We start from the raw sequence: 144,179 nt of genomic DNA on the forward strand, positions 1-144,179 counted from the left end.
GATCGCGTTGTAAACTCCTAACCTGACTTTTCATCTATCGGCAAAAGTGCTTTTATGTACGTAACCCGAAAAAGTGAAATTAACTGTGTAAAGCGCTCGACTTCTGCCAAGCGAAATCGTGCTAGGAAAATAGAGAAAAAGTAGTCCACGATCCGACAGAAAACAGCGAGCCTTGCGTTTTTTCTGTACTTGGTCGCTGCACTCGAGGAGGGCTACCCACCGGAAAAGGCATGACGTGGGCATTGTAGGAGGCTGGCCTGGCTTGTAGTGGGTACCAAGGGGTACTTACACTCTGTACCAGGTCCAGTTATCCCTTATTAGTGTAGAAGAGGTGTTTCTAGTAGCTTAGGCTGATAGAAGGTAGCTATAGCAGAGCAGCTTAGGCTGAACTAGGAGACATGCAAAGCTCCTACTTACCACTGGTGTCATATGCACAATATCATAAGAAAACACAATACACAGATATACAAAAAATAATGGTACTTTATTTTTATGACAATATGCCAAAAGTATCTCAGTGAGTACCCTCAGTATGAGGATGCCAAATATACACAAGATATATGTACACAATACCAAAAATATGCAGTAATAGCAAAAGGAAGTAATGCAAGCAATGTAAAGTTACAGTAGATTGCAATAGGAGCACATAGGTATAGGGGCAACACAAACCATATACCCCAAAAGTGGAATGCGAACCACGAATGGACCCCAAACCTATGTGAGTTTGTAGAGGGTCGCTGGGACTGTAAGAAAACAGTGAGGGTTAGAAAAATAGCCCACCCCAAGACCCTGAAAAGTAGGTGGAAAGTGCACCTATAACCCCCAGAGAGTACAGAAGTCGTGATAGGGGGATTCTGCAAGGAAGACCAACACCAGCAATACAACAACAGTGGATTTCTGGACCTGAGTACCTGTGAAACAAGGGGACCAAGTCCAAGAGTCGCGACAATGTCGAAAGAGGGCAGATGCCCAGGAAATGTCAGCTGAGGGTGCAAAGAAGCTGCCACCGGATGGTAGAAGCTCTGGATTCTGCAAGAACGAAGAGGACTAGGAACTTCCCCTATCGAGGATGGATGTCCCACATTGTGAAGAAGCTTGCAGAGGTGTTCCCACGCAGAAAGACCGCAAACAAGCCTTGCTAGCTGCAAGGGTTGCGGTTAGGGTTTTTGGATGCTGCTGTGGCCCAGGAGGGACCAGGAGGGACCAGGATGTCGCCACTTGGATGAGGAGACAGAGGGGGCGCCCAGCAAGTCAGGGAGCCCTCACAGAAGCAGGCAGCACCCGCAGAAGTACCGGAACAGGCACTTGGAAGAGGAGTGAACCGGAGTCCACCCGAAGTCAGAAAAGGGAGTCCCACGACGCCGGAGGACAACTCAGCAGGTTGTGCACTGCAGGTTAGAATGTCGGGGACCCAGGCTTGGCTGTGCACAAAGGAAATCCTGGAAGAGTGCACAGGAGCCGGAGCAGCTGCAAATCACGCAGTACCCAGCAATGCAGTCTAGTGTGGGGAGGCAAGGACTTACCTCCACCAAACTTGGACTGAAGAGTCACTGGACTGTGGGAGTCACTTGGACAGAGTTGCTGAGTTCCAGGGACCACGCTCGTCGTGCTGAGAGGGGACCCAGAGGACCGGTGATGCAGTCTTTTGTTGCCTGCGGTTGCAGGGGGAAGATCCCATCAACCCACGGGAGATTTCTTCAGAGCTCCTGGTGCAAGAAGGAGGCAGGCTACCCCCAGAGCATGCACCACCAGGAAACAGGCGAGAAAGCCGGCAGGATGAAGCGATACAAGGTTGCAGTAGTCGTCTTTGCTACTTTGTTGCGGTTTTGCAGGCGTCCTGAGCAGTCAGCGGTCGATCCTTTGGCAGAAGGTGAAGAGAGAAGTGCAGAGGAACTCTGGTGAGCTCTTGCATTCGGTATCTGAAGAATTCCCCAAAGCAGAGACCCTAAATAGCCAGAAAAGGAGGTTTGGCTACCTGGGAAGGAGGATAGGCTAGTAACACAGGTAAGAGCCTATCAGAAGGAGTCTCTGATGTCACCTGCTGGCCCTGGCCACTCAGAGCAGTCCAGTGTGCCAGCACACCTCTGAATCCAAGATGGCAGAGGTCTGGGGCACACTGGAGGAGCTCTGGGCACCTCCCCTGGGAGGTGCAGGTCAGGGGAGTGGTCACTCCCCTTTCCTTTGTCCAGTTTTGCGCCAGAGCAGGGCTGGGGGATCCCTGAACCGGTGTAGACTGGCTTATGCAGAGATGGGCACCATCTGTGCCCATCAAAGCATTTCCAGAGGCTGGGGGAGGCTACTCCTCCCCAGCCCTGACACCTTTTTCCAAAGGGAGAGGGTGTAACACCCTCTCTCTGAGGAAGTCCTTTGTTCTGCCTTCCTGGACCAGGCCTGGCTGGACCCCAGGAGGGCAGAAACCTGTCTGAGGGGTTGGCAGCAGCAGCAGCTGCAGTGAAACCCCGGGAAAGGTAGTTTGGCAGTACCAGGGTCTGTGCTAGAGACTCGGGGATCATGGAATTGTCTCCCCAATGCCAGAATGGCATTGGGGTGACAATTCCATGATCTTAGACATGTTACATGGCCATGTTCGGAGTTACCATTGTGACGCTATACATAGGTAGTGACCTATGTATAGTGCACGCATGAAATGGTGTCCCCGCACTCACAAAGTCCGGGGAATTTGCCCTGAACGATGTGGGGGCACCTTGGCTAGTGCCAGGGTGCCCACACACTAAGTAACTTAGCACCCAACCTTCACCAGGTGAAGGTTAGACATATAGGTGACTTATAAGTTACTTAAGTGCAGTGGTAAATGGCTGTGAAATAACGTGGACGTTATTTCACTCAGGCCGCAGTGGCAGGCCTGTGTAAGAATTGTCAGAGCTCCCTATGGGTGGCAAAAGAAATGCTGCAGCCCATAGGGATCTCCTGGAACCCCAATACCCTGGGTACCTCAGTACCATATACTAGGGAATTATAAGGGTGTTCCAGTATGCCAATGTGAATTGGTGAAATTGGTCACTAGCCTGTTAGTGACAATTTGGAAAGAAGAGAGAGCATAACCACTGAGGTTCTGGTTAGCAGAGCCTCAGTGAGACAGTTAGTCATCACACAGGGAACACATACAGGCCACACTTATGAGCACTGGGGCCCTGGCTGGCAGGGTCCCAGTGACACATACACTAAAACAACATATATACAGTGAAATATGGGGGTAACATGCCAGGCAAGATGGTACTTTCCTACAGGCATGCCTTCGACTAATGAAAGCAAGCAGATTTTACTAGGCAAGCCCACGAACCAATCAAACACACTGATGTGACGTCAACAGGGCTCCGAGCCCTTTTCTATTAACTAAAGCGTCTCGCTGCGATACACATGCGCGAGCGCATGAAACGCAGACTCGCCCCAAAAAAGGGCCAGTTTTCAGTGGAAAAATGTGCTCTGTCCATATTGTGTTTTGGGTCATTTCCTGTTGTGGACACTAGGTCCACCCACATAAGGGAGGTAACATTGTTATTGTGAGATTTGTGGGAGCATAGAATAGTAGAACCTTTGTTGTTAGATATTGGACTTCACTACATGTGTGCCTCTCAAATGTGTAAGAAAGATGACATTTTGAAAAATATCCTCCAAATCATACTATAATACAAGTACCCACAAATTCAGAGACAATGAAATAACCACTGCTACTAAATTCTATATCTTGTGCCCATTTCAGAACTACATAAGTTTCCTTGATACCCATTTTTCATTCTGCCGATTTCACTGTAAGAATAGGTCTATACTCAGTACTCAATGAAAAATTTTTTAAGGTGCAGCTCAGCTGTTGGCTGTTGATACCTTGGGTTCCTGGAGAACCCACAAACCCTATATATCCCGCAATCAGAAGGGTCTAGCAGACGTAATGGTATATTGCTTCTGTAAGTCAGCCATAGTGACAAAAAGTTACAGATGAAAATGATGTCACAAAATGCCAATTTTTTCTTACGCATTTTCAATATTTCTTTATTTCAAAAGTTATTTTCCTTAGAAAAACCTTGTCAAATCTATACATATGACCCCTTGCTGATTTTGGAATTGTGTCTACTTATCAGAAATGTATAGCTTTTCTGGATCACCCAAGGATTTTACGTTGGTGTCCATCACAAACTGTAAGTAGGTTGAGAACACAAAAAATAGGGGAAGTAGGCTTCATCCGAGAAAAATGCCAAAACTGTGGTACAAAATGAGGTTTTTGATTCCTCTCTGCATGTTCCTGAAAGCTGGGAAGATGGTGACTTTAGTACAGCAAACTGTTTGTGGCTGCAATTCATAGGGGAAAAACAGACACTTCTGCCTGGAGTACTTTTTCCCTATTTTCTCTAAAAACTCAAAATGTTACTATATTTGGCCTATTTTCTCAGCCCACTCCAGGGGAATCTACAAACCCTCTGTACCTTTACAATCCCCAGGATGTTAAAAAAGAAGGATACAAACTTGGAGTGGATACCCTATGTGGAAAGAAAGTTATGGAGCCCTAAGCTCGAACTACCCCAAATAGACAAAAAAAAGGTTAAGCAGGGGTTGGGGGAGGCCCAGTAGCTAAGGGGTTAAACAAAGCTGTATGCATGGATCCACTGTTGACTATCATAGACAGTCACAAAGAGGAGCATGAGTATCAGCAGAGAGTTGTGATAAGAGAGTGTGTGGCAGCCTTGTCGGACACTATCGCTTAAATGTGTATTCAAGAAGTTTAGAGTAGTTTATTTTGTAATACTTATATTGCTGTATTGCCTTTTTCTACTAGAAAATGCAATAAAAATTAAAAAAAACATTAAAAATAACTGAATGAATATGGAGCTCTGATAATGTTCAAAACCATGAGAATGACAGGTTTGATGACACCTCCAAGGAGCTTTTCAATTTAACGACTAGGCAACATCCCGGAAAGTGATGTTTTGTGGATATACCAATATCATACACCTTTCATAATGTACGGCAGAAATTGTGGTTGTCACTACAACAGGTGCTGTGCTACATCTCAAGAACCTGCAGCTGTTTCCTGGTGCCTTAGTTAGAAGTGCATGGCTGAGTCTAGGCTAAAGCTGCCCAGGAGGTGACAAAATTTTGGGACGGATAAAATCTTATTAGGCTTAATGGGTCTGAAGGCTCTGCAGATCTTTTCCTGCTGAGCAAACTCAAAATTTGATATTGTATCTAATGCAATGCAGATCACAAAATGTAAATATGACTAGCTAGTACTACTATCTCAAAAAATGTCAACAAACAGCAAAGGCATCACTTTCCTGGGGGAAAAGCTTAAATAAATTCGAATTTGCCCCCTCAAACAAGGCTATTGGGTTGGTAGGAGCCTGAGATGAATCTTGCTTGAGGTGCACAGGCCTGTTTACCTCTATAACAAGTGGTTTGGAGACATAAGGACCCTCCCTGGTGTAATCCCTTCTGTGATCCACAGCGGGAGCCCTTACCTCCTCAAATGTGCATGTATTGTAAGTTGTGTAAGTGTGGCCTGTTTCACATCTGTTGCGTGGTCGAAAGGTTTTAAGACCATGTGCAGGGTAAATATTGTTCTACAAAGAACGCAGTGGAAGCTGCGCAAATGATGGTTCCCATATAGGTTATCCTTGACCCCCGGCATGCTGTTGACCTTGCATCGTTGGCTCAGAAACCTCACAGATGGCTTCATGAATATGAGTCACATACCTAGCAGGGCAATACCTCTGCTCAGCTGCAATGGCTGTGCTACAGTTTTCCCTGGGTCGTGTTGTGGGATACAGAATTTTTGGAGCAGGGGTGTAGCTCCGGGGGAGGGGGTGTTTGAGCTGGACACCCTCCAAATAAATGACTTTTTGGCTTATTTGTTGAGTCTGCTGGTCCAGAGTTGGGTCTGCTACGTCTGGGTCAGTTTTTCTGCCAAGAATAAAAGACAAAGATTGTATTACTGAATTTCGACATGAAGAATATCGACATACAAGAATATTGAGGGACAAAATATTGAAGGTAAGTGCATTCAGTGAAGAACATATTCACTATCTTCTAACTGTATATCTATGTACCTTGTAGATATATGTATCATGTAGGTACATGTTAGAAATTGGGTCTTTGGTTGATAGTCAGGTTACCCCCTGTTCAAGCAAGGACCCTCACTCTAGTCAGGGTAAAAGAGAATCACCCTCAGCTAACCCCTGCTTACCCCCTTGGTAGCTTGGTAGAGCAGTAGGCTTAACTTCAGAGTGCTAGGTGTAAAGTATGTGTACCAACACATACATTAACTTAATGAAAACACTACAAAATGACACAACACAGGTTTAGAAAAATAGGAAATATTTATCTAAACAAAACAAGACCCAAAACGAAAAAAATCCAACATACACAAGTAAGTTATGAATTTTTAAAGATTAAACTCAAAAATAGCGCTTAGAAACACAAAATGCTTCGATGAGGTGTTAACACGAGTCGTTCCCAACAATCCGACAACAACAGCGCCGGACAATGAGCCGCGTAGATCTCCAGGTACAGTATCTTGGTGAAGAAATGAAAACGAGCCGATGCGCGAAGTCCGGGATCGCGGCGACTGTGCAAAACATTGAATCCGCGCACTTCGAGCGGCATCGGTCACGACGTGGTGTGGCGACTTCCACAGAGTTGTGGACTTCAGTGGGGCTGCAGCGATGCCAGGCCTGCGAAGGTCGTCGCGTTACAGCAAAGATCACGGAGTCGGGTGCAGGCAGCGTCACCGGATTCAGCAGCGGCGTTGGTCCGAAGTCGTTCGAAGTTGATTTCCTTGAATTTTCACCAGCGTTCCTTTCAGGGGCCCAGAGACTAGATAGGGCACCACTTGTCAGAGCAGGAGTCTCTCCAGAGACTCCAGGTGCTGGCAGAGATAAGTCTTTGCTGTCCCTGAGACTTCAAAAAACAGGAGGCAAGCTCTAAATCAAGCCCTTGGAGATTTCTTCTCAAGATGGAAGGCATATAAAGTACAGTCTTTGCCCTCTTACTCTGGCAGAAGCAGCAACTGCAGGATAGCTCCACAAAGCACAGTCACAGGCAGGGCAGCTCTTCTTCCTCAGCTCTTCAGCTCTTCTCCAGGCAGAGGTTCCTTTTGTTTCCAGAAGTATTCTAAAGTCTGTGGTTTTGGGTGCCCTTCTTATAACCAATTTCTCCTTTGAAGTAGGCCTACTTCAAAGCAAAGTCTCTTGTGAATGTTAAATCCTGCCTTGCCCAGGCCAGACCCCAGACACTCACCAAGGGGTTGGAGACTGCATTGTGTGAGGACAGGCACAGCCCTTTCAGGTGTGAGTGACCACTCCTTCCCTCCCCCCTAGCACAGATGGCTCATCAGGATATGCAGGCTACACCCCAGCTCCCTTTGTGTCACTGTCTAGTGTGAGGTGCAACCAGCCCAACTGTCAAACTGACCCAGACAGGGAATCCACATCAGGCAGAGTCACAGAAATGGTATAAGCAAGAAAATGGCCACTTCCTAAAAGTGGCATTTTCAAACATACAATCTTAAAATCAACTTTACTAAAAGATGTATTTTTAAATTGTGAGCTCAGAGACCCCAAACTCCACATGTTCATCCGCTCCCAAAGGGAATCTACACTTTAATCAGATTTAAAGGTAGCCCCCGTGTTAACCTATGAGAGGGACAGGCCTTGCAACAGTGAAAAACGAATTTAGCCATATTTTACTGTCAGGACATATAAAACACATTACTATATATCCTACCTTAACCATACACTGCACATTGCCCTTGGGGCTACCTAGGACCTACCTTAGGGGTGTCTGCCATGTAAGAAAAGGGAAGGTTTAGGTCTGGCAAGTGGGTACACTTGCTAAGTCGAATTTACAGTTAAAACTGCACACACAGACACTGCAATGGCAGGTCTGAGACATGATTACAGAGCTACTTATGTGGGTGGCACAAACAGTGCTGCAGGCCCACTAGTAGCATTTGATTTACAGGCCCTGGGCACCTCTAGTGCACTGTACTAGGGACTTACTAGTAAATCAAATATGCCAATCATGGATAAGCCAATTACATACACATTTTGTAAAGGAGCACTTGCACTTTAGCACTGGTTAGCAGTGGTAAAGTGCCCAGAGTAACAAAAACAGTAAAATCAGAGTCCAGCACACATCAGCAACCTGGAGAACAGAGGCAAAAAGTTAAGGGAGACCACGCCAAGGATTAAAAGTCTAACAGTACATATATGTGGAGTTAGTTATAGAAAATTGATACTGACTTATTTTTCAATATTTTGTCGCCGATATTTGGTACTGTTGATATTTTCACTTTAATATCTAGTATGCACACCAAGAACAAAGTGTGACCTTTGATGTAAAAACAGGAGAGAGACAGAGAGCCTCATTCTGATGGCTGAATTGCAATATATGAAACCGGATAACCCAGAATTGATTCTAGCTTTTGCGATTGTCTAAATTGTGTGATCCGAGGCAAACATTTTATTTCAAATAGCCTTCTTTTTTCTTTATTATCACATATGAGAGCACTTTGAAATACTTGAGTTCAAGATGTTCGTTGTACAAGCACCTGTTATGTCTCATTTAATACACTATAATGTTGCTCCATCTATAAAAAGAACCTACCCAACGTTTAGGGCTTACATGACTACTGACTTGCCTTGTAGTTCACCAATGGCATTTTCGTTGGGGGTGGTGAGCCATTAATATTTTTAAGTTCATGTTTAAAAACGATCACTTCTAAACTATCACTTCTAATAAATGTATGTCAATGAAGAGATATAATCTGATGTACTAAAGTGAAACGCTTCTGCAGATTAAACAAATATATATTTTTTAATTTTGACTAAACTGTATCAAAGTTTTACATTATTTTTGTGGCAAATGTTTTTTTGTGGCTTGGCCTGTGCATGACCCTTAGAGCCTAGCCAACCTCTTGGCTTGGCTCTTTTTGCTGAAAGGCCTTTTTGGGTCTTGGCCTTGTTTATGCAAGATGCAGATAGAATCTTAAAAACAATCAGAACTTGTGAATAAACACAGCTATTTTTACCGATCTATTTCTGGTGAGTCGAAAAGAATCTGGAACCACCTTCTCTCAGCTTTAAGAAGATCAACTGCCTTCAAGAAAGTGATAGGAGAACTCTTCTTAAATAGGGGTGTGTGAAAATTTCCATGGACTTTGCAGAGTTTTGCCCACTCCACATTCGATTTGGATCGTGGAATTCCAGCAAAACTCCACCAATCGCCAGATGGCGGAGCTTTTTTTTATGCGTGGCTCATCAATGTTAAGTTGGTGAGCAAGAATTTGCACCCCCTAGTGCAATTTTCAGGCGCTAGAACGCCTCCAGGAGAGATTTCTCAATGTGAGCAGTTGCATCAGGTCTCGATTGTTTGTGTTGAGGAAACTGCCGCTCGCGTAGAAAACCTACTTGAGTGACAGAAAGAAGCAGCGCCCTCTGGCACGCTGTGTGGTGCCCTTCCTGCTGATTTTGAAGCGTGGGACAAGGTCAAGGTGCTAAAAATCAGTGCAGACAGCGCAACCTGTCCAAATTCCTTCTGCTCTCAGAACTATGCAGAATCTCGTGGAGTTTTCATGTAACTGCTGAGTTCTGTGGAGTGAACACCCGCTAGTTCTACCTAGCCCTTTGGATCAAAAGACAGACTGCCTATCTTTCTACCAGAAAAACAGCTTAAGAGGTTCTCAAAACAATTTCTTTATATATTAAAAATGAGTTGTGGCTTAATGGCCAAAGCTGCCGAGTTTGGAAGCGGAAAACGAATCTCGGCGTCCATTCAACGTCCTGTGATTCTGGGCAAATCACTTAAGGTCCACATGCCATAAACAATGTAAACATCTGACCTGGTGTAATCCAATGTAATGCTCACGTAAGTCCCCCCAATGCCTTTGGAGAAGTTCGCTCTACCCAAAACAAAAAGCCTGATTTTGTGACGTCTATAGTATTATATTATCTTTTCTGCTACTTCTAATGTTTTTTTTTTTTTAACAACTTCGTAAAGCGCTCTGGAGTGAAGATGGCGTGGTTTGCGCTGTATAAACAAATAAATAATCCAACATACACAAGTCAAGTTATGAATTTTTAAAGATTAAACTCAAAAATAGCGCTTAGAAACACAAAATGCTTCGATGAGGTGTTAACACGAGTCGTAAGAAAGTCGAAAGCCGAGGATCATGTCACTCAAAACCTGTTAATGTTCCGTTTAAAGAGCTCCCCTCATTCTTGTAACCGACTTCTGGCGCTATCTTTTGTTAGCTAAACGTTGCGGTTGTTATTCTGGGATCCGCGTCTGGTTGTATGTTGTCACAGTTTCTCTGCCTCCTGCAGAGCTGAGAAGCATCCGTGCTGTGATCTGCTTCCACGACGCCCCTCCTCCTCTCACCCCCCAAGAGCACACCCCGTCAAGCCCCTCACAGCTCCACCAGTACTTCTGCTGCAGTTTGACCCCCGGACAGATGTGAGATTTGACATAAAATATAGCTATTCTGAAGAGGAGTGTGTGCTGCGCTGTACGAGGCTGTACCAGCCCTGCCAGCCCCCCTTCTCCCTGCAGCACAGTGTTTACAGAGCCCAGCCCTGCTTTGGAAGTTGGTAAAGCTCCCTGAAGAGGAAACACCGCCCCCTGGCGGCCCGGGCGCCCCGGTGTCCACCCTGCGGGTAGAGGGTAGCGCCCACTCTTCACTACACCAGCCAGCACGGTGGGTGCTGCGTCCCGACGGCAAGCGGTCGCCAAAGGTAAGTGCCAAGAAACAAGCCATAACATAACGAATGAATGTCTGTGTCCGTGAGTGCGCGTTGAGAAAGCGGCATCTGGGCGCTAGAGCTGGGGGTGCTACAGAAAAGTCCCGCCAGCTGCCTGTGGCTGTCTCATCCGGAGAGTGCGCGCTCCATTGTTCCAGTGAAAACATCTGTTTATATGCGGGGTGGGTGACTGGTCCATGTGTATTGGGGGCAGTGAACTAACTGCACATCCTAAACTCGAAGCATCTCGTGAGTGTTGTTCCACTGATGCGTTTCTCAGACCTCACGGGGGCTGCGTTTTTCAGCACCAACGGAATGGGGCGAACAGATATGTTTGTGCAGTTAGGCAGTAGATGACAAGATTGTCACGTGATTAGACACATCGCGTTCCAGTCCCGAGCATCCCTTTAAACCCCTGTTGAATTGTGGGAGTTGTAGTTTTTTCCACTGGTGCAGTTTAACGAAATATCTGCAGTGGCTCAGAAAAGGAAAACCCGGACTGGAATCTCCTATTCCGCGAAGTCACCAAGTAAACTTGCCAAGGGAGCTATTTGTGCGATTGTACGAAACACCTTCGAAAAGCTGTATTTTATGCACTATGACTCCAGGGAATAGGGGTGCTGAGTATGACCTTCCACAGCTTCGACATAAAGGTAGCAAACACTCTACTTCAGTGGTTCCCAACCTTTTGATTTCTGTGGACCTCCACTTTAACATTAATGGAACCCAGGGACCCCCAATGAATCATCATTGGAATCCAGGGACCCCCGTCTGAGTCATTACTGGAAGCTGGAGACCTAATTTGTCAATATTTGTTAATATTTTTTAATTTTCTAAGCTCTCGCGGACCCCTTGAGATGACTTCGCGGACCCCCAGGGGTCCCCGGTCCACAGGTTGGGAACCACTGCTCTACTTCATCAGACTGCACATTTGTTTTCCTGCATCCTCTGACTGGGAGGCTAAACAATTAACCCAGTGGTGGTGCAAGTTACCCAGGTCCGTGCGTGATGAGTTGCTCCAGTCTGTTTTTGTCCTTTTAATTCTGGGATTCATAGTCATGGCTCTATTGTGGAAAAAAACAAGACTACAAGCCCCAGATTTCAAAGAAAAAAACCTCGACTGGACCAGCCACTCTCGGATGGCCCTGGGAAATGTAGCACAGCTGATAAATATTATGCCGCCAGCGTTTAATAGGTGCCACCTCGCCCCATGTCCTTAGAGCACCATTTCTAGTGCTAGTCTTTCATCTCACTACTTGTGTCTTCTGGGAGTTGTAGTCCTGTGTTACTTCCACTGAGTCAACTGGTCTGACACACCTCGAATCAGTTATGGTAACAGAAGAGCCCAGGACTTGAAACATGGTGTTCTCAAGACAAGGCGCTAGGAGGCACCCCAATAACAGGGAGTGCAATATCCCAAGGTACCCCATGCAGGTGTGTCAGGAAGCGACATAACTCTGTGTTCGTTGAGGTTTACAGGTGGTCGAGCAGGAAGCTTTTCAGAAATGTCTGTTATTATGGATTTTGTTGTGTAGCTAGCGCTCATGCAGCATCTCATATGCTTCACAGCACATTTGGCGGTGGGAATCTAGATGCTAGTCTTATGTCTGGAGGGCGGTGGACATGTCCAGGTGAGCGGAGCAGGGTTCTTGAATCGAGTCCTTCAGTCAATCTATCAGGAATTTGTAAAGTGCACTACTCACCCATGAGGGTCTCAAGGCGCTGAGAAGGGCGGGGGTGAGGGGTTGCTGCTCGAACAGCCAGATCTTGAGAAGTTTCCTGAAGGTAAGGAGGTCTTTGGTCTGGCGCAGGTGGGTGGGAAGAGTGTTCCACGTTTTGGCGTCCTTGATCATGTCACATTATTTCTGTATGCCCCTGTGATCTGTAGAGTGCAACAGCGAGCACACGGCCTACTCCTATGCTGACTGGGCATCCTTAAGTGGATTCTGAGATGCATAAGTCTCTAAAGCAGTCATGAACATATCATCTGCCCTTGCCCTTCTTCCTGGGGTGTCACAGGGTCTGGTGGAAGCTAGGTGTGTCCCTTTTCAGCAGCCCCCCGCAAGTGATGAAACAGAGTCACCATAGAGTACATAGTAGAAAGCTGCTAGGTCTCTCCAGACCACCTCAACACAATTTGTCTGAATAGACTAAGTCTGGATAGCAGACTTTTGCCATCGTTCCATTTTCAAAGTAAGTGGCATTAATGCGCCTCGCGCAATGTCAGCATTCTGTTAGTATCAGGCGTCAAGAGTAGGGGTGGCGGCGGGAGCTCTGCCCCGCCGGCGGGCTAACAGAGTTTTTGGCAGTCCGTGCTCCGCTTGGAGCGTGGAGTTCGACCAAAAACTCCGCTAGCATCACCAGTGGAGCAGAGCTCTCCAAATGCGCACTGCAGCCCAGTTATGGGCTACACAGCGAGCCAGGGCTGTAGACAGTGAAAGCTGCAGTTTCAGGCCTCTTGTGCACCGGCCTGCCCCAGGTGCACTGCACACGAGACAGGCCGGTGCACAAGAGGCCAGAAATGGCAGGTTTCACTGTCTATGTTTCTCTCCTGAATGTGCTTGATCTCGGAAGCGCTAAGCAGGGTCGAGCCTGGATTACCAGGCCCGACCCTGCTTAGCGCTTCTGAGATCGAGCACATTAAGAACTCTGCCTCCACGGAATTTCACAGAGTGTTTAATCAACTCCATGGAGTTACGTAGAGTGGAACTCCAGGCCTAATCAAGAGTGGGACCCTGCTGGTGTCATCACAAGAGGGGAAGCCCTGTAATGAGTTCCTTTATAAACCACCATCTTTACTGCGTCAAGCTAGAACTCGGCTTGTTTCCTAACAACAGAAGGAAGTAATAACAATACTGTACAAGGGGCCATCAATGATGAGCAGTAATGTACCAACTATTAACCAGGCCTAGGCAGAACTCACACAGTTTCACTCAATGAAATTCTGCGGAGTTATAGAAAAACTGTGCCATTCCGCAGAGCTCCGTGAGCGGGCGGACTCTGGTATGTCCCACTGCTCGTACTGATTTTTAGCACTGGGACCATCTTCTCTGCTGCAAAATCAGCACGAATGGCACCAAGCGGCACACCAGAGGGTGCTGCTTCTTTCTGTCACTCGAGAAGATGTTCTACTCGAGCAGCAGCTTTCTCAACGCAAAAGGTCGCGACCTGCCGCAACCGCCCACATTGAGAAATTGCGCTAGGGGAAGCACATTCTCGCTTGGATGTCAACATGACAGGGCTGCACTGCATTTTCTTTTTTTTCTTTTCAAAAACAAAATCCAAAAGCAGGATTTTGTTTCTGAAAAAAAAAAAAAAAAGCAGTGAAACCCCCCTCGCCATGGGGGTTTTCTCCAATGGCATGGGTGTCATAGAAAAGTTTTTACTTTTACTTCCCTCCATGTTTTGGGCGGTGGTTTGTAAAAGTAAAAAATGTCCATGTGTCGCCGCTCTAAATCAGGCGGGCGTACACAAGGCCAAACCTCAGACGGCCCTTACTTTATCAGGCCGTCGGAGGGATTTGTGGGCGGGGGACAGAGTAGTTGGTGCCGTCTACGTACTGAAGGTTCGCTTGTCTGTAAATCAGGAGGACAGACGTTCAGTTTGGTGGAGGGAGTACTACTCCTTCGCCTTTGCAACAGAGTATCCTCTGCACCAAACTCTAAATCTGCCTCTGTATGTTAACTTGTGCTGCAAAAGTAAAGGAATGATGTAACTTTATGTTTGCACAATGCACATTTAAAAAAATGACAAACTCCCAAACACATTGTGTGCCAGGCCTTGTCCACAGAGACAGTCTCCCAACCCTCAGGGGGTTTTTGAAAATTTAAACGCACCCCATTTATAGCCGCTCAGATACATTCACTGGCCTCGCAAACTTGCCCTAGAGCCTGTTCAGCCCAAAGAACAAACACTGATTTGACTGAGAACATAGTGTCTGATTAATTGAACTTTCTGCAGCTTGAAGTGTGTTTGCACCTTCTTACCAGGGCCACTGCCTTGATAAGGGCCTGAGGGTGAAAGATGCGCGTCTCTGTGAGCTCTGCAAGGATTGCACGGGAGCTGCCAAGGTTGGTACTTTTTCAAGGAGAAAGAACGAGGCTGGTGAAGTCGGGCAGATACACAGTTTCACAATGTAAACAGCTTGGATGTCCTCACCCTCTCTGTTGCCTTTGTTTGGTCTTGGCTCCCAGCCCCAACCCATAAAAGTCAGCAGTGAACAGGGCTCGCTCGCTTTTCTTACTGCTCAGTTTGAAAATGGCGTCATCCTTTTTTTGGATAACCTTTTCCCTTTCCCCAGCAGGCTGGAGGAGGGGCTGAGTTGCCTGTTTCCAGAAGATGATTCGCCATCATAATACAGGGACTGTGATGAGGCGGCGAGAAAAAGTGATATCCTAGCCCTGTGGCAAAACTGCTCATCTTCCACCCTCGAGACTTGGGTTCTAATCCCAGCTTCTGGGATTCACCTAAAGTCGTGTGATTGTCGGCAAATCGATTCTCTTTCTCGGTTTTAAATTGCAAATATGTGTAGTAGTCCAATATGTGTGTGTGTATATATATATCTTTTATATATACACATGTATAATGTGTGGGAATTACGTTTAACTACTATATTCCTTATCACATTTTTATTTCTGTAATCATGTTATTATGTTGTTCCACACTCCAGTACCTCATCTTTGGGACACAAGCCCTCATTACAAGTTAAAGGATAAATTCTGGTTCCTGTGCATTATCAATCAATCAGTCAGTTTTTGTAAAGCGCGGTTACTCACCTGTGAGGGTCTCAAGGCTCTGGGGGGGGGGGAGGGGAGGAGAGGGGCCTCATGTGAAGAGCCACATCTTGAGATTCTTTCTGAAGATGGTGAGTGATGGGCTTTGTCTGAGGTGCAGGGCGAGGTTGTTCCAGCTCTTAGCTGCGATGTAGGTGAAGGAGCGTGGTTTTACGAATGCGAGGGATGGTGGCCAGGGCCATCCGGGCAGAGCGGAGGGATCTGGTGGGGGTGTGGAAGGAGACGGAGTGGTTCAGGTAGGCTGGTCCTACGTTGTGTATGGCCTTGTATGTGTGGGTGAGTAGCTTGAAGGTGATTCTTTTCTCAAGCAGGATCCAGTGGAGGGTCCTCAGGTGTTGGAAGACGTGTTCTCATTGTGGGAGGTCCATGATGAGTCTGTCGATGGTGGCAGCTTTATGGATGAGTTGTAGTTTTTTTATGTTTCTAGTTGAGATGCCAGTGTAGTGGGCGTTGCCGTAGTTGAACTTGCTTGTGACTAAGGCATGGGTGACTGTATTGCATCAGTCTGCTGAGATCCATCTGAAGATCTTCCGAAGTTTGCAGAGAGTGTGGCAGCAGGAGGAGGCGACTGAGTTCACCTGGCGGGTCATGGATAGGGTGGAGTCGAGGAAGATGCCTAGGTTGCGGGCGTGCTTAGTCGGTGCATGGGGGGGGGGGGCTGAGGGATGTGGGCCACCAGGAGTTGTCCCCAGCTGAGGTGGTGTTTCTGAAGATGATGAGCTCAGTCTCGTCGGAGTTGAGCTTGAGGCAGCTTTCTCTCATCCAGGTGGCGACGGCTTCCATTCCTGAGTGGAAGTTCCTTTTGGCCATGTCAGAGTCTTCGGTGAGGGAAATGAGTTGTATGTCATCGGCATATGACACGATGTTCATACAGTGGCTTCTGACAATGGCTGCGAGAGGGGCCATCTATACATTGAACAGTGTGGGACTCAGTGAGGATCCTTGGGGGACTCCGCAGTTGACTCCTGTGGCTCTGGATGTGTAGGGCGGGAGTCTGACTCTGTGCGTCCTCTCGGAGAGGATGGAGTGGATCCATTCCAGGGTTCTTCCGCGGATTCCTATGTCGTGGAGTCTGGTGTGTAGAGTGCTGTGGGAAACCATTATCAGTTGTTTGGTAATTATCACATCTTTGCAGTCTCCCCTGGTAGATTCCGGCAGATCAAACCTGCTAGAATTTATCGGGGGGAAAAGGCCCAGAAAAAAAGACAAATCATGCAGAATTCGGTGTGTTAAAAACGGACTCCACATCTTAATTTACTTTGAAAAACTCAGAATAATAGGTATTTACACGTGCTAAATACCTCACCCTGGGCTGATGGTATTTACTGCATGTGGTAAATATTCCATCCCATTCTGGCAAACTTGAAATAAGGGCCACAGTCTATGAACCATTCTGCTGGGGTTTGGAGCAGAGTTCCTGTACTATGAAAAACCTAAAGTACAGTAAATATTAATTTTGTTTTGTAAGTAGGGCCAATGCCATTTAGCGATGCTGCTGCATTTTCCGTGCAATGATGGATTTACTGCAGTTGCTACGTAATCCGTCATCTGCTGCGTAATTTGCAAAATTCAACAACAATGTTTTTAGTTCAAACGGATCAAAAGTTACTAAAACACACTAACGTTCAGTGGAAGACTATTCACAAAGATTAATTGGCTATCCTTTCAGTTGTTTAACAGGTGTAAAAATGACAAAAAATATTGAAGTAATACTACCACAAAATATGCCCTGCTCTGCCGCTTAATTTGCCTTTTCTTGCCACATAATTCAATCAACCCTGTCACATAAGTCAATCACCCTCTGCCACATTATTACAGTGGCCACTGTCACATTATTTCAGTAACCAGAGTTATAGGGTACCTTCTGCCTATTGTAACTGATGATAAAACGTAAAAATTAGCCAAAACTGCCAACCATTTATTGCATTTTAATTTTGGCCAAAAGGAAAGCCCCTTGTGGTATTTAAAATGGACATTCTTGTATTTGGCTTGCAGAGAGCAGGGACACCTTATACCTGAGGCCTGTGCACAGAATACAAGCTGCATTTCTGTCCTTTCTGTCTACCTACAGTGACAGCCCTTAAAACCAAAAGAGTTACTGGGCTATAATTCTTCAATACCGGCTCAAACATTTACTTCTGTCTAGTTGTGGAAAAACAAGGCAATGGTAGCGGCTCGCCCTGCGGTAAAGGCGCGGGGCAGCGCGTGATGAGCGGGGGAATCACAAAGTACAAGATTACATTTTTTAGTTGAAAAAAACTTACCTTACCACGCCGTGCTGCTCCTTTGGCTCCACTCAGGCACAGGCTCCCAGCCTGCCCTGCTGGCAGCTTGAAAGCAGTGTTAGGATTGGCTGGAGTGCCCTAGCTTGGCGCTCCGAGGCAGACTGAGAGCGTCTGCCTGCTGTCTCCAACCCGGCAACACAGTGGAGACAGTGGAGACAGCCCAGTGCACATGTGTGTTTGGCACTCTGTGCACTCCCCCTCCAACCCTGTCACGCCCCATGTCCCGTCCCTTTTACAATAAAACAATACTAAACACTGATTATTCTTGTTTTTATTGTAAAAGGTTTGCAGCTGCTGCTGCTGGCTGGGGCCGACACTCTTCTGTCATAGCGGAGGAGCTGCCTCTGAAAGGCACACATGATAGTTCTCAGTATTGTTTTATATACTGTATTACAGCATTTCAATAGCACTTTCTATACTATGTGAGGTGCTTAAGCACTTATTCACATGGGTAGCACGCTACACCGCACAGGTGTTTGGTTGGAAGTTGATATCTTTGCTTTGAGCTTATGTGGGAAGTGTAGCCGTGTTGTGCGTGATTATCACCGATGTGTGGTATCAAAGGGTACACCTAAACCCTTATTTGTTGTGGAGCACCAATGTTGAGATGCACTTACACACTACACAAGACCTGTTCTCTGATCCCTCAGCCTGATTCACAAAACATTTTTCATTAATTTATGTGTGGTCACCCATAGATTTTATTGCCTTGCATGCCTGTTTTCAGAATTGTCTCCTGCACACCTGCATGGGTTGGGCAACCAGTGAATGTACTGTTCCTCACAGAAGCTGTTCCTACACTTTCGAAGCAGGAGATAAAAAAGATGCAAGGGCCTTGGCACATGGCTTGTGTTAGAAATGGGGTCTCTAGTTGGCAGTCGGTTTGCACGCTTTCCAAGTAGGGACCGTCACTCTAGTCAGGATAAGGGAGATATCCAGCTGAAATAATCCCTGCTCACCCCCTTGGAAGCTTGGCACAATCAGTCAGGCTTATCTCTGAAGCAATGTGTATAGCATTTGCACATAAAACACACTAATACAGTGAAAACACTACAAAAGGACACCACACCAGTTTTAGAAAAATAGCCAATATTTATCTGTGTAAAACAAGACCAAAACGAGAAAAATCCAACATACAATAATAAAGAGATTAATTTTGGAAGAATTAACCTACAAATACACATCCTTGAAGTCGATAGCTCGGTCTGAGGCTATCACGGCATCGTGAACAACCAATCCAACAGTTCAAACCGGCAGTGGCGTCGCAGGACAGCTAAGGTGTCGGTAAGACCCACAAAACAGTACCTTGGAAATGTAGGGCATCGTGATCCTCAGGATGAGATCCGGAGTGCGGCGTTGCTGGCGTCCCAGGCGTCAGTTCCGGAGGTCGGTGCGGGGGTCGTCGGGCCCTTGAAGTCACACGTGTTGCAGATTGAACTCCGGGCTGATGACAAAGTCAGGAGCACTGGCTTAGATGGCGTCAGAGCCGCGGTGCAAAGCGGGACGATGCAACATGTGGTGCCCACAGGTCACGGTGCAAGCAGCAGCTCAGTGACGGTGTCCTGCGGTGTCGGTGAGACCAGGGCTGCGGTGTGAAGTGGGGCACTGCAAAGAGCAGTGTCTTCAGGTTTTGCTGCAGGCAGCGTCATCGTCATTGCTGAAGCGCTGTCGTCGGTAGGCTCTAGGCGGCGGTGCGTCGTGGGGTGTGCAGCACCCATGGGTCAGGGTGCAGACAGGGGCGTCTGTTGATGACACTGGAGTCTTTGGCACTGATGTCAGTGGACCGTGGCTGCGGTGCGGGACAGGGTGGTGCTCTGTGTACCTCACGAGTGGTGTCCTCAGGCCACGGTCCAGGCAGTGGCGTCAGTGTCAACTTGGAGTGTCGTCGTTTGGGATGCCAAGGCTGCGGTGTGAGCAAGGGGATGCGGAGTGCAGGGTCCACAGTTCATGGGGCAAGCTGCGGCTCGGTGACAGCATCAGGTGGCAGTGGCAGTGAGAGCAGGGTTGTGGTCTGACATGGGACACGGCTCCGTGTGGTGTTGTCAGGTCATGGTGCAGGCAGCGGCGCCGTTGATGGCATTATGGTGGGATTTTTTCTGTTGCAGCACAAAACACACAGTTCCCAGTGCTGTAGACAGATGAAGCTGAAGTATTTGACATCCCTGAGACTTCCAACAGGAGGCAAGCTGTACTCCAGGCCCTTGGAGAAACTTCACAAGCAGGATACACAGCAAAGTCCAGTCTTTGCCCTCTTTAAGGCAGAAGAAGCAACTGCAGGCCAACCCAGCAAAGCACACACAGCAATGGGGCAGTACAGCTCCACCAACTGTTCAGCTCTTCTCCTTGGCAGAGGTTCCTCTTGATCCAGAAGTGTTCTAAAAGTCTGGGTTTTGGGTCCACTACTTATACCCAGTTCTGCCTTTGAAGTAGGCAAACTTCAAAGGAAAGTCTCTGTTGTTCACAAGATCCTGTCTTGCCCAGGCCTGGCCCCAGACACACTCCAGGGGCATGGAGAGTGCATTGTGTGAGGACAGGCACAGCCCTTTCTGATGTAAGTGTCAACTCCTCCCTCCCCACTCTAGGCCAGGAGACTCATCAGGATATGCAGGCTAAACCCCAGCTTCCTTTGTGTCACTGTCTAGAGGGAAACCACAAAAGCCCAACTGTCAGTCTGACCCAGACGTGGAATACAAAAGCAGGCAGAGGCACAGAATGGTTTAAGCAAGAAAGTGCCCGCTTTCTAAAAGTGGCATTTTCAAACAGACAATTTGAAAACCAACTTTACAAAAAAATGTGTTTTTAAATTGTGAGTTCAGAACCCCCAAACTCCACATCTCTATCTGCTCCCAAAGGGAAACTACACTTAAAAGTTATTTAAAGGCAGCCCCTATGTTAACCTATGAGAGAGATAGGCCTTGCAACAGTGAAAACCAAAGTTGGCAGTATTTCACTGTTCGGACATGTAAAGCAAATCAGTACATGTCCCACCTTTAACATACACTGCACCCTGCCCATGGGGCTACCTCGGGCCTACCTTAGGGGTGCCTTACGTGTAGAAAAAGGGAAGGTTTGGGCCTGGCAAATGGGTACACTTGCCAGGTCGCATTGGCAGTTTGAAAACTGCGCACACAGACACTGCAGTGGCAGGTCTGAGCCATGTTTACAGGGCTACTCATGTGGGCGGCACAATCAGTGCTGCAGGGCCACTAGGAGCATTTGGTTTACCAGTTCTAGGCACCTCTAGTGTACTGTACTAGCGATTTATTGGTAAATCAAATATGCCAATCATGGAAAGCAAATCACCAATACAATTTACACAGAGAGCATATGCACTTTAGCATTGGTTAGCAGTGGTAAAGTGCCCAGAGTCCTAAAGCCAACAAAAACTGGTCAGAAAAATTAGGAGGAAGGAGGCAAAACGTATGGGGATGACCCTGCAAAAAGGGCCAGGTCCAACAGCTTACTCCTCCAGATTCACCGCCTGTGATACATTAGTACCCTAGCAGCCAGGTCCTCAAAACGATCATTCCCATTATGTTAAATAGAGACATAAACACTGCATGATATAAGGACCCTTTCTGGTTTTACGTGAAGTTGTGTGAAAGTATTCGCTTTTTCTGCACCTTGTTTTCCACCTCCTCTGTGGATTGGAGCTTGTTCTTTTAGCTCGGACCTCATGTTCTTCTGCTGAATGGACAAACCTTCCACCCCAGTTCAAGCCACATTGGTAGCTGGGACCTACAGGAGGTAGATGCAGTTATCTTCATTGTGGACCTTATGTATAGTCGCAAAGGGCATTCAAGTCCTGGTAGTTTTTTTTTTTATTGGATTTTGGAAACACATGCCTTGTGCATCTCCCTAAAGCCACTGGGTGTCCCTGGAAGATGCTTGGTTTTAGCCACTCGCCGATTGACCCAAATCCTCATTTCACTTCAGTAGCTTCTAATAGAAGCTCTATGTATATTCAAGATGTCTGCCTAACCTACAACGTCCCCTGTGGAAACTCTACAAAGTATTTGGCCAACAAACTCATGATTTCAGGAGGTAGTAGAGTTCTTGGCAGCAAAGATATGTTGCATATGGACGTCCTTGATTGCATGCCAGTTGTAACTTGAAGTCACTTACATCATGGCCTTTATATTGGGATTACCTTCATGTTTCATTACATCTTGCGTTCCGTTACATCATATGTTTTACAATTTCAGACCTTTACTTCCTAGGAAATTAGGCATTACTTTAAACCCCTTTTAATTTATATATATATAAAAATTATTTTATAATGTATATTATGTAATATATAATTATACAGGTATACCCTCTCCTATTTATCACACGTCATGAACGACGCAGATGTTTTCAACGCAAGCGTAACCATGCTTGCCTGAACAACGCATGGCTTTTTGTGTGCCTTAACCACGCATATGCTGAACTACGCATATGTTTGGTTAAGGCACAGAAAAAGCCATGTGGTGTTTAGGAGACGACGCGGTAAAGTAAGTGGGGCTGGGACAGGGGTTGGGTTGGGGGATTTTGGGTATTTTTTTTTAAGGGATTAGGGTGGGGGTATTTTTTTTTAAGGGGGTTGGGTGTTTGAAGGAAGGATTGGGAGAGGATGCGGTGAGGTAAGTGGGGTTGGAGTAGGGTTGATGGATAGTTTTTAGTGGGGTGGATTTAGGGCTTGGGAGGTGGGGGGTCGGGGTAATTTAGTTTTTGGGGCAGTGGTAGGAGGATCGGGATAGTTTTTTTTAGGGCTTAGGGTGGGTGGGGGTGAGGGTAGTTTACTTGGGGAGAAGGTTTTAGGGCACAGGGTGGGTGGGGGGTTGGGGTAGTTAACTTAAGGGGAAGGTTTTAGACTCAGGGCAGGTGGGGGGATCAGGGTAGGTTACTTTTTAGGGGTGGGGGTTGGGATAGATTTTTTTTAGGGCTCAGGGTGGGTGGGGGATGTCATGGTAGTTTTCGTTTATGGGGGGGGGGGGGTGGGGGTCAGGATAGGTTTTATTTTTTAGGGTTCCGGGTGGGAGAGTTGGGGTAATTTAGTTTTTAAGGAAGGGGGTGGGGGTTAGAATAGTATATTTTTTTTTAGTGCTCGGGCGGGTGGGTTGGTTGCCATAGTTTAATTTTTAGGGGTGGGGTTGGGTAGTTTTTTTTAGGGCTCAGGGCGGGTGGGGGGGTCGGGTAGTTTAGGTATTAGAGTTGGGGGTAGTTTTAGATCTCAGGGCGGGAGGGGGTTGTATGATAGAACCATGCTTGCCATTGCGAATGCTGTTTCCACACATGCCTTTACTAGGCACGCTTTTACAACAAAATTCGTTACACCAAAACACTCACTCCAGGACTGGGGTTAAGTGTAGAAAGTTTATTCAGCAACGCATTTTGAGCTATACGATCTTCTTCATAGCCAAACACAAACCTGTGCCCCATCTCCTTTAAAAACGTATTTACAACATCATCAGGAAAAGAATGAAAAACAGACTATCGCCATTAATGACCCATGAAAAAGACAGACTTAATTTACATATCTCTCATGTTTGATTATTAATGAGGAGATTCCAAAATTCTAATTAAGAACGAAACAAATATTGCTAAATAATAAAAATAAAATTAAATAGATTTAACATCGATACACTGTCCATTAATTCAACCATGGACAAGTGGCCTAACACTTGGCAAAATGAACCTGTCTCCAGAATGTTGACACCAAAATTATTATTTGTTCATCAATTATTAATAATCTGGGAACTCTAGCATGGCTACGTTGCCTAACACTTTACAAAGTGAACACCTCCCCCTCCCTCAATGTGAAAACAAAATTCCTTTTCTTTGTCAACGCCTCTCCAACCATTATTTATATTTTCTCACAAGAAAACTAACATACAAGAAGGTGCACAGTTAAAATCAAAGAAGAGAAAAACAAAACTATAACTCAACTTATACAAGGACATTTCTTTCCACTCGCTGTACAATTACAATTGCATCAAATATTTCTAGCCAATATGAACAAAAAGTTCCTCATCTGACTTCAGTCCTCCAGGTGTACGACTTTTAAAACAAATTATTTATTCAGATTCCATGATCCTGAGTTTCTTCTTCCTGTCTCCTCCGCGCTTGTTGAGGACAACCCTGTTAATACCACAGAAAGATAAATCATCAGCGTTCTGTTTGTGCACCAAGGACCAGTGTCTTGCCACAGGATAACTCTGATGGACAATCCTAATGGCCCCATATAATAAGCCACAATGGCATACCAGTACATAAACACAAAAATCACTGCTGCACGTTAAGAATGCATTAATGTACCTTGTTTTACCAGTAGGCTGTGAGTAAGTTCTTGCATTTTTACTTGTTTTACAAGCCTTACAGTGACCACATTTGTAGAACCCCCGCTGTTCAGTAACTCATCCCCTCTTTCCTTCTGTGTGGGTTGTATAGCTATGTATTAACATATCCTTCAAGGAGGGTGACTCCCTGTACCTAACAGATGGAGTCATTGGCAAATCAGCCCACTCACTGGATCAGAGCTAACAAGACGCCAGTGTTTGCAAATCATTCTTTTGATGGCTCGAGAATCAGCATTATAGGTAGTAATCAAATGTATCTGGTTAGGTCCTTCTTTTCTCCTGATCCCAAGCTCATCCCTCGACTTACCCAAGGGTAGGTCGCTCCCCCTGCCGCTGCAGCTCCTCCAGGTTCCTGAGTTCCTGAGACCCACCTCACAGTAAGTACCCCCCACCTCCCAGCCCCTCGCTCTGCCCCGCGCTACTCACCCTCTCTCCTGCTCCTGCTTCTTTTCTTCTTTTCTTCTTCTCTGTTCTTCCTCCTCGCTCCTCGTCTGTAATCTTCTTCTGTACTCTTCTTTTCCCCGTCTTCTCTCTTCTTCTGTGTGCTTCTCAGCCTCTCCTGTCGCCTCTCTTCTTCCTCATCTTCTTCTGTGGTCTTCTGCCCTCTGTTCTTCGTTTTCTGTATCTTCTTCTGTGTTCTTCTGTGTTCTTCTGTGTTCTTCTGTTCTTCCGGTCTTCCTTTCTTCTGTTCTTCCGGTCTTCCTTTCTTCTGTTCTTCCGGTCTTCTGTTCTTCCGGTCTTCTGTTCTTCTGTTCTTCTGTTCTTCTGTTCTTCTGTTCTTCTGTTCTTCCGGTCTTCTGTCTTCTATCTTCTGCCTTCGGCTCTTCTGCCTCCTCCGTCTTCTTCTCCCCGCGCCTGCCCTCCTGCTCCTGCCTCATCCCCCTCCCTCACTCGCATCCCCCTCTCTATCTCCCCTATCTAACCCGTTCACTATCTACCTCCCTCACTCCTCCTATCTACCTATCTCTCTATCTCTCTATCCCACTATCTAACTCCCTCACTCTCCACCTCCTCCTATCTTCCTATCTCTCTATCGATTTCTCTATCTATCTATTTTCTCTATCTCTCCCCCCTCCTGCCACCCCCTCTATTACCTATCTTCCTATCCTCTCACTCTACCTCTCACCCTCACCCACCTCTACAACCCCCCCTCCCCTATCTTCACAACCCTACTCCTATCTTTCTCCCTAATCTCCTAAACCTCCTAACACTCACCCCCCTCCACCCTTAAGTCCCCCTCCCCCAGCTCTTCTCACTCTACCTGTCCCCCCCCCTCCCTCGCGCTTTCCCGCCGCGACCTCCTGCACGCCCCCCAGCTCCCATTCGCCCCCAGCTGACCCCTCCCCCCCACCTCATATGGTGGCCGCTGCGCCTGGCTCGCGCCCAGCGCCACGACCCCTGGTCCCCAGCTCTCCCAAGCCCCGCTGATCCGCTACGACCCCACCACCCTCCACGCCCTCAACCCAGGACACTCCAACACCTGCTTCCAAGCTCACCCCAAACGCACCCATGGACCCTTCGCCTGCAACTCCTGCAAACGCATCTTCCACCACGCAACTACCACGACCACAAGCCCACGCGCCATCAACCACCTCAAGTGCATCGTAGTCAACGCTCGCTCCGTCCACAAACACGCCGTTGAACTCTGGGACCTCCTGGACTCCACAGCACCGGACGTCGCCTTCATCACGGAGACCTGGATGAACGCCTCCTCTGCTCCAGACATCGCCACCGCCATCCCCGAAGGCTACAAGATCTCCAGGAAAGACCGCACCAACCAAGCAGGAGGAGGTATCGCCATCGTCTTCAAAGACTCCATCAGCGTCACCACCTCCACCGAAGACACCCCTCTCGCCGCTGAACACCTGCATTTTCAGATTCGCACCGACCCGAGGACCACCCTCAGAGGATCCCTCGTCTACCGTCCTCCCGGACCACGCGCCCCTTTCAGCGTCGCCATCGCCGACTTCATCTCCCCGCACGCCCTCGCCTAACCGGACTACATCCTCCTAGGCGACCTCAACTTCCATCTGGAACAAAACAACGACCCCAACACCACCACCCTGCTCGACAACCTCGCCAACCTCGGCCTCAAACAACTGGTGAACACCGCCACCCACATCGCCGGACACACGCTCGACCCTATCTTCTCCGCCAGCAAACACGTCTTCTTCAGCCACACCTCCGCCCTACACTGGACCGACCACAGCTGCGTCCACTTCACATTCCGACGCGAGACCCGCCACCTCCGCACTCAACCCATCCCTCGTCGACAGTGGAACAAGATCCCTGAAGAGCAACTCCTCTCCGCACTCGCCGCCAACCAACCCACCCTCACCACCAACCCCAACGACGCAGCCCTCAACCTCACAAACTGGATCTCCAACTGCGCAGACAACCTTGCTCCCCTCAAACGCACGCATCGACAGACCAACACCAAAAAACCTCTCTGGTTCTCTGACACCCTCAAAGAATCAAAGAAAACTTGTTGCGCCCTTGAGAAAGCCTGGCGCAAGGACCACACCGCTGACAACATGACCGCCCTCAAGAACGCTACCCGCGAACACCACCACCTGATCCGCGCTGCCAAAAGGAACTTTTTCACCGACAGACTGGACAAAAACAGACACAACAGCAGAGAACTCTTCAGCATCGTCAAGGAGTTCTCCAACCCCAGCGCCAACGCCGACGCCGTCACGCCCTCACAGGATTTGTGCGAATCCCTCGCCACTTTCTTCCATCCCAAGATCAGCGACCTCCACGACAGCTTCGGACACCAGACCCAACCAAACACCACCGAACCCGCATCCCCGGCCATCACCCTCAACAACTGGACCCACATCAACACGGAAGAAACCAAATCCATCATGAACTCTATCTACTCCGGCGCCCCTTCGGACCCCTGCCCGCACTTCATCTTTAACAAAGCCGACGACATCATCGCCCCGCACCTCCAGACCGTCATCAACTCTTCTTTTTCTTCTGCTACCTTCCCCGAATGCTGGAAACACGCCGAAGTCAACGCCCTACTAAAGAAACCTACGGCTGACCCGAGCGACCTGAAAAACTTCTGCCCCATCTCTCTTCTGCCTTTCCCAGCCAAAGTAATAGAGAAGACCGTCAACAAACAGCTGACCACCTTCCTGGAAGACAACAACCTGCTTGACCCCTCACAAACCGGATTCCGAACCAACCACAGCACTGAAACCGCCCTCATCTCAGTCACAGACGACATCAGAACCCTGATGGACAACGGTGAAACAGTCGCCCTCATTCTTCTCGACCTCTCGGCTGCCTTTGACACCGTCTGTCACCGCACCCTAATCACCCGCCTCTGCTCCACCGGGATCCAAGGCCAGGCCCTGGACTGGATCGCCTCCTTCCTCGCAAACCGTTCCCAAAGAGTTTACCTCCCTCCGTTTCGCTCAGAACCCACCGAGATCATCTGCGGCGTACCTCAAGGCTCATCGCTCAGCCCGACACTCTTCAATGTCTACATGAGCCCCCTCACCAACATCGTACGCAAGCACGCCATCATCATCACCTCCTACACCGACGACACCCAACTTATACTCTCCCTCACCAAGAACCCCGCCAGCGCCAAGACCAACCTACAAGAGGGTATGAAGGACGTCGCAGATTGGATGAGGCTCAGCCGCCTAAAGCTGAACTCTGAAAAAACGGAAGTCCTCATCCTCGGCAACACCCCGTCCGCCTGGGACGACTCCTGGTGGCCCACGGCCCTCGGCACCGCACCGACCCCCACAGACCACGCCCGCAACCTCGGCTTCATCTTGGACCCTCTTCTCACCATGACCAAGCAAATCAACGCCGTGTCCTCCGCCTGCTTCCTCACCCTTCGCATGCTCCGCAAGATCTTCCGCTGGATCCCCGCCGACACCAGAAAAACCGTGACCCACGCCCTCGTCACGAGCCGCCTGGACTACGGCAACACCCTCTACGCCGGGACCACAGCCAAACTCCAAAATCGCCTGCAACGCATTCAAAACGCCTCGGCCCGCCTCATCCTCGACGTACCCCGCAGCAGCCACATCTCCGCACACCTGAGACACCTGCATTGGCTCCCAGTCAGCAAAAGGATCACCTTCCGACTTCTCACCCACGCACACAAAGCCCTCCACGACAAGGGACCGGAATACCTCAACAGACGCCTCAGCTTCTACGTCCCCACCCGCCTCCTCCGCTCCTCTGGCCTCGCACTCGCTGCTGTCCCTCGCATCTGCCGCTCCACGGCGGGTGGGAGATCTTTCTCCTTCCTGGCGGCCAAGACCTGGAACTCCCTCCCCACCAGCCTCAGGACCACCCAGGACCACTCCGCTTTCCGGAGACTCCTAAAGACCTGGCTGTTCGAGCAGCGATAACCCCCCCTTTTCCCCTAGCGCCTTGAGACCCGCACGGGTGAGTAGCGCGCTTTATAAATGTTAATGATTTGATTTGATTTGATTTGACTTGTGTTTGACCTTCTCCTTAGCCTCCTGTAGGACTTTTCTCGGATAACCCCTTACCCTGAATCTCTCAATCATCCTTTTCTCTTCTTTGTGGTAAGAATGTAGGTCACTGCAGTTACGCTTGGTCCTCACCAATTCCCCTTAAGGGATGCTCCATTTGAATTTAGTAGGGTGGTGACTCTGTCCATGTAAAACGCTATTACCAGCTGTAGGTTTCCGGTATAGTGAAGTATGAATGACTCCATCTCTTATTTGGACAAAAATATCCGGAAATTCCACCTCCTTGTCATCAGTTTTGTACGTAAAGGCCAAATTTAAATTATTATTTGAAATACATTCAAAGAAATCAAGAAAATATTTTTAATGCCATCCCAGATGATAAATAAATCATCTATATAGCTGGACTGCAAACACCCACCAAGAGAAATAGACGTCGCCAACGCAAAAGGAAGAAAACACTCCGAGGAGGACGACATAAACAAATTGCCGCATAAGAGAACGACTCGGCGGACAAAACAGAAATGATGGGTGAGAAATAATTGACAGTTATAAACTTACCTAAACATGTATTAACTGAGAATGAATGTTCACTTTTGGAGCTGGGACTGTGGTTTTGCCCTGTAAATAATATGGATTTTTGTAGAACACGTGTTGACATCTTTCTCTTTCTACGTAAACTCAAATTGACATTCTTGATGAAGTTGCAGTAAGGTACCTTTTACAAATATAGAAAAGCAACAGGGCTCTATATACTGAGAATATCACACAACAACAGAGGGAGGCAATTTTATCATATGCAAGAGATACAAATTTTGTTATCAAGCCCTCCGACAAAGGGGAAAACGTATTGTAGGATGTGAAGAAGTATACAAATAGGGCTGAAAGAAAGTTGATTAGATCAAGAGATTATGAGTCAACTACATTTGAAGCAAATAAACAATCGATTGTAAAATACTGTGCGATGCTTGAAGAATGGAGGGACAAAAGTCTGCTATGTGAGGAAGGATACCAGTTTTTATATGTAAAGAAACCAGTTGATTTTATTTGCTTCCCAGGATACACCAAAACAAGAGTAATCCACCAGGCAGGCTGATAGTCTCTGCACATAACAGTTTATGTGAACCCACATCTATTTATCTTAACTTTCACTTATTACCTTATGTCCTCACCTATCCTCGTATTGTTGAGACAGTACCAACTTTATAACAAAGATTAATGAAATACCATGGCAGAACACTTACATTTTGGTCACAATTGATATGGTTTCTCTTTATAATTGCATTGATCATGAGCAGGGAATTGCTGCATGCAGACATTTTTTAGGGATAAACCCATCGATTCTATGCTCATTCCATGATGTTATTGGAGATGTTAAGATTTTGTCTAAAAAAACAACATATTTTTGTTCAAAGATACATGGGACCGCCAGCTAATTGGGACTGCGATGGGCAGTTGCTTTGCCCCAAATTTTGCCTGTATTTTTATGGGTTAGTGGGAGGAACAGGTAGTTTGGATGGACCAAATTGAAGATTGGACTAAAGATATAATTCTTTGTTCCAGACATGTAGATAATTTTTTATCATATGGGATGTCACTTAAATACTTTTCATGATTTCTTTGAATGTATTTTGAATAATAATTTGAGTTTGGCCATTACTTATAAAATTGATGATGGAGAGAGGGAATCTCTGGATATTTCTGTCCAAATAAGAGATGGAGCGATTCATACTTCGCTATACCAGAAACGTACAGATGGTAATAGCGTTTTACATAGACAGAGTCACCACCCTACTAAATTGAAATGAAGCGTGGTGGAGTTACCAGATAATGAATAATTGATGAACAAATAATAATAATTTTGTTGTTAACATTCTGAAGAAAAGTTCACTTTGCCAAGTGTTAGGCCACATGGCCATGATTGAATTATTGGCAATGTATGATGTGAACTGGTAGATTTATTTTTATTATTTAGCAACATTGTTTATTTTTTAATTACATTTGGGAATTTCCTCATTAATTTTCAGACATTAGAGATATGTAAAATAAGTCTGTCTTTTTCATAGGTCATTGATGGAGATAGTCTGTTTTTCTTTCTTTTCCTGATGACACTGTATACATGTTTTTGAAGGAGACGGGGCACAGGTTTGTGTTTTGCTATGAAGAAGATTGTATAGATCGAAACACGTTGCTGAATAAACTTTCTTCACTTAACCTGGAGTGTGTTTTTTGGTGTCTGTATGACTATCACAGCGCTGTTGATATATATATATATATATATATATATATATATATATATATATATATATATATATATATAATATGTGTTCATATATAATATGTGTTCATATATATATATATATATATATATATATGTATTTATATTTTGACTTTGAAGCAAATATTTGGCGAAAAATGCACTGTGACAAATTTTAAAAAACCTGGGTTTACAGACCAATGATAGTCAATAATAGACATTGATAACCAGTATGTGCATACACTCTAATGGTTAACCACTGTTTGAAATTACTTCAAATTTAACCTCTTTGCTGACTCACTAGTAGCTTGAAGCACATGCAAACCAAGTACAATAAATAAAGGGATCATTGTATATAAGCACTGAACTTAAGCATACGTTGAAGTGCCATGCACTACTTTTGCCCAAACATCATACTCAGTTACTACAATCTACCAAGAGTACTGGTAGCTATAGCAGAGCCGAGAGAAACAGAAGAAATCAAAGCTTTAAAACAAGCAAGACCGAATGACCTATACAGTATTCCCAGTTTAAAAGAAAAATAAGTCTACCATCAATATGGAAATAAATAATAATGATGTAATTATTGCATAACTTAGGGCCTTATTTAGATATTGACGGACAGGTTACTCCATCACAACGGATAGCCCATCTGCCAAAATCTAACTCCTTTATGAAATACTGGAATTTTGATTTTGGCAGACAGGTTATCCGTTGCGACGGAATAACCAACTTTCCAATATCTCTATCAGGCCCTTAGCCCAAAGCATGAAAACTAATTCTGATGTAATGGAAGCAGAAATGGTAAGTATGCATAAGGACTTCAGAGACCGCACGTAAAGAGTGACAAGGCCTGAGTCAAGGATCAGCGAACTATAAGACTCCAATCTTCATAAAATGGAAGACACAAGAAGCAATCAAATCTAAAATTTAAAAAATGCAAGAAGTTTGCACTTTGGAAGTTTGTCTACAAAGAGGGAAACCTGCACTTTTTCGGCTTGCCATAGGGAGCACAAAATAAATCCAGTAATTGCTCTGAACGTTTGGAGACCTGGCTACCCAACAGGCTTGAGGTCCCCTTTGAAAAACCCTTTGAGAACGACAGGGCAAGGAGGGTTAACACCCGCAAGCAGGGGCGGAACTTGGTCAGTAAGATTGGGGAGGGTGTGAGCTTCAGATTTCCCAATAATCACACTGTCATATACTGTTAAGATACATTATACGACAAACACAGTGCATGAGAGGGACTTAAGGGACAGTGGAAAGGGGGAGGAATCAGATTGGTAGGATCACTGAGTAAGAGAATCACACCATTTTGTAAAATAACCAACATTATGAGGACCTTCAAAACCGATGAAAGTGTGTCTGTGTTTTTGTGAGTGGGTAAGTGCAAAAATCCTAGGTGAAATCTCACTATACTCGGCTGAATGCACCTGTACCCAACTATTAATCAGAAATACACTTATCAGGGGGTGCAACCCCCTAAACGCCCCCTGAGCCAACGCCCCTGCCTGCAAACTCAAAAATTCAAAAACCCTGAGAGCTCTTGCGTTCAACCTGCTATGCTTTCAACAGACACAACATATTTTAACTCATAAGATCAGTACAATGGATTGAATGGGAAGATGCCAAGGCTGGCATTGCCCAGAAATTTGCCTGGTGAACAATGAAAATTCAGAACGGCTTTCTGGCAATGAGGAAAAGTTAAAGATATGAATCTACAACTTGATTTTGCTGGTCCTTGATGTCTCCTCCTTTTGCAAAAAGGTAAAATTGTTTTCTTTGCAACAACAGCCAACTCGTGAAAACATTCTAGGGTAATGTATCTGAATGTGACATGGATCCCTGAGCTCTATCATTGTTGAAATGTGTTATTTTATGTATTATTTTATATTAACCATCAGGTACAACTAGGCTATTTTTTAATTTAGCAGTCTACACTATTCTGACACTAAAGTTGATCAGTCGATAGTTGCTAGTTTCTGTGTTTCTTAAACCCAGGCTGCAGTGGGTCTGTGAAGACTAACATTACATGGTGAACCCCTAAAGTCCTATCTGGAATAGCCTATAGCTGAAATAGTTATTTGACTCATGTCAGATTACTAGTAGTGCTGTTATCTTTGGGATAAATAGTTGTTGAGTGGCAGGGGTCTTGTACACCCTACAGTCCTCCAAGATTTGGGTGGGGTTTAGTAGAATAGGATAGCTATGGGGATGAGGAGAGAGGATGAGAAGGAGAATTTTGGTGCTTGTTTGTTCCCATATTTGATTTTGGTAATGTCTTTAAGATCTCACCTACAAACAGCTTTAGATGTCTTTTGTCTAAGACTAAGGGAGAGCAATATATTCTGCCCCACCAGTGGAATTGGTGGAATTTTAGCCCCTCTGCATTACACATGTAACTCTGAGTTCCAGGTAAATTCTGCCAACTGCCATGTGGCAGAGTTGTTTCTCATGCATGGCTCGAAAACAGTAAGTTGGCGAGTCAGATTTGGCATCCCCTAGCATGATTTTTGGTCGACAGGAGGACACACTGTGAGATTTCTTCATAGTGGGTGGTCATGACCTTTCGCAGCCAGAAAGCGTCAGTTCGAGTAGAAACAATACTTGAGCTGGAGCAAAAAAGGTGAGATTTGTGTATAGTAGGAGAAGAGGAGAGATGGAAAAGAGTAAAGCAAGGGAGGGGTGGAGGGAGAGGGTGTACGCCATGGGGGGACAGATGTTGTACTGAGTGTGAATAAGTCAGCTTATGTGTAATGGAGTAGACTGGTGAGATATGAGGCTGTTAGATTGTGGACTTGAATGTATCAACTGGGCGCCAAATTGATTGGGTAGGGGCAGTGTTTCTGGAAGAGAGAGAGGGTCAAGTTTCTATGTGTGCTTCTGCAATAAGTGACCCATGCCCACCACATGTGAAAAGAAACATTATTTAGCGTTTTCCACTCTAATGAGATGACCTTGATGGCCACTATCATCAAGAGGCCCAATAGCGCCAGGTCTTTATCAGGTAAGTCCATCTGGGGACTAAGTGCATGCATGCCCAACATTACAAGAGTCAAGGTTAGAGGAAAGCTCACATTGAAAACAGTGTTGAGCCGCTCATGAATGTCTGCCTAATATGCTGATAGGTACATGTCAAAATCATGTGTTCCAGATAACCAGCAGCTTCTTTACAGGACCAGCAAAGGCCAGATTCAATTTGAACAGCCTATATGATATCCAGTATAGGACATGTGCAGCAAAGAACCATGTCTGGGTTAATGGCAGAATCAATTTATTTTCTAGAAGATTGCTAGCATAAGGAATGGGAGGGCTTTTTGATGTTTGAAGATGTTTAGACCAACGTTCCTGAATTGCAGATTGTTGATTCTAAATGGTCACCTCTATTAGATTGTTGAATGAACCGATATACACCTGAAGAGAGTAGTGGGTCTATTTTAGAGAGTTCTGCCTTAATTTTTTTAACAAGAATTATAGAAATACTTCTCGGACAGTGCATATTTATCTTGTAAAGATGCAAAAGTAAGAGGGAAGCCATCAGCGAGCAAGTCGGATATCAGGTTGGTGTCTTTTGACACCTAAATGGGGCCAACTGTTGTTTTAGGATTGTTCCACAGAGAAAGGGTTATAGGCTTATCTTGTGTAGGAAACAGGAGTTTATCAGTCATTTTGAGAGCACAAATCATATCCGGGAAGATAGTGTCAAAGTGAAGTAGCACTAGGGTTGGCATTGTCAGCGTCGCAGTTAGCGACTATAGTGTGATGAGGTGAAGTTCAATCATTTGCCATGGTACTGTTGTAGGGGAGATAGTAGCAGAAAATCAAAAAGGGGGGAGGGACCGGGAGGTTAAAGGTCCAGTGTACGATCTCCCATTTACGTCATAACCACATAAAGAGTACACTGTTCCTAAAAACGTTCTGGACAGCCATGATGTTCTAGAGCAAAGCCCTCATGCATCACATTGGATGACAGGCATTATCATCGGGAATTGCTCAACGTCAGGCCGGCACTGCAATGCCTAACGTGCTCCCAAAAAGGGAGCTGTCAGCTGTGATTATTGGTGTAAAGGTTGATGGAAGAAACTGACCACCAGACCAAAAACAGGAGAGCAAAAAATAAAAATAGGTTAAAATTGGTTAACCTACAAAGACCGGTATTTGCCTTTAAACGCACAGCCAATATGAAAGATATGGTAGTCCATACTCGCCCTCGAACTAAACAGATTACTTCAACACAGACAACATTATGGGATCTTCCCCGGTCACCGGCCATCATCCTTGTGGCCTTTGTAATGTGTGTTCCCTAACTAGGCATCTGACGACATTGAATTTAGAACCTATTGGCGTGTGGCAACTGAGAAGACATACTAATTGCAATACAAAAAATTGTATCTATATGATCACTTGCCCTTGTGAGCTATGATACATTGGCATGACATCGCGCCCAGTGAAGATACGCATCAATGAGCATAGGAGTAACATCAGATGCAAAAGGATCACAACAAAACTCAGTGCACATTTTCTTGACAATTCCCATACTCCAGATGATTTATGGTGGACTATTTTGGAAGCTCCACGAGCACGATCTGAGGACCCTACTTTTTTATTCAGACTTGAACAGAGATGGGTGTTCAAACTAAAGACTCATGTACAGGGTTTAAATGATGATATACCATGGACTTTGTTGACTTGATATTCATTCCTTTCATAATCTCTTTATCTGGGTTTCTGCTTCCCCCCTTTCCCCTTTTTCCAAGGTGGTTTATTCTAACCTGCCTTGTATTCCCATTTTTTATTGCTTTGAACCTCCACCTGTAATTTCTATAGGGTTCTTCTTTTATATTTACCTTTATATTTGCCTCTCTTCTTTGTATATTTACCTTTATATTTGTTTTTGCAATTTGCTTTTCACTTTAATCGAGTCCCTAGTCCTTCCTTTATTTTTATTACTTCCCCCACACCAAATTATGGTCCTTTTTCTATGGCCTTGACCCCTCTTTCCACTGTGAAATATTGAGTCCTTTTTCTATCTTTAGAGCTTTCTTTCTCAACATTTGTCCTCTCTTTGTGTCCTCGACGCGAATACCGGAAGTAGCTTACTTCTGTCCCCTCGAAACTTTTATAACGTTTGATTCCGGTTGCACTCCCTGTCATTCGACGGGGAAGCGCTCCAGAGGGTAGGTTCCCGGCTGAGGACCACGCCCAGAGAAGTAAGAGTTCTCCGTTCTATTGTGCCTGTGACTGTTTCTGCCTACCGCGCTCCTTATCTGGTGTTGATCGCGTCTTGTTTTCCCTGCTTTTCGGTTATCTGACACTATTAGTTATCCACAACTACTAATTTTGGTAGTTACAGCCTAGTAATTTTCAGCACTGGTTTCAATCTGTGCCCTTTACAGATATCTCCTGCCCAATCCGTTTTTTAAGATGTTCTAGTACTCTGAGTCTGGTTGTAGTTTTGGCTATTTTGTTATTATGACTTACGGCTTTTAAAACCACTGATATGTGTACAATCACTTCCAAGCGTACTTTTCTATACTTCTTTATTTATTATTTTTTGTTATGCTTCTCCTGACTGTATGTTAGTATATCGTCCTTCCCTTGGTTTTTGAGGAGTTCTATTATTTTTGGTGTATGGTAACCAGTAATGTAGGTACTTACATTATTTATTGCTGATCCTTGGCTCCTGCAATTTGGAGACTATCTTATCTTCCCCCCTTTCATTTGAATATTTATAGTATTTGTGCAGTCCTTGGGTTCGCACTTTCTATGGAGCTATCCCCCCTAATTGGGGACGGTAAGCATTTCCTCACACTTTTCTCAGTCATGATGATCACCCAATTGAATTAACATGCACATTTTGGCTCTTATTTCTGGTGTCTCTGTTTGGTTTCTAGGGTACCCTTTGCAGATGTCACTTGACAAATGATTAAATGCAAGTGATTTCTTTTCTATATGCAAATTGGAGAAGCATTGCTCTGGTCCTGAAGAAGCATCATCGGATCCATCTGGACCAACAGACGCGAAACATGTCGACCTTTGGATTGAGGTACCACACTGTTTGGAATCCTCTAAGTCTATTTTTGAAAGCTATTGAGCATTATACTCAACTTCTGCTTTCCTTTTATGTATTTTTAATCCTGGGCGTCACTTCTGTTTTCTGATTAAAATTATGATGGAGGTTGGAAGTGATTAACCAATTTTAACCTATTTTTCTTTTTTGCTCTCCCGTTTTTGGTCTGGTGGTCAGTTTCTTCCATCAGCCTTTACACCAATAATCACGGCTGACAGCTCCCTTTTTGGGAGCACGTTAGGCATTGCAGTGCCGGCCTGACGTTGAGCAATTCCCGATGATGATGCCTGTCATCCAATGTGATGCATGAGGGCTTTGCTCTAGAACATCATGGCTGTCCAGAACGTTTTTTGGATCAGTGTACTCTTTATGTGGTTATGTAGGGGAGTTAGTGTCATACCAGCGCATGCCGCACGCAGCAAGCAAGGCTGTTGGGTAGTTATACCAGTTGGGAAGACTGCACTCTCCCATGAAGCATGGCACTCTGAGCTTCTTAAGGCCCAATCTGGGTTTATTTTTAGCCCAAAGAAAGTCGGAGGATAGCCTGTCAACTGTAGTAAAGAAGGATGGAGATAATCATATTGGAAGCATAATGGACAAAAAGTTCAGAAGGGGAGTAATCATCATTCTCAAAGACTCTAGTCTCCCACACCATGAGATAAACTTTGGGGACCAGGAGGACAATATGCCCTTGATTTTGTCCAAAGTTTTCTATTCATTAAAAGAGGTGATTGTGATAAATTATTTGAGAACCAGATGCCTAGGTATTTTATCATATTTGGCTGCCATTGAAGACCGGATTGTCCAATACAAGATGAGTGACAGCGTTAAGCGGTATAACTTCCATATGATCTCTGTTTAAGGTGTAGCCAGAGAATTCTGCAAAAGTCTGAATCAAGGAGACAATTTTGGGGAGCGTTGTATCAGGATTTTCGGAGAAGATAAGTATTTTGTCTGCGTAGGGAGCCGTTTTGAAAGTGAGGGGTAAAAAGATTACACTTTCATTATCCAGATTGTTGTTCATCAAGACCAGTAGGGGTCTATCGCTAGGAGGAATAAGAGGGGACATAGGGGGCATCCTGGGTGAGTTCCCTGGTGTAGGTTGAATGGGGTGGGGACTGCCCCATTGATTCTAATTTAGCCTTGGGTTCAGCATATAGGGGCATAACGACGAAGAAGTAGTCAGCTAGATTATGGTGGTCATTCTGACCCTGGCGGTCTTTGACCGCCAGGGCGGAGGACCGCGGGAGCACCGCCGACAGGCCGGCGGTGCTCCAATGGGGATTCCGATCGCGGCGGTAAAGCCGCGGTCGGACCGGCACCACTGGCGGGGTCCCGCCAGTGTACCGCCGCCCCATTGAATCCTCCGCGGCGGCGCAGCTTGCTGCACCGCCGCGGGGATTCCGACCCCCCCTACCGCCATCCAGATCCCGGCGGTCGGACCGCCGAGATCCGGATGGCGGTAGGGGGGGTCGCGGGGCCCCTGGGGGCCCCTGCAGTGCCCATGCCACTGGCATGGGCATTGCAGGGGCCCCCGTAAGAGGGCCCCTACATGTATTTCACTGTCTGCTGCGCAGACAGTGAAATACGCGACGGGTGCAACTGCACCCGTCGCACAGCTCCCACTCCGCCGGCTCGATTCCGAGCCGGCTTCATCGTGGAAGCCTCTTTCCCGCTGGGCTGGCTGGCGGTCTGAAGGCGACCGCCCGCCAGCCCAGCGGGAAAGTCAGAATTACCGCCGCGGTCTTTCGACCGCGGAACGGTAACCTGACGGCGGGACTTTGGCGGGCGGCCTCCGCCGCCCGCCAAGGTCAGAATGAGGGCCTATATCTATCCAGGGGTGCCCAAAGAAATGGCCAATATACCTTATCAAATGCCTTTTCACCATGTAACGCAAGGGCCACAGTGGCCGAAGATTTTGATTATATGGGAAAATAGACCGGTATTATCACACAATAGTCTGCCCTTAACAAACCCGGATTGGGATGGATGAATTAGTTTAGAGATCAGAGACTCACACCGTTTGGCTCGAATTTTCGCATACACGTTTGCCTCCATATTCAGTAAGGAGATTGGTCTACAATTTTTGGTATCCAGGTGGTCCTTCCTCTCCTTGGGCAGGAGTACAATGGTAGCCTTGGCTGCGGAGCCACTAACTTTGCCCGAGGAGGTAAAATGCTTGAAGAGTGATTCCAGACATGGCAATACCGCTTCAGAAAGGGCCTTGTTGAAATCGATGGGAAGACCTTCTGGTCCAGGGACTTTAGCCCTGGAATAAGTTTAAATGGCTGCATGATTTCTTTGGAATCAATTGGTTTATTGAGTGATAGTTTCTCAGCATCAGAGACAGATTTAGTGGGCATGTTTTTAAGTTCACACACGTGCGTGTGTAGAGAGGCATAGAAATGTTTAAAATGTTTCTAGAATGTTTGATGTTTTGGTTGTAGTAATCACTTGATTGTCCCTTATCACTGTTATAATGAGTTATTGTGTGCAAATTTTAGGTAAGCTGCAACACATTTTCCAGCCTTATTCAGATAGGAAAGATTTTTACTTTTTTGAGACTGAACAGCCAGGTGTGCTATTACTGATAATGAAATTTTACTCATATTTGAGTCTTTTGATTTCAGCCATCAGGGTGGGTCCTTGGCGCGTCTATAGAGGTCTTAATGTATTTTTTCCATTTTAACATTCGATTAATACAGAAGCCCCTGATGGCGCACTGAGCCAGTGTTTTCCTTTATAAACTGAGAAATGTCTTTGTCCAGCCATTGTCTACCTTTTTCAGAAGCTAGGAGCTGAGAGATCGGAGCTCAGAGTTCAAACGTCAAGCACCTCTCTGAGCACGCCGAGATGGATTTAAAAGCGATTGTGATGGCTGCGTGGTCAGAGACTAAAATGGATTCCATTAATGAGTCAAGAGACTCCTGAACAAATCCAGTGCTAATCAATATGTAATCAATCCTAGAAAAAGTATTGTGGGGAGGTGAGAAGAAAGTAAAGTTACATCCTGTGGGATTCGGAAGTCACCAAACGTCTAGTAGTTTATGTGTTGTACATCTATTGAGCATGGCTTTGTGTGCTTTGGAAGGTCTATATCAAAATGCTGATTTTCTTTCAAGAATTACATCCATGGGGAGGTTCAAGCCTCCCCCCCCCCCCAACACAGTATGGGCTGATTGAGGTAGGGAGGCAAGCTTTGCATTAAAGACACACCAAAATTGGGGATCATCAGTATTAGGGGCGTAAACATTGATGGCATAGAATTCCCCATCACTATGTGAAAGTCTGTCAGTGGCCCATCTGCCATCACCATCCTGTTCCACCGCAATCAGAGAAAGACCAGCATGTTTGTAATGAGCGTTATAACACCATTCTTTTTTTAGACTGTGGGGAAGCAGGCCAGATCAGAAACTCAGCCAGTGAGTAAGGGTGGCCAATCTTCGTTTCCTGGAGGAAAATTATATCTCTTTTAAGGTTATAGCAGTAATCTAAGATTTTCCTACGATCCACTGGGTAATTTTGGAACTTAACTTTGAGGGAGATCACTTTAAGTCAGGCATCCTGCTGGGACTAATAGTCTGGCATGTAAGCTAGAAAACAAATGCCCAAAGAGCTGGGCCACAAGGCAGTTGTATCTGGTTTCGGTGACATATGCCACATGGCAAATAGAATCAGAGGCAGAGGTAGAAGAGAAGGGGAAAGGCGGGGGGAATAGAAAGAAACCAAAGCCTTTCTGCTGAAAGAGAAGGATAGTCCTATGGGATAATGTGTGGATCCAAGAGGCTGTGGGGACATCAGCAGAGGAGGTGGGGAGCAACTCACCACACCAGCAGATTGGTAGCTTTAATTATTTGGGAAAGCTTGCAAACAAATAGGTGGGGGAAGCTGTCTTGAGGACACACATGTTCTAATGATAAACATACAAACCCTGGGGGATACAATATAGACCTTCAGAAGAACCCATGCCAGATTTACAAAACTCTACAGGGAATAGATAAACATGATACAATACAGAGCAGAAGAGACATCCTCGGTACTCAGTGTCTGGACAGTTGCCTTAAGAGCGTTGAGTCACGTCCAGTATTTATGCAGAAGGTGGCAGACCATGATAATACACACTTATAACAGAAATAGTAACATTACTAAGACAGCAGAACCTAAGAATGCCGGATACCTTTATAGAAATGGAGAGCACAACAATCCCATGCATCATAAAGCATTACTGAAATAATACAAGAACATAACGCAAAATAGATACATCTGGAAGAGCATCAGTTTTGTGAGGTATTAAGTAACCACATTGAAAACTGCATGTAGTGGTGGTGGGCGGTACCTTCCCATGGACACAAGGCATCAGGCCCATGGCATCCAGCGAGCAACTGGACAAAACCAGTCGTTAGCATAGTGTTGCACAGGAGGTATTGAGGAAAAAGTCAAATGTCGGGGAGACTCGAAGAACTCAAGGCCCCATCTTCATCCATTTGAATTTCATTTGTGTTGTTAAGGAAAGTACAGAGGTCAGCTGGCTCATCAAAGATCTGTGTTCTGCCCCTGAAGTAGATTTTGAATCTTGAAGGCCTGACAGATGAGTGGGGGGTGGCTGTCTAAGTGAGGCTTTTCCTAAGGGCTAGAAAGCCCTTCCCCCCCTAGTCATAGTGTCTCTTGCTATTGCCCTCATTATGAACATGACGGTCTGGGCCGCCATGCCAGCGGTGGCGGTAAATACTGCCACTGGCATGGCGGTCCAGACCGCCATATAATAAACGTGGCAGAACCGCCACTTTTGTAACTCCGCCACCGCCAGGCTTCCGCCACCATGCAGTCTGGCGGTGGTGGATTTACATATCCGACAGGGCAGCGCTGCAAGCAGCGCTGCCTTCCGGATAACGTGTCAGGTTCCACCAGCCTTTCCCTGGCAGTTTACCCCGCCAAGGAAAGGCTGGTGAAATGGGTGACGGGGGGGATCCCCCTGGGGACCCCTTCACTGCCCATGCACTTGGCATGGGCAGTGCAGCGGCCCTATACACAGCCCCGTCGCGCATTTCACTGCCCGATTGCCGGGCAGTGACAAGCGCAACGGGTACTGCTGCACCCACTGCACTGCTATATTGCCGCTGGCTCCATTTGGAGCCGGCGTCAATGTACAGGCCCTGTGTACAGCTGGGCCGGCTGCCAGAAACACTGTTTCTGCCCGCTGAATGTTTTTTATGTGGCCGACGGGGGGGGGTTCTGCACGCTGGCGGTCTTTTGTTGACCGCCAACACCGAACTCAGTGGGTTTTCCCTGCCAAGTTCGTGATGAGTGCCTATGTCTTGTGAGATAGAAATCCTATTACCCTGCAAGGAAGGCCCCTTTGACTTCCTAACGTAAGGAAGAATGGATTCAGTGTGTTGGTGGCATAAAGGTTTAAAAATTACCAGATGTGGAGTGTTTGTGGTTCAAGGTAGGGTCCTGATGGGCCTGCTCAATTTTGAAGTATTTCCGGAAAGATATCTGCAAGGTGGGCACGATCCAGGATTAATACCATGGAAGTGTCCCCCTCCTCTACACCCTTGTGTATCCCAAATATTCTGAAGTTGCTTCGCCTTTTGAGGTCTTCCAAGTTGGTGATGTCTCGCTTGAGGGAAGAAAAGATCAGATCTGTCCTCTGTAACTGTTTCCGAGGGGCTGTAATGCAGTCTTCTACATTGCTTATTCTGGCTTCCACATGATAGAGTCTGATGTTCAAGTACTTCAAAACTCTCCTATTGCCTGCCATCTCCACCTGAAGAAGATCCATATTCGTTTTGGTGCTCTGAGGAATGTCCTGCATTGTATCATGTTTTTTCTGGATGGTTTCAATTGTTGTAGAGTCTTAAAATTTATCTCTTATAGGGGACTCCAGTATTAGAGGTTCTTGCATGGAGCATTTAGCTTCCGTTTAGAGTCTTTATCCTTAGTTTCTTTAAAATAGGCAATGTTGTTATGGTATGTATGGAGACTTTGTGCAGATGGGTCATAGGACAGAGCGTTGAATGCCGAACCCAGTACACAGGTCATGAATGAAGATTCGCAGGCAGAGGGGTCAGGGCCACAAACACTACTTTAGAACCCACAGCTGCATGCCTGGTAACTTCCTCATGTTTTAGAAGTGCGCGATGGGCCGTCGACCACCTACAGTGGAGTGAAGTCTCTAGGAACAACACGGTGGAGGCAGTGTTTAAGCTGGTCAAGACATTAGAGAATGTGGTAGTTGAAGGAGGGGACACAGGGAAACCGCACCTACACCCCCCAAGCGATGTGGTCAGTGCTTAACACGCACGTTGCATCATGAACTGCCAACACCTCTAGTGAAATAAGTGGTCAGGTAGGTAGGACTGGGTACTAAACCACTGGTAGCTGTTTGGTGCAGGGCACAGTGCGGGTAGGCCCAAGAGTATCAGACATGCCAGGAGGCAAATCAGAAGCCAGTCTTTAACAGGAAAGCGGTAATGAACTGTGGAGCCTATGCTGCATGTCCCTGGGGGTTCCCAGAAATAAGATAGTGGCGTTGGAGGAGGTGCCAAATAGAAGATAAATGAGTGGGTCTACGGCAGCTGGAGCCCACTTGAACACATGTTAGCCTGGCTCGAGGCCGTGTGCTGAGTGAGGCTCCCAGCTGGGAAATGTGGAGATATGAGCAGGAGATCGGGGAGGGAGGCAGAACTACATGAGCTCTCTCCAGTCCTCCATTACTAGCTATTTATCCTCTGTGATGGGGGCCATTGAATCTGAACTAGAGCAAGTAGAAGAAAGGATTGGGGCTGTCCGAAACACTGTTCAGCAGCCCCCTTTGGAACCTATTGTTCATATAAATACTAATTCAGGAACCGGGCCCTTACTACTGGCCCTGCCCTCTAGTATTATACAGTTGGGCCATGATATACTTCCTCTCACAGATTTAAACAATTCTCCTACCCCAATTGTTAATCCATCTCTGGAAAGCTCTTGTTCTCAGGTTGATTCTCCTCCTCTGAAGAAGAGGAGAGCCGGGAAAAAGTCCAAATATACAAAAAAGCCCTTGGGCCCTAAAAAGAGAACATCCACCCATTCGGATTTCAGTGCTGAAGATCCAGTTCCCCTGGTTTCCACTCCTGAATGTTTTTGGAGAAAGGATGCCCCTGAAGATTTTACAAGTGCTATAGATTCTATACTCAAATCTTTTTGTGCAACCTTAGAGGCGAAACTTACCATAATGATTACTAGGAAGCTTGATTGTTTTTGTAATGATGGGACTAGTACTTTATCCCATTTACTTAAGCCAGGATTAGTAAATACAGAAAAATCTCACAGCCAAGACCCGGTTCATCAAACCAACCCCTTATCTATTTTGTTACCTCAAGGAGCAAGTAACCCCTCGCCCAATTCACAGGCCGTTTCTGGCCAAGGAAACTTAGTTGACGATTCTGCACAGGGGTTGACCATGGAAGTTTGTTCCTCTAGGTTGCATGTTACGGGTCATAATAAATCTACAAATCATGTAGATTCTGTACATCTACCTCCAGAATGTAATCCATATGTATTGGTTCTATCAAATGTTCCCCCTTTGGTGAGTTCTAAAATAGAAGATACCCCATCCCTCATCAGGAAAGCTGGTCATTGGTTGAAATCTAATATTAAACCTAATTTTCACCATAATGATAAGATTCTTATGGCCCGCAGAGTGAGGAGGGTTGGATATTCAAAGAAAATGGAGGAGGGAGATTATGTTGTTTTAAATTTTGCAAATTCATGTTCAGTGGACTATTTCCTGACTAACTCCGAACAATGTAATAGGTCATGTAATAGGATCCAAATACATCCTCTGTGTCAATTTTATGACCCCGCGCTCCTACCACATCGCTCCGCTACTAACCTAAGAACCCACACACCTGACCCAGTAAGGTCCCAATTGCAGGTAAATGTACCCACTAGTAATCGCTTTTTGGCTCTCAATTACCTTGATGAGAACGATTGACTGACGGCCATGGTTTACCCCTGCCCTAATAATATGGCGAGATCAATAGCTGGGAATGTTTACAATGAATGTACTCGGGACGCAGGAAAGTCTGTATTGGATTTGTCAACTCCTATAAATACTAGAGTTTTAACACCATGTCCTGGGTTTAGACCACTAACTCTGATTAGTTGGAATATAGTGGGGTTGCAGTCTAAAACTGACAACTCGGATTGGAGGAGCTTTATTTCTTCTTATGACATAATTTGTCTACAGGAGACTTGGTCTAAGGATACGCTCCTTCTGAATGGATTTACTTCTTTGTGTCAGCCAGCTATAACCTCCCCAATGGGGAGAGCACGTGGCAGCCTTTTAGTTCTCGTATCCTTACATCTCCCTCTATTGAACGTGTCCTTAATCTGGTCTTCCCCTCATTTTATGGTTGTTTTAGTATCTATTAGTGGACAGAAAGATATTTTGATTTAAACATTTTACAATAATATCCCACGGGGTCTCCTTATGGGATGCCTGGAGGAGGTAGCAGACTTCATTGATTCATCGAATGTTTTACAGGATAGTGATCTAATTATACTATGGGTGGGCGACTTCAACACTCCTTTGTGTAGTAAGGAATCTACGGAACTGTGTGCCTTCCCTGATGAGGGCAGAGAGTCATCAATCCATTTCACTCACACTGCTGAAGGAGATGCCCTAAACTATTTTATATGTAAGTTTAGTTTGCTACACGTTACTGAGAAACTGGCTGCTGATGCCAACCTTCACAGGGAAACCGAAGGGGAGCATCATTGATTATATACTTATTGGCTCCTCTGATTATCATCTAATACAAGAATTTAAGATCACGCCTCACTGCGCCAGTGACCATAATCCCCTCAGCATTAATTTGGATTTAAATATTAATCAGGTTCCTAAGAATAAAAGTTTGAGAGCTAGTACTGTTTACAATCCAAATTGCGGTTTACGCTTAAAATGGGACAAAATAAATCCTAAATTATTTAATCAGGATATTGCAAGAACTAGGTTTGACTCTATTAATACGTGTCTGTCTCAGCAGTTAGATCGTGAATGTATAGTCCATGAATTTGAACTTTTAAGTACTGATATCTCGCGAGCCTTGGTGGCGGATAGGCCCTTGAAGGGGCCAGTGGTCCATAGATGGTTTGATTCTGGTGCTCTACTGCTCATAAAAAACTTAAAGATGCTCTTAAAGCAGTTCCCCCCTCCCGCCAACTAGTTAAACTAGCTAGAGCCGATTATAAGGCTGCTCTTGAAAAAAGGAAATCAGAAATTATGTCGAAGGCTTGGGATGAACTTCTGGCTGCCTCTGAGCTGAAGGACACTTCTAAATTTTGGAAGGTGATAAATCACCCTTACTTTTCAGATAACAACACTAAGGCCGATGATTGTCTTATTGCAGAGGATGTATGGGTGACTCATTTTAGGAAAGTATTTTGCCCAGGAAACGATGATAATGAGAACCTGTATATAGAGGATAACCTTACTGCATACTCTATTTCAGACTCTAATATCAAGGCCCTAGATATTACCTTCAATCTCTATGAGGTCTTAAGTGCCATTAATCGGCTAAGGCAGGGAAAGGCTCCTGGCCCTGACGGGGTCCCCGCTGATCTTTTTAAATCTGAAATTGATCTCTGGGGTCCTTTAGTTACACATGTGTTGAATAGCGCGGTAAATAGTAATGTACCTATTTCATGGAAATCGGCTATTATTGTTCCCATCTTCAAAAAAGGAAACGGACAAGATCCTTCCTGTTATAGACCAATTTCTCTTATTGATTCAACGGCAAAGATTTTAGGAAGTGTGATCTTATCCCGTTTAGAAGATTGGGTGACTGAGGCCCAGATTTTATCCCCAATTCAATTTGGTTTTAGACCTGGTGTAGGCACAGTTGAGCAAGTTTTAAATCTGCATCTGATACTTAGTAAATACGTGACAGCCAAAAAGGAGTCTATTCATATGGCATTTATTGATTTAACTAGTGCTTTTGATATGGTCAATAGGTTGAAGTTATGGCAAATTCTGGGAGTTCTAGGTTGTGATACATCCCTTTTGGAGCTTATGAAACACCTACATACAGATTTATCGGTTTCAGTCCAGACTGGTTTATATGGTCAGAGAACTTCTCCTATTCCGTCAACAAGGGGTGTAAGACAGGGATGTATCCTAGCGCCTTTTCTTTTCTTGATATATAAATGGGCTTTATGACTCGCTGGTAAAACATGGAAAGGATGTGCCAAAGATGGGCCAGAGACCGCTCCCAGTTTTATTATATGCTGATGATGCCGTTTTAATTGCTCGTACCGCAAATGGTTTACAGGGACTCTTGGACCTATTTTACAAATTTATGTTGGACCTTGATGTGAAAGTAAACTACCCTAAGACTTTTGTTATGACATGCGGCCCAAGTAATACAAAGTCTAAACAATTTATTATGGGAGGACATATTTTAAATAAGGTAAAATGTTTTCTGTTATTTAGGTATGTATATGAGTTCCTCTTTGTCCTGGAAGTCTCACATTAATTTCAAGTTCCAACAGTTGACAAGAAATAATGAAGCGATTTTTCGCTTTACTAGTAAATTAGGTCACAGACCCCTTGCACAGATGAAAACACTTTATACCTCCAAGTGTGCTGCAGCAGTCTTATACGGGGCAGGAGTTTGGGGCTATAACAAAATACCGTCCCTCCAAAGTGCTGAAAATAAATTCCTGCGTAGATTACTCACGGTTCCAAAGTGTATAGCAAACATCATCAGTCATGAGGAAATTGGTCAACGTTTTTTGGAGGACAGGGTTTCTATTGCTCCTTTACTGCTCTGGATTAGATGCTGGCTGAACCCTGCGGCAAAACTTGTTCAAGACTGCATTTCTGATTGCTTACAGTTGGACAACTCAAATAGGATTCCCTGGCTTGTGTTCCTGCGAAACTCCTTTGAGAAGCTAGGGCTCAGGTACATGTTTGAAGAACCCCAACTGTTAACCACAAACTCTAGGTCTGTCTTGAAGTCAACTTATTTTGAGCACATATCAGAGTTGAGATTTTATAGCTCCCTGAAATTGAAATCTTTCGACCCCTACATCCGGATTGTAACTGTCCCATGTCTTGAACCTTACTTGATCTGGTTTTCAAGTTCTAAAATAACCTCTCTTTTAACATTTTTTAGATTTAATTTGATTCATTTCAAGGTAGCTTTTCCCAAACCATGTTTTTGGAAAAAGGATTTACCACCCTGCCCCTGTGATTCCAAATCAAAGCAGATTACCTCACACTTTTTTCTCTTTTGTTCTTTATATGCTGCCCCTAGAAAGGTCTTTATTTTACCCATTTTATGTCATCTTAGACCTATCCATTATAAGGAAGCTCTATTATATTTTCAGAGTCTGCCAGATATTCAAACTTGTCACCACGTACTAATTTTTTTTACAGCTTCTTTAAGTATCAGGAAAAGGTCTATTCCATTTTAATCTCTATATGTTTGTGAGAGATTTCTGTAACATATTACAAGATAGTTTTTATTCTGAGATAACATCTGTAAATCTTGTGTTTCTGTGATTATTAATTATGTTCAGTGTACTTATTTGTCATTTGTTAAGGGGTTTTTGGATCGGATGTTTACATGGTGTTTTAGAAACTGTTTTTACAGTTTTTAATTGTGTTTTATACTATTTACAGATTCGTAATATGTGTCTTTGTATGCACTTTTATGGCAACTGCTGAATAAAGTTCTTTGACTGACTGACTACATGAGTGCAGGAGAGGGTGTCGGAAGGACCCAACGATATCCCGACTCACCTGACCTCTATACTCTGCAATCTCAATTCCTCCAATGCAGTGCCAGCATAGAGGGAGGCAGGTTCACACAGGCAGCACCAGGCAGAGGAGCCTGAACGATGGGCTTGACAGTCCATCGTCCCTCAGCAAATTATCCAGAAAGGCTCTATGGGAACTCCCAGGTCACCTCGGGTGGAAAAATGGCAGCATGTTGGGCATTGGACGTGCCCGCACAGCAGTTCCTCATTGAGCTCAGGGGAGAGCTGCCATCCTGCAAGGTGTCCAAACCACACCCCCAGCCAAAGACTAATTCTAACCTTATTATCAATGAGTGAAATGAAAATCTTTTTATTAAATACAAAAAGATTGAATCTTCCTTTAAACAAAGGAACATATTAGATTGCTGTCACAGACTTAATGGAATGTGATTCTTCTTCAGGAAAAAGAAATCATAATGTGGGAATCTATTAGTATGATAAACTCCTTAGTCATTGACGGGACTTGCTTACTGGCACTACATCCAAGTAATGGGGTAGTAACTCTTGTTACAAAGAGCTCCACATTTTCAGTCATTTCTGCAAAGGTTCATAGTGAAGGTAGATGCTAATCACATGCATGCAAAACCTAGGTTGATGAACCTAGCTTCTGGAAGTGACTCAGTAAAAAGAGAGATTGGGTTCCATCTGATGCTAATATCATAATGCGTGGTGACTTCAACCTCCCTTTTGATGGGATTATATAGAGACTCTTCTGTATACATTCCACCCAACTAAAACACATACATTTATGACACATTTCTCAAAACTGCATACCTGGAAGGATGCGTAGAGTATACATCAACCCGATGGCAGAGAATTCACCCTTTTTCATTCCCTCATCACAGCTTCTCAGGGGTTGATTACATTTCCGTAGATGGTCCACATCTAGTTGTTACTGGAAGTTCAGCCAAAGACCCTATTCTGGTCTTTGGTCATGTCCTTCAAGAACTCCACCCCTGCTGTAGCTGGAGTGGTGGTAGGGGGTGTTGACGACAGAGAGGATGGGCATGGCTCTTCTTATCTATTACAAAAATCTTATGTTTTGTAATATACTCGTAGTCACCCAAGTTCAAATGTATGCTAAGAGACTGTGCTTCACAAATGGAGTTTGAATACCGATTTAAACAGAATTCATAGAAATGTGCTAAGTGGGTTCCCATTAAGACTAACTTTGTATTTGAAAATCCTTTGCCTTTTTGATACATTGCAAAGCTTGCCGGGATAAATCACATACTACAGGTTTGAACCAGAATACTGAAGGAGTTCCCCATAGAAAATCACACTGAGCATTTTGTGACTCGCAACAGTTGGGGAGTATTTAGTCAGTGAGGTGTGTGAGCAGTTATATCCTGGAGTGAACCACATTAACAGAGACACCCACTCCCCAACATCTGGGATGGATTGCAGAACAATTGCTGCAATGTGGTCCCAGGAAAATGCTGAGAAGCCAAAGCGAGTCCTCGTTAAAAGGGAATGAGTCACCGATTTTGAATGATTCCCACAGTAAGAACAGAAGCAGATGGGCATTAATATTTAGACTTTGGCTACAAAATACAATACATATTTTTCTGATAATTAGAGTTAAATGTATTTACCAGTTGTTACCTGGTCACAGGTGTGCTTTTCCCCAAACACAATGACCAAGGACAACATGGCACATGGTTGTCTATATGTACCCCATCTGCTTCAAGGCAGTACTACAGCTTTAACCAGACTGTACAAATGAAACTATGTGGCTCACACCCAACACTCCAGGCCTACTGAGAAAAGGGATCTAAAAAAAGCACTTGAAAAAGTGTGTGTATTATTTGGAAAATATGTCTGGATTTTTGTAAGGTACACAAATGCCACGTGGATGAGAGCTGCAGAAAGGTCTACGCAACACAGGACCAGAATACCTGAACAGCTGCATACACTTTCACCAACCCACCAGATACCTACGCTCTGCTTCACCCACTCACACACACTCCCTGCATCCGCAAAAGCAAAACTGGAGGTATTTCATTCTACTACATCACACCCAGGACATGGAACAACCTCCCTAATCTCATCAGAGCCGCTTTCTCACTTCTGGAGTTGCACAAGAAGCTGAAGACTTGGCTCTTCATCTGAGCACCTTTAGGACCATCCACCTACACCTGACCAAGCACCTTGTCAGGTGTAGGTGGATGGTCCTAAAGGTGCTCCTCCTGGGTGGTTAGTGTGCTAAACATATCGACATAACATAACAGAACTAAGATACTGAGCATGGACCAGATCAAGATGAACTGTTCAGAATCAAGTAGAGATGGGGAAACAAGAGCCAGAAATTAAACCAGTTATGGGCAATGGTATGGTGACCATCATCGACCATCAATTAGCATTCACCCAGCGCCATGCCTCCCACTCAACTCATGGCTGTGAAACCCCTTTCATCACCTAAGTCACTCCATGCAACAACAGTGTGTCCCCACCAGCATCACGAGTGTTGGGTGCGCCAGGTTATGGGTGGAGGTGCCCAGCAATGATGCCCCTCTGAAAGGTGCTGGCCATTGGCCACAGCAGCTAGCAGTGCTAGATTAAATCATGGGGAGGCCCCTAGGCAGTCACAATTTCAGGACCTCCTCGCAAATTATCTCCTAATTCATTTTTAATTTTACCAACCAACAATTTTAATAAACCAATTTTATTACACAAAACTAAACATTACACATACCTAGTTTGCACTGAATTTGTTTACAAACCGACAGAAGACGAGCTCTTAAGAGACAAACTGTTATGTGAATCTGATATCCATGGTTTATGTACTTGAAGTTGTTAATGGGTACATGACATTATTACAGTATTTTCTCTATAGAGTCTTTAACGTAAAGTTTTCGTTAGTTTGAGTTGATTCATTTTTTCTATCTTTTGGAAGCAATTTAAGAAAGCTTGATTGTAATTTTCTTTCAAGATCAAATCAATATTATTTTGATCCGTTGTTGTGGGGCCCCTAAAAGGATTGGGGCCCATAGGCCGGTGCCTACTTTGCCTATTTGGTAATGGGGCACTGACAAGTGAAGGTGTAGAGGGGCCTAAACTGCACTGCACACCTTGAGTTTCTGAACACTCCCCTGCTTTGAGCATAACATACCCTCCTCTGTACCTTCACAACAATTGTAGGGAGTAGAGACTGGAAATGTCGTCCTAGAGATTGTACTCGATGTTTGTGCAGAGGCAGTAGAGAGAAGAAAGTCTGCTGCCGTTACTATCTGAAGTAATATATGTCCCCACAGACATTACATTGATGTGCACGGATGCAGCGCACCAGCTGTCTTCCACTATGTGTCCTAAAGCGAAGAAACACTGTTCCTGCACTGGCGTGAATACATTGCACAGTATTGCTTATTGAAGATGTAATTGGTGATGTCATATGTGATGTCCTGCATGCCATTCGTGTTGTCTTTAATAATCACATAAATATGGAATGTGAAAGTTACATTATAAAATACAAAGAATAAATACATAAAAATATGACAAATACATCATCTAAAAAGTAATCCCAAACCCCGAGGCAATAAAACCACAGAATCCAAAATCATTCCCTCTTAAAACACCTAGTTTAGAAAAAGCATTGATTTACGCATGGGTCCAGCTGCACACCAGGGGCCCTCAATTTGTTGTAAAAATAACAACGTGGCTCTATATCTCCTCAAATCCTGAGTTTGTAGTAGGGGGATTTAATATTGTTTCCTAAGCGAAGCATAACATTTGCAAAAAAAAAAAAGTGCAAAAGGGATTGGGGGGAAGCTTTGTTATAGGGGCATAAGAGAATATCTCCCGAGGCGAATTGCCCTAGGGGAAACAGAGCTGCCATCTGATTGAACCGTGTAAGTAATGCCCTTTCCCAGGTCTTCTACCAGCCCTGATCCTTCTTAGAAATACTATCTGGGTTGTCAAAGATGTAGGCGCAACCTCAGGCGTGAGTCGTTGACCGTATATATCTAATCCAAGGGATTTGTGGTCCCTAATCACACGAGATCAGGGATTCCTGGGACCATGGACAGTGCATTGTGGCTGTTGCTGTTACTAAGCAATTTCAGTGGGATTTTAGGTTTTGAAATAGAGCTATAACATTCTCTCCACTGAAGATTTTTCAGGCAATGATTTATTACGTTTTTATAGTATACGTTAGTTTGTGATCTTGTCAATGTTTTTTTTCCTGTGAGTGTCATTACTTTTGTGACAATATTCTTTGGCTCCTACCTCCAGTACCCGTTGAGACGGGCGTCTTCCTGCAGGGTCTAGCACATGCACACCAGCCCCTGCTGGCTGTGGCTTATGGCCATGCCCATTGGGCACTAGTCAAATGATGTACTTAACCATGCCCTGTTTAACTCCTGGCCTCGTTGGGCACTCTTGGCCATGCCCTGCAGGCAATGAGCACATTATTGGGCACTTAATTATGCACTGGACCCAGACCTCCTTTCACGATTAGGCTTATAAATTGTTTCACTATGGACCCAGCTCACAAGCCTCTGTGAAAGTAAAAAAAAACACCTTCCACAAAAACAGGCATAATGTGGTGCTGCAGAAGAAGAAAGTAGGCTGAAAACCAGTGATGGGGGCAGAGCCCTGCTGACGGCAACACCTTGACCTGACTTCATTCTCCCTCTGACTGGCCAGGGGCTCTGCCATCTAGTCTCTCGGGCAGAGGGACTGAGAAAGGGTTCAATCTGCATGCACAGAGTCCTGGGCCAGGGAACACAAATATTTAAGGTTCTTCTATATCATTAAGACATAGCATCTTCACTGCAACAAAAAAACTTACATTAAGTGAAGTCGATGATTATGTGGTATGAACAGTCATCAAGTAATTAAAAAACAAACGAAAAAACCTTAACAAAATATCAGTTACAGGGACGTTAGGGTTACAATTCAAGATATAAAACCAGTGACATTCATGATTTTAAACTCCATGCAACGTGGTGCACCTGACATATAATGCCACAAATGATGTCACATGGGCGTGCCCAGTATGCTGAACTTTGTGCCTACAAGGTTTCAGACCCTGGGCACATGCCTTGACATCCTGCAATGCCCTGCCTCAGTGCCATGGTTCCTGCACAGGTCCCTATCGGTGCCATCATCCAGTAACCAGTGGTCTTGATGGTAGGTAACACCACACCTAGCTCACAAGTCACTGATTCGCACCCACCAACGCTGACGCGTCTTCTCATCTGACCATCAAGGATGGGATTAGTGTTGTACGTCGCAGCTCTTGTGCCCACTAGAGGTGGTTGGTGGAATCCTACTAGCAGATGTTGGTGAGCAAGAGCAAAACCACCAGCAAGCAAGCAAGCATTACACTCAGGGCTGCCGATGGGCTGCTGTTACGTTGGTCACTTAGGTGTATGCGTGACCTTTGCTGCTGCCCTGCATCCCTCCATTTGTGTTGCTTAGTGCGTGTTGCGTATATGCTTGGGCATGCCCTGCTAGAAGCCTTGAGTACCTTTGTAGTTGAGCATTGTCATGGCGGAGGCTCTTGCAAAAAGGTCACAGACCAAACAAATGCGTTTGTGGCAAGCGGCGCACCAATATATGTGTTATGTGCCTTACCTCGTGTCTAATGCGTGTTACTCTGTCTGTACACATTTTGCTTGGAGACCTGGACTTTGTAACATCTATAGAAGTAGTGCAATGGTTGTGAATATCTACTAGGAATTATTCTGCAGTCATGTACTGTGTGTCACCTCACACACATCTCCCACATAGTGGCATGATGTTGTTTGGCACATGTGCTATGCGAACATGTGTATGCCATACTAAATAGCAATCTCCTCTTATAGCCCTTAAATTAACTGCCTGGTTGTCTCAAATGAATATGACAATTTTCAGTAAGATCTCGCACTAGTGCAAACACCATACCATGTCTAGGTTTATATTTATTTTCCATGTATCATTGTCATATATGCACACACAATTTGTCACTCACAAGGAGGAAACGATGCAACCATTTCTTCTCAGAATCTTAATTAATTTTAATAGGAAATTAAAAGAACACAAAAATATAGTATTTCCCAACTTTAAAAGGATATCTTCCATTAAATACCAATATAATTACATCGTCAACATTTTGAATTTTTTCTGAACCACAATTTTAATTATGCATTTAAATACACGTCTCCCTATTCTCTCATCTCAGTTCTCATATACAAGACACAATCATACCAAACATGTCAGCTGCTCAGTACTTTATTCTTCCCCTCATTGCTGCTCATTATCTGAACTAGATTCTCTCAATGTGTAAAAGAGAATCTAAAAGCACCCCGGGTTCTCAGAAACAACTAGGTGTCCATTGATATTTAATGTCAACATCATTGTTTCAGGCCGGCCTCTTGTGTATGGCCTTCCTCAGGACAAACAGCCATGCTCAGATCAAACAAGATAAAGATAGAGCGTATACATTTTCTTCATCAAGATAAATTTGTAAGTTAGTAGATCTTCAATATCTTATCTTGTGCGTTTGAAGTAACAACTATATTTAAAACTTCCCTTACTTCCTTCTTGTGAAGAATGTAATCATTTGCTTCCTGGCTTTCTTGATTGCAGTGCTTGGCACACTAAATGGTTTAATACATGCTGTCATGTTTTTTCCACAACTTCTGTGTGACCCTTCAACCTTACATTGTGCCTTTGGGTGTGAGCAATTTTACATCCTGAATCATTTTTTTTGCTTAACTTTTTTATTAAGCATTAAAATAAAAACACACATACCTTCAACCTTTTGGCCCATGATGGGGATTAGAATCACTTTTCAAGTTCAAGAGATGGCACATCTAACTACCCTCCCTTTCATCCCACACCCACTCCAGTAACTAGGAATAAATATTGAGAACACTGAACAGATAGATACAATTCCTTATGTATAATCTTGTGAGGTTTGCAGGATTCCTCTGCAGTATCCCATTCCCTCAGGGCCATTAGCCACTGGGAGATGGAAAATCTCTCTTGGTATTATTTGCAAAATTGTAAGGAATCTAGGGAAAGTGAGCTTGTGAAATTCACTTGCTAAGTATTTTGTAATTAGGGGAACAGTCAATCTCAAATGGGTTTAATTTTATGTTCTAAAGAGTATGTACCGTGTTACATCCCTAGGATGTCCAGAAGCATATTGTACAATCCCTCAGCACCAGGTCCTCTGGCTTTCCTCCGAGCATCACGATTCCCAGCATAGCAGTCGTAAGTACCAATTTCATGAGTATATTCTGTCTAGTCCTCGCATCCTGCTCCCCGACACTGGACAGGCCAAGTAGGAACACCACTGAATCTCAGGGAACCAGGATATTTAACCTTGTGTTTACTGCTGCTATAATTTCCCCCTATTATCTGTTGAGTTTAGGGAGCAGTAATTGTGTCAAAGAGCCCGAAGCACCACATCCTCTCCAACTTTTTTGATTTTGATCTGACCAAGGATGCAACTTCTCAAGTGTGTGGTTAAAGTAGTTTTGAAGTATCTTTTGGGTTTACGTATTTGCCATGTTTCAGATAGAAGACTTTGCGACCTATTACGAGTCTGGTGGTCTGACCTCCACATTACGACCCTGGCGGTCGAACCACTGTCTCCACCAGGATCTTTGATCCCGACAGTATGACTGCGGTCATGGTTGTAATCAGCCACGGCAGTACTGAAGTCAGCACTGCTGTGCTGATTAGAACTGAACTATGTTCTCCGCCAGCCGTTTCATGGTGGTTCAACTGCCATGAAAAGGCTGGTGGAGAACAAGTGCAGGGAGTCACAGGGGGGCTCCTGAGCTGCCCATGACCATGGCATGGGTAGTGCAGGGCCCCCCCTGTCCAGCACCATCGGAATGCGCACTGTCTGCTGTGCATTCTGAGGGTTCTAGGGAGGCCCCCTGTGCAACGGCATTGGACTTGGCTCCATTGGAGTTGAGTCCAATTCCGCTGCATGTTTTCCACTGCGCTTACCGGGTCAGCCCAAAGGAAAACTTGTAATGGGACCAGTGGGGAGACCGCCAGCACTGTGGCAGTTTCCTCATCGGGAGTTTGGAGGTCGGGTTTTTCTGACCACCAAACTCGTAATCAGCCCCTTTGTCTTGCCACAGATTGTTTGGCGTTCTTTGACAGTAATGACCCATCCCAAGTCCCTTTCCAAATATCTGTGATCCAGTGATTTGTGTAGCTTGGGTGACATTAGTAGGATTTTAAGCAACAATTATATGCCATGTTTTGTATAGTCATCATCTTTCACCCAGAGCTCAAAGCAGGTTAGTTTCCGGGTGCCAGCGTCACCATTATTTGCAAAGCACAGTGTCAAGCATTGAGCTATCTGAACCTTTCTCCCTCTGGCAGGTTAACTTCTCTTTTCAACCCTGGATGTGCTTGATTCCCCTCCCCTACAGTAGATCCCATGATTATGCATCCTGCCTTATGCCAGACCAAGACTGCCTATCTGTTCAACCTTGGTGTGATATCGCCAGTCAGCATGACGGGTGACAGAAAAGTCACAGACCCAATTTGTCCTAGATGATCAATGTTACCTTAGTAATTTGGGAGCCATAGAGAATTGAAATCAACTCCTTTGTGCCCTTTCAGCCATTGTGTGCTCCAAAGTGAGGATCCAGTGATCAAGGGTCAATAAAGCACCACTGTTTCAAGGTTTCCTTTTTCCCCTCAGTTAATCAGGAAGTGCAGGTTGAGTAGCCTGATTATAACATGCCATATTTGGCAGTTGTAAATGGTCAGGTCAATGAGGTCTGGCACTTATCGGCAAATCTTGTTGGCAGCAGAATGCCCATGAAGAACTTGGTATCAAGATTTAGTGGGGTAACTGGCATATTGGGACCGCATCTGGAAAGATCCTTACTCAGTTTAGGAATTACAACGTAGCCCCTGCTATGGAACATGCCACAACTCCAGAGTTACCAAAGTGATAATATAGACAGGTTAGTTATGGTGCCAGTGCTTTACAAAATGTTTCATAAAATGCAGCACTAGAGCCATCAGGTCTTACCTAGATTTTGTTGATGAATAGCACTGATTACCTCATTTACACATTTCGGCAATTCTAAGTCCTCTGTTAACTTGGGCAGAAGCTTGTGGCCAGTATGAGCCTTTAGATACTTGTCAATCAAATGTCCATCTACCCACTCTGCCCTATAGAGGCTCTGATAAAAGACCTAGCAGTATTGCTATACGTGTTATAAAGCCACTCCCCATTGCCCCTGATCACTCTTGCTTTGCCCTGGTTGAATTTGTTCCTTAACTGTCTAGCAAAAAGTTTGCCCGCTTTGTTGCTGGACCCGTAGTACTTTTGCTTTGTTGTGAGTGGGGCATATTCTGATTTGTCAAGATACGGTGCCCTGGCTGAGGTGTATGATCTTGTGCCCCATCTTTTTCTATAGACTTACTTTGTGTTCTACTTCCAAACAGGTGGGCTGACCTTCTAGTTGTCCCCTAGTGACCGGTCTCACAGCTTTCAGGCCTATTGATGCTGCTATAAGGGATCCCCTCTGAATAGCTTTGAGTGTGTTCCAAAAAACTAATGGGGATTTTTCATCTACAGAGATGGTTGTGGTTCAAACCCCATTAAGGGCTCCAAGCGGGATCCTTCCCAGAGGTATGGTCAGTGTGATAGGTGCGTGGTCCAACAAAGCGTATGCTTAGCAGTTGAGTCAACCGTCTGGGCTGATAAGTTGGATGTTTGTGAGAGAATGATCAAGGTATGCATACATGCCCTGACCCGTTGACTAGAAGATGAAATCAGTATCCTTCCTGTGACGTTCTTTGCACACATCTATTAGAACCATTGAGCTTAGCCATGAATAAAATGTGGTTGCGACCTGAACCTACCATCCCACCCCGTGATGTCATCTATCTCTGTTGTTGTCCAATACTATATTGAAATCCCCATATGACTAACTCACCTTTCATGAATGAGGAGATCTGTGAGATTGCCCTTCTACGAAATATGTCTTGGCCCTCATTTGGTTTGTTAGGGGATGTGAACATAAGTAACTCTAAGCCCAGTGAGATAGTAATGCTAAGACATCTGCCCTCACTGTCCGTGAACACCTGTTGCACAGATCTCCTGGAATGTCTTGCCCTCAACTTCGCTTCAACCACCTTCTTTTGAAGAGCCGAGTCATAGTTTTGCAGTGGAAACCATTTAGACTTTGGAACAATCCCTTTTTAAAAGGTAGGTCTGCAGAAGGCAGACGTCTCAACTCGTCTCTCTCCATAGGTTACATAATGTCAGTGTTTCCTCCAGTGAACTCACACCTCTTATGTTTAGACTGACAACTTAAGAAGTGATGATATGAGGACAGGGGACTGTTTGCACTGATGCTCCTTCACCTGTCCTACTCCATCAGAGACCTCATTCCCTCTGTCCATCCTATTTCAGCTAGACTGTTGCATCCCACCAAGGCCACCCATTCCTCCCCCAAAATGAAATTCAATACCATGAAGAGAATAGGAAGTACTACCACTGCTAGTCCAGCCATCCACCCTCTGCTGGAATGGTGTTACCTGCAGACTTTCAGACTCCAACGCCCCTGTCTATCTATCGCCCTCCACTTGTTGGGTTGTCAGTTGTGAGTATTCACAGCTTTCTGCTCTAGTCCATTGATGCTCTCAGTATTTTAGCCCTGCGTCTGTCGGCACCTCTGTCACTACATCGTGTGCTCTCTTGCCCTTGATCTTCTGGACTTTGCTTCAGGCCTCCAGTCTGACCTTGTCTTTATCTCTGTCCATGAGAATCTTCTCCATGTTTTTACAGTGAACTTTCTGCTATGTGGCTTGTGTTTCTCGTAGTATCTGTGTGTCTCTGGAGCTCGAAGTCCTCTTGCTAGGGACTTGCAAGTAGAAGAGATATTGTGCTTTCAGTGGGGCTCTAACCAAGTGCTATGTTCTTCCCAGGAGAAGCTCAATGTAAATGGGTTGAACCCATTGGTAGAATGGGTTATGTGACAGGAATTGTCACACTTCGGAATTCCCTTCTTTTCCGCAGGGTGGAGGTGCAAGCTCCTAGAACACTGGAAGCTTGTGACCTTCGGAGATTAAATAGCCCTTATGGCTTATTCAGTTCAGTATTTCACTCTTTTTATCACAATAAAACATTCTTATTAGGATGTCTGGGGGCAACTGGCCTAGCGCCATTTGGGTATGTTTGAGAAGGATTGGTTTGTGAGTATGGTTCTATTACACCAGGATCTGTCCTTAAGATCCTCGTGCTTAAGTGCACACTCTTTGTAACGGTTTTCCAGATGTAGGGTCCGGTTTCTGACTACTTGTTCCCGTGCCTGGTTATCAGTGTTTTTTCCTAGTAGTCAGTCCATGAGCACGATGTATTTACATCCTTTTTGTGGTACACTGAGGTAGGTCTTAAGGTCCAGTCAATGGTTTCCATCTCTACGTTAATCTCCACTAGGAACTAGTGCAGGTAATTCCTCCCATTGATCAAGGGTATGTTCCTCCAAATTTTTTCCCACTGTTAGCTGCCCTGTCCAGTAGGCCTTTCCATAGGGGCACTGCCTGCAATGATGGTTTGTCGCTTTCCCTTGGGGTCGGCTTTGGGTGCACTTTCTCCAGGGGCCTGATTTACCCATCGCCTAGGTCACACCACATTCCAGTTTTCAGCGTGGATTGTGCAACTGTGTGCCACAGGACCGCCTTCCATTGCTCTGGACCGCCTTCCACATAGTAGGCCTTGCCCCACTGGACTCTCTGGAGGTGCTCTACTGCTGTTGTTCCAAACAGGGGGTCCAGCACCAGGGGCCCCAGTGATCTAACCTCTTTAGTGCAATGACGCCCAGACGCCTTGCCGTTGCTGTAGGCCTTACTTTGCGGGCTTTCCAAAATGGGTGTTCCAGGCCTTGTGCTGCCCTCACCTTGAAATGTGTCAGTCTCCGCACAGAAAGTTTTATTAGTCTGCATCGGTCCTCCAGACTCCTTTCCCAGCTCCATCTAAATAGTTGGGTCGGTACCCAAGGATGCTGACATCAGAGATATGGGAGCTGAACTGTCTGATCTGTCCCGGGACCCGGCCAATGATCCCATTTTTAGATCCACGTGATTAGAGACAAATTAGTAAAATGGCTGCTCACGTGATTTTTGTGTGCACTTCCAGGTCACAAACATAAACATTGCAGAAGACTGTACATAACTGAACTCACTGTACGCTATACTGGACCTTCATTTCTGCATCCTTTTGGTTACTTTGTTTTTGGAACACGTCCTCCTTGGCTGGATCACTCTGGACCCTGATTACCTGTTCTTCTGGAGTTAACCCTGCTCATTGGAGCTCTTGAGGGTAAACACTTTATCTGCCATGTACATAATGCTAGTGTTGAGGTAGGTTTGTTTTCCTCTGTACTGCTGTAAGAGCACCTCTTTCTCTGGCTTAGATACAACAAAGGTTTTGCAGCAGATCCATTGTTTGTCTCTTTGCCTTCGTACCCCTCAATTTCCCCATGACTGTGACTTCTTGTCCTGCCAACCCCGTGTAAGGCTCACGGAAGACTGAGAGAGTTTGTGTCTCAAAACTGTTGCTGCTGCCTTCTGTACATTCATGGACACCAGTCATTCTGTGCATTTGTACACTATGCAAACATTCTTGCAGCGTATAATTAGTTCCTCTTTATTTATTCCGCACCTTCTAGAATTTGGGTTGAGAACAGGTATATGCTAAATTTATAAGGATAACTTGGTGAAGTTCTACTTCGAAATACTTCGCTAAATGCTGTCATGTTTATTAAATCGCTGGTGAAATATCAGCCTGCAAAAGAAAAACAAATCTGTGAAAAAGGTGACAATTTCTTGAAGCTGCTTATCACATTTGCTATATTTTGTCAGTGGAGTTATAATTTTGCATACTCATATTGTAGCACTTTAAGTAAAGTACGATTCAATTCACTCACATTTTTTTCGATTCATTTTTTTTTATTCACATTTCTACTTTTATCCAATTTTTGATTGAAGAATGTTTTCCTGTGCCCTCTCAAGTTTTATAAAACTGGATCTAAGCAGATTTTATACTACTTGCTCACTCAGGCTCCACGCGTCAACAGGAAGGTATTTGACAAGTCCAGATCTTTCAACCATCTCTTCTGACAGGTCTTTTTTCCTCCTGTAAGGTTAGATCTTTGTATATTTACAGTGAGGATACCTGAGGATGTGATGTGTGGTCCAAGTTGTCTCAAAGTGCCTGTGATGATCTTTTCCTTTGTGTTGCAGTTCTATTTGTCCCAAATGTATACAACATTGAGTGTATTTTCCTCTGTTCTTCGTATAATGACTACAATTATTTCCTCTGCGTCCCTGATTCTTGCCACAGGAAGTCAGCAGTCTGTTGTGTTTATTTCATCTGTGGCTCAGAGTGCCGCCTCTGTGTTTCTATCCAGAATGGCTTCACTGTTTTTTTCTTCTATCTCCTGATTCCTTCATGACTCCAAATTTCTAATTTGTAGTTTCCCTATCTCTTGTCTTCTCAGCATTTCAGTCTCTTTCCTCAAACATGTATCAGTTTACTTCAGTTAATTTAATTTTTCTTTGAAATATGCGCTATTCCTACAAAGGATAAGTACTGCGCTACTCAAAAACATGAAAATAACACTCATTGGTCCACTCACCTGCATTACCTCGTGTTTTTCTTTATTTTTACATTTTTGGTATTATAGAGAATAGAGCCTTACTTTGAAAGTTGCTGATAAAGACCTGTCTGCAGCCATCATTATGCTGACTCCTCATACAGTAACGGGTGCTCAATGATTTGTGATTCACTAACTTTTGTTTTTTTAAATGTTTTGCAAAGCATTTGCTTCCCACTTTTGCACATCTATGCCATGGTCTCTTTCCACCTAGAAGCAATTAATGGTGTATCGCAGTGCTTAATTTGTAAATAAAAACGTGCCGGTGCCCAAAGCCCTCCTCGTAAACACGGGGCTGCTGCAATTAAATGTGTGATCACGGAATAGTGAGACTACGTATTCCTGAAGCCATCTCGGGGCTCTTCAATCCATTTAAAGCCTCTCCCTGCCCCTTCAGCTCACTCTGCAGCTTTCTGCTTTCTCCCATTGTGACGCTTTTTCGTTTTTGTCTTCCTCCGTCTTTCCCATATGTCTTTTGCTTGCAGCAAACGCTTAATGCAGAAGACTAAGCGCCGGCTTTTAAAAATAAGTGCCGGTGCTCAGCACCGGAAACAACAAGCAGAAATTAAGCACTGGTGTATCGAAGGCGCATGTGATAGTCACATCCAAAGACTAGACCTCAATTCAACAATTGGTGTTGGTGATACAATCAAAGGAAACTAAAGCATTCTGTTAACATGAAAAATACCTATTGAAATGCAGAAGCAGACCTTCTTAACCTGTATCATGACCTTGTTGTACATCTCCTTGCTATGAGAAACGACCCCTCCTTCTAACTTCTAACTATTTCCCACAGCCACTGAATTGTTTCCCAAGCTCCTCCCCTTCCTGTCCCCCAGCCAGCCAGCTCGTACTGTGCTCTGCTGTTATTGTAATATAACTATCCAATCCACCATAATACTAGCTAAGTACATGCAAGAGGCTTAAGGTCTATATGTGCAAATCTCCCACTGGGAGTCCTGTCCCTCACAACCAAATGGATAAATTGATTAAAAAAAGAGTGTGAACCAAGCTGGACTATAATGTTATATAATAGGCAATACATTCTTTGGCTTGACTGCCCTTGAGAGTAAAAAACAGTATTGAGTCAAGCAAATATCAGGGCCACAAGAACAGCTCTATTATTCCTGAGATCCACTGAGTAGAAAAATTCCCAAGTGACAAAAAGAATATTTATTTGACCTCGACGGAAATAGACAAAGATTATGGCAAATGCAATGTAATCTAGTTAGACCACCGAATGAGGGGTATATTTAACTTTGTACTATGAATGCCAGAATAGTTGGTACATCAAGTATCAGTGAGAGGAATAAGTGGGAGATTAACTGATGTATAATATACTACAGCGTAAACTGCAACACTGGACCTTTGTTCACTGTATTCTTGTTTCCTACTATTAAGAGGGTGTAGACTAGTGTTTATCATTTGTGACATTAATTTGATAATAATGAGTTGTAATATAATGTACTATCAACTGTTGAACAATAAATGCAGATTGAATTTGAGAAAAAACTGATCGGTGGAAGGCCTGGGTAAATTCGCCAAGATTCTATCTGCCCTCATGAGGAGTATTTGTATTATTGCCAGGCCTGAGAGTAGGCAGCAGTAAACAAACATTAATAGTTTGGGCAAAGATGGGCACCTTTTATGTCGTCTTCATGCTGCTGTGGGCTTTGTCCTGAAAACTGGTTGTGGATTAAAAATCCAGAGCCAAGCAAGACCTGGTTATAGAAAAACCTAAAAAGTATGACTTTGGGTTCAGAGACATGACATCCTTTCTAGCAATATCAATAGATTAAAAAGTCATTTTCAGGCCTCGAGTGCAGGGTAACCCTTTATCCTTGGGTACTTTATGCTATGATGGGCTGTAAGGTGCAGTTTTCTGGCTCCCACGTCCAACATTTGCCCCTGCAATTGATTATTTTCCTCAAATCAATAATATGTATTTGGAGCCAGGCATACAAGAAGTGATGAGAAAAGGTGCTACAACTTGATTTCCTTTGTCAGAGAAACGTTTCTTCAATATTATTTCTTTGGAGAAATGGCATAGGCCCAGGTATAAACATAGGACAACTCTAAGAGCCCATAATTTGCAGATGCGTTAAGTGGAGTAGATGCCCTACCATGAAATATGCTCCTTGCACAGAACTGTGTCTTAACGTAAATCTGAAAGCAAGTCAGACTTTTCCAAAGTTTAAACAGGAAGAAAAGGGTAGGCAATCAACCTATTTCTTAGTGTTAATTGTATTATTTATGATCTACCAGGCTTGTAAGACTGATGATGGCTGTTGGCAAAAGAGAAGCATTGCACTTAGACAACAGGCTGATTATGTGCCAGCCCCTTTACATTTGCAGGAACAATTTACTTTGAATGTGATTGTACAACAGAATTCAGGTTTATCACAAACAAGGAAAAATTGATGATACAGTCTCGAAATTTGCAATACTTGGGGTTCTAAGTAGAGATAACAGAGGTGCCTACAGGCCTTCAGAGAAAGGTTGAGCATGAGAAAGAAAGAAATACGTACTTTTGTGAAAAACACCTTTTCATGTTCAGGCAATGATCAGGTAATGAGGTAGCCCTCAAAGGAATGTTTCTGTGCCTCTCACACTGTAGAGCCCATTGAAGGCCCAAAGTGGGCATATAATCTCCATGAAAGCTCTTGGAAGAGGTGCAGCAGTGCTATATTAATAATTATAGAGTATAAAATGTTGAAATTGCAGGGCAATATTGCGAATGGTCGGTGAGAGAAACCTGTCCAAAATTGAATTTCCTGGTATGCTCTTTGGTGATTGCGTGTTTGGTCAAGATAAGTGAGACTCGTTTAACAGACCTTGTGCATGTCCAACATTTTTACGGTCTGATACATTTATCACCTTAGAGGAATTTGATCAAAAAGATACCAATTACTCTTGGTGAGGAATTTTGTTTAGGATAGAGGACTGGACCCTTGGGACTGCAGAAACAAGAAGTTCGTCAAGATGCATTTTAATGTTTTCATGAACTGTTGAGTCCACTGAATCCTGACATCTTAGCCATGAGTTTTGTTATGAGGATTTCCAGTTGAAAAAATACACTGTTTTATTTGCTCAGTGCTAAAATTATAGAGACAAAATCAATATGAGAAACAGTAAGAGTGCAATAGGACAAGACCGCGGCAAGAGAAGAGCAGAGAAAGGAAGCAAGAAGTAAGAAAAGAAAAAAGAAAGAGGATAAATGAGATTTTGCATAGTGGTTTAGTATTAAAACACTATGCGACAGGTAGATTTGCTACACAATTTAAACTAATAAAATATAATAAAATATCTAAAGCAAACGAGTACTGAAATTCCATGATGCAGCATTATGGGCATGGCTAGGTAAGGACTGGACAGGCAGCACATGCGCTGTACATCAAGTGAAGAGATTCCAGTCCATTAATGGCACTTTATTTTGATCCAGAGCAGCTCACTTAGTGGATCTGTTGTGTGTAATCCGTACAAAGGAGTAATATAAACTGAGAGACTTTTAGCTAAAGCTTTAGCGTGTCAGATGTGGATCATCTGAGACTAGATTCTGTAAGAGACTCAGCTTCCTAAGGCCTAAACCTCAAGGATTGACATAACCTGTCAAAGCCACCTACAAGGTGCTCAACGATTGTGCTCCAGCCTTCCTAGCATCCAACATCAGGACCACTCCAGGACTTCACAAAACCACCAGCAATGCCATCAAGAGACTAGTGATCAGGAGATGGCAAAAACCAGATGCCATGCCATCGCTTGCTATGGCTCGGCTTGTGGAATGCCATGCTGGTAGACATTTACACAACTCCATGCATCCCTCACTTCAGAATACAACTCATGACCCTGCTCTTCTAGCAAGGCCACATCAGTGTGTGTCTTCTGGGTCACTACAGCATCCAAAGGACAATCCTTCACTGTCCCATTCCCACCTCCCACCCCTATCTATACCACAAACACTTGGCTGCTGGCTTTCTTCCAGTCACCTCTGTCCTCCCCCAATCCTCTAACTGTGGCCACACGTGCACTCCCCCGTCCCTCTAGCAGAATGTCCTGTGTCCTCTGTGCTGTACAATGCATCAGTGTGCTCTAGCTAGGTTTACACGTTTACATCCAAATAAATGCCTGCATACAATATCTGCAGGATCTGTATACGTTGAGAGATAGTTCTAGTACGTGAGGCCGTACCATATATGTTCTGCGCCTGCTGAGTGCTAGCCCTGATATCTAAAACTGCAGCCTACGGGTCGGAGTTAACTATGTATTGTGTTGCTGTAGGCAATCTGCTTTTAGGTATTTGTACTTTTTGCAGGGGGGGCACTACCCTCCCCCCCTTTAAATTTTGAGATCTCAAAAATACCTTTTGATGTCGGAAAACAACTTAGTTTCTTCTTGATGAACTACATCCACATTCATCACATTTGATTCTGTATCCTAATTTAAGTAACTCTGATTTGACAAATAATTCTAGCACTATGGGATGATGTAGCTGTGCAGAAATCAGTGCTTATCCTTATACTTGGCTTGAATCCTACCAGGGACAACTCTACCTCTGCTCTGCGTAATACTGTGAAAAGGAGTATCACCCTGCCTGGGGCAACTCTACCTCTCCTCTGGCTAATGCTGTGAAAAAGAGTATCACAGAACTTTGTAGTAATCTGTTACTACAACAAAAAGCTATCCATGTGTGACTACTTAAACTATCTATTAGTGTGCTTTTGAGTGGTCTTTTGTTTATTTCGATTGAATCATCTCACCAGCTACTTTTTTAATATTAACAAATGGTAAATATAGTAAACTTTTTTTTCATTTAATTCTGCCTTCGCAGCAGGAAAGACAGTTTTACCTTATCTAAGACAATATTACATGATCTGGAAAACGTATCGCCTTTGCACAATTACTCTGTTTTTGTTTTACTGCAAGATGAGACATATTAAATTTGGTATTTTATTTGAAGGGGTGCCACCGTCCAGCATGGCGGGCTCCGCCCTGCCAGAGAGGACTACGCTGTTCAAGAGCGAGCCCGATGGCGTCACATACCGGATTCCCGCTCTCCTCTATGTCCAATCCACAAGCACCTTCCTGGCCTTTGCTGAGAGGCGCCGGTCCCCGGAACACATCGACGCCGAGTACCTGGTCATGAGAAGAGGGCTCTACAAGAACGGTTATGTGGAGGTAACCTGCGAAGGGATCAAACACTGGGCTTCATTGCACTTATTTTCATGAATGTTGCCCGTAATTGATGGTGTGCTTTTTGTTAAAATAGTCAAATATGCCAAGTGACTTTTTGCCTAAATGTTTTCGAACGCTATTTACAAGAACACGACGATCTCTTTTGGCACGAGGCCCAGGAGATGGCAGTGGTTTCAGCACTCTTGTTTTCTGTATTTCCTGTCCCTATAGGTAAAGCAAAACAAGAGTGTTCTCAAGAATAAACAAACTTTGGCAATACAATACATCTGGCTTATAAATGAAAGTGCCTCTTGTGTCACTGATGGGTTAAGGCACTCAATAGGTCATCATACATCAACTCTGTCGCTAACCTTTGCACTCAAACATCCAACCATCCATCCACTGACTCGCTCTTGCATTCACCCTCTAACCCAATTGCAATAAATGACACAAACTGAACAACATATGGAATGGTATACATTCCTCTTGGCTGCCCTCCTCCCATCTGTGCTGCTGCAAGAGAAATACCAACCCCATAAATTATTTAGTTATCTAATAGAATTTTAGAGCATTACAGTGTTTTGTGTCCCTGAAAGTTCAAGGTCTGGCAGCTGGATACATAAACAAATTTATCACAGCTGTGTGGAGGGCAAGCACTTTTTGTGGAAGCATAAACTTCTGCCCGATCAGACCATGTACTCCTGACTCCCAACAAGTGGACCAAGTCAAAGCACTTCTATAGTGATGCTCACAGAATTGTATGGCGACAGCTGCGCTGTCAAGCCAGACCATGGAAAGTAGGGTTAGCATTCATATCACTATATGGAATGTTATCTGGTGTTGGTATGGTGTTCTGCGTAATGTAAAACCAGTTTTAAGCTAAAAATAATTGATTTCTGGGGACAGCTTGGTAAATGCTGGTGGCTTGCGTTTGCTGTACCAGTCCAGATAAGGCAAAGGTTTGTTTGTTTGTGGGGGCTACAGAAGAGACTTGGAAGGAGAGGTTGGTACAGGGATGAAGTCTGGCAGGGGGTGGTCATTAGATCTCCTGGTCCTAAAGTATGATGTCTTAAAAACAAAAATCCTTTGTGTTATCATGAGAGTGGTCACAGGCCCACAGTTGTCCCAGGTGCACAGATCCAAAGGAAGATTTACCCCGTGATTGAGTTAGCAGGTAGGAACAATTGAATTAAGTGTATGTGTGAGTTAATTGTGTTCCCTTTGACGCATAGATGAGTGTTCTTAGGTGTATGCACTCTTAGATGTTTCCCTCTTGTTTTTCTTAATTCATTTTTCTTTGGAACGCTGATGCAAATTTACTCTTAATTAAATCACTTGTGAACATACCATTTAAGTGTTTTAATTGCTGCTTTTATGTGTTGATGCTTAATTTGTTCCCAATACTTGGTTTTGTTAACCCCTTCGCTCACTCAAACAATGTATCACTTTTCAGTATTCTAACATTCATTTAGTATTGCAGCTATCTTTATAGAAGCCTCCTCGCATCTCGGGGTGTGTAAGCACTTCTTCATGAGTAAAACAACATCTGCAACATTCATGTTTTAAAATCTGAGAAAGAAAAGGAAGCACCTGTCAGAGTCATGGGACATGGCCCCTTCCATTCTCAAGAATGGTAGTAAATTGCAGATCATAACATCTGCTTCTCCAGATATACTAGATATGTACAGATGTACATAGTGTATTATGAATCGAACCATAAATACAGGGCCGGCTTGAGTGTTGGTGGCGCCCTGTGCGACAGTCTTTTTTGGCACCCCCAGCTCATGACCACCTCCTCGGATTCACTCACAACCACCCGGCAAATGTGCCCCTCATCTCTCCATAGGCCCCCTTTCACATACATTCATTTATTTTAAAGTGCTTGTAAAGGCTGGCTCTACCAATCCACTCAGCTATCCACTTAAAATATAGTTCTGTTCTTTGCAGCAGGCATATTAACCCTCTCTGCTACTTTATGATGAGACTAAGCTGCCCCTAGACAAAACTCCTGTCTCTCTCCTTGGCAGGAACATTAATTACAAGAGGTATCTTGAAATTTTAATTGTTTCCTGAAGGCTGGATGCAGAAGGAACTTTTCAGCAGGTGCTTTTAAATACCAAGTTTCGAAAGTCATTGCTAAACACAGCACCCCCCTGAGGTCAGCGCCCCAATCCAGGTCAGCACCCAGTGCGGCCACACCGCCCTAAAGCCAGCCCTGCATAAATACACTGTTGTGGTCGCAGGCTCTGCAAACAGCTCTGTGGTTGTACAGTTGTAGTCCATAGGAAAAGCACTCTTTGGCTGCTAATCAATTGGCCTTATTTTGTGTAAACATTTGCACTGAAGTGCTAAGAACATTGTGCAGCCAAAGACCCTTCCTTCTGATCATTGGGAACAGGGTCTAGCACACTGGCCAAAGACTGTAATTGGAATCCACGTCTTGTGCCCACTGAGAATTGTGAGCAGGGGGTCTCGGCAAGAGGCATGACCAAAGACTGCATCCTGTGTTCAGTGCACACAGGGCATACTCGGAGCTCTTCTTGCTGGTGCAGTAGATACCAGTCCTACAAGGATGCAACTGTCAAGGTTGAGGTTTAATGAATAACATCTAAAAGGCAACTTCATTCTGATGGGGCCTGATTCCTGGAAGTCCTTCACACCTTCCAAGCTATGTTCGGTGGTCAAGCCTCATCCTATATGGCTGCCTCCTCTTGAAACGAAATCACCCTGTACATTAAATTTTCTGCCTCACACTTAGCTTTTTGAAAGAAACCGAGGGATGTAGTTACAAGTGCCCTGTGCCGCTGGTGGGTCACTTTTATGGATGCTATGGCTAAGTACAGTGCAGACCTATATCTACAAGGCCACACAAAGCCAGTTTGCGTGGCTTTTCATGGCCTCAGAGATATGGTGTAAGGCAACTCAGTGCAAGTCTTTGCATTGCCTTGCTCTGCATCGGGAGGGGGTTGTTCCATGGGCATTGCGGTGGGTTTTCCCATGCAATACCCATGGGTTATGACACATTCCCAGATTTACAAGGAAGTGTAAACCTGGGAATGCGTCAAAACGGTACACCTCCCTTGGGGAGGCGTATTAAGGGGACATATTGTTATTTCTTCTATTTTTTCCTCATTGAAAGAGGAAAATGACTCCATGAATTGTTTTTGTGCAGGAAGGTGCTCCATCCTGCACAAAAACTATCCTGCCAACAATGCAGACACCTTGCACCATGGTGCTAGGGTGCCTGCGTTGGTGCTAGGCACAACATTGTGCACCAGCGCTGGCTACAAGAGCAGGAATGCCCTGCATCTCATAAATATGGTGCATTCCTGCCCTTTCAAATTGGCGTAGGGCAGGGCAGCAAAAAGACTTGCGGCACTGCCCTATGACAATTTTTTGTAAATATGCCATTGAGAATTTAGGGCCACATGTCCGAAGCTTTTCGCACGTCGCAAACAGCAAATCTGGCTGTTAGCGACGTGCAAAAAGCACTTCCCCATGTACAATGGCAGTTTTGCGATTCAGTAAAGTTTTTACTGAATCGCAAAACGGGATTGCGACTCGCAGTTTGGAAGGGGTTTTCCCTTCCTAATTGCAACTCACAGTCCCATGTATGATTGTTTTGTGACCGCAAATTTGGTCGCAAAACAATCCCAGTTAGCACCAGTGTCACACTGGTGCTAACACATTCACAAACAGGAAGTTTCCGCTTTGTGAATGTCACTGAATTTTTTTTTCAGAGCAGGCAGTGGTCCTATGGACCTGTAATGCATCTCGTTTTCCTTTAAGGAAATGGGCTGCATCACAAAGAAAAAAAAACTGCTTTATTAAAAAGCAGTCACAGACATGGTGGTCTGCTGTCTCCAGCAGGCCACCATCCCTGTGAGGGACACCATTCCCAAGGGGTCGCATATTGTGACCTACCTCATGAATAATCATGAGGTGGGCATTTGCGACCCCCTTGCGAGTCGCAAATAGTGTCAAGGACACTATCCTACATACTGTTTTGCGACTTGCAAAAGATTGATACATGTAGCCCTTAGTTTTTTAATCTTTATCTTTCAGCTGAAGGTTATGGAAGATCCCTCCAAAACTTTCTAGCATGATAATGTAACATAACTGTGCACAGCTGAGGAATTGGCAGTGATTCATTGAGATATATTGGCTAGAGGAAAACAAATGCTTTTGGGCAACAGATGATCCCCATTCCCTGTGGACTTTTGGTTTAATCTTTGCCTCCAACTATCTGAACTACGCAGAGGGGTTAACTGCTTATTTCTATGCCGAAAATTCCTTGAAGTGTCATCAATTGCTCAGAGACCACCCAAAACAGTATGTTGTAGCTTAAATGATAAATAGTGTCAAACATAAATTCATGAGTAATATCACACCACCAGATCTCTTCACGTTGACAACTAATATTGTTTGCTATTACATCAACCAGATGTCTATGTTCTGGTCGGAAGCCAGTTCTGAGTCATTAGTATTAATGAGGCATATGGTTTGCAACCTCTTGGAAAGGTTCCCAGTGAACTGTCCCCATCCCCTATGCATCTCCTACTACACCTCTTACTAATTTTTCATCAACATGTTTTTCAGTGTAATACAACAGAATACATTATGTATTTACTGTCTGTTATCAAGGGGTTCCCTACCAGCATCGTATTATTTTAGAATATCTAAAAAAATTTGCAAATAGATAGCTAACAATAGAATACATGTGTGTTAAAGCTGGTTTAAGCTATAAATATCTATACATGAGAGAAGTCTTGAACAAGGGTCCTTCCTTAACATAAAATGCCTTTTCTCAAACAAGGTACAATATGCATTTACCAAGTAGAACCCTATAGTCTCCTCTGTATTTGTTGTTAACACTTAATGTAAGTTTACCCTTGCTACCCTTTCAGCAGGAATTTGAACTGTGACCCAAATCTCTAAATATATATAAAGTGGTGTCAATATTCCCATTTCGTGAAGCTGTATGATTTCAAACTGTTTAATACACTTCTTACCACTGGCTGAAATGTATTGTCTCTGAATGAAACAACATGAAATGGTTACAGGTGGTGCAAATAGATCTATAAGATCCTAAGAGATTCAAATAAAATCTCCCCACCATTGATGTATCCTTTCACTGGGGTTCAAGGCCCACTAGAAATATCTTCAATTATAGCTTGTGAAACAGGGCACTAAAATAGTTTAAAAGTGTAAAACTTTAATGGCTGAACCGATGATTGGTACGGTCATGCCACAAAACTTGTCTACATCATATCAGATGCTAGGGGTTCACTGACTTCCACCCAGTGGATCAGTTTATGAATTACAGCAACAATATCTTCATTATCTTGGCTCATTATGTACAGGTCGATTGTGAGGACATACAGATGTGGTGTGGTCTATTTTTTAATCTGGATGCTGCTGTTCTGGAGGTGGATATTGGTGGTCCACCTCCCCTTTACCTGCTTCAGCAGAAAGCATCATGGTAGCAAGAAGTGGTTTTTGAGGACTACCTCTGCGTGACCCCTTGAAGCTGACCATTCACTGAACATCTGTAAATACTTTGAGGCCCGCTTCCTTTGAGGGACAGGACTTGCATTGACCCCCTGATGACCAAGTACAGACCTTCTGCATGAACATTCCAATGTGTACCTTTCTGTTTCTACTTGTTTAATTTAGAGCATTCTGTACTCAGTGGGGGACAAAGTTCTAACAACATTACAGCCTTCTGCCACTTGTTCCACCAACTGTTAAAAACCCTTAGCCTCGATAGAGACCATAGTCTGCAGCTGGAGCATGCAACTCAAGCGGAAGTCCTTAACAATCGGTGTAGCCCTTAGCAGCAGGCTATAATGCTATACTTGAACATTTGAATGTTGAGAGCTCCATTGAAGACCATGGAGTGGCTCACGGACACAAATGGCTGGTACAGACCTTCTACTTCAACATTCCAGCACTCGTTTTTACAGTTTTTCTCAGTTATGCGTATTTGTAAAGCACTATGTCACTGGTGAGGGTATCCTGGTTCTGAGCAGGTGTGTGACTAGCCCTGCCTAGGGTAGCATGGTTAATTGAAAAGCCAGATCTTCAGGTTCTTGCAGCATTCAAGAACAGGGGAAAATACTCTGATGTGGAGTGGGAGGTCGTTCCATGTTTTTAGGAACAATGTGAGAGAATCCCCTTACTCCTAATTGGGTTCTGAGTATGTGTGGGTTGTGTGTGAATGAAACTCTTGTGGAGCGGAGGGGCTAGGTAGATGGTGGACGGAAATGCTTCTTTTCAGGTAAGTGGGGACTATGTTGTGTAGTGCCTTTAATGTGTATATGAGGAGTTTAAAATTAGTGTTTTTACGTGTTGGGAGCTTATGTAGCTCCCTGAGGTGTGGTGTAATGTGAATTCTGAGTGGGTTGTTGAGGATAAGCCCGCCTGCTGAGTTCTGGTTGGTTTGTAGTGTTCTAGTGAGTTGCTTGGTGATCCTGGTGTACAGAGTGTTCCAGTAGTCCATCCTCCTGGTGACCTGGGCATGAGTGATAACTTTTCTTGTGTTGCTTGGAAGCCAATTGAAGATCATACTCAGCATCTTTATGGTGTGGAAGCAGGGCGCAGTGATGATGTTGACTTGTGCGGCCATTTACAGTGTGCTGTTGATGATGGTTTTGAGGTTTCTGGCGTGGGTGCTGGATGTGAGTCTGAGTTCGGTCGGTCACCAGTTGGAGTTCTGTGGCAATGTTTGTTTGCTGAAGATCACTACTTTTGTCTTGTTTTGTGTGGAGTTTGAGCCAGTTGGCTTTCATCCAGTTAGCAACTTCAGTCATGCAGGCGGTGAAGTTGTTTCTTATGTTGGGGTCTTGTTAGAGAGGGAGAGTATGAGTTACATGTCATTGGCATAATAGATGATGTTGATGTCGTGTGTGGATAACAATGGCCAGATGGATCATGTATGCATTGAACGGGTTTGGGCAGGGTTGTCGTAGTTTGACTCTTGCTTTTCTTCCCAGAAAGTGCATTGCATTTTTCCAGAAAGTGTGGGGCCAGGCTCCTGCCCTCGTTTGATAGCTCAGATCCCAGAAAAAATACACTGAGAAAGGCTATTTTAGTTTTCCTAAAATTAAATTTGTAACAAAGAGCTGCGAATCCTAAAATTATCCAATCGAACCTGGAAAGATGAATATTGAGGTTGTCATCTGTGAGATAAATGTCATCCATGTAAGACAACACCTCAGGATCAATATCATGTAATATTGATGTTACACTGGCTGGGAACATCCCTGGGCTGTTCTTGTAGCCTTGGGGCAAACTGCAGAAGCGTTTTTGTGAGCCAAATGAGAATAAACTCAGGTCTTGACTTTTCGTGTGCTAAGTTCTGGCAGAAAAAAACATTGGAGATATCCAAAGTTGTTTTTATATTTTTTGCGCACTATATTATTAATAGCGCTGTGCTATGTGAATGTTGTATAGCTTATGTACATGTATGACTATTTAAGTGTCTGTAATCTAAGACTATTCTGTAGAAATGGTCTGGTTTTGCAACAGGGAATAACGGGTTATTCATTGCAAAAACACAGGGTTCAATTACTGCCTGGTACTCGAGTTGAGTGAGTATCTCCCTCACTGGAGCTTTAGCTTCGTGTTTAACAGGATATTGTGGCTGAGGTTGGGGTCTAGACCTGATAAGGTATTACATGACAAGGAGAATCCTTGTCCCAACCTACATGATTGAAGTACAACGCAGGTGCCTCTGCTAAAGCCCAATTGACAACGTTGGATTGTTTTACCGCTTCTGGAACAAGATCAAAGAAAGAAGGCAAAATGACATCTTACCCATGTGGGAGCTTACGGACGTGCTCAGTTGGCCAGTAGGATATCACAACTAAGTTCATCCCAGAATCACACCAATTGTGCACTCCATGTCTCCCTCAATTTGGATATTTAAATCATAAATCCTATTGGGTCAGAGAACACACCCGTCCGCAGTTTCAACTGCAATGAAATCGCTAGTTGCTGTTGCATCCAGATGATCTTTCAGACTCTGGCGACATAGCGTGACCTTTGCTGTGCTGTCTAACAGTGTCACTGCCCACGTCTTGTTCTTCAGCAATGTTCTCAAGTGTACTGGCATTTTTAACTGACAATGCTGCCACCTTTGTCTTTTAAACTGTGGCTTTTGTTATGGGTACTTTTCTTCTTTTTTTGTCTGAAGACTATGGTGAGTCTTTCTTCTGTTTCATGTATTCAAGACGTCGATCAGGACGGCCCCCTCTCTCGCTACGTCTATCCGGTGCATCCTGAAAGGAACGAGAGGGACGTGAATCAGTATATCTGTCTGGAGCTTTTATATTTTTTCTATTTCTGAGAGTATATCTCCTGTCGGAGTTCTCCGGGTGTGGAGAATCTGCTCTCTGAGTTTGTCTATCTTTAAACTGTTTTTGTTTATCCCAGCGCTTCTTTGAAACCTTCTGTGCTTGTTTAGTACCTTCCTTAGGGGTTGTACACTGTATTTCAAGCTTCTTTGGCTTGGCTCCCAAACTATCCCGTCCCGTACTAGTATAGGTGTCTGAAATAATTATTGGTAGCTGTTTCTCCTGGTCCAAGTGTGGAATCTCTGAGAGACGCTGGTGTATAGCCAGTGTTACTGCTTACCCTTTAATATTACTAAGTATGATTGAGGAGACTGCGTCGAAGGTCCGCATTAATTTAATTCCCAGATCCTGGGCTGGTGCAGCCCTGTGGTCATTCTGAATTTGTTTTAACACTTCCATTAAATTGGCAAGTGTCGGGGTACCATGTGTGGTACTATAAATTGCAGCGAAGACTGCACCCCATGTGGTACATTTGCAATTCTGTATGTGTGGAATGTGAATGAAGTGTTGTCTTCCTTAGGAAAGTGAATCCAGGAATAAAATGTTTCTGTTTGATAAGCTTCACTAGCTTCCACTATGAATGTAACATCCTTGCCCTCTTCTCTAAACCCATGCGCCACTAGGCATAATGTTAATGCCTGTCTAGCATTCTCAGGAATTTCTATGGCGGTTGCTATTTTGTGAAATGGGTAAAAGAGATGGAACACCAAATGGGGAGAAAAGTCATTTTATGAGTTTGAGCTTGAACACCCTACAGCCTATTTAGATGGACCCTGTTCAGCTGAGGAGGATCTTCTCCAAGGCCATGGACGTCTCCGTATGATGGTACTTAGGGTACCTGCAGTATGTGAGACAGTGTAAATCAGGGTATCCGTAAATTAGTGCCTAAACACCATCGTTGGTGGCTCCATGTCGTAGTTTGACTCTTGTTCTAGGCAACTCTGCTGGTTTAAGTATGACAGTACGTGTGTTTGTAGGTGACTATGCCTGCACTACAACAAATCGCAACTGTCGTCCCAACCCTCCCGGCTCACAAGCAGCACCTCACCAAAAACCCAAACAGTAAAAGGTGATTTGTGGCAGTCTATATGCATGTACTCAAGAGTGTGACATATCAGGGAGTGTCATGGTTAAACGGAGAGTACCCCTTTCTCACATGAACAACATGTCTCAATCACACACAGGCAATAAAGAAGATGCAGTAAAGTTTCAATAGGTTTTATTTAACAAAACTGCAATCCACAATAAGCTGCATGGGCTGCAATGATTAGGATAATTAATAATGCAAGAAAGGGAATGGGAAAGACAAGAGTCATTAATACAAAGACCCCCACCATCTTGCAATGACATGAAGTAACATGAGATGTAAAATATGTCCTAATACCCTATTATGATGTACCTAATCCCTAACCTAAAAGATTATGAGAAGAGCCCCCCCCAACCCTCGTTACCTTGGAATGAGGTCTCTAGCTCAGAATCCGCAGGGACACAAAGACTTGGTCAGGGTCAAGGCGACGTGCAGCATCGATAGCAGTGATGGCATCTGGTCGGAATCCCTCCGACTATCTAAGTGAGGTGCATTTATACAGATCTACTCTGACCCCTGACGTAGGTCTGTTCCCAAACAATAGTTAACAAGACATGCTTGGGACAGCAAGTTATGTAAACAATTCCCTCAAAGGTGCGAAGAGGGAAAGTACCTAATGTGAACACCTACAGTTTGTTTATCTTTGTCACTTGGCATTGACACCTTAGCGCGGTGGCACTGATAACATGAAACTAAAACATTGGCCTAACTAAAAACAAGGCAGCCACTTTAAGAGATATAATTAAATAGTTTGCTCTGTTTTAGCGCATTTTAGTAAGGTAAAAGTCACTAGGTGACGGGGGCACGAGTCTGCAAGCCAAAGGCTAAGCTAACTCCTGTTTCCCATTAAAACAAGATAGGATTCTCTACAGGGTGATGAACCCTAAGGCACTCTGCAGATGAGCTTGTGGGCTTCTAATAGTGTACATCTTGTGTTCTATCCATTAAGAATAAGCAGATCTAGCCCAGAGTGGTTACTTGGATGCCAATATTGTGCATACACCTGATAGGGTGTGAGACCAGGTCAAATGCTGCATGAATGTCCAGGAGAATGAGTCTTGTATGTCTCCCCTGTCAAGGATCATTCGCATGTTGTGTATGGAAGTGATGAATGTTGTTTCTGTACTGTTCTTGGGCCTGAATCTGAACTGCGTGGTATTGAGCTGTTGTTACTGAGGCGGTTGATGAGGTGTTGCTTGATTAGTTTCTCTAAGATATTGTGACCTGGTATGGTAGGAGGGATATGGGTCTGTAGTTGGAGAGCATGGCTGGGCTGGCAAATGTTTTCTTCAGCTGGCGTGTGATGGTGGCGTGTTTCCAGCTGTCCAGTAATGTCAATGGAGGCATTAAAGATGGGTTTTAGTGCTTCGCTTATGGGTAGGAGTTCTTTGGTGAAGGGTCAGATGGGGCTATGGAGTAGATGGTAATCATGATTGGGGTGGGATTGATAGCAATCACAGCAGGCCACAAGGTCAGCATGAAAACATTGATGATGGTGAATATTTTCTTGCTGCTGCTTGTGCCGGTGTGGATGTTGTCTGCAAAAACTGTGTGTTTAATGTTCCACATATGCTGGTGGTAGCGTATTAGGGTGGATTTGTAGAGGTCTTTATCCATGATGTCTTGACCTGTTTTCCATTTGCGCTCCAGTTGCTTGCAGTGGCATTTTGTCAGCCTGAGTTCCTCTGTGTACAGGGTGGCCTGTGGTCTAGCTTTTGCAGTTGGGTGGCACATGATGGGTGCCAGAGTATCATTCTGCTAAAGTTCTAGATGGCTTTCGGCACATTGCTGGTGGGCTCGGGCCAGTGCGCGGAGAGTGCAGAGCCCAGTCCTCTTCTATGAGGCTTTTCCAGTAAGTCGGCCCGGTATGCTAGGTCTGTATTAGTGTGGGAGGGCTATGGTGAAACTGACAAGGGAATGGTCTGTCCAGGTCATTGTCACTGGCTTACCAACTGTTATGTTGCTTATTGAGAAGAACATTTGGTCCAGTAGGTGCCCAGCAGTGTTAGGGGTGTTTTGTAATATGCTGGGTGATGCTTAGGTTTCTCATGTTTTCTAGAAGGTCTGTAGATGTTTCCTAGAGAGGCTATAGAGTTTGGGTTGCTGTGGTCTTCTAGGTGAAAGTTAAAGATTCGGAGGAGGGTGAAGCGACTGACTCTGATAATAAGAGGGCCGATTACTTTTGTGATGTTGCTGGTGAAATTGGTGCAGGGGTTCTGGTGGTCTATATATGAAGATTCCGCCCAGGAAGAGGTTGGTTGTAATATGTAGCTTGAACACAAGGTGTTCCATGTAGCTGGTGGGGGCATCCATGTGGGTGGTGCAGTTGAAGGTGTCCTTGAATATGATGGCCACTCCGCCTCTGGGCTTGTACTGACGGTTTTGCCTAGCAGTCTTGTAGCCTGTAGGGATGGCTTTAGCGATGTGCTGTGCCGAATGTGGGTTTAGCCGTGCTTCCTTGAAGAAGAGCAGGCCTGGAGTGTAGTTGCACAGTAGGTCCCATATCTCCGTGTCGTGTTTGGTGAATGAGCGGGTGTTGAGGAGCATGCATGTGAGTACAGCGCGTCACCTAGTAGGACCGTGTGAACATGAGCCGGTGGCTAGTTTGTATGAGGGTGAGGGAGTGAGGTGTTGTTGGTTCGGGATTGGTGGGTGTAGGGTGTGGGAGGGTGCATGAGAACTTGCAGGAGGCGCATGAGAAAGCTCTTTCCGTGTGGTGTGGTGCGTTGTAGTAGTGGTGCAGTGGTTGAGAGCGCTTAGGAGTGCAACAGGATAGTGGTGGGTAGGATGCAATCATGGTTTCTGGCACTGGGTGAGGTCAAGGTACGGATGGGTGCCAACAGGCTTGCCTTTAGCATGCCAGTGGTGCGCCTGCACCTGCTGTGTGTCTTTGCTGCAGCCGGCAATAAGTAGGTCTTGGGAGGGCGGAGGAGTGCAAGGGATAGGGTGCAGATGGGTGATGTTTATTTTATAACATTCTACCCTCAGTGGATGGACTGCTCTAATAACATTATGGCCCTATCTTGGCTATACCAGTTTATACAGTCCTCTAACTTGGGAAGAGGGCATTATAGCCTTTGGCAATGGACTATACTGCTATAGAATTATACAACATCAGATGTCTGCAGGCCCTTTCAAGCCTTCATCCCTACTAAAGCTACCTTGCACAAATGGGTGCACCCAACACAGTCAGTATTTTCAAAGCAAAGCACCAGCCTAGTCACAAGTCCGCGCCACACATGCTTAGTGCTGGCACCCACCCAGTTGATACATCTGCCCACTGTTTTAAGCAATATACAATTATTGTTTAGAAACCTGATATTAAAAACAGAAGAAATCATCTACTATGGCTGTAGTCATCAGTTACTACAGATGTAAATTTGTCAGAGAATTTCTTTTTAGAAAATAATTTTATCGAAATGCACCCTGCTTGATAGCAAAACCACATGTGACCGCTTTCAACTTCTCGCAAACTGTCACTTGTTTGTGCAGGAAAAGAAAGTAGCAATAATATGTAACGGTGATTGGGGGTCGCCAGGAAATTCAGTGGGCGGAGAACAATATCAACATTTCCTGGTGACAGCTGTAATCGTTTTTAATGCTGGAGTGACTTCTTGTTTTTGAAAGGCTCTAGCCCCACCCATAAGTTCTGGTGGAGTGTCCTGAAAAAGCCCTGGCAGGCATATCTATTTCCCTCCTTATGCTCACTCTTTCCTGAAATTGAAAAGTTCAAAGAATGATACAGTTCAGTCCCAAATATGTTTTTTTTTCTGAGGTTCCATTTTATTTAACTCATTTAAACGTAGTTTGCTTGTCTCTAGATAAGAAATCGGAGCAACCCTCTTCTTTCACAGTAAAACGATAATTCACAATGATTCAAATGAAGAGAACTGAGAGAATATGAGTTATGAACATTTACTAAAAATGGTCAAACAATTTTAGGCCTGGCTGGTGACCGCTTTAACTGTCTAGAAGAGATGACATGACCCATACACAAAGAGGGGTGCAAGAAGACCAGCCCATATTCAACAGCTAGTGGCTGATTTTCAAAGCTATGCATGACGTATGGAGTGCCACCCCTGCACAGATGGGCGGGGTCTCAGTGCCTGGGTTGTGAAAGAGAGGAACATTCCACTGTTGCACTGGAGGGTGCATTTATGAGCTGGCAGGACCTGAAGAAGTGTGGCTCTGGGAAACTCTGGTGTCTCTCCAAAAAGTCTGAGGAGACAATCCCGCTGATCATCTGCTGAGGCAAACACTGCAATGAGATGTTCTTCTTAAGTCGGTCGCCTCTAATGAAGCAGACAGGGTACACTCTGGAACTCCAGACGCTTCACCCTGCCGTAGACTGATTTCAGGTCTGACGGCCCAGGGGGAACTTTGTGCTAAGTTAGTGTTAGCGCTTGAACACTATTGACTTTATATATTAGAATCAAAGTTGACTCTTGAGACTCTGGCTACTAGTGGGCATACCCCGGATTTACCAATAGCGTATGGGGAATAACCATTATTGCTAGAGCGAGGGAATGGGACAGGGAACCACCAAAGAAACACTAGAACCCAACCTCAGAGGGGACTGTGTAATTGTTTGTCAATGTCATATTTTTCCTTTGTGTTGATAACAGATAGAAATAAATGACTTCACTTTTATCATAAAAGTAAATTTTTGCTGTTGCTCAACGCATGCTGAATTCTGGACCCGTGTTCACAATCCTTCCTTCATCCACACCTCCACCCCCGAAGGGCGCTTTGTACTGATCGTACCACACTAACACTGAGAGTCCAGTGCAGAAAGGGCACTTGGCCCAGTTGCTCAGAATCCATTGTACTTTGGGCCCTGCGACATCATCAATAAAAGGCCTCAACCCCCCACGGCTGGGCCCCGTAACCCCTGAGTGCCCTGTGGCCCTCTGAAAGGGATTCTGACAAGACACGTGATCACATTTCTTTCAGACTGCAGTCTTCTTCACTGTGAAGTTCTCAGGGTGTTGTGCCTCAGGGTAGTATTTGGGAGACCCAGATGTGGGATGTTGCAATGTTTTTTTAGTGCTGTTTTGCTGCTGTTCTATGAAGTAGGTTCACAGGAGTCGAAGCCTGGTCTAGGAGCGCCTAGATCATTCTTCCCTGTGCTAAGGACTCTTCTCCTGATAAAGGTTTTTTACCATCTGGTTACAGACAGCAATAGCTGTCTGCACCAGCGATTATGACACTGATAAGACAGTACAAGGCAATGGCATACTGTGGATGGGTACAATGCCACTGAAACCATTAGGTCGTGGGTGATGTGGCCTACAGTCATTCTCTACTGCATGGTCAACGGTGCCAGGCCTGTAACTAGTGTCTGTAATACAGGTAAACATGCAAACCAGACGCCTTGGCTCTGTCAATGCTGGTTACCAAAGCTGTAACACTTATTGCTGTTGAGTATATTTTTGCTGAATTCCAAGCATCACAATACAGGATTGTTTGTCGACCCTTGACATTGTTTATTGCATATTTCTATAAAGTAGTTTAGCTTCACTAACTGCAAAGCGCTCTTGCATCCAAGGGCCTGGTCTTATTTTTAACGAGGCGCTACGTCCAGCATAGTTTGCCTTTATGTTTAAATGTGAGAAGCATGGTGTGCTCAGAAGGTAGGCAGGCTTTCTTCAACATGAGACTGGAGGCAGGCGTGAGCATCTTTAAACCTCTTTGCGCTGCATGGATTGTTTCAGAAATCCTCCATTCATAAGGGGGAACAGGTCCAGAGTGGAATGCTTCCCTTTGCCTGCTTCAACACGCACAATTGAGGGAGCCCCCCAGAACTGTTGCCTGACCTGTGAGGCTGATCTCTCAGTGCACCTCTGAGAAAGCACAGTGGATGCATGACCCACCCAGGACTTGACCACCACATTAATATCCATGAGCCCATCCACTTGAATTCGTTTGCCCTGACATCCTATACTTATCTTTTCATTAATATGTTGTGCGTAGAGCAAGAGCTGGTGGGAGCTTGGCGCTACAAAAATATAGTGCTTCGATCGATTTTACAAGTGCCTGCTTTGTGTTCCAAAGTAATTTGCAATTATTGTTTTTCGAATGGTCATTTTGAAGAAGGAAAGAAGAAGCCCGCTGCCTTGGAAGGGAGTTACATATCATGGCAAAGTCAGTGCAGATGTACATTTCCAAATAATTCAACTTTAAAAATAAAAAATAAAACAACTAAGAGCATCAGGGTATCAACGTTTTTCTTCCTGTGACCCTCTTCACCTTTTCTGAATCTGTTTGCTTAGTTTCTGAGCAGGAAAAGAAAGTAACAATAATATGTCAGGGCAGGGGCCGGTTAACAGGAAATTTGGTAGATGGGCTACAATATCAGCATATCCTGGTTGCACTGTAATCGTTTTTAATGCTATTATGGAATCTGGTATGTTTCCATCACAAAATATATCTTTTTTTTTAAGGAAAAAAGCTCCAGTTCTACACAGGATTTCTCCTGGAGTGGCTGGATGGGAATCATTGACAAACAAATCTCTTTTACCCTTCACATTCTGTTTCTTCAGAAATGAAAATATTCCAACAAGGAGACTTCTCAGCTACAGGTGTTGTTTGTTGTACTTCTTTTATTTTAACTCAAGTTTGTCTTGTTGGCCTTATGATAGAGTATCATTCTTCAAGAAATAAAGAAAAGTGAGAAAAGGAGACTTACCTTGTAAATTTACCAAAAAAGTGCCAACTAGTTTTAGGTCTGGCAAAGCTAAAGATTTATTATTGTGAACAAAAATACAGACCCCTTCAACCATTGATTGTTTTTGATTAACCACTTCAGCCATTGCTTCCCTGAAGTGTGTTTCATATGTGGATGAGCCTGCAAAAGTATTTCACAGGTTTACGTGTAGTTTTGCATCACCGTGGTGCATAGTTTTCTGAGGATGGTGACCTATTTTGGCAGTTTCATCCCCAACGTATCCACACTGACTGAACCACTGAGAATGAGATGTCACACATTAAATTGTAGCAGCCATGGATGATCCATTGCATGATGCCATGATGAAGTATTTTGCACCAAGAAGGAACGTGATATAGTGGTGGATACAGGCCCCTACTGACTTTGGCCTGGGTGAGAGAGGTGGTGAGAACGCCACTATCGCATTTGCCAGTCAGCCCCTGAGTGAAACTGAAACCAGGTGCTCGCAAATTGAGCATGAAGGCAGGCAATCCGATGCAAGCAACTCTTTTACATATATTTATACCATTTCCAAGTCATCAGTGGCCACACACCGCTTATCCCATTGTTCCTTGGCTCCTCATCACACCCACAAGCCAGCATCGAAAATGGGTATCGCAAGCTCAGGTGTACGACTTCAAAGGCCCGTAAAGAAGACCCAGTAACTGGTTCATCTAGGGACTTTTGGTTCCTGCCCCTAGGACCATTACTAATTAGATACAACTGAACAGACAGAGGATGATGGATGCCTTCAGGTTGCTTACGTGGCAGCCAAACCAACCTGTGGAAGTAGGTCCTATGGGGTCAACAACATCACACCCATCACTCCCAGAACTCTTCTAGAACTCTGTGGATAAATCACCATGACCTGAGCACAAAAGCAGGGCTGATTGCATCATGATGCCGCACCACTTTTTGACAGAACAATTTAGCTGGCATATCAAGGGTAACAAAGGGTAATTTGAACAAATGTTTAGTTGAAGGATAACGTGTGGTTCCCTGATGTGGACAGATTAGTAGAAGAAACTGTGAGCCATTGCCAGACTGTTGAACAGAAGAGATGAGACATTAAAGAGCATTTCAGGAGGGGTAGCAGGTTACCATATGGGACTGCATAGATGGAATATTGTGTGTTTGTAATGTGGCCTTATATGGGTAGTGTTAACTGTGGTGTGCATGAGTCTTATTTGTGTTTTGGTCGCTGCACCTTTGTGTGTATTAAAAAGAAAAAGAGCAAGGGATTGGACGCATGAGTGCCAGATGTTAGTTTATGGATGTATCAAATGTCCATGAGTGCAGTATAGCCTATGTGAGATGTGTTTTTGTTCTATGCATGTAAAACAGATTGGTCATACCATGATGTAGCAAACATGTTATGTTGAATAGGCATGGGTGTAGGTGAACTGTATCAGAAGAGATGTGGTCACACATACTGATCTCGACCTTTTTTGGAGAACTCTGCATAGTAATGGTAATCAAGACTCCCGTGATCCAAGAGACCAATGAATGAGGCATCCAATTTCATGTGAGAGAAGAAGAGGAAGGTTTTAGAAAGCAGTGGCTAAAGTTGGAAAAGATGTATAAAAGGGATGATGGAACTCAAAGGTGGCTGGTGGGTCAGCAGTGGTATGAGCCAGTGCAGTGGTCTTTAACCATTTTAAAGTCCTGGCCCCCTCTGGTGTAAAAAAGAAAAGAATAAATCCCCCCCCCAATTAAAAAAGTATTTTTTCACAATTATTCTATATGATTGGCAATGTTTAAAAATGTATCCATTGCAGTTATCCCTTCTAAAAATACAGTCACATTTCAGGGAACTAGCAGGGTGGGACTGGGACAAGACTAGATAGCCGGAGTGCACTTGAAGTCTGGAAGGGAACTAGGACTGAAGCTGAGGGCTGATGAAAGTTGGGAAAGGAGGTGAATCGGGAACTAGAAGTCTGCAGCGGTAACACACAAGAACTAACAACAGGAAGGTTAAGCAGGGAAAAAACAGACAAGCTATCATAAATGATAGTTTGTCTGCTTCTCGGAAATTATCTCTCTGATGAGAAAAGATCTTATATGAAGGCAGGGAGCAGATTAATCTCCCCCCCTGGGGACACCCCACCCCCCCAACTCCTATGGAAAAGGAGCGCTGGTTGGTTCTCTGTACCAAACGCACAAACCTTGGGGTCTAACCGGCACACTTGGAAGCTAGGGCAATCAAAATTATAAGATAACCACAAGGCAGAACAACAGGGACCTGTGGGAAGTGGGCATAACCCTGTCCCAAAGTTCCTAATTCTGCCAACATCAAGATGGCAGATTTCTAAATGTTGTGTCTTATTCAGACAGCTCACATTAGGGGTGGGACTGACCTGAGGGGTGGATACACCTCTCTGAATACTAAATTTCCTGCCTGTCCAGGTGCCAAATGGGCTCTGGGGAAGGGGCGTTGGCACCTCTTCTTGGAGTGAAGTCAGATCTGCTTACCAAGGGCAGTGGGCTTCTTTGAAGCCCTTTGCCTTCGAATGCAGATTCAATTCAATTAATTTGTATTTGTATAGCGTATGGGCCTCTCAGCACTAGTTATGAAACAACCCTTCCACAATTTTGTAATGAACCAGTTCCTCAAGACCATAGTAGGACAGGTGAGTTTTTTAGCAGTTTTCTGAAGCAAGATTCCGACTGCTGGCTTCTGAGGGAGACTAGAAGCGCGTTCTAAAGTCTAGGAGCGAGAAATGCAAAAGAGCAGCCTCCGCTCCTCGCTCTTTTGACCTTGGACACCACCATGAGTCCCTGATTGCTAGCACAAAGATCCCTTCCTGGAGCATAGGGAGTGAATAGGGACCGAATAATAAGTGGGCCCTTTCAATGGATGTTCCGGTGTGCTATACAGAGAGCCTCAAAAACAGATTTGCAGGTCATCATGTTGTGGGGTGGGGTGGGATGTAAACACCTCTCCCAGAGAAGGCTTTGTATTTGACTGTCCAATAGCATGCTGCAGCCCTTGGGGACCCTCTTTGGTGCCCAGGCCCTAGGTAGCAGGGGTACTATTTATAGGGACTTACAGGGGGTCAGAGGTATTGCCAATTTGGGAACAATTGCACAGTTTTAGGGAGGGAAAGAAATCTGGCACCGGGGACCTGGTTAGCATGAACCTAGTGCACGTCCAATCAAAATTGCATCAATTACCATGCAAAAAGTGGGAGTGACCTTGTCCAAAAGGGGCACTTTCCTACAAGCACAACGTAAAGAAACACGTCATTGTAGAGGCTTCAGCATTTTACCATCATCGTCTATTATAGCTGGCATTGCAGCTCAGTGATTATAAAGTTCTGCTGCTGAGAACTAACTACATGTACGGTCACAGGTTTGAATCCAGTAGCGACAAATAAATCATTCTTCCCTCCAAAGTCAACATATTGAAAATGACCAAATTGTTTAACAGTAACACCTGTGGTGTACATCACAACAAAACAGTCAACTGTGGAAGCAAGTGCAATACAGACCCTCACTCCCTTGACCTATTCGGCTCACCTCTGAAGATCTTTTTGTCTGCTACATAGTTGCAGTCTACCCCGTTCTCCACATCACCTATACAGCCTCACCGGCTCTGTCCCCTTAACCGCAGGAGGCCCACAAAATATTTTTGAAATAAGATGCTAGACCAGTCAAAGAGAAAGAATGAGGTGTACCTATGTAAGTGAGGTGAGAAATGTCTTGTTCAGTGAAACAATGGACAAAAAATCATTGGCAGGCATTGTAATCCCAGAACATGACAAACCTAGCAAAATGGCGTAAATTATAGATATCAGGATTGGGGACCATTAATGTTGTTCACAAAAATTGTTGTTGTTTCAGGCTGTGTCCACTGCTATCGCGCAAACTGAATTAAACTCCCTACAGAAAATGATGCCAGCGTTTATCTGGGGAAACGATAAGGTAAGAAGAGCAAGAAATGTAGCAATGGACACAGGAGAAGAAGGCGACCTGGCATGCCCAGGTTTATTAATACACAACTCACCTAAGAATCCGCATTGAATGGTTGGTTAGAGAATCAGAGAAACATTGGCTAGAGAGAGCCTGGGCAGGGCGAGTCTTAAGGGGTTCCCCTTCATTATATAGAGAAGATGGCCCCAGAATCTCTATATTTCCGAGATGACCAGGTCCCCACTCAAAATATGGAGCAAATTAGCAATCAGGGAGTCCCCTCATATTACCCTCCTATACACTTAAACCCTCACTTCTCATCAGTGTTGGAGAAATGGGAACCTGGCTAATAGTCCTACAATTAGAGAGTATGACTAACTTAGGCTCTTGATAATGTAGACACTAGGAAACTTACTCCATTTCAAAATTTCTTAGCAGGTTTCAACCCACAAAGGGGCTCATTTCAAAAAGATCTTTAACACTGTTAGGGACCATAAAAAATGGAAATATCAAACGCAATGGGACACTGCATCTCTGAGGCTTACTGGTAAAAGAGTTGGAAAAGTTTGCCTAGATACTTCAGGAGCCTGCAACCTAGGGAAACTAGATACAAAATCAGGATGAGGTGATACTTGACATCCTAAAAGCTTACAACACACATACCCGAGCGTCTTTACTAAGTGTTGGAGGTGTAGGGAGGAAACGGTGTCAGTGCTGCATACATAACAGGAATGTGTACATATTTAGTTATATTGGATAAACATTTAAGTCACATTGATAACGTCTTTTGGACAAAAATCAATTGCAGTCCAGAATTCATTCTCAGGTCCTGTTACAGGTGGGGCAAAATTATAGGGATCCATGTCTTCCATATGTTGGGAGCGGCCAAGAGACTGATAGGTGCCTATTGGGAACAGGAAGAGTCCCCATTAAAAGCCCAGTGAATGCAATCCTTGTGGTAGTTTATGGCCCTCAAAAAAAGGTTTACACGTACTATCCAACAAGCCTCTAGGAAAGTTGAGAAGCAATGTAACCTACAGAGCTCTGGGACTTTTTCAGACAAACAAATCTTGAGGTGGCTCCAGTCTAATAGCAAACTAAGGTTAAAAGTTGTAACAACGTCAGGCTGAACCATGACAGCAGAGATGCGGTTCCACCACCCACAACACCACAGCAGAACAAGACTGCGCCCCCCAATACGACCCACAAATCAGCACAACGGTCATAGCACGGCAGTAATCCATTGGCGGTTGGTACCGCGGCAGCCAAAATGGAATCTCCACTGCAACACAGCACCACATAGGCCAATATGAATACCCCACACCTGAAACACATACACACACCACACCACCGTATAAAACCCACACACAACCCACAACCCCTTGCACAACAAAAAACTGACATACATTGCACGTCCATGCTGAAGATCGCACTGCACACAGACATCACAGACACCTGCACACCTCTTACGTATCACACTTCACTTAAATATTTTACACACACACCACACTCACCATGTCCCGACAGAAGCACCCCCGTTTCGCTGATGACGAATTAAGGACCATGGTGGACGAAATCATCAGGGAAGAGCCACAGCTGTTCAGGGCACGAGTCCAGCAAACGTCAATGGCAAAGAAGATGGAGTTATGGCAGAGGATCATCGACAAGGTGAACTCAGTGGGAAGCCACCCACGTACAAAGTATGACATACGCAAGAGGTGGAATAACCTGAGGGGGAAGGTCTGCTCCATGGCGTCCAGACACCAAATCGCCCTCATGAAGACTGGTGGTGGGTCCCCACCACCTCCGCTGGAGCTCACATCATGGGAGAAGAAGTCTTGGTGATCCTGAACCCTGAGGGTCTTAGTGGAATCCCCGGAGGACTGGAAACTTGTAAGTCACCTATAGTCCCCTTGTCTGAAGTTTACCTGTAATGCATGCTTCCCCATCCCCTGCATGCCCACCCTACCTCACTAACACCAATCCGAAAGTCCACACTCCCAAATGCACCCAATGCATGTACAGCATGAAGCACTACGACTCCCACAAAGCATCATCCAGTAGCCACCTATCAATGCACATTCCCCTCGCACAACTACACCTGAGTCCTGAAGCATGACACATAGCACTCACCTCGCAGCCCCTGTAAAGTACATCAGGCAGATGTGAATAGCAATCCTTGTCACCCACAGCTGCCACTGAAAATGTCGTCAGACAACCAGTGCCTCTTACAGCCAGTGCCCGACCTGATGAAGACCCCAGTGATGACATTGACACAGGATGTCTGCAACAGGAAGACCTGCCTGGCCCAGCCGGGTTCTCTGAGCAGTCCACCTCCACCAGCCTCACCCAGGACACCATGGAGCCCCCCACAACCTCTGCCACCACAACACCTGTCGTCCAACACCCCCACACCAGTGTCTCAAGGCCACGTCAATCCATAGTGTGCCCACCTGTACAGGGACCTGAGTCAGCACCCACCACACAAGATGATGAAGGTCCTGGTGTAAGTGGGTGTGAGCACCAGGCCAGTTATTAGACCTGTTGGGGGAAAACCTGAGTCAGCAGAGGGAGTACCACCAGGAGGCCATGCAGGAGTGGCATGCCTTCAATGCCACCATGGCCTCCATGAAAGGCTTGATGCAGGAGCTCGTCACAGTCCTGCATGAGTCCTCCACCCACCACCAGGCCCCTTCCACTAGCCAATCTACTGACCAGCCCTCTACATCTGCTGCAGCTAGTGGGATGATGGTCCTGTCTGAGGGTCACAAGCCACCACTGAGACACCCCCTGTTGCTGAGGAACCCCCATGCAAAAATGGTTGCAGCCCCTGACATCCTGCAGGGACAGAACCCAAGACCAACCACACTGCCAGGAAATGAGCCTCTCAAGAAATGTCTCCCTTGTGTGCCACTGAGACATCTCGTTGACTTCCCACCCGCCATAGCCCCATTTTCAAATGACACATGGATAGAGGACCAACTGCTGGGCCTGACAGACTGATGGAATCGTTCACCGTGGTCCCACCGCTTTGCACCTACCCACCCTTTGGCATACACAATACATGCACTTACACACAAGTGGAGATGTGTATGTATCATGCTGTCATCTGGCTTCCTACAGCAAAGTCAGTGTCCACCCAACCCTGGGTCCTCAAGTAGCAGACTGGGAAGAGTGGTGAAACATCATCCATAGTAGATCTGCAATTGATAGCACAGAATGTACATCACACATTATTTCCACTGTTGCCAACGGTATGTACCTGCACATCATGATGGTTAAACGATTTACACTTTAGGTCCACACACTAATAGACAATCCAATTCTATTGCACACATGACCACAACCCCGTACAGGTACAATGAGACATGTCAATCGTTCCTTCTAACAGTAATGACCTGAGTAATAGACACTCATTGTAGTTGTACTACACAGCTCACACCCTTGCCAAGTATTGACAGCACTTGAAGTCACAAGAAGCAGCAAACTATGCCAATGAAAATGTGATTCCAGAATGAAGAAGTCACAAATGTGTGAAGAACCCAGACAGATGGACTAGCGAACATCACAGTGGCACTGTAGACCTATTTGTCAGACCACTTCTGTATACACTCATCTAAAATTCAAGTTGGGTCAATACCTACTGATATCAGGGATGGGTAATGAAGTACACCCAATCTGTACACCAACATGTGACATGTCAAACGTAGAGAAGTACCTACCAGAAGCTTAGCTGAAGTACTGCTGGATGAGATCTGTCCTTGTGCCTACATCTTCCTCATCCCCATCTTTGTCACTCATGCTTCCTCCGTCCTCTGCCACCGGATTGTCCCCTACTCCTACCTCCTCCAGCAATGGGATGTTCATCCTTAGTGCCAGATTCTGGGGCATGCAGCAGGCCACCACAATCTGGTACACCTCCTGTGGTGAGTACTGTAGGTAACTACCAGAGATGTGCAGACATCTGAACCTTGCCTTCAAGAGACTGAGGGCCTGATTCTAACTTTGGAGGACGGTGTTAAACTGTCCCAAAAGTGGCGGATATACCACCTACCGTATTACGAGTCCATTATATCCTATGGAACTCGTAATACGGTAGGTGGTATATCCGCCACTTTTGGGACGGTTTAACACCGTCCTCCAAAGTTAGAATCAGGCCCTGAATGTCCTTTCAACCACCCTTTTTGTCCTCCCATGAGCCTCAATGTGCCGTTCTTCAGCCCTGGACCTTGGATGCCTCACCGGTGTCAGTAGCCAGGAGAGATTGGGATAACCTGAATCACCTGTGGATAGGGTAAACCAACATTTACATTCAACTATGTCACATACAGACTGAGTAGTAAGGCTGGGGTACCAGTAATTACATATACACTCATCATACTCACCGATGAAGTAGGCCCTCACTCTTTGTAGAGGCGTCATCAACCGTGGGACACTGCTATTCCTGAGCATGTACGAATCATGGACAGACCCTGGAAGCCTTGCAGTCACCTGGGAGATGTACTGGTCACCTAAGCAGACCATTTGCAGATTCATGGAGTGAAAGCCCTTACGGTTCTTGTACACTTGCTCATCAGCCCTGGGTAGTATTAATGCAATGTGGGTGCCAACTATGGCCCCAATAACATGAGGGATATGTCCCATTGCATAAAAATCATCCTTCACACTGGCCAAATCTACAGGTTTGGGAAATTGAATGTAGCTGTCCCTATGTTTGACCAAGGCGGACAAGACATTCCTGAACACATTGCTGAACATAGGTTTCCATTCCCACTATCCCCTGGAATGAGCCAGTGGCCAAGAAATGGAGGACAGATACCATCTGCACAGTTGGAGGAATGGCTGTAGGTTGTTGAATGGCTGGCAGCAAATCAGATTCCAACTGGGTACACAGCTCCCTGATTGTAGCACGTTTCAATCGATAGTGGGAGATGATGTGACATTCTTCCATCGTTGCCAAGTCAACCAGGGGCTGGTACACAGGTACATGCCTCACCCTCCACAGTGTTCGGCATCTACACACGGCATACAACACAAGTATGTCAACAATTACTATTCATGCATCCTACTGCGGGGTGACAAATGGTGAATCAACATCACACATGCTCCCACTTGTTGCATACAAAGCAGACTTCAATGTGCCGAGGCGTTGTAATTCCCATGTTAGTTGCACATACATCTGGGACTTACAATGGATGACAATAGTGAGATACTTGTGTAGACTGCTAGTGTACAGTCACCACCAATATGTAAGTTTGTTTCCACACTGTCATGTTGACATTTCCAGAATATGTGCACACTCCAAGTTCATGCTGCCTAATTGTAGTTTACACTGTCCCAGGGCGTAGCTCATCACATGTCCATGATGGAAATGAGTAGTGATGCAATTAATTTATGTATGTGTTACAGTTGTAGTGCAAAATGGCTGCTGCTGAATGCAGGGGACAGATGTCAGTGAGGTCATTCTGCTGGCGTATGCCTTCATGGCGGTAGGCGATCGGAACCGCCGTGCAACTCCTCATTGGTTAACATTGACGTCTATGGCATTCAGGGACCAATGACGACTACCGCCCGCAGTGACGGTGCAGACCACTGCGGCCGTGACCACCATTTTCTACAGTGTATCCCACTTGACTCATGAATATCCAGCCAACAAGACCTCCACTGAGTGTGCTGCTGTGTTGTATTCCTGGGAGCCACAATGGCACATGTTACAGGGGATAGGGCCCCTGCTTTCATCTCGGAAGAACTGGAGAAACTTGTGGATGAGGTCCTACGCCTGTACTGAAAGCTGTATGGGTCTCCAGAACAGCAGGTAGGTCGCATTATGGATATGTATGTTGTTACATGAGTATGTAAGTGTGTTATAGTACATGTATGCAGGATGTTACACTGGAAGGTTTACCTACGGATATGACTGCTATGAATGTTGTGGAAGTGTGAAGTCGTGTACCATGCTGATTTGTGTACTCTTGGTAGGCCTATTAATGTCGTAGGTTGTTAGGTGTACATTAATGTGCCTTTCCTTCTGTGTCTCCCATGTAGGCCAGTGCCCATCAGAAAAAGGAATTGTGGAAAGCCATTGCCAAGGAAGTGCGGATCCTGGGGGCCCATATCCGGTGGAGCACCCACTGCAGGAAGTGGTGGGAGGACCTGAAATGCTGGGACCGGAAGACCTCAGAAGCCCAGTTGGGGATGGCCTACCAACGAGGAAGGGGTGCCCTTCAGACCTTGACCCCCCGATGGCCCACATACTGGCGGTGGCCTACCCAAAGTTGGATGGATGCTCGAGGGTAACACAGCAGCCACAAGGTGGTGAGTGACAGAGTACATGCCCTGTTCAGTTTGCTATGGACAGGATGGGTGTGTTAGCCATGGCATCAAGGATGTCTACTGTAGGTATGACAGTTAATGTAGGTAGGATATGTTGTCCTGTGAACAGAAGTAGCTGTGATAGGTGAGCATCTGAGCAACAGGTTGTCATGGCATTTTTACAGTGCCAAATTGTAGAATTTGACATGGACATACAGGATCTTCAGTTGGTACCCATACCTATCTTTACATGTAAATTATGGGTGACCGGGTAGGTATGACAATGTACAAATGTCACTAATTGACAGGATTCTCACAGTAATGGTACTGTATACAAGAGCCCTAACAGTGTAGAGTAGTACCTGAGTGTAATTGTTGCGGTATCATGATTGTGCATGCACATCAGAGGGTATGCACAGTGGGTGTAGGGAAATCTCCATTGAAGTTGTAGGGAGTGCATCAGGAATGTTCATAGAGCCATGTTGTTGAAATGTAGCTATGTGCAATGGGGATTGGTACTGACCCTATGCTCTCATCTTTTCACCCCCCCACCTATTTGTACTAGCCTATCCTTGTGGGCATTAGCACTGGCGAATGGGGAGGCTGCAGCCCACGGGAGCCAGGAGGCAGAGACCACCAAAGCCGAGGGGACCAGTGGGACGGAGGGCGAGGGGAGCACCACAGGTGAGACTGGAGATGATACCACTGATACAGATTCCTCCTCCAATGGAAGCTCCCTGGCGGTGGCAGCACCTTCTGGGACCATCCCTGCACCATCCTCGTCCGCCACCCCCTTTACCAGCACCGCCCTCCCAGTAGCTCCCCACCCAGTTGCCCGTGCCCGACCACCCAGGAAGGTGGGCATCTCCTTCACCGCAGGCACCTCTGCCCCTGCCCCAATCAGCCCTGCTGCCCTTAATGCTGAGGTTATTGAATTCCTGAAGTACATCTCTGTAGGGCAGTCATCCATCGTGAATGCCACCCAAGGTCTGCCATCCCAGATGGATCAGACTAATGCCTACCTGGAAGGCATTCACAGTGCCTTGACTGGTCTACATAGATCATTTCAGGTTCTGGCCTCTTCATTGACGGCAGCCAGTGTCCCCAGTACTTCCGTCTTCCCTCCTGCTACCTATGCCCTATCCCAAAGCCCTCTCCCAGCCAAGCCACAAATACAGACAAGCACTCACTCAAATCAACAGACAAGGTATGCAAAGACAAACACAGGCATCACAAATCACATCACAAGCATGCACACACTCAACATACAAAAGCAGACACAATATCAGCCACTACCTCCCCTGTCTCCCCCAGCACCTCCTCCCTTGCTGTCACATCACCACTCACACCTGCCAGCACTGCATCTTCACTCCCAGTCCCTGTCACCACTTTGCCCTGTCACCACAACAGCAGACACTCATACATGCACCACACGCACATGCGCACTCACCACAACCACCATCACTCACACATGCAGACACCACCCCAACATTTCATCCACACGACCTGTCTGTCCACTCCCACCCTCTGTCCCCCCCTCCAAGGACACATAAAAACGCCCGCACTCAAACACTCAACATTCCTCCACCTCACACATGCATACTCTGCATACATCTGCACCCATATCCAGCACACCTACACATCCTATGATCACTCCCTCTACCTCACTCCCAAATTTGTTTCCCAAACCATCCCCTTTGGTCCTAAAAAGCTTTTACTTGCCCGCCTTGGCCTGTTCCCTAACCCTGTCCCACCCCGTGTTGCCCCTCGCCCTCATGGTTCCCTCCCCAAGCCAAGTCCCTCCACCTCAAAGTGCTCCTGTGACCCCCCCTTCTACCTCTGCTGCCCCGGCACCCGTGAAGAAGCCGTCCCCTGTCCACAAAAATAAAACTTCCCCCAAAACAAGGATCGAAGGCCCCTCCGTCCAGAGCAAGACTGAAACCCCCACCGCCTCCCAGCCAAAGCCCAAGGACCCCCCACCCAAATCCCTAACCCCAGACCCTTGAGGTGCCTGCCTGCCCCATTAATGTCCCTACTTTGTGGGGGCCCTTAGGCTGTCAGAAGTCAAGTTGGGGCCTTTGACACACAGTTGTGCCCATTGGACTTTGGACTGGCCTACAGGCTTTGGTGCTTTATGTACTTGTTTACCTTGCATTTGACATTAATATATGTTTGCAATACAGGATTCCTGCTGGTTTACTTCACATACAGTTGTCGAGTATTTTTATTCTCTGGTGAGTTTCCATCCATCTATCATGTGCTGTTAAATGTGCATTTCTAGGCATTTTTTCATTCAGATTCACTGTTCTTTCTTGTATTTGGGCATTGTATGTTGTGTTGTGTCTTTGTATTGGTTTCTATGTCTCTGCTTGTTGGTGCTATTGGTGTGGTTGTGTAGCTGTGATCTGGGATGTGTGTATGTGACGTGTGTTTGGTGTGGCTGTGTTTTGTGTGTGTGTGTTTCTCGGTACGGGTGTTGTGTTGCATGTGTGAAAATGTGTGCATGCTGGAGTCCATGCATGGTGTGTCTTTTGTGTATGGGTGTGTCACTCCCCCCTTCACCCCTTTCTGTGCTCTGCGGGTGTACTCACTGATGGCGTCAGCGGTCATAGAGGAGAAAGGTGAGGAAGAGCACTGGAAAGATTTCAAGGTGGCGTTCCATGGCTTCCGCGGAATCGTCTGTGTCCCTGGAGGTGAGTGGGTCCTTTTCTACTTGCTGTTTCCGCCAGGCTTTGGGTGGCGGGCGTCCCGCTCTGGAAATCGTGGCAGTCTGCAGTGTCATATTAGGGCGGATGGTGCAGTGGCTACTGCCAGCCTGAGGATGGCAACCGCTGTCGGCAAACTGGCTTGGCTTCAGTGGGTTGACCACCGTGGTCGTAATGTGAGGGTCCGCACCACCTGCTTGGCGGCGGTCCTACCACCATCGCCGGCATGGTGAACCGTTACTTCCAATGTGATAATGAGGGCCATTGACTTTCTGAATGTCAATTGGTATACCATGACCCACAAAGACACATGCCTGTGTCATAGTTTTCATAAAAAAATAAAGTTTTCTACCCATAAATATAACAAGGAAAATCTTGGAAAAAATGGAAGAATAAGGAATCAAGAAGTCAAAGATGTTGAATCAGACATTTTCCAGTATGAATTTAGCAAAGACCTGGGATGCCAGCCTTTGTTTATGTATTGATGTGAGGGAATTTGAATTCTATTATAACTATGGTGCATAAATATTTTGTTCTAGTATGTTGGACATTGCTTCTCTATAAGAAACATCCAGAGAGGACACTTAACACACTTTATTGCTACTCATAAGTCGCTTCAGTTCAGAAAACTGTCTCATGGGACAGCATTTGCCACCTTAGTGTCCTAGAAGGCAATGTACTATCTTCTCCTTGGACACAGCAAGGATGGTAAAGGTCGTCTTGGTGATATTCTGTTATCCATGCAAGATGAGAATGGATACAAAAAAGCATTTTGTGTGTGATCGCTTGAAATTAAAGTGTCCTCCATTGTAAGCAGAAAAATATGTAAAAAGTGAACTAATGGTGGATTGTTTGAAGACCTATCATTTTGAAATACGATATTATGGCTAAAAAAATAGGTGGACTAGCTCTGTGTGTACATGTGGGGCAGAATCGGAATGCTGGCAGGGTTCCAGTGTTGGCGGTTAAAACAGTTCAACAGTCAGGATGTCCAATGTGCCTCGAAGTTGTTCCAGATACAGAGCTTCTGCTTACCACTCGTCACCTGGTAAATATGATGCACTCCACATACACAAGGATGAAGAACAGAGGTATAAACATGACAGTGTTTGATATGCAATTCTGAAATTATTTGAATAACACCTTAGAGCATTGCCCAAATTATAAGTATCATTAATGTAATTTTCTTTTAATATGTTTATTGGGATGTCAACTAGCATAATAGCATGTTCCATATACTAGAACATATTACAGCACCTCGGGCTTCCGTCCCCACCAGAGCAGTTGTAATATGTTATAACACTTCCAAGCATCTTGATGTCATAACAGACATCACATACCAATACCATAGAAAGACAATTTACAGAAATGGACAACAAAGCTTCCCACTTACCCCCAGGCTTTCCAAACATCAACCAGTCAATACATTGAGGATAATTTCCGAGTTCATCCACAACTGGACATACCTTGGATGCCCACTGTCCTACTTGTGCCCACAGACCCCTCTACCATGGTGACTCTACAATGCCCCATTCTCAGACAAGCACAATTCAGAATTTAGTGTATCCCTCATGGCAAATCACCTTCAGAAGACCTTCCCAAACAGCACACCACCCGTCGTCCTGGTCCTTGCCATTTGGAATTCCGTTTCTCATGTCTCAGATCAGCACTGTAAATCGTCTACTCAGTTTCTTCTTAGTTCTATCAGGGAGTAGGGCCAATAGACATTGCTTAGTTGTGCTTGGGCATACTACCCTGTTATTCTCAAGTATTTCTACCCAGTAGGTCATAATGACTGGACAGTGCCACGCTACATGAAAGCTTGTGCAGCTGTGATCTCTGGTTGGGTAGATAGCTTGCAGTCTCCTAGGGCTAGCGATAGGCAATGTGTGCAAAGATGTATTGCACCACTTTAAATCTTGCATTGATCAACACCTTCTGCACACTGTCATGAATTTTGAGCCAGTCCTTTGGGCTGATGAGATTGTCGCTAATGCACGGCCAGGCTTCCTCCACTCGCAGTGGTGCCAGACTTCTGTCTTTTTTCGTTCAAAGCCTGATATAATTGCGTAATCAGCTTACGGCCTCCCGCTAGTGAATCCAACACCAGTAGCCGGTTCATACGTATCCCTTTCAGCTGCCCCAGCGGGAACAATGCCAACTTGACAGTTAGCAGAATTGGGGCAGATATGTTGAGTTAGCGTGGATAAATCATTGAGTCATCCACATAAAGCTGGACCACATGTACCATGTAAGTGGTATACCCCACCCATACAGTATCTGTCAAAGACAGCATGCCAGGGGCTTCATCGCGAACATTAGGGGCGACAGCAGGCATCCCTGTCTCGTGCCCCTCTGCAATAATACCTTGGTCGAGACGTATATTCCAGTTCGCACTCTCGATATCGGTCATAAAGTAATTTAATCCTCTTTATATAATTATGGCCTACCCCAACTATGTCCAGTACTTTCCAGACAGATTCCCCACTCAGAATCAAAGCCCTGTTCTGTGTACAGGAGAGTTAATGCATATTGGTCATAATCTAAATTACGGGCATTCAGAACATGTGTCAAGCTCATAGGTTACGCAATGTGTTTTGATGTGAAATAAATCCTGATTGATCCGCATGGATTGGACGGGCAAGATGAGATAGCAACCGCCCTGGCAGAGTATGGCTAAGAATCTTCTGATCGACATTCAACATGGGTAGTGGATGATAGGAGCCCACCTCCATCATACCCTTTCCTGGTTTCAGTATAAGTATAAAAAGGGCCTCCCTCATGAAGTTCGGGAGCACTCCTCTGTCTAGAGCTTCAACATAAATGGGTATCAATTTGTCTACAATGGTTCTGGAGAAAGCTTTATAACATTCTGCAAGTAGGTCATCTCCTCCTGGTGACTTGGTGGTCTTCAAAGCATCCACTGGCGTTAGTAATTCCTGTTTCGTTAGGGGGCTCTGAGTTCCACATGATCCTTCAAAGAGAGTGGTGGCAATGGCAGCCTCACCAGATACTCGGGGAGTAGGTGCACATCTAATCGTCGGGTGCAGTATAAACACCCACAGATGATCAGCAAAGATTTCATTGATCTCCTGCTGAGTAGAAACTATGCACCTCCTTCGGTCCTTCACAGCCACTATAGGCTGCACAGAGGTCTCTGACCTACTGAACAGTGCCAGTAGTCACCTGTAGGAAAGTAATTCAAGTCAAGGCTAAAAGGTCCATTTCTCCCATCCTCGTAAATGCCCAGTTCTCAGCCAATGAATAGGTTATCAATAGGGGTATGGACCAGTTAGCCCCAAGTCAGTAATAGAACTCCAAAAAAGTAGATAACCCACGTAGGAGTGCCTCAGTTTGAAATGAATAATAATGCTTCGAGTCCGGTTCTTTCAATTTAAGTGCATTTATTTTATTAGTGACAGTTATGCTTGAGAATCTTTAAATGTCCTGTTCTGTGTAAAGAACTTGAAGATAAAGAGGACGAATAGCCGACACGTGTTTTGCCCCCTTGTGGTAGATTCACCTGGGGCTTCTTCAAGGTTAAGTTTTGTTCATAATAAAACATCCATTCTTAAATCAATTGTGATAGATCAAAATTGAACGAGTAGCTGTGTGTATTTTTAGAACTCATAACCTAATATTTAGAGAAAATGGCTGATTTTCTCAAAATAATTTCTGTGATAAATCATGAGGCACTGTGGAGTCTTGTCACTAATTTTATTAGCTTTGTGCTGGGGGCATTGCAGTTACACCTCTTATGTATTACACACAAAGAGGCATTCCACATTGCCAAACCCCTTTAACATTACTGATTGCAGCTATGCCTAATGAACTGAGGTGAACACTGCTAGAAATCTTGTGAAGTGGTGGCCACTAATGTAATCTTGTCGGATGTGGTCACTACTACACTAATAATATTAGTACCTCAGGATGATTTTCATTGAACATAAGTTGCTCTCATTAGAGAAAAGGTTGTACACCCCTGCTCTAGCGTCTGCTGTATTTCTTGAGACGTTACCATGCGGATACCCTGGAGTACCACTTTCATGGCGTCGCACACTACCGCTCTGCTTCCTGCCCTATTTATTTATTTATCTAGGTGCTTGTAAAGTGCGAACAGCTATCCAATCAGGGTTTCCTGGTGCTATATATCACAGGTAGGAGGACTAACTCTCGGCGTTATATACCACAGGTAGGAGGTCTAACTACAAAGTTAGAAAAGCCATGTTTTCAATTGTTTGCAGAAGTTAATCAGTTAAGTACAAGATCTAAGATGTACTGGTGGAGCGTTCCAAAGCCTGGACCTAGGGAGGAAAAAGAGCAACCGCCCATGCGAGTGTGTTTGAATTTGGGAACACAGCAAACAGAGGGGGTGCTAGAGCATACATTCTCAGCAGGTTGATTTGTTTTAATCAAGTCAGTGATATAAGAAGGAGCTTTACCTGCTCTGGCTTCAAAAATATAGCACAGAGCCTTAAACTGGATTCCTTTTTCCACCTCAAGCCAGTGTAATTCGCGGTGAAGTGACGTCACTGAGGCAAATTTTGGTAGCTGATAAATCAGCTTTACTGCTGCGTTTTGTACCACCTGCAGCCGTCTCTGGGAGACTTTATCAGCCCCCAGATAAAAGATGTTCCCACATTCTAAGCAAGATTGAATAAGTGCCTGGACTACCGTTCTTTGAGCATTCAAGGGGAGCATCCAGCCAAGTTTTGGAACCACTTCAATATGGCAAAGTACGCTCCAGCAACCTTTGCTACCTGAGGCTTCAGAGAAAGCTTATATCAATTAGGAAGCCTAGGTTCTTGGCTTTGGATACCGGTGAAGGGAACTCCCCCATTATAGACGGCCAATGTTGCGGGCCACAGAGACTGGGATTTTTACCAAGGATCATCCCCATGTTTTGGTGCCGTTCAGCTTCAACAAGTTATTATTCATCCAGGTAGCAACCTGGACTAGACAAGAGTTCAAGGAGCTGTAGCTGTGGTCCTGAGAGGAGGATAGAGAGAAGATGATTTGAGTATCATCAGCATAGGTAAGAATAGTGAAACCCCCTGCTCTACCAGCTCTATCAGAGGCTGCACATAGATGTTAATGAGGGCCGGATTTAGGGCTGAATCCTGAGGGACTCCAGACGTCACAGCATGGCATTTAGATAAAGCTCCTCAGAGAAAACTTGAAAGAAGTAATCTCTCAGAAAGGAGGAGAGCCAAGCTAGGGCTTTTCCCTGAATCCCCAGTTGCCTCAGCCTTTCCAACAACATAGCATGGAACACAGTATTGAATGCGGTGCTAAGATCCTGAAAAATCAAGGCTGCCGTCTTGCCACTGTCTAAGAGCTGCCTCAGATGTTGTGTAACGTCAAGCATGGCAGACCTAGTGCTGCATCCTGCTCTGAATCCAAATTGAGAATTATGCAAGAGTTTTTGAGACTCCACATAAGCAGAGAGCTGTTTACAAACTTGTTTTTCAAGGATTTTGGACATAATGGTGAGCAGAGGAATGGGTCTATAATTTGACCATATCTCAGGATCTATATTTGCTTTCTTTAGCAGGGGAAGAACCATAGCGTTCTTTCACACCAAAGGAATGGAGCCCCGCTGAAGTGAGCAGTTTACAAGTTTAACCAAGAAGGACAGTATGTCTGGATTTAAAAGACAGAGCTTTGCCAGGGAGGGGCCATTCAGAGAACCTGATTTTATTGACTGAACCAAAGACATGAATATAGACGGGCCAGAGTATCCCATGAGGTCAAAATATGACTACCCTGATTATGTTCAAAATAGTTTCTTATGGCGTTAGTCACTGTCCCCCCAAAAACTTGGTCCATCAGTACTTCTGCCCCAAGTCGACACAATGGAATTCCTGGTGTCAGTCAATTCAGGGAGTATGTGATCAGCACGGGCGAGTGATCTGATGTATACTAGGCCAAGTAGGCCGAATCCACTACTTGCTGTGTCATGCCAGATTGGGTGGAGAAAGTAATCTATTCTGCTGTATCAACTGCTGGAGCACAGCTGGACTATGCTTATGTCTAGGGGTGATGTACTTGCCATATGTCAACCAACCCCAAACTTGCCTAGCTTGCTTAAGCGCTGATGTCAAGTTGCGTTTTGTGCCCAGACGAGGAGGGGATCTATCCAGCATACCATCGAAAACACTGTTAATGTCACCTACTATGATAACCTATGCTGCCATGTAATTCTGTGCACCTGCAGGCACTGTACCAAAATTTGTACCATCGACATTAGGTGCATAAACATTGATAAGACATAACTCATGTGCATCCAACGTACCCACTATGATGACGTACCTCCCACCTGAATCAATCTGAACATGCAACCTCTTGAAGGGGACACCCGGAGCAACTCATATCAAGGCCCCCCTTGCATGTCTAGAGTAGGATGTGGCATAAACCTGTCTCCGCCATCTCCATTCTTACATGTTTCATGCAGTATCCCCACAGGTCAGTCTCCTGGAGAAATGCTATAGCGACCCCGTATCTCAGTAGGTATGCATGCACCCTCTGCATTTCTCAGATCTATTCAGCCCTCGCACATTACAGGTTAGGAATTTGTATTTAGTCCCTGTGCTTGCCATAGGAGGTTAATGAAGGTGACCAGGCCTGTCTAGAGAGTGATATGAATCAACTCACTACCCTACAGCACCAGCAGGCAGCGGAAGCTTCCCAACAACACAAACAGCAAATCACAGCATTGCTCTTAGTGTACCTTCCCATCCCTCCCTCAGCTAGGATGTACAGGACCCCCTCTGACTCAGCTGATGGCCAAGGGGGCACCAAAATCACCCCAAACTCCCTCCTCTCCCTCCCCTAACTATAGTGCTTTTTAACACTAGGTATAAACACTGCTTGAATCGCTTTTACCTTTATGAATCGCAAGACCGAAAACGGTACTCAGCAATTCAAAGGAGGATGGGCTCTCTGCCTGTCCTAGTCATGAAGTAAAAACAAACAAAAGTATAATACAGTGCAATAAATGTAAACCCCAATACAAGGTAAGTGGAGAAATTGTCCATCCATCTATCCAGTCCGGAGTATAGGCTTTACCTGTTACCTAGTACAAACCCATCTGCGGCACTGGGTCAATGACTGTCTACCCAGCATCAGTACTGTCACTCAAGGTGTCCGGGACCATACGTATTTGTGAGAAGGAGTTCTGGTCCACCAAGTCCAGTGGCGCTGTTTTTAGGGTCCCATCAAAGACAGACCAGGATGCAGGCCTCTTCCTCTGCAGCAGGGGTCCTAGACAGTGTCGCTGGCATTGCCTTATTCCTGCCTGAACAGCACACCACTCGTCATCCTGATCCTCGCCATTTGGAATTCTGTTGCTCACGGCTCAGACCCAGCGATTCCTACAAGTCCACAGTCACTTGTAGTGACTCATGGAAATGTACCTGGCCATCACACTGGATCCGGAATTTAGCAGGGAGCATCAGACTGTACTTGATATTATGTTATCACAACAATTTTTTGACTGGCCAAAGTTCTTCCGGAGATCTTGGACCCTTGGCATGTGTTGAAGTAGTAAGTCATGGTCCCTATAGTTAAACACCCAGGCTACTAGAGTTCGAAGTGGTGCACCTGGGCGCGGCATCGCCGCCAGTGTTCTATGTGCATGTTAAATTGAGAAGAATTGGAAAGCCGCTTGGGTTTAAGTGTTAACAATTCATTTATTCCAAGAAAAGTTCTGCAGAGAGTTCCTCCAACTGCTCCGGAAAACCAGTGAGGAATATGTTATTCCTTCCTGAGCACCCAACAGCATCTTCTATACGATACATATAGGTTGCGCTACATTTAAGGCTGCCACTGTGGCCTGAAGTGACTGGATTTCCTTCTTCAGGGTAGTTACACATCTTCCTCAGTGCATGTAACTATTTCAGCTACTTTGCGGAGGTGGTTTACCTCAGTGGCGATTGTATCCATCTTATTTTCCAGTGCGGCTTTAGTGCCTTGTTTAGCAGCCAGGATTTCTGCCGTGGCCTGTGTTTGCTCCCTGGGCTGTGGGTTGGATTTCTCCTCTGGGTCGAGCTCCTGCGTACCATGTCCAAGTACAGTATACTGATCAGTTTTATTAGTCTGTGCAGCTTTTGCTCCCCTTTCCTTACCCATCTTGTGATCAGTGCAAAAGGATATCGCCCGGGGCGTAAAAGTACCAGCACGGACGTGTCCTGGTGGCATTTGGGGGTGTATGCACAGGTACTATCGGCCACCCTGTGATCGCAGGGCTCTCTACTGCCATCCACAGTAAAGTCTTTGTCCACTGTGGTCCTGTGTCAGGGTGATGGCCCTAATATTGTACCCCTGTAACTTCAATAGTCCAACTGTGGTTCGTGCTCAGAGAATGGCACACTTTCCAGTTTCCCCAATTCTGGCCACCTTTAATGCCTCCTCATGTATTTTCCTGCTGTTTATGCATTATGATGACCCTCTTGCTGCTTCACTGACAAATAGTATCTTTGACGAAGAGGGGGAATCCCCTTTCAAGCCACTCATCGAGGTCTCTCACAGTCTTCAGGTGCCAAGGCTACCTCACTAGTGTCCCCCAGGTGCAAATATAATTGTTGTGATCTTCTTCACCAGTCGTCACCTGGGCTACCTCCGACATCCTTCACATCTGAGGCAACAGTGGGGGATACAGGCAACCAGGGAGCTTGCTGTCTTTCAGGGCATCGCCCCGCTCAACAGGATTTATTTTCTGCAGTACCCCCTGTCTACCGCACTTTGCGGTCTCCCGGGTCCTCACTTCTCACAAATGCCAAGCAAGTTATGGTGCCACAGGATCAGGGGCACTCGATCTGTCTTACCTGTTTACACCAGCACCCTCAAGCAAGGTCATCTCCATAGCTCCATAGTCCCAGAGAGGGACCTCCAGCCAGGCCCCTCATTTTGTTCTAAGCGGTCCACAGCTACTTTGCTCCTCTTGCCTTTCATCTCTCTTGGCTCTCCGGGTCCCCTCACTTCGTGGAGCACCAAGACTAGGTATCTTCATATCAAGTTCACGTTTGGTGGGGGGTACTGGTTGGAGGGGGGAAACTCTCATTTCCTGGCACCACACTGCTCACAGGGAGTTCTCCACCACAACTCCACTCTCTTGCTCTGCAGGCCCTGCCTGCACGCTAACAGCAGCACAAGCCTGTAGTTATAACCTGGACTCAAACCTGAACTGCTGCAGCTGCCCGGATTTTAAGGTCTTTGCTACAGTAAGCAGCCTCTGATCTGTGACCATAGTTTCAGGATCGCGGGCCGCGCTAACTGCTGCACTACCTGCTGCCATCTTGTTTCCACTTTGGGAAGCCATCGGTGCCTGGGTGAGGTCCGCTTGGCAGTCTCCTATGGGGGGAATGGGGAGTTCTTATTCTGGCAGCCGTCAAGAAGGCAGGATCTCAGCTGCTGCGGCACCCGGGTTTTTACCGTCCCCTGGGGCTGTGCCATCCAGGTCGCAGGCCGTTGTCGGGGGTTTCCCTCACCTCAGAATCGATTCAGGACTTTGCCAGAAGCCGCATCAGCACCCCAAAGAGATAGGTGTGCATGCACTAATCGGTGGGAACCCTATATGCAGTGAAATGCAGGATGGAGCAGGATTGTTCCCTTTATGATGGGAGCAACAATTGGGCATTTCTAGTCAACCGTCTTAGCTGGCCGCGCCCCATCATTAATGTAATTATGATAATAATTTTCATGGGCATTTTCTAGGCTATTATTTTAACATTTATCTCCAAGGGCCATGATGGAGCATTGATGGTTTGTCAGGCCTAGGGGTGTCTCCTCCCTCTTCAAAGAGGGATGAGCCCCCTCTCCAGCCTCAGAACTAACAATGAATCCTATAAGCTGATGACAGATATAAGCACCCCAGAATAATGTGAGCACGCATCTCTAGCATAATAGTTCATACCAGGGGATTAGCACTAATCCACATAGCACTTTATATATAAATATAGAGACCATTCGCTTTTGTGTACATATAAAAATAATTATATAGTTTCAGTGCCCTTTCCCTTGGGCCATGTTGGAAAATATGCCTATTTTGGTCACCATCCCATATCAAGCAAATTCTTGCAGTAGTCATATTTGCATAATGGTTTAGAAATAACAAATATTTTGTGTGGCTATAGTTGCGCTTGATTTGTTGGCAAATGTGCCTGTGTTTGGATTCTAAATTGTTTAATTGTATCAATTCTTTACTCTACAGTGGGAAGGTTGCCTGCGAGTAGACAACGCCACCATTCCAGGATTTCGAACAACGAACCCTTGTCCAGTCTTCGAGGAAAGAAACGCAACACTGTTCCTGTTCTTCAACTGCACAAAGGAGGGCGTATCCGAGGGCCATCAGAGGCGTTGTGGCAACCAGACAAAACTGTGCTTCATTGAAAGCAAGGACTGCGGCATTACCTGGAGCCCCTGCAGAGAGCTGACTGAAGCTGTTACAAACACCTTCCCGAAACTGGCCACATTTTCAGTAGGGCCTGGACACGGCATTCAGATGCAAAATGGCGCCCTTATCCTACCAGCGTATGCCTATGTCGCCAAATGCATGTGCCTCTGCATATTTCCCTGCTGCCCCAAAGCAAAGTCTTTCTACCTTTACAGTGAGGACAAAGGACAAACGTGGCGGGCATCTACGGGCATAGGCAAGTTTGAAACCTTAGAATGTGAGGTAGCTGAAATCGTGGGAGAGGATGGCAAGAGCATGCTGTACTGCAATGCACGAACCACAGGCAACAGAAGGGTGGAAGCCATGTGCTTTAAAGTTGGGGGGGAATTCAAATGTGTAGAAAAGAGCAAAAAGCTAAGTGAAACCAGAGGCGGCTGCGAAGGCAGCACCCTTAGCTTTCTGGGAACAGAAACACTAGGCCAGGACCCCGCGCACTGGCTCTTATTCTCGCACCCCTCAAAAAGAGGGCACGCGGACCTTGGGATTTACTTAAACAAATTTCCCGAGCAGTCCAAATCGTGGTCTAAACCTTGGGTAATTTACAAAGGCCCGAGCGCCTACTCCGACTTGGCCCACTGCAAAGATACTGACACATTCGCCATCTTGCTTGAATGTGGGGAGAAAACTGAGCACGATGGTGTTGATTTCTGCCTATTCACAGTGCAGGATGTTCTAGAGAATATTAAAAAAAAGAAAAGCTTCTTTGCAAAATTTCGGAAATGATCTTTAAAACCATGGCACTCGGCATAATATTTGCAATTGGACAATCAGTTTTAGCACTGAAAAATAGCAGTGGCCTACAGGATGTCAGATACCTTAAAATTATTCATTTTTGCTGCACCAGTGAGAAAACAAAAAAAATGAAAAAGAATATAAATAGTGGTTCCAAGAAAATACACTAAAATATTCAAGGTCCCCGACAACAGATTTTTTCAACTACTATAGTTGTGAAAATAGCTCCAGTAAACGTTTTGGAACAGGAAAACTTAAAATACCATGTTACAAATGTGCAAATGATTCAATGTTTTAGGCCTCAGCTAAATTGTTGAGAGACCTTTCGTGTATAATATCAATACTTACTCTGAGCTTTTGGCCAGCTGTTGCTTATTATTGGTTGACTTTTATGTCAATCGTATTTGTTTGTTTCTTAATCAATGGCCTTCCTTTCTCTTCTTGTGTTTATCCCTACCTGGAGCATAACTTCTTTACCATTCTTTTGACTCCATGACTTGTATCCTTCTGCTGATCACAATCAGGGAACTACTTTTGTCTTTTGCTTTTAACACTCCCCTGGAGTGCTTGTGTTTTCTTGCTCTCTCCAATGTGCTGCTTCCCCCTTCAAGCTCCCCCCAGTGCTCCCTGTGTTGCTTGCCAGCCCCTCCCCCTCTGCCTTTTTTAATGAACTCCACAATGTGATGTCTCCCCACTCCTCACAGTCCGCTGCTCATTGGCAGCAGCATTTATGTGTATTTCCTAACTTCTGTCTACTCCATTGCTACTCCTTGAATTACATTTTCTTTTTAAATGTTTTAACACTTTAGGAGTGTCTGGCAGCTGCAAATTGTTACTATGCTGCTACTTTCTGTAAACATACTTGTGTGCACCTTTTTCTATTTTATTTTCTGCTCTAAAATGTGCTTCCATCATCTTTAAAATATTCTAAAAAAATAAGAACAAACAAAATGGCCATGGAGTCACTACATATCTGTACACGTCTTCACCCTGGAGCCACGATAGTTTAATGATCCATATGTGCACGCACGTGATGATTGAAATATATGCAAGTGGTATAATTCATAAGTGCATATACATTATCACGCAGCCCTCAGTATTTCTACTTTTTTTTCCTGATGCTCTCTATCATTGGCAATAGCTATTTATTCTTTTATCAATGCTGAACAGCATCAGCAAGAACCAGAAGACCAGACCTATTGGTTTGGCCAATGTATATTTAGTTTTGAGACCAAAACAAAAGGCAGCAGCTAGTCAGAACTGTAACAGTCCCAGCTCTTGTACTAGTGAGGGAAGCATTCAAGTATAAGGCCAGAGAAAAAACACAGATCATCAGCCAGCTTACACCTGAAGGTTTACCACCTGGAAGTAATACTTCAAACACATTGCAAACCTTTATTTTCTAGTGCCTATGTTTTAATGCTTTACATTTTCCACCCTTAAACAACCAAAGCATTGATTGTAAGTAGATCTCCTAGTATGTTCTATTTCTTTACAATGTGCTCTTGTAAGTCCTTTTGTTGTAGCTACAGTAAATACATGATTGCAAGTACTTGAACCCATAGAAAAATGCAGGACTGGATGAAATATGCACAACTAAGATCTCTGTGAAAATTCCAGGCAAAAATAGAAGCAGTGCAAAACTAATGCAGAGCCAGGCTTTGTCCTAAGTGTCAGTTCAACATTGTAACCGCATTGATTGATTGTTTCCAGTTTGTCTTCTAAGGGTCCTGCACTAGTGCAGATAGTAGCAGTAGGTGCAGACTGGTTAGGGTTGGATTTACAGAGTTGTTTCCTGTAAATATGCCTTATGCCTGGAAAAAGGCTTTGTGAGTCAAGCCCTCTGACTAGAAAACCACATTTTGTGATGGCAGCACTGCTGAGACAATAAAAAGATGCATTTGTAGATAATCTGTTGCTGTACCCTCAATTGTAGTGACTGTTTTCTGTGACTAGTACATGCACCTCTTTAGGTTTGGCTTCGATACCACCCTCAAGTAATGAAAAAACGCATAGATAAAAAGTATATATACTGGGTCAACAGCCTTCAGTCTTTGATCTGTTCAACTGCCATTCATATTTTGTTTCTGGAGAGCCCACTTCAGCCACTGGCCCTCTTGCAAGGGGAACAATGGGGATTTTTCCTGGCCACGAGCACATTCATATAAAAAGATAGAATAAAAAGAAGGCCCTTGAGTGCCACTTGTAATAGGCATTTTTTTTAAATTTGCCCTTTCATTTTTCTTTACATTCTTCAGCCTTTTCAGGTATTTTGTCATTCCATGTGTTTTTACCTGCATCTGTCCACTAGGAAACAGCAGAGCTTTTCTACTAAAATTATATGCAATAGTTTTTTTTTAGTTTTAAGATTTTTACTGCAACCATTGGCTTCCACGATTAGGCAACTGAATGTTTTTCTTTTTTTCTCCTTTTATTTTTAAGCATATGCTTGCAATTAAAAAAATTGAAAAATAACCACCGGTCCAACTTGCCAAGGTTGACTTATTGGCTTCACCAGTGCTTGTTTAGATATGCATGCATAAACAACAGCAGTTCAGTGGCACAAACATGCTTTCCCCAAAGCAGGTTGCTCTATCCAATCTGAAAAGCTACAGAGAGCAATTTAGTGGGAGTGGAACCAGTGCTTTATTTGAATATGACAGTATATGCACCTTTCAAAGCATATGTTGTTCCCAGCCATTCTGTTGGAATATATTCAGGCAAACAGCTTCATTTGGCATCCTAGATAAACATATTTATAGGAACACATTTTGAGGATAAGCTCAGTCAAAGCCTGAATCTGCACCTCATGCACATTTTCACAGCCATTCTAAAGTAACAAGTTTGGACACTTTCTATCACGTGGCCTTAACATTCCAGAACACTCATTATTGTGTCTCACTGAAGTTCTCTTTTCTGTTGACCAATAGCAGCATTAGGATATCTGACATAACCAGTTCAACCCTCCAGTTCCTAGTAAAGTCCTTGTCACTAAATTCGAAAAAAACAAGTCTGTGCTGTTTTCTGAAATATTACAAATTTAATGGTCCACTATCCTCAGAAGGATGAAAAGAAAAGTCGATATTGCATCACTCGATGTCAGTGGCGAACATTTACCTCACTAGTGTTCTTTCTGGATAAATATGACTTTTTAGTAATGGATGTGAAGTCGTAATAATGGACACATGGGGTACTTCCGTTCATTGAATAATGATGTTACCGTAAACAAAAGAAATGTCTGGTGGGATGAACAAATTTGATTTTATATCATTCCAATGTGTATTTCGTTGCTAACTCTGGAACCTTTCCAAGTTCTTTTGTCAAATTGGAAATTTAGTTGTCTTTGGATATTTGTGATAGTCTTTGTCTTAATTATTGTTCTTAACACTGCTGTATTCCAGTTTTGTTGCATAAAATTGTAAAATCGAATAATGACTTGAGAAAATAACCTGTGATTGTTTTGTAATCAGTTCTACTGCCTTTGGCACTGAAAGACTCCCATTCAGGAAAAACTGATGTAGGGTCATCCTAGGAAACGTCTCCTCCATAAGAGGTTTGTGCAATTAACGCCACTGGCTGTGGACAACCAAACAGTCAACAGCATCCCTCTCACATGAATATGGATGAGCCCCACACTCACAGTACATGTGTGCTGTATGGGAGGAGGCACCATTCCAGGCCCTCAACCACACTGTGTGACCTGAAAGAACCAATGTTTCCTCTCTCTATGGGCTGTAACCCCTGAGGGTTGGCTGCTATTGGGGCTAGTAACACACCAGGCCCAGTTTGGCTGCTCAATTATGGTTACTGCCAACAAATGCATAGTTCTATTTGCCTTTTGTGTAATGATTAACCAAGCCCATGGTTTTGCAGCCACATGTTCTGTCCCTTGCCGTCATCCCCTGTTTAGGGGTAGCTTTAATTAGCACTATGCATAAAAGCAGAAACTATGACACACACACATACGTGTATGCTATCATCAGAGGCTGCATGGCTTCTGTGAACCTGTACAGGACAGAGCATATCTTGCTGACTTGGACAGGAACACGGACACTACTTTGGTTTTAATTTTGGTAAGTTTACATTGCTGTGGCGACTTCAGTGTTCTGTCTGGTCATTGCTCATCTTTCATCAATGATATCTTTTCAATAAACTCACTCGCACGTTGAATCAAATTTGCTTGGCAAAGTTTTTATAAGATGTGGTCCTTCCCTAACAATAAACTTGATGTTGCTAAAACGACCTCCAGTTCAGTGGGAATGTTCAGTTATATTAAACACATGGCATTCCATTAATATAATCATCACTTTGGGTCTGTAACTCAGAAACACAGCAGTGGGAGAGATAGCATAAAATTAAAACCCCACAACTGAGACAATGGTTCAAAAACATAAGCAGTTAATTCAAAAGACCATCAGGAAGGCTACCAACAACCCCGAAGCAAACCTGACCTGCCATTGGCCGGAGACACTAAGAGATGAGTTGCACTCCGAAGCTTTACCAAACTGCTCCATGGAGAACTGTCAATGTATAAAGTTTGTTCTGAAAAAATGGGTCAAGTAAAAGAATCATGTTTGGACCCTAGCCGTGTAAATCACCAAAGGAGCTTGTGTCAGACTGATTGCCAGATGTATTGATACACTGGCAAACAACATGCTCACAATTACAACCCATGTGAAGTTTTGCGAACCAACCTATGTACAAATAGGTTGGTTCCAGAATTCTAAATCTGAGTGGATCTTAGGGTCACTATCCAGCCAATCTCATTATTATATATGAGGTAGGTCACAAATTGCAATTCGCTGCAATTGGTAGCAATCACAGGGATGGTGGCCTGCAAATGTCAGCAGACACCCATGCCCGTGACTGCCTTTAAATAACTAAGCTCTTTATTTTTTTTTATTTTTTTTTTTAAAAGCAGCACATTTAACTTAAGGAAAATGGGGATACATTAAAACAAGTTTTCTTTTTTGAAAAGTTTCTTTAAGCATTGGGCGTGGTCACTTGTATCACGAAGAAGAAGTGGTTCATAGAGTTACCACCCCAACTTGGCAGTGGTAAAATTTCAATGGTTGTGATCAAATTTAAATTGTAAACCATTTATGCATAGAATACTAATTCATAATTTGGAAGTGACGCCTACAACATATCCCTTTCCGAACTGCAAATCAGTATCCATTTGAAATCTCACATTAGGAGTTGATACAATTTTACCAATTCCCAAATTAGTATTCGTACATTGAAAAACCTATGTTGGGTAGCACATGCTCTTATTTTCCAAATCCAAGCATTTTCGACTGCAAAAATAGGTTAGTACATCTGCCTTTAAGATATGTCAATTATGAGGATTTTGATATCTGAAATAGTTGTAATTTTTTTCTCCTGTGTCTTGGGGCCCCAAATCTTCCAAGTGTTTTTTAGGTAAGGCAAACATTTTAAAATATGTTTTATACTGCAGTCACTCCTGAAAGCTGGAATTAAGGGCAGACCTGATGTTTTTTGTACCTTTGCAAAATATAGCCCACCTTTTTAGAAACGCTAGACCCTCTAGCCAAACCATAGGTTCAAAGGCAACTCACCAACTTGACACTTGAAATCTGATCTGGTGGACAGTAACCAGAGGCCCTCCTAAGTGTTACATGAGGATGGTGTGTTCCGGCCAACAATCAGTCTTGTACGACTACAGGATTATTTGTTTATTAGACACTTCGAAACTACTTTCACCATGGATAGACATACACAAGAAACCCACACTAAACATTTTAGAGATTTCATTGAAATTAGCTTCATAATCTAATGCGGATACCATGCATTGATGTAACTATAAAAACAAAAAATAGTGGCAATGAAAAAATAGGGAAAATTGTCAGGGAGACCAGATCCTCGGGGCCTGCGCACGTTCCCAACATGTTCACCACTAGACAGCTCCAAAGCTCCGACAGAAATCTCACAGAGCCTGAGAGAGTCCAAGTGGGGGAAAAGGGGATTAGGTAGGGAACAGCTGGGAAGGAGACCTGGAGGAAGCAAAAGGTTAAACAACACAATATCAAGATATAATCACATTGACTTTCAATAGACTATGGTTCTAAGAGTTCTCATACTGTAACCATGGATAACCTAAGAAGTGACTATAACTAGACCTCAAGAAATCTAGGTACCTGGAAAAAATCAAGAATGGGTTAATACAATGTTTCATATGAGCTTTTCATGAAATATCACATACTGTCTATAAATACAAGAACCTTCTAGAATAATGTTTCAGAATGAACATTAAATTTTTACATGAGGACAAAAGGCTATCTGAAACATTCCCTGGAAAACAATAGGAATTGTACTAGGGACTTAATATGCACAAAGAATGTCACATTTTGAATTTAGCATCTTCACAGAAAATCCCAAAAGCTCGGGATAAATGTGTGCACCTCATCAAACACAACACACCAAAGTTTTAATTGCCATGAAATGATCGCGCACACTGTTGCCGATCTGAACGTCAAGTTTTACATGCTGGAAATTAATCGTGTACACTGCTGATTCGAACAAGAATGTGCAAATGCCATGAAAGGATCGCGCACACTTTTGCCGATCTGAACATCAAGTTTTACATGCTGGAAATGAATCGCACACACTGCCGACTCAAACAAGAATATGCAAATGCCATGAAATGATTGCGCACACTGTTGTCGATCTGAACATCAAGTTTTACATGCTGGAAACTAATCACACACACTCCCGATTCGAACAAGAATATGCAAATGCCATGAAATGATCGTGCACACTTTTGCCAATCTGAACATCAAGTTTTAAATGCTGGAAATGAATCGTGCACACTGCCGATTCGAACAAGAATATGCAAATGTCATGAAATGATCGTGCAAGCTGTTGCCGATCTGAACATCAAGTTTTACATGCGGGAAATGAATCGCGCACACTGCTGATTCAAACAAGAATATGCAAATGCCATAAAATGATCGCACACGCTGTTGCCGATCTGAACATCAAGTTTTACATGCGGGAAATGAATCGCGCACACTGCCGATTCAAACGAGAATATGCAAATGCCATGAAATGATCTCGCACGCAGTTGCCGATCTGAACAACAAGTTTTACATGCGGGAAATGAATCGCGCACACTGCCAATTCAAACAAGACGATGCAAATGCCATGAAATGATCACGCACACTGTTGCCGATCTGAACATTAAGTTTTAAATTCTGGAAATGAATCGCGCACACTGCCAATTCAAACAAGAATATGAAAATGCCATGAAATGATTGCGCACACTGTTGCCAATCTGAATGCCAAGGTTTAAATGAGAGCAATGAATCGCGCACTCTGAAAGTTTCACAAGTAGGCCCAAAACTCGAGAGTCTTTGAGAACGGGGTCGGGGGCCCAGTCTGACCTCCGCCTTACCGCCCTGCTCAAGGATCACCAATATAATGCGGGCAGGCCTGGAACATCAAGGTAGGCTTCCGGAACAGGAGCTCAGGAAGTTGTTGCTGCTCTGCACCTGGACCCCTGAATAGTGAGCATGTGGAGCTGGGCTGGCTCCCTTATATAGAGTCTGGCCCAGCCCACAAACCACACCCAGTCATGTTGGCCTTCCCGTATCAGCCAATAAGGCTGTGCTGGCTCCAAGAACCCAATAGCCTTTGCTAGGGCTATTTTAGGTTCAGCTCACATAAACCAGTGTCCCAGGAAGAGAGCTGAAGATTCCTCTCTACCAAGTACATGCCTATAGCTTATGTTTGGCTTATATACACTTTTCAAATTATTTTAAAAAGAGGAGGCATCCTAATAATTTATGTAAAGTGCAAGAATTAGCATAATAATTCAGTGGCATTTTTACTAGATTCTGTCACAAAATACAAATTACATTGATACACATACATGAATTAATGATGTACTGCCAAATTATAATAAAGTAAATAGTATGTGTTGTACATGTGTAATCAATATTAAATGCAGCACATGTTTATAAATGAAATATGTGCAATCAGACGCATAAATATATCAAATGTAATGGTTGTACATAGCCAGAAATGCAAAGATGACATCAAGCACAATAGTGCCAAGTTTTTACAGATACAGGAAAGACTGTTCCTTAGCATTTTGTGAAAGGAAAATGCATTTATATTTACCTTATCTGAGTGCCCATAGAGAAGTCCGCATCCCAGACGAATTATAATCCCTGATTTTAGCACACATAGGAATAGCTCGCTGAATGCTGGACACTGGAATCTGAAATCGAGTGCTCGTCTAACAATCTCTGTGTCCTAGGGACTACTTGGTCCTATTCATCATGAGCTTTGCCTTACTGAACTTAAGGCTTTTCTCTCTCATTGGCAAGCTGCAAGCCCTCTTGATTAAGTAACTTTGATCAGAATGTGAAGAGAAGTGATAAGGAGATCTCTGGAACATGGAAAGAAAATACATTGACAAGCAACAACAATAAACCAAGACCAACCTCGGGACCCTGTCATCCTCCCCCAAACATTGCAAGTGGATAGCTATATCAGCAACTTTTAAGGCTCCAGGCAAATTAAGGAGAATAACTTTGGGGGAATAGCATGGTAACATCGCAGACAATATGCATTTTTGAGCAGATCCAATGCCATCACTATCCTGCATCATCCTGTGAAATGCTGCAATTAAAAATGTTCAACAAGTTGCTGTGTGGGGACAACATGAAACAGACATCTGCCTTGAGACTTGATGCAATGCTGATGAGTGCCGGCCCTCTAGGGCACGAGTGCAGTCTCCTTGTACTTTAACTTGGCCCACTGGACTCCAGGGACCACAGAACAAGTGGACAACCTCTGGGAATGCAGCTAGCCTTTTGGAGCTAAAACAACCCTAACAGGAAGAAGCCCCTTGGGTGGGTGGTTGTGAAGATGGGGGCCCAGTCCTACATTGTTAGGCCTGACATCTAGAGCTCTGTATGGCCTGTAGATATGCCGGTGAGTGACCACAGGTGCGCGCGGTCTCTAGCTGCTGCACTCTAATGATGAGGGACGATGAGCCTGCCACCTGCAGCAGCCCTGTGCACTGTTAGCCTGACTGTGGCATAGACTGCTGGTGCAAGAGAGAGCCTAGGGCAGCTGGCTTGCAGGCAGTAGGCAGCTGCCAGGGTGCTGCCCACATGTTGCAACACTGAGGAGGCCTACCTGGGAAGAAAGAAAGGCCTTTAGGGATCACTGAGGGCACACCATATCAGGTGGAGATAAACTGTGTAGCCTTCAGAGGTGTGGTGCTCTTGCCCAGGTGGGCTTTAGTGATGAGGCTGGGGCCTGCTCATGTTTGGGCCACCGCATTGGATTGGACCTACAGCAGCTCACTTACTCATTACCTGTGCATAAACTGTAGGCTAGGAAGAGCAACTACATACTGGAAAGAATCAGTAACTCTGGGGAGGCGCAAGACAGTTGGGTGATTCTTGAAGGGGGGGAGGTGACACAGTATACAGCAGTGCTGATAAATTTACAGAGTTGCAACTAATGATTCACGGATTTATTCAAGCACAATGACCAAAGATAAAGCAAATAAAGATATGCAGGTGAATTTTGTTAATCAATAAATGACCACGCAAACTACAATGCCAATGACCACCCAACAAAAGAACCCTCTCCTGACAATGCAAACTGGTGAACAAAGTTCGAAACCCACGATGGCAGACATATTGTTGGGAATCCAAAGCTCAGTGAAGCACTCAAAAACAAAATAGACGCATTAGCCTTCTGCATGCAGACTTAAGAAGGTGGAGGAAAGGGATCAATTCACTAAAGATGATATCAAGGGTCTGAAGTCAGAAATGAGTACCCTGAGAGACAAAGTGACCAAACTGACCATAGTAACCAAAACCCTCAAAGATAGGGTGGAGGATGCGGACGACAATCTCAAGGAGAAGTGACCTAAGATTCTTGGGCTTTCCAGAGATGTCAGAAGGAACCTCAGTGGAACAATTCCTCAAAAATTGAATCCTAGAGGTTCTGAAACCACAGGGACTGTCAATTGTGTTCATGTAAGAAAGGGAACACAGAGACCTGTTTTCCTGGGCCCTTTCTAGCTCCCCTCCATGGCACTGATAGTCAAGTTCCTGAATTATAGGCAAATAATTAACTAAAAACAGGAAGTATGGAGGTGTATTTAAAGTCTGCTAGGATCAACTGTTCTAGTCCAAATATTGTGAAAAACAAAAATCCAAAGCAGACAACAATGTATTATAAATCCAAATGATCCATACAAAAGAGTTACCCAAATATGAAAGCTTCCCCCCACTCTCAATGTGTAGCTTGTTGGCTGCAAGATGCCTCCTCTCTTGTCATGCCGCGCTCGTGTCTGTCCACGCATCCACATGCTGGAATGGCCAGATGATTGTTAGGCACACCGGAGCAAGGGTAGCTGCGGGAAGCACACAGTGGAGGAGTCATGAGGCTTGCTGTAGGTCAAGGTGCAGGTCTTACCACCCCTCCCACCTATCCCCAATGCTGTTGACGCTGCCTGCAGGGGGTTTGTTACGCATCCGAGAATTGGACCCGCATAGCTCATGGACTCTCCCTTCTATTTTGCTGCCTGCAGTCACAGCTGCCTTCGCCATCGCCACGGCCACTGTATCTGACTCATGCGGGGAGCTGAGTAAGTACACGCGTGTGGCAGGGCGGTGGACGACTGGGTGACTTTGTAGCTGAGGCAGCTGGAACTGACAATATATTTGGGCTTTTGTGTCCTTTGAGCTGGTGGGGATTGCAGGGGTGCCCCCTCATTAGAGTAAGCCTGTGAGACTGCAAGACTGTGCTTTGCTTTGGGCACTACGAGTCTGGAGCCTTTTTGGCATCTTTCAGAGAATGCTGAAGCCATTTTGAGGGTACTGGAGTGGTCAAGAGTCAGGCCTGGTCAGGTCAAGTGCTCAGGTGTACCCAATTGCTCAGGCCGTAATGGTCTATTAGATGTGTTTTGTTTTCTTTTTCTGTTGGTGGAGTAAGTGGCCATTGGAAAAAAGGATCAGGGCAGGAGGTAAGTGTCTGTTACTGCTGTGCATTCATCACATTTTATCATTTTTTACTTTTTTCTGTCTTTTTTTCATGTTATATAGTTTAATAAATTATATTGCATTACTGTATATCAATGGATTCAGGGACCCTCACAGACTCTGGAAACATTATTTTCTTTTTTTCTCTCTTCCTCGAGGAGGTGAAGTCGGAGCCTAACTTAAGCCTATCCCAATCCTGCTATCACTTTTACTGATATTGCTAGAGAAATAAAGCTGACCCCACTCTTTTATTTTCTTTCTTTGGAGGACCCTCATCTTGGGAGCCAAAGGTGCCACAATAGATAAGATGCTTCAGAGGACTATGGGGACTCATCAGCACAGACATAGGGCTCATAGAGAGGAGACTTTCCCTTCATTCAAATGTTGCTTCCAGGCCATATTCTGCCCCCTCTCCAATCAATTTACCTGTGCACTTTTCAGATTCCTCCTGGCCAGCCAAAAGCAAGTCAGTGCCTGAGGTTGCGCCTAATGATACTGTTAGCCCCCAGGCATCTGTTAGGTCCAAATGACCGTAACGTATGTTGTGCAACTTAACAATGGATGCAGCTTCTCAAACCAGTCCCGTTCTACTACCAACCTGTCTGGAGCAGCTGGGTTTACCATTTACAGAGATTCCCAAAGCAGCCTCTCATACTCTCTTGGGTGGAACAGTTCTGAAGGGTTGTATTGCCAAAGTCAAAGAAATGTTTGCTTAAAGAACTTTCTCTGCATGCCAACCTTCTAGAAGCTAAAAGAAAGATTTATCCATCCTGAAGCATGTGTTGGCCTCATCAACAGCACCTACTTAAATAAATTTGAATTAAAAAAAAAAATTACTTATATCTGCGCCACTTCTCGCTGCACCGCTCCTCTCTTCCATCCTGCAGTGCAGGCACAGGCTCCTAGCCTGCCCTGCGGCCAATCCTGACACTGCTCAGAGCAGCATCAGGATTGGCTGGGAGAGCCCAGCTAGGGCACTCCCAGGCAGACTGGGAGCCTGTGCAGGCTCTCTCAAGCCTGGCAACTGTGTTGCCAGGCTGGAGAGAGCCTACTGTGTACGTTTGGCAGGTCCGAGACAGCCAGCCAAACATACATGCGCTCTGAGGGGAGTGCACAGTGCACTTCCCTCACTGCTCGTCACCCCATGGCCCTACCCCTTTCACAAGGACAATAAACATAGTTTATTGTCCCTCCTTTGTGAAAGGTTTGCAGCTTCTGCTGCCGGGGGGGGGGGGGCAACACTCCTCCGCCCAAATGGAGGAGCCGCCACTGGGTACAACATCATCTGCAGATCCTTTGACTAAGCCGGGTCTTGCTTCGACCTCACTGAACCCTGAGCAGGAACGCCATGCCTCTCAGCCCCCACCTTCCCTTATCTGCTCTGAACAGCACTACCACCACACAGAGGAGTTCAAACCTCCTGGAGCCCCCATTAGCCATGAGTCCAGAACCGGAGGCCCATGCCCAAACTCATACCCAAGCCACCATCCACCAGTGGTGACTCTCCCATCGGCCTCATGCCCGTGTGTGGTGATCCTTATCAGAGTACCCCGTCCACACAGAGACCAGAGGGAGATGCACAACAAACTTTTAACAAAATACTGGACTGGTTTGTTCACCAAATGGAGTTTCCTCTTTCTCTGACAAGTAACATTCTGCTTACGCAAAGGGTGGGTCAGACTGGGTAGGGGGAGGTGGACCTATGATTGCGTCATAGTCAGTTTTAGAGCTCCGCTGCTGGCACAGAGCCTGCTCTTTCGTCATTTGAGCATTGTACAGCCAGGAGTAACATTGAATTGGTGCCCCTAGGATATTCATATAAGCCTTGCTTGCGCTCAGTCCCTGCCAGCTGTGAGCAGCAGGCCAACTCAAGCCTGTAACCCCCAAGCTCCTGTCCATGTTAATCCTAGGCCCAATAATATTTTCAGTCCCAACTTCCAATTGCTATGATAGTTTTAACAGGTGTAGATTGACTTGTTACTAACAACCAGCCTGTACCCCACTCTGAAAGCCAAGCAGGGTTTGGTCCTTTAGATACCACATTGGCAAACCATAAGGGGAGGCAGCAGAAAACCTCAACTATTGGTGTTAATACACAACACCAACCCAAAATTAATCAGCATCACACTATGGGTAGGTGTGGGGCCCCTGATAACATAGGTCTGGTCACACTGGGGTTGCTCACTTGCTTTTCACTGACTCTAAACCTCTTTCAGGGATGGACCAGCAGATACACAGCAACAGTAATAGACAAACTGAATCTGAGGAAGTTAGTGCACGCTCAGGAATTAACCCATCCTCCCGTGCAGATAGGAATGCTAAAACCTACTCCCAGATCTCCGTAGTAGTGGAGTGCGCTGGACCGATTCCGGTTACACCAGACAATAGAGTTCCTGCTTCCATTTCATTAGTTCCAACCACCAAGCTGGTCTATTGGAATGCAGCTGGACTCGCCCCTAAATTATCCATTCCAGAGTGGTGTCAATACATAGACCAGTTTGATTTCTGCCTTTTTAAGGAGACATCATCTCTAAAACCTCTCTTTCATCAGGATTTGTGAACTTTAGTCAGGAAGCTGTATCTTCTGGGAAGGGCAGGCCATCCGTGGGAGTCACAGTTTGGGGTAGAACCACTTTAGCTTGTGTAGTTAATGCAATCAAGCTGAGTTCCTTTGACATTTTATGCATCAGATTGACCACTCGCCTGAACGAAGTCTATTATATTTACAATGCCTATTGCATTCCTACAGGGGGCAAAACTGAGGGCATCTAGCTGCAAAACATGCATTTGCTAGGAAAATTATGGGGGGTGATTTTAACTGCCAATTCGAACTGTTATATGCACACAGTGAGGCCTTAACTGTAGAGGAGGACTGTGGGGCTAATCCTGCAAAGCCTATTGTGGTCCACTAAAAACAATGGCACACCTCATGTTAACGCCTGCTCTGAGCAGCTGTTAAAAGTACCGAAATAAATGACGCAAAGAAATCTTTTAGATTTCTTTGCACCATTTTTTCAGCCCCTTTGCATGCATTATGCCTAGTGCAGGCATAATGTAGCGCAAAGAGTTACAAAGTGGCATAATGCATGCATTGCGCAACTTTGTAAATTTGGCGCAGCGATTTTGGTCTCGGGCCACATTAGCGTGAAAAGAAATGATGCTAATGTGCCGGAAGGAGGCGCCAGGGCCTCTTAAATCAGCCTCATAGTGTCTACTGGTAGTAAAGATGGCTTTTGCCTTATTGAGGATAAAATCCAAGCAAGCGATTGAGCTGTACATTTTTTTCAGCCTATCTTCCCCGCCTGGAGACCCAGAGGATCACCGCAGTGATCAGGCAGGATTATTGGCTGGTTGGCTATCATGTGAAGGTAGAGTAGTCCACCACCCCAATTCTGCGTCGATGTATGGGCCTACTGATTCAATTGCTCAGATTGAGGCTTTAAACATACCATCTCTCGAAGTCAGCATGGAGATCAAGCGAATCACCCCAGGCAAAGCTCCAGGGCTTGATAAGATCACTGGTGACTTGTTCTTGGATGAAGCTGACATTTGGAGTTCCTACTTTGCATTGACCTTCAATGCTATAATTAGAGGGGCTCCTATTCCTCCATCTTGGACAGGAGCTAAAATCATACCCATCTTTAAAAGGGCTCCTGAGACATACCAACTAATTACAGACACATAAGCCTTATAAATAGCTACCAAAAATTGTTTAGTAGGATAATCTTAGCAGACTCCACAAGAGGTTGACTACCAATGAAATTCTGTCTTCTTTGCAAGCTGGCTTCTGAGATCGCAGAAACAAAATTGATCAAGTGTTTTGACTCCAGTTCTGGAAAACGGTTACTTTAGCCAGTGGCTGTCTGTACGTTGTCTGTATGGACTGCGATCCACATTCAGCCTGGTCCTGAGATCCTCTCTCTGGCAGGTGCTTTTTGAAATAGGGGTCCCCAGGTACCTGCTGGACGTTATGATTAGACTCCATGAAAACACATTCGCACAGGTCAGATGTAGAAAATTGGGTGAACTAACTGATTCAATTCCTGTCAGCAGAGGTGTCAGGCAGAGATGTGTACTTGCACCCACTCTGTTCATGTTATATATTAATTGTGTAGTCTCTTTCCTGGAGCAATGTGATAATGGCACACACCGTGTCTGGAAAACATGAGGGTTCCTGTGCTTATATTCGCTGATGACACCGTACTTCTCTCCAAATCACCTATGGGCCTCCAGAGATTATTGGACTGTGTGAATGCTTGTGTAGACTAAGGGGTTTGGAGATTAATGTAAGGAAACCCAAATCCATGGTCCTGAACCCTTGTCATACAACTGGACCCAGTCCTACCGTAGTGGGGATCCCTTTGGAGTGTGTACACATGTTTGACTATCTGGGATCACACTTATGGAGCAGTTAGACTGGCTCACTCATGTAACCCAGCGCAGGCTCAAATTGAAACAAGTAGCTGGGGGAATTGTGAAAATGTCCCAATGCTCTCAGTTTTACCCTATCTCGCCGACTATTCAGATCTACAATCACCAGACCTGAGGTACAGCTCTATATGGTGCAGTACTACGGGAAAATTGGGATGTGAATTCACTACTAATAGCGGAAGATCAATTTATGCGCCAGTTGACAGGGTTGCATATTAGTCTTCCGCTATGCCTCCTCAGGCTGGACCTGGACTCAGACCCATTTCTGAGAAGATCAGACTAAGACCGATACCCTTATTGGAAAAGAATCTGGGCCACCCCTGAACTGTGCTCTTATCGCCAGGGCTTAGAAGAATTATTGCATTTTTACAGCTCATACAACATACCCAGGCTGAAATATGTAAAAGTGACCCTCGCTAAGATAAGGTGCCCATCGGTTCTTTCACATCCAATTGGGCGCGCAGCTTCAGGGCGGAGGATTGCTGGTGCCTTTCCTGTGGCTGCCCCAGCAAAATGCCTGGGCATGTCCTATTTTCTTGCCCAGCCTACCAGAGCAGTAGGAAGACCTGGATACATTGTACAGCAATCTGGGTGTCAGATGGCCTTGAGAATTATGAAATCTGACTCTAGCCAATCAATGGCCTTCATACTCTCCCGTTGTCTGATGAATTTGGAGAGTTTCTCAGAAACTTTGCACCTCCCCAGAGACCTAAGGTAGCACCACTGTACGTACTGTATAAAATATGCCTTATTGACTCAAGCCCACACGCCGGCCATCGGGCTAATCAGTTTTTGAGAATTTTATGAACTACATATGTTTTTAGAAAGGTTTTATTATTTGTATTCTATGTTTTAGATGATCTTTTATAATCTGAAAATGTTATATTGATAACTGATTGTTAATGTCAATGTGATTGTATTGTTTGTGCTTTTATGGCATTATTTACAAAAAAAGCTTGACTGTAAGCATCTAAAACTATATTCACGCTACACTTTCAAACTAATAAAACTTACACAAAGTGCTTAGAAAATAAAAATATATTGCACACTCATGGAAGCAACGCTAAATGGGACTGGCAAAATCAATCATTTTAATCATCAGTGGTCAAGGGATTCCTCTCTACCATCACCTGGATGTCGCCAGGATTTTGACTCCTATCTTTGGCCCGACCTCAGACTGTGCCGCAGCATTATACTCAGGGACCTCCCTAAACTCATCACTATGGTTAGAGAGGTACCCACTGGATTATTCTAAAATTTAAAAAAAACCTTCATCCTATAATACAAAAACGTGAGACCTCCCACACCACGTTATTGATGGTGTATCTGCATTTAATCACTAAAATGTTTTCTAAACTTCATGTACTAACTATTGACACGTTTCACCGTACATTTACTTACACATATTCATCATGACAAACATGGAAATTTCATATTATCCATTGAAGTATGAGAACCAAGCTTCATCCACAGCTGCAAAACAATTCAAGTGTTCCCTTAACAATTAAAAAGGCAGCCACAGACCCACCAGTCAATGTAAGCAGTGGGTAATTTTGCTGATGTGAATGGCCAATCTCCCTCTAAGGTAGATAATATCTATTAGATTGAGCAAGAAGGAATGAATTTCAAAGACCCTGACTGCAACCAATGAGAACATCAAAACACCAAGGTTGAAGTTGGTGTCTTTGTAGTTAATTTCCAAACACTAATGAAAAGGTGATTTTCAGAGAGATGATCCGAATGGCTTCTCCTTACTTAGGCATTACAGTTTCCACATTAGAAACAATTTAGAATAAATGCAAGATGTTCCCATTACGTGGACTCAAGGATACAGAAATCCAGCACCCTCCTGAACCTGGGGATAGTTTGGAGACCAAGCACTTTAGATACAAGCCACAAACAGCAAAAAGACACAAAACAAACTCAATATAGGGAGCAATTGAGCACTCCATGGAATTTTGAGATGCGCTACTATTCTCAATCCTGGGGAGAATATCCTTGATTAAAATGATCTTCCTCCTGAGGTGTCTTAATGTTCTGCAGAACTCCATGTGCCCTATGCCATTTGATGTGTTCTGAGAACTTGAAAGACTTGAGTTCCCTGCTATGAGCAGGGAAACACAGCTGCATTAAGGTAAGAACACTGAAACACCCGTGGTTGAGGTATGGCTTGGCCTAGCAGTCTTTTTTAATACTATGAGGCAGCACAACTGCAACATGCAGTGTATTGATTTGATGATGTTGACAACTGGAAAAATAGGCTCCAGGCCTGGAACCCCTCGCTCACTGAACACCCTACCCAAGGCATTTATGTTGAAGAACAATCTAGCATAAGACTGTCCATGTTTTATGAGACAGACAGGAAGGATCTGGGGAAAAAGTGGAGAAATTGATCCTTAAAAAGTCTCCATTTGCTCCTGAAATAGTTAATTACCTAGAAATTGCTTCAAAGACATAACTAAATAGATATCCATGGCTGGATGGAAGGAGGGGGTTTTCAAACAGTGGAAGATGTATTCCTAAACAACAGACCTTTAATCAAGCACCAGACTTTCGGGTTGGTCCATGTCCAATGTATTCAGTATGCAAGGCTGGTCTGTACTACTAAAGAAATCTGGGCAGTATTCTGAGAGGAGCTCTCAGAAACAAATTTATTTTTGCTATGTAGACAAAACATACATCACCCTGGAAAAAATAGCCCTAATTGATTTAGGTAGAACATTTGCTTCTGTTATTTGTGGATAAATAGGAGCAGACTTCCTGCACCTGTTTTGGTAGTGTCTCCATGTGGCCGAGTTATGCGACAGAGTGGTAGAGGTTTTACGTACAATGGCAGGTACCCTGCCCTTTAAATATATCAGCCATTGGCTGCCCGGGATATTCCCCAAAAAGAACAATACATTTTTTTTCTTTTTTTACAAAAAGCAGAACAGCAATATATTGGGTGAGCCACTGCCCCGAAAATCTGAGCAATGCAAAAGAGATTTCCTGGAGTGGGCTGTAGCAGACGAGGAGCGAATGAAAGAACTATTAAGATGAGAAATTAATGGAAGACATAGGTGACTCGGGCGCCATTCTGTTGAAATTGGTGGGATCCTGTGCTGGCAATAATAGACCCCTTAAACAATGAGTGTACAATGCATTACTTAACTAGAACACTACAGGACCACTGAAAAGAAATGCAAACCTATGAGCTAAAGTAATAATTTGTGATGCTTTATAAATGGTGCAAAGTGGACTGAAATGTGCCTAAAATGTCTTAGGATGTTTTAATCGCTAACAAAAATATATATTTTAATTATCTTGCATAATGTTGTCCTTAAGGGTGTTTCAGCGAACTAGCAATTGAGTCACTGCCACTTTCTCCTGAATCTTGGATCGACACCGGAGGTCAGATATCTGACAGCCATTGCTTGTCTCAATCTAATCTGATGTATTCTTCTTTAGTACATGTATGGCAATCAATGGCTTCTGAGGCATAATTCAATACAAGACTGGGATTATTTATACGATGTGTTAACAACTGAGTAAAGTATTCCCCCCCATCTCACCCCAGAGTGTGGAATGATGGCTACAAAATCAGATACCATCTTTTCCTGACTGCTCTTAATTAATCAATTATACCTTTTTGCCTCTAGGCTTCTCAACTTCCTCCTTGAAAGGCAATATGTCAAACTATTTAAATCTGTTTATTAAACGCAAACTGCACACAACAATACAATAGCTGTTAATAATTTGCGATCCATTAGCACGCTTATATAAATTTACACAGCATTATTACACAATAAGGTGTCAATAAGAAAAAAAATAAATAAATAAGGGACGGGGAAAACAGATATAAAGCAACATAAAGGTGCAAATCCAAGAAGAGCAAAGGAGAAAAGGGGAGCAGCATTCAACATGGAGGTTATGAGTGAACTGATTGCAGATCAAGGACACAGCTGGTCACTATCAGTGTCACTACTAGTTTAAGTGGTCCCTCACATTGCGTGGGGAAAGAGAGAAGAGGGAACGCGGCTAGTATGTGTAAATAAGAAGAGGGCCACCTCAGAGGTGTGGTATATGTCTATGGGATTGAAAGGGTACAAGGCAGATATGACTACACGTGATCTGGGTATAAGCTACATACGTATGCTATCACATAGAGCGTGTCTAAACGTGGTGCAGAAATACCATTGGATGTTAGTAATGGGTACGGTTGAGAGTGGCTGAGTTTGGGACAGTATAGTTAAAGTGTTGACGATGTTTAGGCAGTGCTGTAATAGGTATGTATAGTATCCTGTTTATGGGGGGTATATATTGTCTCTGGCCTCAATAGCCACCACAAAAGTGTCCCAGGCCTCGGGCCGTCTTGGATGAGACCCCTGTGTTGCAGTAAGTGGAGTGTCTGGGCTTCTGCCTGCGCACGGCTATGTAGCTCACGCAGCCAGGACAAATGGGAGGGGACATGTGGGGCTTTCCAGTGCGTTGCTATTAATCGTTTGTGAACCACGAATGCCAAGTCTATAAATTTATGTGTTTGTTTATCCGTTCTGGTTCGGTGGCGTATGCCAAGTAAACAAGAGTCGGGCGTAGGCACCAGAGTATGGGTTGAGATATCTGCAGTGATCTCCGTCACACGCTGCCAGGCCGAATTTATTGAGCTGCAGCTCCAAACCATATGGAAGAAGTCAGCTGCCAGTGTGGCGCATCTGGGACATGTCGGTGTTGTGCTCGGATATATCCTTTGGATGCGGGCTGGTGATAAATATGAGTGGTGAAGATAATTGAATTGGGTATAACGCAGACGAGGGTTACGGGATACTGTTTTAACCATTGCGAGAGCGGCAGCCCACGACTTTTGTGTTAATGGTGAGGGGAGGACGGAGTCCCATCGTGCCTTCGCATGTGGCAGGGTGGTGCATATCGACTCAAGCAATGCCTTATATAGTTTAGTTATAGTGCCCTTTGAGCTACCTATGGTAAGGATGATAGTGAGTAATGGAGATTCCAGGGGCTCTGCGTTACTGGTGCCCCAGAGATTATTGAGTAGTCGTTTTATGGCGCTGTATGTTAAAAAGGCCCGTTATGCATCATTCCAGCGGATACCATTTCCGCGAAGGTATGCATCACAGACCCAGAATATAAATCTCCCAGCTGCAATGTGTTTATTCCACGTGTGTTATGGTATATTGACAGGGCTTGAGTGCCTGGTAGTTGGAAAAGTGGTAGCAAGGGTGAGTAGGGGAGAGAAGACGCCTTATTCTGGACGTATCTACGCCAGCAAAAGCGAGCTGCTTCTAATAATATTAGTCTAGGAAGTGTAGTGGGAGGGGTAGTTAGCATTTTGAGCAGCAGTCCCTGTGGCGCTATATGTGTTTGCAGCATTATGCCTTCAACAGAGGGAGTTTCTTGGAGCCATGTGGATACCCATGATAGTTGGGCAGCTGCATAGTATCTTTCAAAGTTAGGCATACCCAGCCCTCCCATCTCTTGCGGGTGTTGTGTTATTGTCAGCGCCACTCTCCGTCTGTCTTTGCCCCAGAGTAGGTCAGTTAGCATTGATTGCAGTTTGTTAAAGAACGAACGTGGCCGGCACAGCGGTAGGGCAGTAAAATAGTATAAGAACCTTGGGAGGATAAGCATCTTAGCTATTGCCACGCGACCCATGGGGGACAAGGGGAGTGAGCTCCAGAAAGGTATTGAGCTACGGGTGGAGCTGAGCACCCTATCAATGTTACCTTCTTTTAAGTCTGTGATAGAGTGATAAATCTGCACTCCAAGATATTTCAAGGTTGTATGTGACCAGGGTAGTTTATATTGTGGCAGCGCGACATAATGGTCAGCCGGGATAGAAGTAAGGGGGAAAATGCTTGATTTGGACCAGTTGACATGCAAACCAGAGGCAAGGGCGAAGGAGTCCAGCATCTGCAGTACCTCTGCCATATGGGATGAGTGATTGCGCAGGTATATTAGGGCATCGTCTGCATACAAGGATATAATGTGATAAGTATTGGATTCCGGGATACCCCATAAGTGTGCAAAGCTGCGAAGTTTAATTGCTAATGGTTCCATGGCAATAGCGAATAGCAATGGGGATAGTGGGCAGCCCTGTCTGGTGCCTCTGCCTATGGGGAATGCTTCAGAGATAACTCAGCCATTTTTAACACGGGCTGTGGGCTTAGAGTAGAGCGTTTTGATCCAGTTAATAAAACCGGGGCCAAAACCGAATGCTTTAAGTGTACATAGGAGATAATTCCAACTGAGTGTGTCAAACGCTTTTTCAATATCTAGGGAAAGGGCCACCGCTTCCGAGTTTGTGTTGCTGTGCATTATATGCAGGAGTCTTCTGATATTCAGAAAAAAGTGCTCCTACCAGGAATAAAGCCTGATTGATCATGGTGTATTAAACCCGGTAAGTAGGGGAGGAGCCTATTTGTGAGTACTTTCCCTAGTAGTTTGCAGTCTGTGTTGAGTAAGGAGAGCGGCCTGTATGATTTGACATCGAGAGGGTCGCGCCCTGTTTTTGGGAGGACGACTATCAATGCCTCACGCATAGAATCCGGCAATTGTAGGTTATGGTGTGCTTTGTTAAATACTTCTATGAGTGGGTGTAGTAAGTGGGCAGCATGGGAGTTAAAATATTCTACCGGTAGACCGTCGGACCCAGGGGTTTTGCTACGTGCCATTTGTGATAGAGCTAAGCGTAGCTCTTCTATAGTAATAGGGCCGTCTAGTATATCGATATTGTCGAGGATAAGTTGGTTTTGAGAGACCAGGTGTAGTGAGTCAGTAAGGTGCTGCTCCGGGGGATTGAGGGGGGGCATGTAAAGGGCGTGGTAAAACGCAGAGAAGGCATCATTTATGCCTGCTTGGGTGTTAACAATGACATCAGGGTTTAAGCGTATAGCGCCAATGGGCGTTGATTGTGATGGCTGCCGTGTCAGCCAGGCTAATAGCCTGCCCGACCTGTCTCCCTCAGCATGTTGTCTTGTCATGTAGTGTCTATAGTCGTGTTTGCTTAATCTGTTCTCTGCTTCCTTGTGAGCAGCTCTGAGCGAGTGCAGTGTTGTTAGTGTGGGCTCACCGTTGTCAGTCACATTTTCTGCCCTGTGGAGCTTCACCTCTAAGTCTTGTAGTTCTTTAGTAAGTGCTTTTCTAACCCCCACCGTGGCCGCGAGGCAGTGTCCGCGTATTACCACCTTATGGGCATCCCACTCTATAGCGCGGGATGAGGTTGTATTTTTGTTTGATAGAAAATAATCGGCTAAACTTTTGGACATATCTGCTTGAAAGGGGGAGTCCAGGAGGGCTTCTGGCTGTAGTCGCCATGTTGGTATCCGAGTATGCGTGTGTCCCCAAGCCATTGTTATGCATAGAGGGTTATGATCTGATATCGTGCGTGCTAGGTATTCAGATAAGCATATTTTATGAATGACAGATGCAGATACAAATAACATATCTATTCTGGTATGTAGCTTATGTACTGGAGAGTAGAAAGAGTATTCACGGTGAGTGGGGTGGTTCACCCTCCATATATCACTCAGCCCGTTATTTGATGCCCATTGCGCCAAAGCCTGTGAGGCACGATTAGAAGGGGCTGTGGCAAGTGGGGGGAATGAACGGTCTATTTGAGTATCCAGGACACTGTTGAAGTCGCCCCCCCAGATGCACTCCAAACTAGGATCACTTAGATTGCCGATAGAGAGCGTGGATAGGAAGTCGTGCTGATTTGCATTTGGGGAGTACAGTGCGACCAGAGCCAAGGGGTGCCTTCCAGTATCACGTCTGCCATCTGGGTCACACTGTGTGCGAGTCAAAGCAAACGGGACCCCCGGTGCAATCCAAATGGCTACTCCGCGGGCAAAGGAGGAGGAGGTAGTGCCGTGCAGTTGGCCTTTCCATTTTGAGTGTGCATTTTCAAGCATGGACTTAGCAAAATGTGTCTCTTGTAGTAACGCTATGTGTACTTGATGTCTTTTAAGGAAAGCGTAGACCCTTTGGCGTTTCCGTGGGGTTGCCATGCCTCTGACGTTCCATGTGAGTAACTTATATTTTAAGATCACTTGATGCATGTGGGTGGCCATAATGTTTTAGTGGCTATTGTGGGACCAGGGGGGTAGTTATCTTTCAGCCTCATTGTGACATTATTGTGACGCTCAACCGCTATGGTAGACCGGCCAGTAGTTACTGAACTGTGAGCTGTGATCCTGTTGCTATAGTGGACATATCCTATGTGTTTGCTGCTCCTTTTACAGTTAACTTGAACTTGAAAAAAACAATCACCTAAAATGAAGGTGCACACTAAAACTGCATACAACAACAACTGAATTACTAACAAATGAAAAACAATTCCGGTAGTTCCCGGCGTAAGAGAATGGTCCATATGAAGCAGGGGGGTGCCAGTGGGCATTGGTGCAGAGATATGGACTTACCCTGCCCAAGTCTCTTATGGTTCAAAAAACAAGGTACGCCAGCCGGAGGGCGTCCATGAGCCGCATGCAGTCGCGGAGGAACAGTGAATAAAAAAATAAAATAAAAAAAACGTGGTGGCGTTCGTTAATCAATGAGCAACCAAAGCGAGGAGGGGGCATCACAGGGCAGCCAGTCAACAGGAGCAGGCAGGGTCTAGCTACTCATCAGATATCGTCCGCTGTGCGTGGTGTGAGAGGAGGGCCCCGTTAGGACTCGGCAGAGTCAGAGTTTATATCCTGCTCCAGTTCAGCATCTGTTTGCATAGATAGGGTAGTAGGCAAGGTGTTGACGAATCTGGATGTTGTCTGTAGGAGCCGAGAGCGTTCAGACTGTACCTGTTCGGGTGAAGGTTTAGTTCCTTGTTTTTTGCGTTGCGTACGTCCCTGCGTGTAGGAAAGTTTATTGTCGTCCTGTGCACTTGCATCTAGCAGGTCGGCTAGACCCTTGGCATGCAGCCAAGTCCAGGCATCCTCCGGAGTAGTGAAAAAAAAGGAGCGAGTGTCGTCTTGCACCCGGAGTCTGGCTGGGAACATCAGCGCGTACTTGATGTCATGTTTGCGGAGGCAAGTTTAAACCCGGAAAAAGGAATTACGCTTTTTTTTCTGCACTTCTGCTGTGAAGTCTGGATAAGCCGCGATCACAGAATTTTCATAGTTTACTGGGCCAGATTTGCGGAATAATTGCAGGATAAGATCTCTATCTCGGTGGTTAAGAAATCTTACTATGAGAGGGTGTGGGTGCGATCCAGGTGATGGGGGTCTGCCTGGAATCCTATGTGCCCTCTCAACGGAGAAGAACTTCAGGATATTGTCTTTAAGAATTGTGCCTATGAGCCATTGTTCAATAAATAGTTCAGCGCTTAAGCCCTCTGTGCGTTCAGGGAACCCGACCAATCTGATGTTGTTGCGGCGGGACCTGCTTTCTGCATCTTCCGCTCTGCGTTTTAAGGCATCCACTTCTGTTGATAAATGCGTTAGTTGCAGTTGAAGGTCTTTCATAGAGCGGGGAAGAGTCGTTGCGTCCTTTTCAAGCTCAGACACCCTTTCGGCCAGTGCGTGTTGATCAGTGCGAAGTATATTGAGATCTTCTGTTACCGAGCCAATTTTAGCTTCCAGGGTGGTCTTGGTATCCAGAATGGCTTGCAGTATTTTTTCGAATTGTGACGTGTGTGATTGTAAGGTGAGTTCCAGCTTCTGTAGTGTTGTTTGCGTGGCGGCGTGGTCTTCTGGGGGAGGTGAGGTAGTGTGGTCCATTTTGTCCGGGGGCACCCATACGGTCTTTGGCTTAACCATTTGGTAGGTGCAGCGATGCCTGTGCGTTAGCACTGCGCAAGAACACACAGCGGTGATTGCGGTCCCGACAAGTATCTCGGTAATCTGAGAGATGACTACAGAACAAATATCTTAGGGATTGGCGGTCCAGTACGATGACTGTTTACTTGCGGGGCCGGCAATTTATGATGCCAATGGGGTTTTATAGTGCTAATGAGGTGTGTACTGGGCACCGCTAGGTTAGACAAGGATTATAGTTGTTCTGGGTGTATGAAATGTCAAGAGAATAACTAGCTCAGTAGCAAACTGCGACCCGATAAGTGTCGCCGGGAAGCTCACCTTATGAGGTTGATCATGTCCGATTCACCCTTTTCATCCGACCGTTGGCTGTGCTCCTGCTGCGTAACCCCTCCTGGGGTGAGGCGAGATTCAATGCGGGAGAAGAGATAAAAAGGAAAAGAAAAAAAAGAAAAAAGAAAAAAGGGGTACCGTTGTGTACTTGCGCCCCTGGGTGTCAGTACTGGGACGCAGCTCCCACAGCGCTCGCCACTGCGCAGTTTGAGCTCTCTAGCTGGTGGGGTTGGCCCTCCAGGGCCTAATGGCTGCGGTCACTCCAAAATGGCGGCCTCGGCTTGTGAGGCCACCCAGCAGTGTTATATATGCGGCCCGGCCTCAGGGCCAGCTGCAGTGCCTATTGCCACTCCAGCGGCCATAGAGAAGAGCCGGGCCTCCGATGGCGCTGACAGTTGCTCACTTTAAAAGGCGCAGCGCCGGTGAGCCCGCTCCAACAAAGTCCGGTTGAAGAGGGACAGCGCCGCCGCAGGAAAGTCCCGGCCGGTGCCGCCTCACAGAGCAACTCTTACTGGGTCTGCGCGTAGCTCTCGCGCCCCCGGCAGAGTCAGCGGTCTCTCCCAGCGGGCACAAAAGGGGGCCGGGCCTCCGCGATGTCCAATGCCGCTCCAGCGGTCATAGGAAGGAGCCGGTCCGCCGATGGCCCCTGCAGGCGCCCACCTCCAGAGGCGCAGCGCCGGCCAGCCTGTTTCAGCAGGGCCCGGTCAAGGATGGGAAGTGTCGCCGCGGGAAGGTCTAGGCCGGCGCGCCCCTCAAGGCATTTGTCCCCGGGTCCGCTCCCCCGGCAAGGTCAGCGGTCTCTCCATTCTCCGGCTCCAGCCGGTCCGAACGTTCGCTCCGGGCCAGCGGGCATCAGGCGAAGCGCCTTCAGAGCGCACAGGTCCCGACACGGGAACGGGCCTCGGTCGGCCGGACGCTCGCCGATCACCGATGTTACGGCAGCTCCGACTTCACAACTTCAGGCTCAGGTGCGGTCCTCCGGCGGCTTTTCAAGCGGCGTCTGACCTCTGCAGGGAGGGAGCCAGGGCCGCTTTAAACAGGATAATTATTTGGGCCAGGGATCGCTGCAGTTTAGGCTGCCGCTCCGGTCGCCATCTTGGCCACGCCCCCAAACTACCCTGGGTTTAGTTACAAAATTGGCTGCAATGCTGAGATGAGATTAGTTTTAACATTCTCTTAAAAATAATTTGGGACTAGAATGGATTTCCACAATCTTAGGCCAGAGGATGTTCTGTTTGCTTCAAACCTCCTTTAAAATCTTTCAATGGCTTCAAAGCTAGAGCTTCAAGAGAGTGTTGCTAGTTTTCAACTTTCTATAATGTTAGTTCAATTTCTGCTAATTTGTAACAAAATATTGTGTGTTATTTTGGTTGTCTTCAATTGTGGGAGGAAGGGTAACAAGCAAGTTTCTCTTTTCACAATACAAGATTAGACTCAGTTTGTTGTATGAGGGGACTAGTGAGAATTAAGGAACATTGGTGATGTTGCTTATCATTAGCTACATTTTGACAACAACCAAATAGACTGTATTAAAAAAGAAAGTAAGAACAAATTGTATAATTTGCTTGTGATTGGGTCTGTTTCATAGCTAATGTTTTCTTCTGGTTTCTAGTTAATCTGCTACGTCACCAAACAAAACAGCATAAAAAGCTTAAACCTCCAAGCACATCCCATAGCTCTTACTGTCTGTGTTTATTCTTTAAATTCATTGACGCCATCCTCACTTCTTTACAGAAATAACGAGAGTCTAACTTAACCTAAACAGTAATGACAAGGCAAAGGCATTTTCACATGGACGGTCAAAGTTTGGATACCACCAAGGGGCCTCGATGGAGCTCAGACAACAGTGGTGTCCAGATTAGTCCCTCAATTTATATTAATTAGCCTTGTCAGTAGCCAAAATCTAGTAGGTTTCGTACTTAATTTACTTTCACCCATATGATACTTATGGGCTTACTTTGTCTCTTCCCAGAAACAGTACCCTGCCCCCATAGAACTAAGGGCCATATTTATGTGAAGGTTGCGTCAGTTTTGCACCACGTAACTTGGTACATGTCTGACACAAACCTTTAAGGCAGATTTCTGAAGCAGCGCAAAGCCACTCCGTGTGGCTTTGAGTGGGTGCGGTGCAAGGGTGCCTGCATTGGCGCAGGGGGAAAGGACAGGAATGCATCGCGTTGGATAAATACTGCTCCTTCCAGCCATTTCCCCGTGATGCAGGGCAGCGCATTAAGGTGACTAGGGCCTAAGTCAGTGGTTTCTAATCTGTGCGCCGTTGCACCCTAGTGCACCGTCAAAACTAGCCAGGGGCGCCATGCAGTAAGCACACAGTTTGGGAACCAGTAATGCACAAACATACACACAGATGCTAACAAACACACAATTACAGACTCAAATGCATAGCGCTTCCACAGGTGAGGTAGGGAGTAACTTAGTATTTGGTAGATAAATAACGCAAAATCAAAAAAATTGCATTTAAAAAAAAATGTATGTCAAATTCCTATTCTGCCAGGAGCATTGAAAAGCCTATCAACGTCCACAACTCTTGTACATATCATGCAGGTTACTCCCACCCTGACTTTGACTTTGCCAGAGACAAAGGGAATATAATTAGTGTCAATAGCCAGGCCATAGGACATAATTCAGGCCCTCATTACAACCCTGGCGGTCTGTAATATAGTGGCGGTAATACCGCCAACAGGCCGGTGATAATAAATATGAAATTATGACAACGGAGGTAACCGCTCAGACAGACAGCCACTTTAACACACCGACCGCCAGGGCGAAATCAACAGGCACCACGGCGGTAACCGCATACAGCCAGACGGAAGACAATGTTCCACCCACTGTATGATGAGACACCAATCCGCCACCTTTTTATGGGGCGGTACCAACGACATCAAAAGCCTGGCGGAAACACTGTACAGAAGGGAAATAACTCACCTCTGGAGACTCAAGGAGGAACCATGCCGCCATGGAGACAGAGTTGCATGTCCTCCCCATGCTCTTCTACGTTCAGCTCCACTACGAACACCAAAGCCAGCAAAGACGACCATGGTGAGTACTGCTGCCTAGCACACAGGGGAGGGGGAGAGGAAAACGAGAGTGACACACACACGCAACATGGAACACCCCCACCCTCAACACCATACACACAAGCAGATGCAGTAACATTACATATTCACCCCGTGCCCTTCAGGAATAATGCAGGGACTACTAAAATAGAATAAAAAAGAGTGTATAAGATAAATATTGGAGGAATACGTGCATCCAATTACAAAAGTACATATATATTCACAAATCAAGGGACACTGTCCAGTCCTCAATGTTCGTGGGCCACAGGGCCACATCACAAAGTCCAAGGCCCCACCTCACTCCTGCAACAACACGGAGAGAACACTGCAGGGGCATGAGATCGAAAATAGCCAGGCACCTCAGGGGGACGGGGAATGGGGGGGGGCACCTCAGCCGGAAGATGGTACAACGCCACTGGTCCTGGAGGGGGCAACACACCCATCACTCTGTCCTGGGGAGTGCAAGGCCACAATCTCTGGAGTGGATGACTTCCCCACATGCTCTTGAGGGGGCAACATGCCCTGTGCTTGGTCCTGGGGAGTGCAAGGCCACAGTCTCTGGAGTCGGTGTCTTGCCCACTGGTTCTGGACGGGGCATTGTACCCTGTGAGCTTCATCCTGGTGAGGATGGGGTGAGTGGATTGCTTCTCCACTGGTTCTGGAGGGGACATTGTGCCCAGTGAGCTTCATCCTGGGGAGGATGGGGTGAGTGGATGGCTTCTCCACTGGTTCTGAAGGGGGCATTGTGCTCTTTGCGCGTTATACTACGACGTGCTGTCTAGCTTGACAATATGCAAATTGCAATGAGTGTTTCATTACTTGTTACGATGTCTTTCTCTGATATTAGCAGCAACAGTCCTAGGCCTTTTTCTTCCCAGGGAGCCTTGTCCTAAAATCTGGGATGGTAAGCCCTTTGACGTTTCTCGCATTGCATTATGGTTTCCACACTGTGTGCGCACTTATAGAACACGGGTTGTGCTTGAATTTATGAAACACACTTTGTTCTTCTTTATTCTAATTTTATTTATTTCTAAAGGGCGACCTTATGTTTAGTTGACCGGACGGACAATAGACTTTAATGTAAGTGATTGGAGTGGTAACCTCACTCTCTTTTGTCCTTTCACAGACCTTACTGGGTTTATGTTTTAAATATTCCAGGAGAAGTTTTTTCTGTTTTTGTTGGTCCTGATGAAGCGTCATTGGATCCTTTTGGACCACCAGAAGCGAAACATGTCGACCCATGTCTAGAGGCCTAGTGATAGTTCCCTTGCCCTGACTCATTTATAGAAAGTGGTTGAGCATTATCCCTCACATTTTCACTTTCACGTTGTTTTTTATCTTGGTCTAGGCCCTCGGTTTTCGCTAGTAAATTACTTAGGTGTTGAGGTTTAGAACCAATTTTTCATTTTTTTCTCTCCTGTCTGATGCGAGTCTGCCTAGATATTTCTCTCTTGGCAACCTGCACAAAAGATCTCCGGCAAAGAGCCCCCTCTTTGGGGAGCCCGTCAGACATTGCAGCGCCGGCCTGACGAGGAGCATCTCCCGATGATGAAGCATAACATCCTAATGGGTGTGTGAGGGCTCTTGCTCCTAAACCTCCGGGTTCCCTATGTGCCCTTTTGGAACAGTGTACTCTGCGTGTTGTCAGTACTCTTTGAGCTTTATCCTGGGGAGGATGGGGTAGTAGATGGCTTCTCCACTGGTTCTGGTGGGGGCATTGTGCACTGTGGTGCAGATCTTGGGCAGTGCAAGGTCACAGTCTCTCACCTGGGTGTCCTACCCACAGGATTTGCATGGGCCAGACCGCACAAAAGCCCATGGACGCATGACTACACACTGTCTGCCGCGGTGACGGCTGCTCAGTGGTGGCAGTGGTGGTGCTGCTGGTGGAGCTGGCAGTTGTGGGCAGAGGCTCCAGCCCATCCCCTGCAGCCTTGGTCAGCTGCCCACTGGGGCTGCTGCTGGTTGCGGTGCTGGCAGTGGTGGGAGGAGGCTCCAGCCCATCCCCTGAAGCCTCGGACGGCTGCCCACTGGGGCTGCTGCTTCTCGTGGCGGTGCTGCTGGTGGTGGTGGAGGGAGGCTCCAGCCCATCCCCTACAGCCTCAGCGGGCCGCACCACAATGGTTTGTGGTGGGGGCTTTGACTGAGTCCCAGCTCCAGGCCACTTGTCTCTACTGCCTGCTGTTGCCGGCCCCTTACCCTTCCTCCCTGCAGCTGGTGCTGCTTCCTTGCCCTTCCTTTCTCCAGCTGGTTCTGCCTCCTTGCCCTTCCTCCCTGTAGCTGCTGCGGCCTCCTTGCCCTTCCTTCCTGCAGCTGGGGCTGCCTCATTGCCCTTCCTTCCTGCAGCTGGGGCTGCCTCATTGCCCTTCCTTCCTGCAGCTGGGGCTGCCTCATTGCCCTTCCTTCCTGCAGCTGGGGCTGCCTCATTGCCCTTCCTTCCTGCAACTGGGGCTGCCTCATTGCCCTTCCTTCCTGCAGCTGGGGCTGCCTCCTTGCCCTTCCTTTCTGCAGATGGGGCTGCCTCCTTGCCGTTCCTTGATGCACTTGGGCCTTTCTGTCTGTCTGGTCCTTTCCTACCTGGAGTAGTTGGGGACACTACTGTGCCCGTGACCTGGGTGGCTGAGGTGCTTGCCTGGGTTTTGACCACCCTGGCCTGACATGAGGGACGGGGGGAGGGCTATGGAAGAGGTCAATGTTGGTGAGGAAAAGCTTTTTAAGGACATTGGGGCAGGAAGAGGGAGATGGTTTGGGATTGGAGGAAGAGGGAGTGGTGGTAGGAGGTGTCAGTCTGTTGTGTTTGGGTGCAGTTGCATAGGCTGGATGCTGTTGTGAGGTGGATGGCTGTTAGATGTCTGAGTGCTTGCGTTTGTGTACTTTGGGATGAGGGGGCACAGACACAGTGGGAGAGGACACAGGGGATGTGTGCATGGATGTGGGGGTGGTGTCTGCCAGTGAGGGGTGTGTATTGATAGTTGTGCTGGTGATGATGGTAATGGATGAGGATGTGGCGCATGAAGGTGTGAGTGTAAACGCAACTGGGATTGAGGTGGAGGACGAGGAGGAGGGGGACACAGTGCAAATTGTGGATGTTGGTATGTCTGACTCTGGATGTTGTTTGTGTTAGTGCCTGTGTAATGAAGTGTGGTGCTTGTGTTTGCCATGTCCACTCTTGTGTGTTGTCCTGGGTGCCTGCTCGTCTGCCTATGTGCTTAGGATAGGTTGAGGTTGAGCGGAATGGGATTGGGTGGAGGAAGTTGGGGGGGTGGAAACAGGGACAGTACCTGCCATCAGAGAGGAGGCCAGAGTCTGGATTGATCTCTGTTGGGCCGCTAAGCCAGTGTGAATGCCCTCCAGAAATGCATTGGACTGTTGCATTTGGGCTGCCAGCCCCTGGATGGCATTCACCATGGATGACTGCCCAACAGAGATGGATCGCAGGAGGTCAATAGCCTCCTCACTCAGGGCAGCAGGGCTAACTGGGGCAGGGCCTGAGGTGGCTGGGGCGAAGGAGATGCCCACCCTCCTGGGTGAGCGGGCACGGGAAACTCGGTGAGGGGCTGCTGGGAGGGTGGTGCTCGTACGGTGGGTGGTGGCTGTACCGTTAACTGGGGTGGGCACAGAGGTGTTCGCTTCCATCAGAGGAAGAATCTGTGTCCGAACTGTCCACTCCAGTCTCCTCTGTGGTGCTCCCCTCGCCCTCCGTCCCACTGGTGCCCTCACCGTCGGTGGATTCAGCCTCCTGGGTCCTGTGTGATGCAGCTCCCTCCGTCGCCGGTGCCTCTGCTCCTCCGCCAGAAGATGCTAATGCACATAAGGACAGGGTGACAAAACAAAAAGGGGGGGGAGAGACAAAGGATACACTTGGTCAGTGGCGGCAACAACACCACCGTTGGCGTACACAACACACTCACACACAGAGAAGAGCCCTACGCATTAGGCAATGCGCTAATAGTCACAATGCTACTCACCAGCCATTGGATAGGGACATCTAATGCAAATAGCAGCATACCTGAGACCCAGAGACCCCTACCCAGTTGTGGATGACTACTAGCTTGGTTGGAGGACTTACACATCAGAATCCTGCACAACATGGGACCTACTCAGCAATACCAGGCCTGGCCTAGGGCACCTACAGGGCCCCCACCCAGATATCACCCCACCAGGCGTAAGTTGTAAATAAGGGCACTGTACTCACCTCCTTGTGGCTGCTGTGATGCCCACAAATGCCCATCTAGCTCCGGATAGGCCACCACCAGTATGCGGGCCATCAGGGGGGTCAGGGTTCGATGGGCACCCCTTCCTCATTGGGAGGCCATCCCCAGCTGGGCCTCCACCGTCTTCCTTGCCCAGCATCTCAGGTCCTCCCACCGTTTCTGACAGTGGGTGCTCCGCCTGCCGTAGACCCCCAGGGTCCGCACGTCCTTGGCAATGGCATGCCATATACCCTTCTTTTGATGGACTCTGACCTGCAGGGAAATAGACACAAAGAAAGGTATTAGTCAGACCGTTCTGCCTGTTACACTCATGGCTCATTAGCACAGACATGGCCCACCATACATGCTATGCGCTGCCCAGGGCCCATCCACCAAACCCCCCCTACATGAGGCCTTCACACACAGCACTCCATGCATTCATGCCCCATGCACTCACCTGTTGGTCTGGAGACCCATAATGCAGTTGGTACTGGGGTAGGACCCCATCCACCAGTCGCTCCAACTCCGCCGAGATGAAGGCAGGAGCCCTTTCCCCAGTAACACGAGCCATGGACGGTTCTAGACACAGGTCACAGCAGCACTTGCAGTGTAGGTCCTCTCCTGTTGAGGGTCAGGTAGCAAGTGAGTGCACAGATAGAAAATGGCAGTCACGTCCACAGCGGTGCGTACCGTCACCACCGGCGTACCTCACCATTTGCCACTGTACCCCATGGGGCCCAATGATAACCAATGAGGAGTTGCGCGGTGGTTCTCGACCGCCTCCACCAGCGGCGCACAAGGTCAGCGGAATTACCTCATTTCCACCTGTCCCTCCATACAGGACAGGTGGATGCCATTTCAGGGTGGGGGGTGCAGGCCATGGTACGTAACTGCATCACAGTACACAAATGCACTATTTTGGACATCTCCAAAAAGCTATGTAACAATCGCAATATGCATTAAACTGTAGTGGTTGGAATGTAGCGATAATGACCAGCTGCACACTCTTTTGCCTTATAGATTGCAACCGCTACGGATGAATAGGAGATGGAGACATCCCCTGGCATACAGACCCCTGATGGACTTGGCAACAATGGAGGACAGGCACATTATCCTCACCTACAGACTTGACAGGGCTACTATCACGGAGCTGTGTGCCCAATTGGAGCCTGCCTGATATCTGCCATCTGTCACCCAACCGGGATCCCCACCTCTTGTGCATGTGCTATCAGTGCTCCATTTCCTGGAAACTGGTTCTTTCCAAGTGACAGTGGGTTTGGCAGCTGGAATGTCACAGCCAATGTTCTCAATAGTGCTGACCAGAGTGTTGTCTGCCCTGATTAAACACATGTGCAGCTACATCGTTTTCCCCCAAGTGGAGGATTTGGCCACAGTGAAAGCTGACTTCTATGCAATGGGACATATCACCAAAATCATTGGGGCAATCAATGGAACACATATTGTATTTGTCCCACACTGGCGAAATGAACAGGTGTTCAGAAATCGAAAGAGTTTTCACTCCATGAATGTCCAGATGGTGTGCCTGGTGGACCAGTACATCTCCCACGTCAATGGAAAGTATCCTGGGTCTGTGCATGATGCCTTTATCCTGAGGAATAGCAGCATCCCAAATGTGATGGGCCAATTCCAGAGGCACAGGGTGTGGCTAATGGGTGAGCCCTGGTTCCCACCCAGTGGATGTTGGTGTATGGGTATGGTGTGGGCCCTAAGGGTGAGTGTGTGACTAACAGTTGTCCCTCGATATTTGCAGGTGACTCTGGTTACCCCAACCTCTCATGGCTACTGACCCCTGTAAGGAATGCCAGGACAAGGGCAGAGGAACGTTACAATGAGGCACATGGGCGAACAAGAAGGATTATAGAGATGACCTTCGGCCTCCTGAAGGCCAGGTTTCGTTGCCTCCATCTAACAGGTGGATCCCTGTGCTACTCACCCAAGAAGGTCTGCCAGATCATCGTGGCATGCTTTATGTTGCACAACCTTGCCTTGCGTCACCAGGTGCCTTTTCTGCAGGAGGAGGAGGCTGGAGATGGCCGTGTGGCAGCATTGGATCCTGTGGACAGTGAAGATGTGGAGGCCGAGGATGAAGACAACAGAAGTGCAATTATTCGTCAATACATCCAATGAGACAGAGGTAAGACAGTGTTAATACACATATAAGTGACAGTTTGATGTGTGACATTGTCACTGGCAGGCTGTGTATTCCTACTTCTAAGCCCACTCACTGTACCCCTTGGCATCTCTTTTTGCAGACGTGGGTGCTCCACTATTGCTCCTGGTGTGGTCAGTGCAGCCAACTACAGTTCTTTCCAATGTAAACATTACTGTACAGTTGAATTGCAATGTTTGAACCTGGTTAAACAAATACATTTTGAAAACACTTGACATACACCATAATTGTATTTTATCAAAGAGTGTTTATTGAAGTGCTAAGTAGATGAGGGGCAAGTGCTCTGGGCTGGGTTGCCTGTAGTGGAGGAAAGTCCAGGGTATAGTTCCAGTATATTTGTAGCACAGGTGCATTGTCCAAGGGGGCATAGGAAGGGGAGCAATGGCAGTTCAAGGTGGACAGGGTGACAGAGTGGGACACAAGGGTGACAATCAGGAAAGTCTAATTTCCCGGCGGGGTCTTGGCAATAGTCTCTGGCTTCTGCCTGGATCGCAGGGAACGTTTGCGGGGTATTCTAATTCTGCAGGGGGAGGTGTGCTGGTGACCTGCTGGTCCTGTGGCGGGGCCTCCTGTCCTCTAGTGGTAGCAGAGGTGGAGGGCTGTTCAGTGGTTTGGTTAGTGTCAGGGGCCCGTGGTGTGCCACTGCCTCCCTCATACTGTTGGCCATGTCTGCCAGCAACCATGCAAATGAGACCAGGGTGCTGTTGATGGCCTTCAAGTCCTCCCTGATCCCCAGATACTGTCCCTCCTGCAGCCGCATGTTCTCCTGCAACTTGTCCAGGATCTGGCCCAGCGTATCCTGGGAATGTTGGTATGCTCCCAGGATTGCGGTGAGTGCCTACTGGAGGGTTGGTTCCCTGGGCCTGTCCTCCCCCTGTCGCACAGCAGTCCTCCCAGCTTCCCTGTCGTCCTGTGCCTCTGTCCCCTGAACCGTGTGCCCACTGCCACTGACCCTAGGTCCCTGATTGCCCTGTGTTAGTGGGGTGCCCTGGGGTCCCTGTAGTGGTGGACACACTACTGATTGACGTGTCCTGGGGACAGAGGTATGGGCCCGCTGGGTGGGTGCTGTGGTGGTGTTTCCTGAGGGGAAGGCTCTGTGGTGGTGTGAGAGTGTGCCTGGGCAACCATCTGTCTGGAGGTCCCTGATGGGCCAGGTTGGTCATCCAGATCCAGGCGACCAGAGCTGCTGTCATCACTGTGGGCCTCTTCTGTGGGGGGACTGGATGTTGCTGGCACCTCTTCTCCGGTGACATTGGCTGAGTTACCTGTGGGGATGTAAATGCAGTGTTATTGTTTCTGTGTCTGACATATTGTGCATGGATGTGTTGCCCTCTATAGTTGTTTTTGCCCTGGCA

General features: G+C 45.4%; 1 protein-coding gene across 1 annotated transcript; it reads left to right on the plus strand.

The window, feature by feature from the left end:
- Window positions 1-10,289: 10,289 nt before the first annotated feature.
- On the plus strand, window positions 10,290-112,004 carry LOC138249753 (sialidase-3-like). Its single transcript, XM_069203817.1, has 3 exons — window positions 10,290-10,742; window positions 67,351-67,568; window positions 106,855-112,004. The coding sequence occupies exons 2-3, from the start codon at window positions 67,368-67,370 to the stop codon at window positions 107,818-107,820; spliced, it is 1,167 nt and encodes a 388-aa protein (XP_069059918.1). The 5' UTR covers window positions 10,290-10,742; window positions 67,351-67,367; the 3' UTR covers window positions 107,821-112,004.
- Window positions 112,005-144,179: the final 32,175 nt, after the last annotated feature.

This window comes from Pleurodeles waltl, chromosome 8 (assembly GCF_031143425.1).
Source record: "Pleurodeles waltl isolate 20211129_DDA chromosome 8, aPleWal1.hap1.20221129, whole genome shotgun sequence".
Lineage (NCBI taxonomy): Eukaryota > Metazoa > Chordata > Amphibia > Caudata > Salamandridae > Pleurodeles > Pleurodeles waltl.

Coding starts and splice junctions, on each gene's coding strand:
- LOC138249753 (XM_069203817.1), top strand. CDS start 67,368: ATGGCGGGCTCCGCCCTGCCAGAGAGGACTACGCTGTTCAAGAGCGAG. Junction 67,569..106,854: donor ACAAGAACGGTTATGTGGAG/GTAACCTGCGAA, acceptor TTTACTCTACAG/TGGGAAGGTTGCCTGCGAGT.